Consider the following 144,179-nt stretch of genomic DNA (forward strand, 5'->3'; position numbering starts at 1 on the left):
TCCTTAATATCTATGTAATCATCAGATAGCCACCAAAACTTTATTTTTTAATGAAAGAAACATAAAATTTTCAGTAGAATATCACAGTAAAAATTACTGTGGCAAGATCGCTTGATGGGTGCTAAAATTACTAATTGAAAGGTAAACTGTAAACAATATTTGCATATTCTTAAAGTATCTCTCCAAGATATTTGATAATTGCCAAGGGAAAATAGTAATTTTATTTTATTTTAAAAATTTTTTTGTAGAAATAGGGTCTTGCCATATTGCCTGGGCTGGTCTTGAACTCCTGGGCTCAAGTGATCTTCTCACCTCAGCCTCCCAAAGTGCTGGGATTCCAGGCACTTTAGTGTCACCATGCCTGGCACTTCTGGTGAGCCACTGCACCTATCTGGAAAATAGTGATTTTATAGTGGAGGATTCTGGTAGACACCACCTTAGCCAAGTGATCAAGGCTAACATCACCTCTAATATACATCAACATCACATACCCTCGATTTGGTGCACTGAGAAGGGCAGATCCCCTCCAGTCTATGGTAGCCTTCCCTAGAATGCTTAATTTCAATCATGAGAAAACATAAAAAAAAAAATTGAGTGACATTTTACCAAACTACTGAACAGTAATTACTGACTCTTCAAAAGTGACAGGATTATAAAAAACAGAAAGACAAGAACTATTACAGATTGGAGGAGACTGAGGAAATGTGACAATTAAATGAATTGGATCCTGGAACATAAAAATGACATTACAGGAAAAACTAGTGAAATCTGAGTAAGGTTTACAGTTTATAGTATTGTGCCAGGTTTTGAAAATTCTTTTATCATTATGTGGATGTTAACATAAGGATAAGCTAAAAGAAAGTTATTCAGGGAATATCTCTGCAACTCTAAAGTCTAAAGTCTAAAATTATCTCAAAATAAAAATTAAAAAGAAAGAAAAGGGAAAGGAGGAAAGGAAATCATGAAAAATATCCATGACATTTTTTCCCTGGGCACGTGGCTACTCTATCTTTCCCACCATCCCTTACAGTCAGGTTTTGCCATGTGGCTGAGTTTTAATCAACAGACTATGAGCAGTAATGCTGTGTGCCATTTCCAGGCTCAGAATTTTAAAAAAAGAAGGTAATCTCCCACTATTCCCCCTCACCCTTTCAGCAGGTGAATGCAGTGATGCCCTGTTGGGAAGGTCAGATCCATTAGATGGAAGGAGCCTGGGTCCCCAGATCACTGCAAAGGAAACCCACCAGACCAGGGGAAAACACCCTTTTCAAACTCTTGCATAAACAAGCAATAAAGTTCTGTTGTATTCTACCATTATACATTTGGTAGGTCTATTTTTTACCACAAACTAAAATGAAAACATATTGATAACTTTTCTAGCTCTTATTTCTCACTAGGTTATGCTACAACTTTTATTATTTGAAATGTTTATCTCCATCACAAGAGCTAGACATAACTAATAATAAATTTGGCAAGTACAAAGAGCCGCTGATTGCAGTATCTGTCAAAGGGAGAAACTGAATATATAAGATATAACTCTTCATTATATGATTTGAGTTTATTTTCCTGGAATATATCCAATCACAAAAGAATATTGTTTTCCTCAGAAAAACTGAGCCAAGTAGATTCTTATTTATACCATACTGGTAAAGGAGAAAAAGCAATGCTACTAAGTTCCAATAAGAAATTTCCCCCATCTCTATGTTAGTCTTCCTTTATAACCATTCAGGTGGAAAAGGCTGATAAGACAATGTTGGGCAATTCTTCCTAATTACTTCCTTTGAAATGTCTACTACTAACAGGACTGATCAATATTCTCATTATGCAAATGTTTCTTATCTATTATTCAACTTTCATATGACCACTGGATATCAGAGACGTATGAGAATGTACTATATAACAGACACTGGGAAGAGTTAGTAAATTTAGAAGACACAGACCCTTGCCTCAAAGATTTTACAATGTATGATTCACTCCAGCTAACAAATATACAAGGAAAATTAAACAGGAAAAAAATGTATTTTATGGTATCCTGAAAACAAGATGGTAAAATCACCTTACTGGTCCCATAGATAAAACTTAAATAAGTACTTTAAATATTTTATCACCTCAAAATCCATGCCATACATTTAAAGTCCTTTTCGGGAGAGGCTCAATACAAATTCCTGCTGCTCCCACCCCCACAATTACCCATTCTGGCAACACCCTTGTTCTCAGGAGAACCCTAACCCTGCAGGCATTGGGTGGGTGTGGGCTTCTAATACAGGCATCAGAGAATGCTGGGAAGGACCTCTAACCTTGTGAAGTTAAAAAAAAATGAAAATGTTCTATTCATTCAGCTCTACTCTACACAGCAATATGACTTTAGGCTAGTTCCTTAACCGTGCTAGGTCAGTTTCCTCATCTGTATACAATTATGACTGGATTAAATGACTGTCTAGCTATGCCACCTGAGTTGGTGATACAATTATTTTGAGAAATAACATCAAACTGCTAGCTTCCTAACACTCCCATTTTTTAAGATTCCATTGGACATCATAATAAAGATACTCAGGCCTGGCACGGTGGCTCATGCCTGTAATCCCAGCACTTTGGGAGGCCGAGGTGGTCAGATCGCTTGAGCACAGGAGTTCAAGACCAGCCTGAGCAACATGGCAAAACCCTGTCTCCACCTAAAATACATAAATTAGCCAGGCGTGGTGGCGCATGCCTATAATTCCAGCTACTCAGGAGGCTGAGGCATGAAAATCACTTGAACCTGGGAGGAGGAGGCTGCAGTGAGCAAAGATTGTGCCACTGCCCTCCAACCTAGGTGACGGAGTGAGACTGTCTCAAATAAAAAAGATATTCAACATTCCAGCAATTCGTTTCCCCAAATAAGTACTCCATATATAATGTATAATGCCAATCTAATGTCATAATAGAAGATAAGTCAAACTTCAGGATGGCTACTGAGTGATCATATGAACAAGACCAGCTGAGTCTAGCTCCAGAAAACTTCTGGTATAGCTCATGTGCATTCACTCAACAAATATTGACCGAGGACTCACGACGTCCAGGACACTGTTGTAGATGCATCAGTTTTACTGGTAGACAAAACAGACAAAAATTCCCTGCCCTCATGCTGCTTACATTCTAGTAGGAAAGTCAGAATTAATTAATAATACTATGTTAAAAAGTGATAAGTACTATGAGAAAAAAATTAAACAGGGGGAGGTAGGAGTGTGTGATGTCAGAGGGAGCCATTTTAATTAATAAGGTGATCATATAAGCCTTGTCTGGAGTTTAGCTTAGAGTTATATGCTAGTCTCAGTTTTATTGGTAATATAATATGTGTAGGCAAAGAATATAAATTCCTGTGCCTTATTCACTCTTCAGATAAATGGGTAAAGTCATAAAGGCCACTCCTTGCCAAAAACCCACTTCAGGAATAAGAACGCTTGTTTCCTTGGAAGAAGATTGTGTCTACATCTAGGGTACGAAAAAAAATCAGTAGAATCCAGAACATTCTGTTGTTGCCAGAGAGCAATGATGCTTTCAAGAATGTCAACACAATAGAGGCTTTCAAGGGCTCACACAAAGCCAGACTGTGACAATCTGAGCTTCAAATATGTAATAGTTATATTGTGGTTAACTGGAATATATTAAACCTATGAAAGGTCCTATGTTCGTAGTGATACTCTTTAAGGTTAAAAGGTAATATAGAGTGTTGATAAACGTAGTTGTAATATAAAAGGATAAAGTAATAGAATATATGCTATATTTTATTTATATATTTATTTATCTTATTTTTATTTATTTTTTGAGATGGAGTCTTGCTCTGTCGCCCAGGTTGGAGTGCAGTGGCGCAATCTCAGCTCACTGCAATCTCCACCTCCCAGGTTCAAGCAATTCTCCTGCCTCAGCCTCCCGAGTAGCTGGGATTGCAGGCGCAGGCCATCATGCCCTACTAATTTTTGTATTTTTAGTAGAGGCAGGGGTTCACCATGTTTGCCAGGCTGGTCTCAAACTCTTGACCTCAGGTGATCCGCCTGCCTCGGCCTCCCCAAGTGCTGGGATTACAGGTGTGAGCCACTGTGCCCGGCCTATATGCTATATTTTAATAAGTTTTAAAAGAGTATTATTATAAGAACTTTGTTTCTTCTATTAATGATATATCTCTTTATAAATTATGAATATGTGCTTTTTCTGTTTAGGCACAACAGTAAACATAGAGGAGGGAACCACTTCAGAAGGTTGTGATAAAAATCCAAAGAGAGATTTGAGACAGTATTTTAGAAAAATTTTAACTCACCATAAAATGGAAAGGATTAGCAGTTGTCTCTTCTTCTCCCATTCAGGGGGAAATAAATATACATTTGGATTTCTCACACTCCTGGCAATGCTTCCACATCACTCTTCCTTCAAATCTTCACCTGCCATATTTGCTACAGACCCACTGCAGAGATGTGATAAGATCTATCCATTAATGAACTCCTTCTCGTTAAAACTTAGAGATTTTAGGTAATTCTTCTAACAGATGATCAATCCACTGGAAGCTGGGTTACTGTTCAGACTTTATTGACATTTCACTGGGCTTCACACACCTGGAACAGTCTCTGCCTTTGACTTCATCCCCTGAACTTGCATACCACAGACGAATTTTTTAATATACAATGGCAAAACCTGAGTTTTAAGAATGGAAAAACCAAAGAAACACCAAGTATGGTCCTAAGAATGAAGCGACCAATTAAAAGGGCACCCTTTGTCAAAGCCATTACAGCACACTAATGGATCAGTTGACATGCATCAAGTGCCGGTTCTATAGAGACAGCATGCTGAGGAGCTGAGAATGCCAGAAAACATAAACCATGATCTCTACCCTCAAAAAGTAAGCTGAAATTTTCCTTTTCATAGAACCTACCCTGGGGAAAAAATAAACACACTGCAGAGAAACCTCTGTATCATTCCAGTGCCCAGTGGTCATACCAATGACCCAAGTATATAATGTGAGATTGTGGGTAATGACTGCAGGATCTCTGAGGCAATCATTCAAGTTTAGAGGAACTTGTTTTGAATAATGGTCCGTGTGTATTTGCTGACAAACACTGACGTTATGGCTACCATTCATGGTGGCACAGATGCTCACTTCTTTTGCGTTCTTAGTAGGAATGAACACTGTAAACATGGACTTCTTTTGTAAATTCACAAAGCTTTAGAAGCAAAAGAAATTATTTCTTAAAAAATAACAAACCTTCAATGGTTGCAATTTCATTTCTGGATGGGCCACTTAATGCCTCCAAATACAGCAAGTTCCTTCTGAGCATGGTTCACTGTTTTTACCACCAACGTGCTAAATGCCATTTCCTTTCCTTGCACACATCTATCAAAACTCTCTAATATCCTCAGAACTAGGTTAAGTGCTCCTGTAATACATTCTCAACACACCATGAATGTTTCATTCAAAGTGTTCCTTTCAGTTAATAATTGTAGAATTATTGGTTACATGAATGCCTCCACTGCCAGATTATAGATTGCATAGAGCAGAAACACCATTATTAAAGCTTAGCATAAAGCCTGGCACTTAGTAGGCTTAAATGAATAAATGATTGACTCTTACGTGATACTTATAATTCAGTACAACCACATTTCTCACCCTAAACCACTAACAAGAAGTGACCAATGCATCCAGCCTTCATCATTCTCTCCTTCTCTTACCTTTCTAAAAGTGTTGTTAACATAGGAGAAAATTTAAGTGGTCAATTAAACCATATACAGTATGGTTTTGAAACATATAGAAATGGTATAGCAGTACCAGATGCTAAATAAGAAATATCAATGTGAATTCATGTCATTTTCCAGCTCCATTACTACCCAAAACAGTCCAACAACAGCTGCAGTAGCTGTACTTTTGCCCTATGTTCACTCTTATATGTTTTGCTAGTACTCAGACTACGGTACCTTATACTATTCTTTACCATGGGGAGCAAGAACTCTTGTTTCCTTGGAAGGAGGTTGTATTTACATCTAGGGCAGGAAAAATCAGCAGAGTCTGGAACATCCTGTTGTTGCCAGACAGCAATGATGCTTTCAAGAATGTCAACACAATAGGAGGCTTTCAAGGGCTCACACAAAGCCAGACTGTGACAATCTGAGCTTCAAATATGTAATAGTTATATTGTGGTTAATTGGAATATATTAAACCCGTGAAAGGTCCTATATTCATAGTGATACTCTAAGGATAAAGGGTAATAGAGGGTGTTGATAAAGGTAGTTGTAATATAAAAGGATAAAGTAATAGAATATATGCTATATTTTCATGAGTAGAAGGGTATTAATATATAATACCCTTTGTTTCTTCTATTAATGATATATTTCTTTATAAATTATGAATATATTTTTGTCTGTGTAGGCACAACAGTAAACATAGGGAAGGGGATAGTGAGTGAACTGAGTCATACTGGGAAAAGCAGATACAGTACCCAAGATAGGGAGGACTGAGGATCACCAATGATCACATACAGTAACGGGAAGAAACGGTGCTCAACATTTTATCAGCACCTGTGGTCATGCATAATTACCAAGTAAAAGAAAGATTTGACTGTGTATCAAAAATGATGGATCAGCCAAATTTCTAAATAGAGAGGATAATTACAGAGCCAATCCTCATCTCCTAGGAGAAAAAAATCTTCTAGGTGATCTTACTAATTATAGTAAAATTCTTTAAGGAATGAATATGTTTTCATAACAGGACAATGGCTCAGGTATTGCTGGCTATGGGAAATCTAAAGACTAAATTATTTTTGTGATAAACACCATTCAGAAGTTAAGAACAATAAGTACTTAAGAGTCTCATGATGCAATACATAAAACTTCACTGTCAAAAGAAAAGCAACTCCATCTAATGTTCCTATAAGCAGGTCCAATATCTCAACCAATAATTAACTTGATATTCAGTTCCTATAACATCACATGAAATTACAAAATCCCTGGAGAAAAAATCAAAATAATAAAACCCTAGGAAGCTATCAAAGTAAGTATAACACTTGGAAAATATAAGATCTAATACATGAATATGAATTAAAATCATGGTGCTGATGTTTTAGGTTTAAGCATAACTTTAGAAATAGTTTTGAAATGATTGTATTTGTGTATAGTTTACCTCCTGTTAAAAGAATCAGATATACTAGTTTGAGTATAATCTAAATTGCTTCAGGGAATTAATCAACTTGTAATTGTCGTTTAAATGCTTGGAAAAGTTGGATTTTTTTAATTTTATGTATTTAATTCATCACCAAAATGCACAGTGGTTGGTGTTGTTTTCCATGTTCAGAGATCTCTGGGACAAAAGACCTATCAATAAGAATTTAAAATATATAGAAAACTTCAGGCCTTAGGCTGCAATTGAGTCCCCACAAGAATGTAAGTATTCATATGCATTTCTGCCATGACTTAAAAGGTTACTTCAACCCTATATTCTAAGAACACTCCGCCAGAGCAGGGGTTTAGGCTTTGTAGTCCAAGAACTAAAATCAAAGATATTATGTAGGTACTTACATGCCAAGAGAGAAAATTAATTTCAAAACAAATTTATAGATAAAATTTAAAATATAATAATAATTGAGTATAATTTTTTGTAATACAAGTCTACTAATGAGAAAAATTGAACTCTTCTTTCTCTTCTTTAGGAGATAACATTTTGCTTAATTGGGGTTCAAAGTTAGTGCTCCTTGTCATAAATGTTCATCTGTTAATGATGAACAGTTGCAAATTTCATCTTTGAAAATGTTTTTGTACACAGATAGGTACTGCCCAATACTAATGTCAATCTATAAACATATTATTTTAGTTGAACATATTCATGATTAGAAAGCATTTATGAAATTCTATTAGATTCTACCTTTGATATTTGCTTTTCAGTATGTCATTACATTAATAACCTCCAATTGAAGGTAAGGTGAAAGTTCCTCAATTGCACAATTAAATGAATGTTTAAATATAGAAAGTCCCTTTGCATTTGAATTGAAGTCCAAAAGTGCTCCTGAAACTATAATTTGGTCTTGGAAATTACATCCACTGTAAATCTGTGTAGGAGTGGAGATTTCACTTCTTGTTTTACCATTTGGAAACATGAGAACTGATGACATTACTTGTGATTCAAATGTTAACTGTCATCAAAATAACTTTACCACAGTATATTTGCATGTATGTGATGTTTTACCTTGTAATTTTAAGTTGAATTCATTAAGAAACATTACGAAGCCTACCTCAAGTGTTAATTTCAAAGCCACATAATGTTCCTTAATAGTTGAAGCTAATTTTTCTGATTCTGAAAAATTTTAATTTTCCCCTAAACTCGAAAGTATCACATAAAACTTAACAACTACTAAGTTATCAAACTGCTGTGTAGTAGGGCAAGAGAGAAGATTAAACTTCTATTTCTGACCCCCAATAAATGCAGAACTGATGATGATTAAATCCACAAGAGTAAATGAAGTTCACTGTTGATACTATTGGTTCAGTAACATATGGTGGACCCTAATATTTTCCTCAAAGAACTTGCTAATGAATAATGCCATGAATAGGCTTTCAACATACTACATTTTGATAAGATTTGTAAATTTGTCCAACTAAGCTTTTTTTCTGCTTCACACATATTTTTACCACAATGAGTTGTAATAAATCTTAGCAAATTCCATTTCAAGTTTACTGGTTAGTTTTTCTCAACTTCTTTGAAAATACTCCTCCTGTGCTTGTGACTTGCAGACTATTCATAGAGATTAATTCTTTAGACACTTCAAACTTGGGATTGACTCCTTAAATAAAAAACAACTGAGCAGTATTAGTAACATCACTGACTCATCAAGAGACAAGCAAAACCATTGAAATGAATTTTTCTCTGCTTTGTATTTGACTATTGATGTCGCTCTCAATGTCTTCAATTCTTTGAACAACTATTCTCCCCAAAGGGCTAATAGTCTTAAACACGTGTATTTTCTCTGCACACATTTCTTCAGTTGCTGCAGTCAAACTCAGTTTAAATAACCTAACATTGATAAACAGATTTCCTTACTTGACCCACAAATGAGCCACTCAAAACTTAATGGCCTCATTTCAATTTTTTATTTTTGTAAAGAAATTCTACAGTGATGCTATTAAATGTTCTAGTTTATCTCACTGTTGCTTTCCTGTCAGTTGGAAATACTGTGATAGATCTTCAGCCTAGTCATGCTCATGTACATTTGTATTCTTTTAGCACAGCTGTAGCGTCAGTGCGTAACAAACACAATGATTTGCCATCTAATTTAATAACAAAATAATCCACACTCCACCATGCCTAAAATTATGACATTTGAAGTTCATTTTCCCCATCTTGTTTGACATGATGGGTATGCACTGGCATTAACAAATAAATAAAATGCTATTGTGGCAGGCCAATTCCCCCGACAATCACACAGACAGGTCTGCACAGTACTTCAGTTACACAAACAAATTTCCACAGCACTGCCTTAACATTGAGCAAATAGTTAAATCTAGGGAAACCAGTGCCCAGACATCAAAGCGAGAAATGAAACATATGGTCAGTAGGAGCCTTGCATGGGCTTCTCCCTAACCTGGAGAGAGTCAAAATAATAGAGACAAACTTAAATTCTTAGTGCCGGGATCTGTCTGAGAGTCAAGGTAACAGAGGCAACTGTTTGAATAGATTCATTGGAGAGCGCAAGGCAGCTCTCCAGACCAAGCTATAAAGAAGATAAGATAGAAATAATCACTCTGGTTCCACAGCAGATAGGTCTGAAGGTACTGGGGGTACTGGGGCCCTTTTAATCAGACTTAGCAAGCATTTTTTGCTTCTGACCTTCTAGTTGAAACAAAATTAGTTACCAACAGACTTAGGCGAATGCTACACTGCACATAGGCACATAACCCCAACCTATATAAGCACTAAGAAAATTTTAAAACTTTGAGTGAGTTGGTCTGATGGAATTATCTCTGACCTTCTCCCTGTATCCAGTTACAACAATAAATTCCCTTCTTTCCTAGTTTGTCTGCTTCTCATTCCTGGGCCTCGAGAAAATGCAGCCAGAGCCGGCTTGGTTCTGGGAACACTATGGTACAGTTACATGTGCAGAACTCAAAACGCTGACAAGTAATAACTACATCACTTTAATTCATAGTGCATGGAGCAGCAGTGCAGTGATGAAAATACCATATATGGTCTCTGTTGCAACTAGTCAGTACTGCCAGTGGAGTGCAAAAGGTGGCCTGTAATCCCAGCACTTTGGGAGGCCAAGGCGGGTGAATCAGTTGAGGTCAGGAGTTCAAGACCAGCCTGGCCAACATGGCAAAACCCCGTCCCTACCAAAAATACACAAATTAGCCAGGTGTGGTGGTGCGCACCTGTAATCTGAACTATTCGAGAGGCTAAGGCAAGAAAACCGCTTGAACCTGGGAGGCAGAGGTTGCAGTGAGCAGAGATCGCACCACTGCACTCCAGCTTGGGTGAAAGAGCGAAACTGTGTCAGAAAGAAGGAAGGAAGGAAGGGAGGGAGGGGTGAAAGGGAGGGAGGGAGGGAGTAAGGGAAGAAAGGAAGAAGGGAGGGAGGAAGGAAGGAAGGAAGGAAGGAAGGGAGGAAGAAAGGGAAGGAAGGGAGGGAGGGAGGGAGGGAGGAAGGAAGGAAGGAAGGAAGGAAGGAAGGAAGGAAGGAAGGAAGGAAGGAGAGAAATTGGCCAGGCACTCACACCTGTAATCCCAACACTGGGAGCCGAGGAGGGATGATAGCTTGAGCCCAAGAATTCAAGATCATCCTGGCAACATGGAAAAAATCCCATCTCTACAAAAAATAAAAAATTAGCCAGGCATGGTAGCATGTGCCTGTAGTCCCCTCTACTCAAGAGGTTAATATGGGAGGATCCTGTGAGCCTGGAGTTCAAGGCTGCAGTGAGCTGTGATTGCACCATCATACTCTAGCCTGGGCACAGAGCAAGACCTTGTCTAAAAGAAAAGAAAATACATAAATGATTAACTATGATTATGTTCCAATAAAACTTTATGAACACTAAAGTTTAAATTTCTTTTGTCATAAAATATGACATATCTTTTAATTTTTATCCAGCTATTTCAAAATGTAGAAAACATTCTTAGTTGGCAGGCCATAAAAAAACTGGTAATAGGCTAGAGTCAGACTGTAGTTTACCCACCCCTGATTTGATCTTACTTCTCCCCACTTCCTGGTTCAGGACCTAAGATGATCTAGAAAGGTGCATGATCAGAACGAGTTAATCAGCACTGACAGGCTGGCTCCTCTTCCAGGCAGGGTAGATCCTGCTTTATTAAAAGGATGATTACTTCTACTAGATTGCTAATAATCTAGTTCCAGAAGAACCAGTGATTGACCATTTTTAACTACCTTTTGGAAAACCTCTAGTCATATCTCAATTTTGACCTTTATTACAGATCTGTCAACATCAAAATCATTCCTAACTTGCCCTCTTTTTATTCAAGGTGAGATGTGTGGTCCTGAGAAGATCCTGTTTAAATTATTGAACCAGATCCTCGATTTACTTGCCTCTCCCAGATAAGGAGGCCTGTGGAAGGATTTGGCTCATTCTTAACAAGTGAGAACTGCCAATAGCCAGGGAACTCCAGTACACAGTTGGTGCCATGTTTGCACTTTTTCATTTGAACCTAAGATCACGGGTCATAGAGAATGCAGCTTTCCAGAAACTAGAGCAGGGACTCCATCTCCCAGGTACAATTCAAGATCTGTCATTTATAAATAGCGATGTTCTCAAAGTTTGTATCTCATCCTTTTTCCCCCCCTTCTCTGCCTGCCTCTTTCCCCATCCCACATTTTCTGTTTTTTTCCCTAACTTAAAATAGGAGAGATGTTGGTCCACTAGGTAGACTTGATTTAATCATGCATATGAGAAGGAGGCCTCAGGGTAAGAAGTAATAAGGATAATTCCTTTGAATCCCTGTTCCTAGCTCACTACATCAAGTCTACGTCTTGCTGAACACCCAAAGCCAATTATTATTACATTTTTTACATTCTCAAGGACCGCCCTTTAGACTAGCAAAAGCATATGCCAAGGCTAAAACATCCTTCCATTATGTGAGTGTGGGGAGGATGACCAGGGAGAGACCTGGCATAATGTGAAGTTATTAGTGGTCTAACAGGAATCGTGGGGCTGAGGATGCTAAAGGGAAGGGAAGTGAGTTGGGGCCAGAGTCATAATGCTTTATGGCTACATCAGATTTACAGAAGGAGAAAGGTGCCCTCTAGTGGAATAAAAAAGCATAACAGCTCTTACTATTAATAACGCTTCTGTTTCTACAGGCAGTCATTACTGGCTGAAATTCTGACACCGTGAACTGGCATAATTCTTTTTACCAGCAACAACTAACACAACTCACTTATTATATTCCGGGAACTGTGCTAAGTAAGCACTTTACAAGCATTACCTCACTTAATCTTCACAACCGTATGAGATAGATACCACAGCTCCACTTAAGAAATTGAAGATCAGAGGTTTAATTTGCCTAAGGTACTCCAGCTAATAAGAGAAGAAAAAGATTACAATTAAATTTTAAACCCTCCTAAGAAATCAGCCTCATAAAACTATGTATATGCATACACAGAGAGAGAGAGACAGAGACAGAGACAGAGAGAGAAAGAGAAAAAGAACTAAATTTTTGAAGTATCTGCTACTATTTGCTCATTTTTTCTTCCCCCATCTTTTTTAAAACCATTTTATTAAGGTATGAGTGATGTTGCTTTGCTCATTTTTAATAGAATATCTATTCTGCTTTGGCTTGGAATGAGCAAATCTGTTTCTGAATAAAATTTAATGTTTTCCCAGGTTTCTCTTTAAAAAATTATTGAATACTTGTGATTTAAAGAGGCATTGACTTTTTAATTGTTAGAGGCACCATCATGAGCCAGGTCATGCACGATATTATTCCTCACTGTCACCAGTGCTTCTGGACCACCTGCCAAAAGAAACTTCTTTGTGTTCATTTCTGTTTTCTTTTACTTGTGTTTTGTGTTCCCCAACCCCAAAAAAGTAAATTGTTCAATAAATTAAATATTATCTACTACTGCAACCTAAAATAAATCAATAGCCCTTTTAACATCATTATTAAAATACCATATTCTGGGAGCTTATTTTACACTAAAACATCACAAAAACCTCACGAAGAGTAGCTCTATCTCTGAACAAAAACAATAAGCCTTCATTCTACCTTTCATTACTATCTAAAGAAATTAACATAGTATATTATTGCCATGGCATCAGGTTTTAAGGACCGGCTACTAAAAAGAAAAAAAAATGGCTTTAGTATCTGAAAAAAAGTTCCACTTACTGCAAGCACAAATTAATATAGGGACTAACAAAAAATTAATATTCATTTTAATCTGCATCAAAATGCTAATCCCCTTCCTTTTGCCCACAGCATAAATCTAAAATTCTTGGCTGAAAATATCAAGTACCTCAGATGGGCCCCCAAGCCACCTTCTCAGCCTCATTCATTCAGAGAGCAACTATTTTTGGAGCATTTTACATAACTGCTAAGCGTGCTTCTAATTTTTAAGGATACAGCAGTGAATGAAACAAAGGCCCTAACCTCAATATTAATTAAAGAAAAATAAAGGAGGAAAGGGGCAAAGAGTAATGGCATGAGCAATGGTGGTGGCCAGGGTTGGCCTCTGGTAAATGAGGTTTGAGCATATACCTGAAGCGAGGAACTGAATCATGGAATATTTGAGGAAAGACTATCCAGGTGGAGGAAACAGTGCAAAGCTCTGAAAGCAGACAATCATGTTCATAGTAATTGAGAACAGCAAGACCAATATGGTTGAATTATACAGCAAAGGGAGTGGAAGAAAACGCACTGGTTTTGTTAGGCGAGGAGACTGAGGGATACTGGCATACCATAGAGCTTTCTAGACTATGGTAGGAATTTCCGTTTTACTCTGAAAGGAAGGCACTGGAAATTTTAAGAAGAGATAAACATCACATGACATGTTTGTAAAAGATTGTTCTTGCTGTAGTGTGGAGAATAGAATGGGGACGGCATTTTATTGCCTTAGAGGCAAAAGCAGCTTTGTCTTATTCCTAGTGTCTCCCTCAACTAAATGTATTAGCCCTTTGGCAATTAGTATTTTCTGAGCTCATATGAGCCAGGCATACGTTTTCTCATTTAATCCTCTAAACGAAACTGCAAAGTAGATATCAAAAAAGAGAGGGAAACCAAAAAAGGCTCAGGCAAGGTCAGGACACTTGTCCACAGTAAAGAGCTAATAAAATAGTGGAATCATAAATCTGCTGATTGTGAAGCCCAGACTTCTTTTACAGCACACACTATTCTGATTCAACAAATTCTGTAGCAGGCTTTTCACCACTCAATCTTTGCACACATATTATCTCCTGGCTAGAAAAGACATCCTTCAGTCCGGGCGTGGTGGCTGACGCCTGAAATCCCAACACTTTGGGAGGCCGAGGCGGGTGGATCACCCGCGATCAGGAGTTCAAGACCAGCCTGGCCAACATGGCAAGACTCTGTCTCTACTAAAAATACAAAAATTAGCTGGGCATGGCAGCAGGCGCCTGTAATCCCAGCTACTCAGGAGGATGAGGCAGGAGAATCGCTTGAACCCGGGAGGCAGAGGCTGCAGTGAGCCGAGATCACGCCATTGCACTCCAGCCTGGGTAACAAGAGTGAAACTCTGTCTCAAAAAACAACAACAAAAACACACACCCTTCTATTCAATTTCCTTGATGGCAAACTTCTGTTCGTTTTTCTGTATCAACTCAAGTATCCTCTCCTGAGTGAAATCTTTGCTGGTTTTCCCCAGGCTACTTAGCTGATCCATCTTCTGTGCTTCTTTATCAGTTGTCCTATCTTCATTTCTCTGAAGCAATACTTACCTGGTTGTAGTATACATTTCTCCATTTATATATTTTCTCCACTGAGTTCCTCATGATAGAGCGACAACTTATTTGTAATCACCCTCCCCCCACACACACACACACACACTCACGCCCCTAGAATAGTGCCAAGAGCCAAACAAATACTAGTCGAATAAAGTACCATAATAAACTATTAAACATAGAGTCCCCACATTCTACTCTATGAAGTCTGGACATCCGGTGCCACATTAAAAAAAAAAAAGGAAAGCTGGAAAGCATCTAGAAAGGTGAAACAGTAAAGAAGAAATAAAACTTTTACCAAAGAAATAATTCAGAAACATTGAGCCTAAAGGATGGAACATTACTTCTGTTGATTTCAACAGAAATTAGGAAGATTGAAATATGTATATGAAATTGTCTTAAGAGGCAAAATTGAGTAAAATGTGAAGACAGAAATGTAAATCATGACTTAACTGAAGCAAGTATATGCTAAGAAACAAAGCATTCCGACTGCAGAGAATTTTCCACTTCCAGAATTGCTCATATAAAACTATATGACCATCTTGATGAAAAGTAATGAAAGGAATGCTCTATGCTCCTGCTATATTGAGGGTGCCATTCATGTAACTCCAGAATATATACAGTAGTCCCAATTTCTAGTTCATGAACTATTTTATGAAGTTATCAAATTCATTAGATTTTGAAAATATTGGCTCAAGGTTTTTCACGGTTCCTCAGTTTTCTAAATGACCTGATATTTTCACTATCCTACCCATATGCCCACATTTCTTGGACAGGCTATGCAATATGTTGCAAAACAAGGAGGGCAAAGGAGGATGAGTGAGACATTTTATATTTACCTTGTGATGAGGTCTCTCATCAAAACCTTCCTACAACCTGATCAGCTTCTGCACTAGTTACCAATGTATGGTCTCTCAGCTCCCAATTCACCCCGGAGGGTCTCTCCTGCTGCTTTCTGGCAGCTGCACCATCAGTAAGAAGCGTGAGTGTGAAGACATCTGGGGCAGCTCTGCCCTAGCCACGCTCCGGTAATGTATTATTCTTAGTGACTTTACAGACCTCATCCGGGCTGGTGATCACCTCCTACGACCCTCCCAAAACAGACACTACTAGTGCCCCTCCCCCGACTCCTGCATTCTCACACACTGAGTCACCATTGTGGCTTCCTGCTTGCCTGGTAACTAAACACCAGCACTGGTCTGAGCAAACCATAACTTTCACCGCAATCCAGCGGGCCACAGTTACCCTTTTTTCAACAAGGTCTGAATCCAGACTTCGGGCTCCCTCTTCCAAGTCTTCCCTTTCTTGGGTACTCTCCCTCAACTAGTTTAAAACTTTTATATTAAACTTCCCTTGTTTAAAATGACTGTTTGGTTTGCTTCTAGATTAAACCCAAACTGATAGTGACCATCGAGCCAGGCTTGAAAAAGCAACACAATGCAAAACCAGTACTGTGGTCTGCATGTGTTCCCTAAATTCATGTGTTGGAAACTTAATCCCCAATGCAACAGTATTGGAAGATAGAGACTTTTGGGAGGTATTTAAGTCATGAGCAGAATCAATCTCGTTATAAAAGAGCTTGATGAAGGAAGCTGGTGGATCCCTTTTGCTTTCTGTCCCTTCCATCATGTAATGACACAAAGTTCCTCCTCTCCACAGAATGCAGCATTAAGATGCCATTTTAGAAGCAGAGAGAGCCATCACCAGACAGCCAAACATCTGCCAGCACCGGACTTCCCTGCCTCCAGAACTGTGAGAAATATATTTATGTTTTCTATAAATTACCCAGTCTCAAGCATTTTGCTGTAGCAACATAAATGGACTTGACTCTTATAATGGACTGAATTTTCCTAGATTTAGTCCTAAATCTGTAAAACTGAATATATAACTGATGAAATGGAAAACACTTAAAAACTAAAAAATCTCAGTTTTGAGGGCTCAAGAGGTCAGAAGGCTACAGCTACGTCATCCAAAATACAAAACTGTTGCTCCTATTTAATGAACAGGAGCAGCAACATCAAAAAAAGAAATAGCTCCTCCAAAATAGGTTTAATTTACCTCATTTTAAAGTGGATTTTCAGGCAGTTGGAGTTGGGACCAATAGGCGGAGCACAGAGGATTTTCAGGGCAGTGAAAATAGTCTGTATTGAGACAGCCAGGTGGAAATGGGTCCCCAGGGAAATTCCAACAGGCCTGTGCACTGGGATGAGTGTGCACTGGGGTGGAGCCACAGAAGTTCATGCCATTTGCAGCAAGGAAAAGCCTGGCCCTTCCTCTTCCTGGGTGAAACCTGGAATTCGATCTGGGAGGCAGGAAGCACACTAGCAGGGACTCTGGTTTTTCAGAGTCCCTGTTTCCCTTTTTTCCTTTTTGCCCGATAAATTCCATTATTCTCACAATTCAAAGTGTCTGCAAGCCTAATATTTCAGGGCTATGTCACAAGGACCCAGCTCTTAGCTGAACTAACAAGTCCTACAACAGCTTTGGCGCCCAATGTGAGGCTTACGAAGAAGTGAATGAAATGGGGACTCAAAACCTCTCACTGTCCTTTCTAAGCCTTTTCATCCTCGGACTTCTAAGGGTAGGGGAAACTGTGCTCCTACCTCTGTCACTCCCAGGAGTCGGGGCATTTCCATGGCCTTTTCCTTTTTGGGATAGACAGGCAAGCAGGGGCTTCTCACTCCTCTTTCCCTCCTGGTGTTATCCGGGGGTCCTTGCTCCCAGAGCTCCCAAGATGGTGGTACGCCACTTCCAAAATGGCGGCGGGCCGCTCTCAAGATGGTGGCAAGCCTCGTGTTCTCTGACTTGGGTTTCTTGGCCTCACAGATTCCGAGGAATGGAATCTTGGGCCATGCGGTGAGTGTTATAGCTCTATTAGAAGCCGTGGGTCACGGAAGAGAACCGTGAAACCCAGTGACTAGTGTTCAGCTCGATTAGAACAAACCTGGGCACTTAGCCGTGCAGAACAATGGCAAGCCTTTAGCCCGATCCGGAGCGGCAATGGGCGTCTCACTGGATCAGGAGCACAGCGGACACCCTGTTGGATCCAGAGGGATGGAAGTCAGCGGTGGGTGTGTGACGGCAGCAAACAGCAGTGGTGGACGGCGAGCAAAAGCTCAGCTCGAGCCGTAACAAACGTGGACCAGAAGAGAGTGCAGTTGCAAGATTTAATAGAGTTAAAACAGAGCTCCCATACAAAGGGAGGGGACCCAAAGAGGGTAGCCGTTGCCGGCTCCAATGCCTGGGTTTATATCCCGATCATTGTCCCTCCTGCTGTGCTCTCAGGCAATAGATGCTTGGCTATTTCTTTACCTCCCGTTTTTGCCTAATTAGAATTTTAGTGAGCTCTCCTTATTACCTGATTGGTCAGGTGTGAGCTAAGTTGCAAGCCCCTTGTTTAAAGGTGGATGTGGTCACCTTCCCAGCTAGGCTTAGGGATTCTTAATCAGCCTAGGAAATCCAGCTAGTCCTGTCTCTCACTGGCTGGGGCTGGGGAATGCCACGAGATCTTCCCCTTCTCCTGCCAAGGGGATCAACTCCAACAGATAGTAATTAAGTTTTTCTCCCTGGTGGAGGCACCAGTTGTATAAGAATAAGATGCTCTTCCTCGGGCATTTTTAAACTGTTTCTTTTCTTCACCTTCTCCACCCCACCAGCAGTTTAACTTTTAAGTGAGGTTTTTCCTTTTAGAAGATGTTTTACTAGGCTAGGAATGATAAGGATCACTGTTTGTATTCTCTGTAAAGTTTGGGGAAAAAGGATTTGTGAGGCTGGTCTTAAGCTGTAGCCAATCTGATGTGCTTTGCATGTTTGCATGTCTGCATGGTTCATTCGCTGCAGGCCTCCATCTTGTTTTACATCCTGGGGGGTGCGGCAAGGCTTTGTTTAGCAATCCTGCCTTAGGGAATAACTCCTTTCTGGTTTGATATCTGTACGTTTTCCTAGCCCACTCTCTTACAGGGCTCCACCAGGGGATTGCTGCCTGTATGTGTAGCTGTATGTGTTGTGTGTATGATGTCTGTAAAAAGAGCTCTAATTAATTTGACCTAAAGAAACACAGCGCTTAGATCAAATATTTTTTAAAGGGAAGATAAAAGCTGTGGTACCTCTCAGTTCACGACTTTAATCTTTGAGAAAAAATAAAATAGCCTTAAAGATTATTGGTTAAAAGCAGATGCCATCAAAATGTAAATAGTTAGACTAAATTATGCAAGTTAGATGTAAAGTTTGCTAAGTGTTTTGAGGTTATAAGCTGCTTTTTGGGTGTTGAGAACTATCTGACTTGCCTGATCCACAACTGTTAAGGCCTGGGGACATATGGAACTAACCACGCCTTCTATTATGCTGGAAGGAGTCAAATCTTGGTTGTACCTGGCACACAAAACAACTTACCAGGTTTTACATTAAAGTTAAAATTGCTAGGAGTTACCATTATAACATGTAACTGAAACTACTGGAAATATATTTACATGCAAGGTTTGTAAGAACAGTAAAATGTGTTTTTTAGTAAAAGGTTATAGGAAGGCATGGAAATGTAAGTTTTTGCCTAGGGATAAAGGATTGTTTTAAATTACATAAGATAAAGCTGGAGGGCCAAACAAGTGGTGAAAGGATTGTAAGAATCTTGCAGAAGAGGTTCTCTGTTTGAACATATTGACTAAATTCAAAAAAGGTATTATTTTTACTGTAAATTGAGAATTAAAATAAAAGCACAACAAGGTATTCTTAAGGTGCTAATCTGCTCTTTAGCAAAATTTGTAAAGAGTTATAAAAACGTTTTTGCTTCTTTAAAATTTTGGAGTCATCATTTTGGCAAAATAAATAACTTATGGTAATCTGAAATTCTATTTCATAATATCAAGTGCTTTGAACTTCTAACATATTTAATAGTCTTCCCAAAATCAAACTTCAGTTTCGAAATTGTCTTTCCTGATGCCTGGCTTTTTGGATGGATCAGAGGGCCCCTGAAACATGCAGAAAACAAGTAAACATGGTTATTTGACATACTTAGCTACATGAGATTGCCAAGATGATGTTCAATCTTCTTTAGGTTATATTTTGGTGACTAATACTAATATATGTTCCAAAATTATATGTGACTTCTAAAATTCTAATGTCTAACTATATGCTATCAACCATAATTAAGGTTGTAAACCACAGAGATAACCAAACTTCTTTGTCAATTGTGTTTCTAACCATCCTGGACATTTTGCTATTGACAATTATTATCTTGTTTTAATCCTTTTCAAAAGATGGTTTATTATAAGCCATAGGACTGACAGGTGCTCTCAAATACAGGTTTCTGATAAGTTTGGAGATTGTGACATTGGAATAAAAGAAAAATGTACAAGACTCAAAGAGCTGAAATGTTCATGAATATCAGGCAAAATGAGTTCACTAAATGGACTGAACTCAGGAAACTAAAGCAAATCTTTTTGACTTTTGCTTGGAACATTGCTGATCCATGTTTTGTTTTTCAAAGTCAAGGAAGCTTATTTTGCACTATTTATGGCCTTTAATTTACACTCCTGTGAACAAAATTTGGAGTGTTTGTTTCTCTCTGCCTGGTTCCTCTAGAATTTGGAAACTATCTGTGAGTATTCTTAACTTATGGCCATATAGTTATTTGCATCAGTGCAATAAGGATTCATTTTTTTTTTTTTTTCAACAGTATGCAATTGGAGAAACTGGTTATTTTACCAAGGCTTTGACTAGAAGGGTATGCTTCCCTTTAAGGAGTCAATCTTGACTTGCAGAGCTGCTAAAAGCCCTGTAGGAAGAACTGGCCTCATACCCTTGCATACACAGTCCCTGTACAGGGTTGCTGGCCTGTGGTCAGTAAAGAATGTCACTTTGTAACAGGCCTAGGAGCTCCAAGTTTATCTTGGGACCTTAAAAGGAGAGAATCACCCAACTCACAGGTATTTAAGGATACAAACCCATGGCTGGGCTCAGCTTAAAAAGTCTCACCTGAGATTCCTTGTGGACCAGAGTTCCATCAAAGCCAATCCAAAAGGACTATGTAGAAATAATTATTCTTATTCTTGCTGCACCTTATGCAAATAATCAGGCCAAGTATAAGACTAAAGTCCATTTTGGAAACCACTTAGTCCTATGATGGTTTGTGTTTTTTAAACAGAAATGAGGACTGGTGACAGAAAAATTAAGTTTCAAAATTTATCATACATTTGTTATTAAATTCTAAACTCATTAGTTGTTTTTAAGTTTTCACCTACATTTTAGACTAACCCTACTTGTTCCTCTGAACCAACCAGCAATCTCCAGCTGCATCTCAGAAAGAATAGAGGGATGGGTAATGTAAAAATCAGTATTCTAGTTCTAGCAGTTATCCTGCAAATCCTGCCACGTGATGGGAATAAATAGGATGCCCATCACCTGGAGGTTTCCGTTATGGGAAAGTATGACCAAGGGAGCTAACCAAAGCCAAGCACAATTCACCCAAATCTTAGCAGCATAACTATAGCCACCAGTTATCTGGATGTATCACAAGACATCCTTTTCTCTCCCTTGTTGGAGGACTCAATTCCACAGCTTCACCTTAGCATTTGGCTTATGGTAATAAGTCCGTGCAAATCCCCCTGAGACATATTTCTGTCCCAAACTCAATTCCAAGCTTCAGGTCAAAGCCCTAGGAAGGAAAACTGGATCTGAGGGATCCAGAGGCAGATGATAACGGAAAAGGCACAACACAGGTGAACGTGGCTGATTCCTGTCAATTAAGCCACGCTTCCCATTTCATAGATAAAGGCCATGCTAGTATTCATGGCATAAATGAGGTCTAGGGAATTCAAGGCTATGGACAGCAGGGGAAACAGAACATATTTGGAAAGAGTGGATAATTCCCACCCCCTAGGCCCCGTTAACATGAGTGAAAGCCACTTTAACATCCATGGCGGTACCTGCCAAGGTTGCCAGGACTCAGGGATACAAGGACAAAAGAGGAGAATGCTTATCCTTCTCTCTATAGCAGGTCCCCCGGGTATCTGCTAAAAAGAGAAGGGAAACAGGGATGCCTGTTCCCCTCTTTCTAGATGGGTGGCCTTTCTTCTTCAGTTTGTACCCCTTTCAAATGCATCCTGAACTCCTAGGCCTCTTGAAAAGAGGCTTTTTCTTTTTCCCTCCTTTGTCCTCTCTTCACAGATAGGTAATTGTGTCTCCAAACAACAGAACACTCCCCTCAGATGCACCCTTCACACTGGGAAAAGTTAATTTCCCAAACATTAAACTGGTTGGCTTAGAATTGGGCTCAGGGGAAGGGAATCCAGAAGCCCAACATGCTGGCAAAGGGGTAGAAGTGTTTATTACCAGTCAGGCTTTTGACCTCCTTATCCCTGTGCAAACTGGTAAAAAGCCTTGGGATCTTTGAGCTGTCCTTACCTCTCCCTTTGTTTCATTTTGACACATATTTTTTAATAACCCGGTTTGTCTGTTCTTGCCTTTAGGCCATCAACAAACGGTCATGCAACCGGAGCCTCCGATGATGGCCCCTTCTGCTGGGAACCCTTAAACAGGCCTATGAAGAAGCTCTGACTGCCATTTTCCCAAAACAGCGTCCCCTGTCATCAGGAAGCAGTTAAGATGGGTCTTCGTCCTTATCCTTATCCTTCTTCTAACGGCAATTAGATGTACTTTAGAGGGAATGAGACAGCCAGGTGGGAAGCGGTCCCCAGAATCCAACTGGCCTGTGCACTGAGAGGATTGCACAGTGGGGTGGAGCCAAAGCTTATTATACATCTGTCCAAACTCACAGAATGTACAACATCAAGAGTGAACCCTGACATGAACTATGGACTCTGGGTGATTATGATGATTCAGTGTGGGTTCACAATTGTTCACCACCGTGGTGGCAGACAAGGAAAACGGGAGGTTGGGCATGTGCAGGAGCAGGAGGTATATGTGAAATCTCTGTGAAGATTATTTTCTTCTTCATTTTGCTGTGAGCCTGAAATTGCTCTTAAAAAGGTTTAAATTAAAAAAAGAAAAGTTATCAAAATGTTTTTAAAAAAGAAATAAAGGATTTCCAGAACCTCACGTAAGTAAAGAATGTAGTCTCTTTATCTTGAACTTACAACTTTATATAGGAAACCAGGTTTAGAATACCAATCAATCAATACTTACAACCACTATGTAAAATGCAGTTTACTTTTTCCTGATTCTGTAAAGCAGTATAAGAGGTGCTATCATCAAGGAGATAAAACAGTCAATCATCTAACATATTTTGATACACATTTCCTTGTCTAGGAATACAACATAGTATAAGAGGCACTACCCAAAACATTAAAATGAAATACAACAGCTAAATGAATGACAGGGGAAGGAAAAAGAAAAGCCAACTTACCACAGTTTGGTGGATAGTTAGAATGTTTAGGGACAAAATAAAATACTTGGCCAGAGCTTTAAAGAAATGTAAGAGTAGGCTTTAGATAAAAGAATAAAAATTGAGTATTTCATGCATGAGAAATAATACGCACAAAGGTGAGAATACACATATAATGTTTGGGGCAATCTGAGTAAAGCAATTTAACTACAGCAAATTTGCTGAAACAAATCAGTAAGGTTAGAGTGGTGATACACAACAGAGTCTTGCCAAGACCAGTCACTCTGGCTTCTGTGTAAAAGACAAAGACAGTAGAGGTTAAAGGTTGAAATAACTATTTGAAAATGAATGAACTAGACCCAGTGAAGGTCCTGACGGGTGGATAAAATTTGCTACATTGTGAGAAAAACTGTTACACAGAAGGGGCTGATCTAGGGTAAGGACAATGCAGAATACACTGGGAGGATAAAAAGCTAAGATTTTTTTTCTTTTTTTTTTGGTCCAAAAAAGGAAAACAATCTTAGGGATATATGATTATAAACAAAAAAAGAAAAAGGAAATGGGAAAATAATAACTTCAAATACCACAGGAAAAATATCTAACAATATGCTCTATATATGTTCAGGATTAGGCCTCAATTTACTCCAATCACTGTATGATATGCACTGCAATCCAATGCAACATTTAATTAGGCATGAAATATCCAATTTATACATCTAATAGGAAGACACACAGTCTTGCACATTTGAAGAAACTTCAAGTGCTCAGAAATTATCCACTGTATTGGCCTTTTGCTTCTTTTGTCTTCTTTCATGCTACTTGCCTTTTGACAAGTTCACTTCTGGATAGCACTTCTACCAAAAATGTTCTGAGATACAGAGAGTGAAAGGTGGGACAGAAAAAAAATGAAGCAAAAATTCAAATCTACAGGAGCGATTCCATGTATCTATAACACAGGAATAAACAGGGGACCTTGTCATGATTTATCTTCAGGCAAATATTTTGGTATAACTACATATAATTTAATAACACATTATACACCATTAAATACTAAAACAATACAAAAAACCCACAATTGTAAATTTCAATAAGAAATAACATAACTATAATGACATATACCCAAAACAAACCCAGGAAAACAGTGTTCCTTAATTTGGTCAGAAATCTCTACGAAGCTGAAATTAACTGTCCGAGAAAAAACTGAAAGTAGAGTTCCTGATAGTAAAGACAATACATTTCAGTCTTGACCCTTCATATTGGTCACACCATTGTCCCTTGATCTCAAATAGATTTTTGAAATTAGGCTTTTTATTATGTTTTTCATACTCAAAGATCTGAAACATCTTATTAAAATTTCTTAATTTCTTCTATTTAACATTTTCTCAATATGTCTAAAAGAGAGCAAAGGATTGATAAAAATTTTACATTCACAATGCGGTTTTAAAAATCTCACGATCTCATTTGTTTTAAATTCTCAATTTAGCAGTCGCCACACTGTTATCCTGCTCTTTTCCCCGGAAACCTAAAAAGAACCCTGAGATATTAAAATTGTAAATAAATCTCTTATTTAAAGAATTTCTTGAATGTTTATCACTTAGATTCGTTATTTTTCTTAGTTAACTCTCCTAGATATTTCTTATAAGAAGGTTGGAATGAATCATTTTGCTAAAATTAATTCCTTTGTTAGGTAAAGGATTAAACCTCTCCATATTTAAAACAAGAGAAAACAATGTTCCTTTGGTAAGTATAATCAAGTTTCTTAAAATACTGGCTATAAGATTTTAGAACAGGCTTATCTCATTTAGTATTGGAGATATGTTCTCATGAATAGGAGCACTAATCAAATAGGTGCTTTTCAGTCATTATAATTTCCAGGCATAGTATATGTTATGTATGATCAACATATAATATTCAATTAGAAGTTACCACCTGATGCCTTTATCTCCTTGCCTTCTTTAGAACTTGTCTAATAGTGTATTTTTCTAGGCCTAGAACATGACCCACCCAGACCTACCTGATGTTTAGCCACCTAAAATCTGCATTTTTAATAGCCAGGCATACTTTAATTCCAAAGTAACTCCCTGTTTGATTATGCAGGCTATTTTCTATGAAGCAGACTATAATCAGAAAACAGTGTCAGTGGCAAAAACATCTCCACAGAATAAAGAGAACAAATCTATTGGTAATTGCCACTCAAACTGGTCAGATCAGCATGGTAAAAAACTCACTGGCAAAAAAAAAAAAAAACCCACAGGGCTCACTGTAGTGTTTGACATGTCACCTCTAACAAGGATATTAAATAATGCTTTATTAACTTGGAAAAAATGCTTTGACTCAATGTGCTTAGAAATTCCTATTTGACAATAAATCTACTGAGGAAAAATGCTATCATTTGGGTGAAGTGTTAATCTGTAGTAGTTATATATACACACAGTACTCTGTAATTTCGTCAGGCAGTAATGTGCTGTATTAGTTATGTTTTATGACTTAATTCTCAGTTGTGTTAGTAAAGATGCTTACTACTTATAAGAAGTATTAATAATAAGTGCTTGGTAAAAAATTATAGAGCTTTGTTCAGTTCCAGCTAGAGACAAACTTAAGACTACAGATTATGTTAAAGAAAGCACAACTCTTACAAAATAGCTCTAAAACACAGAGTTGCTTTCTGATTTTCCATATTCATTTTAAGTTTTAGTTATCAAATTTGATAAAGCAATTGGCCATTGAGTCATAGTTTTCACTAGTTTGAGCTAACCCCAAAATTAAAATCTGGGAAACAATCTAATATCAAAGTATTAAATTCTTAAATATCCCTCCAAAAAAAGGTTTGGAAACTGTCAAGCACTACCAAGATTATCTTACACAGAATCAAAGTACTAATTAAATGAGGAGGTTCTCTTGAATGTCACAACACAATGTTCGTTTTAACACAGTATCACCCCACTATTAATCCAATTTTCAAATACAATGTATCTTAAATAGTAAGTTTCTTAATGATCCTGAACCAGGTAATAAAATGTTGAGGATGCTGAAGAAGGTTAAATCCAGATAAGCTTCAAGAACAGAAGTCATCCAACTTTAAATATTAGACATTTGCTGGCCAGAAAGCAAAAGTAAGACTTTAGGATACATTGTGGGTCCTTGCAGTTCACATTCTAGTATGTTGGCACAAAATAAAGATAGGTCCCAAAACCTATGAGTATTTTCAAGTTTAGTGTTTTAGAAATATATAATCCTTGAACCAACTACAAAATAATGTATGGCTTATATTTACTTTGTCAGTTTAAGTAATAGAAAAAATGCCTATTTGTTCTGTGGTGACTATTTATTGTGGTGACAGTTTCATTTTCCTCTTCACATTTTCGGTGACTGTTCTCCATTCGTATCATCAACCAGGTCTCTCAGGCGAGATAAATGGTGCAAAGCCCTTCATTAAAATGTATAAAACACATTATAAACCAGTTATTAAGAACTGAATAGCCAATGCAGAACAGCAAAAAATAAATAAATAAAGTTGATTACTTCATTTAACTTCAAAATTGGTATGAGAAGTAAATTTATATAGAATAAACTTTGAGACTTATTCCTTATAAAACCTTGAGATCTGAATAATTGAGGGTTAAAATAATTTATCTAAAGTTCTATAAACATTTACTTTAAAAATTATATTTTTTGACATTAACTTTTTTTAAGATAGTCTGCCAAGTGCCCTAACAAGAAACAATAGGTATCAGTTGTATCACACTTAACAGAAACACTTTTTTCAAGTAATTTTCACTACAGCTCTGTGAAATGACACCTTTGCTTTTGGTATCCTGTGTGTATTAGTTAAGAAGTAAAATACAGAAATTATTTTTAACATTTACATTCAAGATAGCTATTTTTAAAGAGCATTTAAGGATTAGTTACACATCTGAACAAAACTCATTTTTATTGATCGTAGGGGAAGCTTCCAACTACTCCAATAAGTCTATATAATGTGTTGTTATACCAACAACCTAGATTTTTCTCTGAAATAATGCCAAGATGGTATTGCAGTTCTCAGTGGAGAAAACTCAATCATTCCTCAAACCAGGAAAAGAGGCCCTTAACTTTCCAAGCCTTCTCTAATTATATTTTTCCAGTTTTTCTCTCCCCCATCTTTCAGTTCCTGGAGGACCACTCAGAAAACATCAATTAGTCATATTTCAGATCTTTGATAAATAAGAAGGATATTAAGGAAAAACAGAGTGACAATATAGGAATTAAGATGTGCAGGAAGGGCCGGAAGCGGTGGCTCATGCCTGTAATCCATGCACTTTGGGAGACTGGGATGGGCATATCACCTGAGGTCAGGAGTTTGAGACCAGCCCGGCCAACATGGTGAAACCCCATCTCTATTAAAAATACAACAGAAAATTAGCCGGGCGTGGTGGCGGGCATCTGTCATCCCAGCTACTCAGGAAGCTGAGGCAGGAGAATCGCTTGAACCCAGGAGGTGGAGATTGCAGTGAGCCAAGATCACGCCACTGCACTCCAGCCTCCAGCCTGGGCAATAAAAGTGAAACTCTATCTTAAAAAAAAAAAAAAATTAAATTTAAAAAAAAAAAAACATAAGCTGTGTAATAACCTCCAATGTTAGTAATTTCCATTTATGGTGAGCAGAAAGGTAATGACTACAACACTCTATTCTACAGTCTCTAACACACAGTAGTTGTTCAATAAATGTATAATAAGGTGCATCTTCCACTTTACCCAGGACAAGGAGATGGAAGGAAACTAGTAGCATTAATTACTGCATGTATATCTATTTCCCTGTACTCTACACTTCTTGGATACTTTTACTTAAATATAATAAGAAGACTCTCAATTCTCCCACCTTTTTTGGCAATTTCAGTTAATTTTTGAGATTCCCACCTTCATTGACTAAGTGACAATAATTCACCCAAAGTTACTCATCAATCAGAGGTAAAATAACTAAAATTTTAAAATATTTGGCTGGGCATGGTGGCCAGCACTGTAATCCCAGCACTTTGGGAGGCCGAGGTGGGTGGATCACCTGAGGTCAGGAGTTCGAGACCAGCCTGGCCAACATGGCAAAACCCCATCTCTACTAAAAATACAAAAATTAGCCAGGCATGGTGGCACGTGCCTGTAATCCCAGCACTTTGGGAGGCCGAGGCGGGTGGATCACCTGAGGTCAGGAGTTCGAGACAAGCCTGGCCAACATGGTGAAACCCCATCTCTACTAAAAATACAAAAATTAGCCAGGCATAGTGGCATTCGCCTGTAATCACAGCTCCAATGAGTCTTCCTAGAGAACACATATTTCTAATTGAAGAATATAAGAAAACTGAGTATTTAAGGTACTAGACAAAGGCCAGACTACTAGCTTACAGTTCCCTATGGCTAATGAAATATATCTTAAAACTGGTTAGCCATCCAAATTATTAAAAACAAAAACTGTTATTTGAGGAATATAAAGAGCCATAATAGGACTTTTACCTTAGGAAAGGCCAATAAAGCCTACAAAGTATAATCAGTAACTTTTGAAATATTTTGGAAATATTTTAGAAATTTTGAAATACATTTGAAATATTTGAAGTATGAAAAGATGACCATATACCTAACCAGAATATTTTGCAGCCTAGAAAAAGGAATTCTGAGACGTAATTAAATTTAAATTGTCCTTAAAACAGTTGATCTACAGACTGAAAATAACTTTTGTAAGTCTAAGCTTACTTCATTACAGTACAAACGTCTTACTGATAATACTTTCGAAATGTAAAGACAAATTAAGACTGCTCCAGTTAATACAACAGAATTAATAACTAAAGGCCATCTAACAAAACATAAAACTTACTCTCTCTAAAAATGAAACTCCATATATACAGGTAAGACTATTGATTGCTTATAGTAGAAAAAAAAGTTACTATTAAAAAAATTCTAGCAAATGGTAAAAGCACTTATAGATCAGTATCGATTTTTGTGGTGATTTAATGACTTGCAATCCACTGTTAGTTTTCACCAGGAAAAACATCTAGGATATGTACATTAACTCAGAAAACACATATAGGTCTGTGACAAGTGCAGTATAATGCTTTAAAGAGCAATGGAAAACTTACAGTCATTCACCTCAAATTTTAAAGCGGAATGAAATCTTCATACTAGATGGTCAACTGAGGCCCTGTTCTTAGTCTCAATGAATAATTCATCACTATCATTAATGAAAGGAGTGTTAAAAATACAGACTTCCAAATCAGACTACCTGATCTGAATCCCGCTTCTTTTACTAGCTATGTAACACTGGGCAAGTTAGTTTAACTCCATGCCTATTCTCTGATCTGTATTATGAAAATAATAATAGTACTTACCTCATAAGGTTGTGAAGATCACATGAATTATATTCAATAGCACTTAGAATACTGACATTTGGTAAACATTAAATGTTAGCTATTACTATCATTATTCACTGAATTCTATTAGGTATGGAACATTACACCCCAGTACTATGGCAAGCTACAAACAAAGGTGCATCATTTATACCCTAAAGATAATATATTAAGTAGAGAGAAAAAAGTAATCATACATGATATCTTTTAACTATGAAAACTATATACACATTTGTGACAATTAGATTCGTAAGTTTACATGTCTAGTGTTTTATTTTTCCACCAGTTCCTTAGATCACAGAAGCCTAAGCAAATTCTCAAAGTACGAAAGGTAGCCAAGTGAAATGGTGTGACTAGAGTAGAAACTTTTAATCTCAGTATTTCCTAAGTTCAGAATTCCATCTTCTGAGGACACTTCATAGTCACACAACCAACTCCAAAATAAACACCCTTCTCTTCTGTCAATATCATGACTATAGAAACAACTTGTATTTTTCTCCATTTTATTATTTAAGACAATGTAACTAAGAAAATTAGACCTATCTTTATATCCAGGTCATTATATCCACTTTAGATTTCTGTAACGATGTTCCAAATAATGATCCCTTTATTATTAAATTTATTCTAGAGAGAATATATGAAAACACATTTCATACAAGTTAGTTACTATTATAGGATACTCACAAAAATACTATCATAAATTGTTGCTATTACTACTCAAAAATGAGTCTTTCATATCCATTATATTTTAGAGGTCTAAAGCTATCTCATTAGGTCCTTAGAACATTTTGAATAGGAAAAAGCACAAGTTTAAAAGAAAACAATGTTTTTTACTGTAATTAAACAGTGTGCTCCAAGAAGCTTAAATATGCCTAGTACTGCTACTCTTAAAACTACTTACTTTTACCCTGTAACTTTATATATGTGAAAGGAATGGCTAAAACGGATTTGTATCCATATTAGTAAAGAATACTTACTTCTGAAGTGACCTAGTAATAGGAATCATACTTTCCTTCAACTGTAATTTAGAGAAACCATCTTCTGAAACCTATTATTAAAAACACCAAATATAACAAAATATTAAAAATATTATATAAGTACAAAATTAAATGGTATTTAAAATGTGATTAAAACATTAAAAAATATTTTCTACATTTCCAAAGAATTCTAATAATTTTCAAAAGAGCATTAAATATTTTTATTTTCCATTTACTGTAAAAACACTACAACTAACAGCCATTTTTTAAGTGTCCTAAAGTATACTTCTACACATATGTTCATTAAAAATCAAGTCTTGGCTTAAAATTATGACTTTATTGAACAGTCTTATATCTCAATGATGTTTAAAATGAGAGGGGAAAGAGGGATAGATTACATATTAACATTATGATTATTAGAATGTAAGGACAGAAATTAAGAAATACAACTCAAAGGAGCAGACTATGAAGGTTCTCAAAAGCTGATCCATGGCCGGGCGCGGTGGCTCACGCTTGTAATTCCAGCACTTTGGGAGGCTGAGGCGGGCGGATCACGAGGTCAGGAGATCGAGACCACGGTGAAACCCTGTCTCTACTAAAAATACAAAAAATTAGCCGGGCGTGGTGGCGGGCGCCTGTAGTCCCAGCTACTCGGAGAGGCTGAGGCAGGAGAATGGCATGAACCCAGGAGGCGGAGCTTGCAGTGAGCCGAGATTGAGCCACTGCACTCCAGCCTGGGTGAAAAAAGCGAGACTCCGTCTCAAAAAAAAAAAAAAAAAAGCTGATCCACTCATTTGTAATGATAACTGAATTTCACAGATCTACTAAATAACAATAAAACAATGACAATAAAAAGAGCCACCATTTATTGAGCATTTACCATGTACCAAGCACTATACTAAGTACTTTATACAGTTTGTCTCAATTTATCTTCTCAACAACCTCACTGTACAGAAAAGGAAATTGATAAATGAAATAAGCCCAGCACAGAAAGACAGACACTGAATAATAATCTCACTTATATGTATAATCTGGATGTAGGGACGGGAGGTGCAGAGATGCTTTTCAAAGGATACAACATTTTAGTTAGGTGAGAAAATAAGGTCAAGAGATCTATTATACAACATGGTGACTAAAATTAAAACAACACATTGTATACTTGAAAATTACTAATGGAGCAGGTTTTACATGTTCTCCACAAAAAGTATGTGAGGTAATTAGCTCCCCTAGCCATTCCATGATATTTCAAAACATCATGTTGCACACCCAAAATATATATATATAGTCAATTAAAAATCAATAATTTTTTAAATAGGAAACTGAAACTAAAGAGGTTAAATGATTTGCACAAATATTGCACTTGCTAGTAAGTGACAGAATTAGAATTCACAGTCATATTTGGGAAAACATAAACTCTATGTTCTTAAACACTATACTTTTGTGGGAAAAAATTCATCATATAGAATGGCAGCCTAAAACAGAAACAGATTCTCAAATTCCCGGGAAATACACAAATTGAAAAAATAAAATGGCTCTAAAATAAAACTTGATATAACTGTATTCATAACAGCCAATGAACACACAGTAAAAAAATTAAATTTCAAATGACAAAGGTGTGTGGGTGTGTGAAGGAATCTAATACTGAAAAAGTTTTCTAGGCCTCCTTGAATATAACTACCAGAAGATGGGCCACATAGATTAATTTTGTAGAGCATTACAAAACAACTCTTACAACCCTTTGATACTACAGTTGTAACATCATCATAACTAAATAAGATGTTGGATTTATAACCATAAGTTAAATAGAACAATCTGTTTAGAGATAAACACCTACAGAAATCAAACAGAATTAAATGTGAGTACATTACTTCCTAACAAAAAAGACTACTGCCACTTACAACATGTGTAATGTGGCATGCTTACTAACATAAAACTATAAGTAGGTCTATTATAAGATGTAGAAAAAGATCTTTATACAAATTCACAAATCTCAATTCATAAATCATGTTTGTGCTTACTTGTTTAATCTCTTCTTTTGCATCTGTGGTCTTATTTTGATTAAAACGTTCTTGTACTGCTTGAAGGTTAAATAACATTTGTTTCAGGGCTTCGACAGGACCATGATGTTTGCCTCCAGAAAGAGTACAGCTCTAAGGTTAAAATAGATGATAGTATAAAGTTAACCATCCAAACTCAGGGAAAGAAGAGTTTTACTTTGTATTAATTTCCCCTAATAGAAAATTAATGTAAAACTCCAAACAATATATGTCAATAAAGTATTTTAAAAAATCAAAATTGTAACTCACCACTTCCCCATCCCCAGGCCCCAGGTGAAGTTACTTAGAGACAACCATGATTAACAGTTTGGCATACATATCCTTTCTAGTCACTGCTGTTTTAAAATAAATACTGCATGTTTATATTTATGACAAATTAATTTAGCACATTTAAAATCACAAATTGTAAAGGAAATGAAAGGTCTTCAGAGGACAGGTAAACCAACATGTTCTTTTCAGCTGATCAAGGACTAAAATTTCAAATACAGTATTCTCTGCACACTTTAAAATATGTTTTTATAACAGAATGCTAGCTTTTCACCTCTTCATGGGCCATACATTCCTTCTACCTAAATAACACTCATAGCTCGATTACCCCGACCTTATTTGTGTTCAAAGAATGCAGCAGTACTTAAGACACATAAGATGGTCAGGATTCTTTTAAGATAATCAGTGAGGGATATTTTAAAATTTCTTTTTAAAAGTCTTACCAGTCTATTATTTTACATCTTTCAAATCAGTTTCTGTGTTCTAACAGCTATCTACCAAGTAGCAAATAGGCCTCTACAGATGTCTGTAATTTAATATATTTCAGCATAGACTGTGCACCATAAGTACTACTTAAACTTCAATTCTATAGAAAGTTGTTGATTGGCCTAAGATACTCAAGGTAAGCAGTATGGCTAAAAAGATTTTAAAGACACTTCCACAGTTATAGAACAGGATATAAGAAACAGGGAGCAGAAAGGTAAAATGCTATAGCCATTGTGGAAAACAGTACAGGAATTCCACAAGAAATTAAACATAGAATTACTGAATGATCCTGCAATTTCCCTCCTAGGTATATATCCAAAAGAAGTGAAAGCAGGGACTTGAGTAGATATTTGTATACCCATGTTCACAACAAAATTATTCACAACAGCCAAAAGATGGAGGCAACCCAAGAGTACAACAGATGAATGAATAAACAAAATGTGGTACATACATACAATGGAAAACTGTTCAATCTAAAAAGAAAAGGAAATTTTGACAAATGCTACAACATAGATGATCCTTAAAAACATTATGCTAACCAAAATAAGCCAGTCACAACAAGATATATATATAATGATTCTTCTTACACGAGGTTCCTACAGTAACAAGTCCATAGGGACAGAAAGTAAAAAGCTACTTACCAGGGACTAGGGAGAGGGGGAAATAGGGAGTTAAAGTTTAATGAGTACAAAGTTTCAGTGTGAGAAGATAAAGTTCTGGCGATGGACGATGGTGATAGCTACATACAATGCGAAGGTACTTAATGCCACAGAACTGTACACTTAAAAATGATTAAAATGGTAAATTTTATGTCATGTATATTTTAACACAACAATATAAAAACATTTTAAAAAGAAAAAAAAAAAACAGGGTAAAAGGATCCAGTTAGGATACACTCCCATACCCTGGGAGATAGCATCTGAGGCATAATCTCCAAATGATCTGCATCCAGCCACTATCTTATTTTAGAACTTTGGCTGCCTTATGCCAACCATAATAGTTACAAAAGGCTGCCTCTGGAATTTATGTCTGAGCTAAGTGACTTTTCATGCAAAGTAGTGGTCAGAGTATCAAAAGAAGAAAGAAAACTAGGAAACACATGAACTGTTTGTGCCAATGTTAATAAATGTTTTAAAAATATTGTATGGATAATACAATTTGTTCTGAGACTTGTCATTGAAACCTGCTAGTAAATGTCTCCGGGTACGTCTCTGTATATCTTTGACTCTTAGAACCATAGTGACATTTCATATATTCAAAAAACAAATTATTTAAATCAAACAGAACAAGAGGAGAACCCAATATATAGTCATCACTGGTTTCTTGGGAGACTGTTTCCAGGACCCTGTGTGAATATAAAAGTTCAAGGAAGTTCAAGTCCCTGATTATAAAATGGCACAGTATTTGCATATAACCTATGCATATCTTCCTGTAAACTTTAAATCATCTCTAGATTACTGATAATAAATACTACAATGTCAAAAGTATGTAAATACTTGCACATTGTGTTTTAAATTTTTTTTTTTTTTTTGAGACGGAGTCTTGCTCTGTCGCCCAGGCTGGAGTGCAATGGCGCAATCTTGGCTCACTGCAAGCTCCACCTCCTGGGTTCACGCCATTCTCCTGCCTCAGCCTCCCAAGTAGCTGGGACTACAGGCGCCCACCACCAGAACCGGCTCATTTTTTTATATTTTTAGTAGAGATGGGATTTCACCATGTTAGCCAGGATGGTCTCGATCTCCTGACCTCGTGATCCGCTCGCCTCGGCCTCCCAAAGTGTTAAATTATGTTTTATTGTTGTATTATTATGTTTATTATTCTTCTCCAAATTTTCAATTTGCAGTTGGTTGAATCTACAGATGTGGAACCCACACATACAGAGGGCCAATTGTATACAAAGACAAATGAACCAACTAACAGTATTATAAACAGCACAACCACACCAAAGGGAGTTGGGAAGAAAATAACCTAAGTAACTCTGGAAAACAGTATTTTGTTATGATATTATAAGGCTAAAGATGAAAAAGAGCAATATTCAGCTGGGCATGGTGGCTCATGCCTGTAATCCCAACATTTTCGGAGGTTGAGGCGGGTGGATCACTTGAGGTCAGGAGTTCAAGACCAGACTGGCCAATGTGGTGAAACCCTGCCTCTACTAAAAATACAAAAATTAGCGGGTTGTGGTGGCGGGTGCCTGTAATCCCAGCTACTTGGGAGGCTAACGCAGGAAAACTGCTTGAACCTGGAAGGCAAAGGTTGCAGTGAGTAGAGATTGTGCCACTGTGCTCCAGTCTGGGAGAGAGAGTAAGACTGTCTCAAAAAAAAAAAAAAAAAAAAAAACAGAAAAGCAATATACAAATAATGTAATCTAGTTAGTAAATGTGTTAATTACAGGACCATGGGTTAGCAATTCTAAAACTACTTTGCATGTGTAATAAGACTGAACAAACAAGTAAATTTACTGTAGATAATGAAAGGATTATCATGGAGAGAAAGTTAGAAATAGGGAATGGGAAAAGCTAAAACAAACTGCAGTATTAGACTGGAATCAGAGGTATCAATACTCATGACTTTATACATATAGGTGTTTATTTATATGTAGACACACATATACACATATATGTACACAGATAAACAGATAAAGAAATGTACGTATGTGAGTGTATGTGGGTTGGCAAACTTGTTTCCTAGGTCTTCCTGCTGACATAGTTTAGAATGAACAACACCCTAGTAGCACTCAGCACAACTAATGCCTAGATCCTAGTTTCTAAATGCCATTTTCCAATACAAAGAACCATGGCTCCTCAAAGAAATGCTCAAAAAAGAATGCAGACATGTAAAAAGGCACAGGAGCCAACATGAAGGAACTCCTAATGGCCTAACCTGAAACAATTTGAACAGCAGCGTAACTAATTATAGTGTACTCTAAACCAAGAATAAATTAGTGAATCTGTACTAATATTATTTACTAAACAAATATAAAGGAAAAGATAGTTTTTCATTATACAAAGTTTTCAGTTAATAAATATAGAAAAAAAGATAGGATTCATAAATGGATACTAAAATTAGTAGACAAAAGTTTGAGGAGAAACAGGATATCTGCAAAGTCTCAAAGTGCTAAGATATTTAATAATTACAAGGAAAATTGGTATCTTTACTAAGGATAAAGATCACCTTAACCAAGTGTTCAAAATTAATACAACCAGTTTTTACATATTATATCTTTATTATATATTACTATTATTGCATTAACTTATCAATATATTAATGATATCAATATATAATGAGCCCTCTAAGATAATGCAGTAAGAAGAGCACATCACTTCTTCAGTATTCTTGCCAAAAATGCATAACCTCATTCTAATCATGAGAAAACTTCAGACAAATCCAAACAGAAAACCTCTGCAAAATAAGTGACTGATCCTAAAGACCTGCGGATGATCTGGCAAACAAATAATTCAAAATAGCTGTTCTAAGAAAACACAGCAAACATCAACAAAACACACAGAAAATAATTCAGAAAGATGCCCAGATACCAACAAACAAACACAAGAAATACGAAAAACCAAGAAAATATGACACCACCAAAGGAATATAACACTAGTAACAGACTCCAATGAAAAGGAAATCAGCAAATGGGTGGAAAAAGAATTCAAAATCATGTTTTTTTAAAAAAAAACCTCAATGATACAAAAAAACACAGAGAGATAATTTGACCAAATCAGGAAAACAATTCACAATATGAGCGACAAAGTCAACAAACAGAAATCATAAAAAAGAACCAAACAGAAAATATGCAGTGAAGAATTCAATGAATGGAATTTTAAAATACAATATAGAGAGCTTAATAGACTTGATCAAATAGACAAAAGAATCTCTGAACTTGAGGATAAGTCATTTGAAACTACCCAATCAGAGAAGGAAAAAGAGTAAAGAAAGCCTACAAGACTTAAAGGATACTATAAAATGAACAAATGTTATTATCATGGGAATTCCACAAGGAGAAGAGAAGGCAAAAGGCACAGAAAACCTATTTAATGAAATCATAGCTGAAAATTTCCCATGTCTGGGAAGAGATATGGACATCCAAATCCAGTAAGCTCAAAGGCCCCCAGTAGATTTAAGCCAAAAACATCCTCCCAGAAGCACATTACGGTTACACTGCAAAGGCAATTCTAAAAACAGCAAGAGAAAACCATGAAGTCACATATAAGGAATTCCCATTAGACTGTCAGTGGATATCTCTGCAGAAACCTTAAAGGCCAGGAGAGGATGGGATGATATATTCAAAGGCTGAAAAAAAAAATCGCAAGCCCAGATACTATATGCAGCAAAGCTTTCCTTCAGAAATGAAAGAAATAAACTCTTTCTTACATAACCAAAACCAACAGAATTCACCACTACTAGACCTGCCTTACGAGAAATGCTCAGGGGAATCCTACATGTGGAAGCAAAAAGATAATCACTATCATGAAAACACATGGAAATATAAAACTTACTGGTAGAGCAGATACACAAAGGAAAAGAATAAAACACTACTATAGAAAACTACCAAACCATAATGATAATATGAAGGGAAAAAAGGAAGAAAGAACATATAAAATGACCAGAGTACAGTAAACAAAATGACAGGAATACATCCTCACTTATCAATATTAACCTTGAATGTGAACAAACTGAATTCCCCACTTAAAATTTGAGATGGACTTCCTGAATGGATAAAAATAACATTATCCAACTATATGTTGCCTACAAGAAACTCCATTCACCTTTAAAGATACACATAAAGTGAATGAATGGAGAAAGATACTCCACACAAGTGGTAACCAAAAGCAAGTAGGAGTAGCTTTACTTATATGAGACAAATCAGACTAAGTCAAGTCAGCAACTGTAGAAAGAGACAAAGAAGGTTATTATTATGGTTTAAGATTTCACATTACAACTTACCTTTAAGAAATAATCACTTGTGGAATATAAATTAGTATTATCAATTATGGACCTTTTTTTTTTAACACTCAAAAAATCCTCCAATCTTGGCCACCCAAAGTGTTGGTATTACAGGTATAAGCCACCACACACAGCCAGACACAGTAAAACAGTATGAAGATTCCTCAAAAAATTAAATATATACTAGAACTACCATATGATCCAGCAATCTGACTACTGGGTATATATCCAAAGGAAATGAAATCAATATGCCAAAGAAATATCTGCACATCCATGTTTACTGATGTTTACTGCAGCATTATTCACAATAGTCAAGATATAGACTCAAACTAAGTATCCATCAACAGATAGAAGGGTAAAGAAAATGTGACATATATAGACAACAGAATATTGTTCAGCCTTCAAAAAGAAAGAAATCCTGTCATTTGTGACAAAATGTATGACTCTGGAAGACATTATGTTAGGTAAAATAAGCTAGGAGCAGAAAGATAAATATCATAGTTCTCACTTATATGGGAAAGCTTACTAGCTGATCTCACAGAAATAGAGAGTAGAATAGTGGTTACTGGAGACTGGGAAAGGTAGGAAGGAGGTAAGGAATAGGGAGAGATTGGTTTAAGGATAAAAAAATTATAGCTAGATAGAAAAAATAAATCCTAGTGTTCTAAAGCAGTATCAGCTGACTATAACTAACAATATATATATATATATAGGAAATATATATTTTGGAAATATATATTTCCAAATACCTTAAAGAGAGGATTTTGAATGTTCCCAACACAAAGAAATGATAAATATTTGAGATGATGGTATGCAAATTACCCTGATTTGATCACTGTATATTCATGGTGTATCACATCACCATGTATCCCATAGATATGTATGATTATTATAATTTAAAAATTTAAAATATTATAAAAAATAACATAATAATTCTGGAAGGAATGATCTGTATTTGAGAGGAGATTTGAGTCTTTTTTGCTTTAAATTATCTAAGTAACTTAAAAATTAGTATCTACATATTATTCATAAATCTTTTAATAAGTTTTAAAACTTTTAATTTCACCCACCTGATTATCATCATTTAGAAAGTCTTCAAGAACCCCTTTAGCACTCTTTGCCCTTGAAGTTTGTTGAGGACTATCATCAGAGTTAACGGGAACAGGAGATTTGCTAAACAGGATTTAAAGGATGCAAGGTAGCAATTAAGTTCCCAATTTCTAAAAAGTAAACAGTATATAATTTAAGAATTCTCATTTAAATACAAGTAGTCACCAAGAAATAATCATCATGGATATGATTCATATTAATGTTGTATGGTAATTCCCTTATCTTCTCCCTAAACTGATACCAGAATCCAACCCCTTCTTATCTCCCTGCTTCTGTCTTCAAGCTTTAAGAAAACACTATGAAGAAACTGAAGATACTAGCATTCGGCTAAACAAGGCCTGAACTACAGACTATGCTCCAAAAGCTCACCTTGTTTGAAATAAACAGTACATTTTTCCAATTAAACATTGTTACCATCTAATAATCAACAACCCCATGAACTCTTAAAAGTTTTTACTAGAATGGCAGTTAAATGTTCTCCTACTTGAAGGCAACAGAACAGACTTCCCCTTTATAACTGGTATTAACATAAAGGACAGATTATTCTGGGAAAAGAATTCTGAAACTAACATTCCTGCATGCAATCTCAGTCCCACTCACTGTATGACCTTAAGTAATTTATCTGAATTTCAGTTTCAACATTTGTAGTCCCATCTATCTCACAGACATATTGTATAAACTGAATTAATTTTCTATGTACCTAGTACATTTAATAAATACCCATTTCTTTCCTGATATTCACAGGGTAGTAGAGGAAAGGGTATCCCCAGCAAAAATAAGAATGTTCCGAGAATCAAATTCTATTAATCACAAAAATGAATTCAACCTATTTCTCTCTTATTCTTACATCACTATGAGGTATGTTTGTAACTCAAGAACTCAGATATCTAAGAATCTTTTTTTAACATTTACGGAACGCTGATTTTTTTCTTAATAAGCATGCTTCTTTATTGACATATTTGATTTCTAATTCACAAGTTCTTTCATACTATCAGGCAGTCCTTTCCCCTATTCTTTGCTAACACTTTGTAGAGCCACCCATCTGTTATTAAAAAACATTTACCAGATTGTTGAAGATGGGTGAAGAGTACATAGAGGTTCATTATGCTATTCTACTTTCATAATTTATTTGAGCTTTTCCATAATAAAAAGTTTCTTTAAAAAAGCAATGATCTGATTGTGGTTTTGCTCTACCACTTAAAATACTACTTTGAGTACTTCCTATTCAATTTTGTTTTTGATGACAGGTTGATAATAATTTCTCAATCTCTAACTGAGATCTATTCCTTCTCAGCAATTCATCCTTAGTTTTATCTACAAACATTCCCATCACAATATAAATTCAGTCTTCCAAAAACGAATTACTATATGCAAGGTACTGAGCCAAACTATTGATAATATTAATTATACAAGCTAGAAGTTACATTATCAAATAATAAAATACATTAAGTGCATTCAAAAATTTTAAGCACCTCTGATACTACTTGCTTGCCCATTTTGGTTCCAATTAAAATCAAAGTATTGCAGCTATGATACTTTATTAATAATACACAGAACGAGTGATAAAATAAGCAACTAGGAAACAAGAAGGATAAGAGAAGTTAAGCATTACATGAACTCATTATCAACCCAAGTTTAAAAAAATATATATGTATATATATATCAACATATATATATGGAGAAATGAAGCTAAAAGAAGAAAATAAAATATTCTAGATAATCATCATCACTACTAAAATTTATAAGAGAGCTCATCCTAGGTCAGAAACTTCATTTTCATTTTCTAGTCAAATTAATCCTCACAATAACCCTGAAGCAGACATTATTTCTCCATCTTTAAAGTTTAGAGAAGTCAAGTAAATTGTACAAGGCAATACAGCAAGAAAATGGCAGACGTAGGCTTCTAAATTGGAATTATAGTCAATGTCTACATTCTGAAAAAAGACAATCAACTGAGAATGAAAAAAAAAAGAATCCAGGAACTAATAGACTCTGTCTATAACAATGAAAGTTTAGACAACTAAAGATAATAAATTATCAAAGCCTAAGGCATGATATGGGGTTAGCAATAATGCATTTCTGATAATAAAAAATGTACCATCATTTAAGGAAAACAACAACTAAAAGGGAAAGTAAAAAGCAAATGATAAGAAATTTGTAACTCCAGGCCGGGCACAGTGTCTCAAGCCTGTAATCCCAGCACTTTGGGAGGCCAAGGCGGGCGGATCATGAGGTCAGGAGTTAGAGACCAGCCTGGCCAACATGGTGAAACCCCGTCTCTACTAAAAATACAAAAATTAGCTGGGCATGGTGGTGCAGGCCTGTAATCCCACCTACTGGGGTGGCTGAGGCAGAAGGGCAGGAGAATGGCTTGAACCCAGGAGGCGGAGGTTGCAGTGAGCCGAGATGGTGCCACTGCACTCCAGCCTGGGTGACAGAGCAAGACTTCATCTCAAAAAAAAAGAAAAGAAAAAGAAATTTATAACTCCATTATATGGAGAGACTATAGAGGAACACACGAAAAGCTTTAAGTCAGAAGAAAATAACAAGAATTTCATAACACTGCTCTGCAAAATAATTGTTTCTGGTTCTAATCCCTCCTAATAAGATGCTTATCAATATTTTATAATGAAACAAAATGAGCACGTAACAAAGACAGACGTTATATAAAGTACCTAAGGTTATGAACCATTATACCACCTTGTGGTAATAAATGAAAAATGCAATTTAAAGCAAGTAACACGAAGCTATGTTCTACGGAATTACAATATTAATTACTGTTCGTTTAAATATAAATCAGATATTCACATGACATTTTTCATTTGGAAAACTAAACAGTTTTTCCATTGTCACTTACTTACAAAGTAACAGGAATATTTTCCCATGATCTTTCTGCCTCAAGTTTATCTAATGAGCAAGGACTGTCATCCTTTTTCATGGACTTTGGTAATTCTTCAGTACACTGCTCTAGATTTCTCTTGGCCTTCAAGATAAGCAATTCAATTTTGTCACCTAATTGTAAAAGATGACTATTAATCCTTGAAGAAAAAAATTAATGTGAAGCATAGCAAAATCTCACAAAGTCAACAAGAGTTCTGATCATTTGGAATGTACATTCATCTATAACAGCAAATTATGTTAAAATGTGATGTTTCAAGCAAAGAAAAAAATGGGAGAAAAGACATTTTCTAGTTACAAAATGCTGTATGTGAAGATTATAAGCATTCTAAAAAGATGTATTACATGAAAACAAAACATAAAAGCTCCCAGATATCACATCAACTTTACAGCACTTCTTTTGGTTTAAAAAGAAGAAAAATAAATAAGCAATAAACAAAGTATTACCACTGAATGGCTTTGTGGATTGTCCTGGGAGAAGTGGATTCTCACATTGACATTGGCTATGTTCAAAATCACATTTGTATTCATTAACTAATTCTTTATCATCACTCAAGGAATTTGAAAAGTTTGAGGGTTCAAAAGCATATTCAAAACAATCTAATTTATTCATAAGCCGAGAAGTTCCTTGTGCCTGATGACTATGTCTAGGAGAACACTGATCATCTTTAAATATCTGATAAACCCTTTGACTATTTGCATCAGGTAGCAAGTCTTGATTGTGGAGCCAGACTGGGTATTTGAAATCAGGTATACTAGTTATCCCTGAAACATTAAGGTCAGATTTCTGGCTAGTGAGCCATCTTGGATAATTCTTTTCAAGACTGTGTTCTGAACTGTCCTTGAAAGACGATTTCTTGGGAAAAGACGAAGATGATTCAGAAATGCAATTATTAGTCCTATTAATAAGTTTTGGGTTTTTTAGCCTACCACATTGCTTTCCATTTATATTTGTGCGTATAACAGGATTAACAAAGTTATCCTTGCCCATGGGAGTGTAGGGTCCTTGAAAATTTGGATTCTTCTCAACGTCCAATGAACCCAGTCTTCCATGGCATTTCTTGCTTTTCTTGCTCGTTCGGTGACTCCGTCCAACATAAGTACAAGAAAATGATCCATCTGCTGGAAGTCTTAATAGATCATCAGTTGTCAGGCTCATGGAGTCTATGTCATTAATAGTCTGTCTTCTACAGGATATGAAGTTTGAGTGCTTTTTGTGATCGAGGTTTTCAAAAGCTGAAAAACAAAGAACAGTTTTGTTTATTACACACAAATATTTTATAATATCTAACAGTAAATGAGAATTAATAATTTAAGAGGCATTTTGCTGCTTTCCCCTTATCCTCACTAAAGCTTTGATTAAAAGCATAAAAAGGTATAGGTAGATAAAATAGGATGTGCTTTTTTTCTCTCACGATTCTTCATTCTGTGTTAATTTATACGTTTCTCTCCAATCTCCTGAACTTTCCTGTGTTCTCTAATTTACTGTTTCTTCAACTTTTTTCATCTAGACATATCTGATACACTAACATAATCACAGTAACATTGGTCACTCAATACTGGTTGCAGCACAGAAAAAAATACGCTATTAAACCAGGTGGAAAAATAACTTGTTTTCTCACCTACAAACCCTGCAATGGCATGGATTATACATAAAGAACAGCTGTTCTCATTCTTTTCTTCCAGAATATATTGACCACATCCCTCCAAGAACTGAATACAAACTTTTTCTATTCTAGGGTCATTATGCAAGTGTTCAGTAAAATAGTAATTGACTTATCAACAACTGCATTTTCCAAACTTGTCTTCAAGGAAGGTTTATTATGGACAAACTCTTAACATCTTGTAAATATTACTGTTCCACAGAGAATTATATAATCATTTTACAAAAACACCCAGATCTCAATATTCTAAGTTATTTTTACTCCAAAATAACAAAAATAATGTCAAACTTTATAATACTACGGTACATCTCTCAAATGCTTCAAAACATCTGAACATAAAGAAAACAAACAATAAAAGCATACCATTGTTTGGTTTGTAAATATAGTTGCAGAACTGTGACGTATTAGTAAAATCCTCATCAATGTTAATTTTTCTAGTGCTTGCACCAGGATATATTTGGCTTAGATCAAAATCATCAATATAAGCCTGTAGAGCTTGAGAAGCAGATCTGTACAGCTTATCTTTATAATGAAACGAGCCATCAGAATTAGAGGAATTACTACCACTCAGGCTGCAGCTTGCCAGCAGCGCAGATACTGAAGATTCCTGAGAACAAAGTCTATGTTTTGTCTTTGATTTTGCCATGGCTTCTTCAAAGTGGATTATTTCTATTCATTTCCCTTAAAAACAACTGTAATACAAAAACGAAATGTCAAGATGCCAATTAAAATAGTGACCATATACAAACAAAATTACTAAATATGTAAACCTTTTATCATTTTCTTTAAATAATAAAATCCATTATCTCTAACAGACACTCCTTGATAGGAATTGTACATTTTTGTTATCTTTATTATTGTGAATTCCTTCATCAATGATTTAGAAAACATTTTTTGAGTACCTACTATGTGCCTGGAAGTATGTATACAAAAATTATCTGAGAATATACATGGAAAATACCAAGGAAAGAGTACTCACTTCTTAAAAAGTCCTAAAAACTACTTATGCAGTCCTTTCTCTTATGGTGATATATTCTATGACATCACAATACCTAATATTCCCCTATATAGCATATTTTTCAAATCATAAGCCTACTACCATGTGCTGCAGATAATAGCGCTCAATAAATTTTTTAAAGCCATCAAATGAAGTATTCAAAAGAAGGAACAATGAGGAATATTCACTTTCAATGTTATAAATGCATGTTATAGTACATTTACAACATTTAACTGTAAATAAACTGCAGGTCTTATTCTGGAATGAGCTAGCAATATACACTTTTCCTAAAATAGTTAAATCATTTCCTGACCTTCGTTTTTCGTACCACCCTCCCTATTTTCAATTCTTATGTTAAATGGATTCAGCTCACCTCTTTTAAAGGAAGCTTAAATAATGTGAAAATCAACTCAATGTGTTCTTCTTACTGTTTTCCCATTATTAAAATTGAGAGAATCCCTGTCCACCTCAGTACAGTAACAGGATGTATATTTGAAAACCTAAAAAATCACAGAACGAACTGGCACTAATTCAGTCCATGATGATATTCTTTTTAAAATTAAATCAATGGATTTCCTATACTAAAAAAGTATTAATGTTGAGGACTTAACACATGCTATGATGTTATAATGTTTAATTTTTGGCTATAATTTTAGAAATATTTGTTATAACAACTTTTAATGTAATCTTAGTAACTATTAAATTTGGCTTTAAAACATCGAAAGTTTTCTAATTGAGACAAAGTAAAACATCATGCTACCACAGCGTTAGAGCATGCAATGGCCATTACAAGAGATCTGACCGTGGTCAGTGCAAATGGCAGAACACAAGGTAACAGTTGTTTCGTCTCATTGATTTATCTGAATGCTGTAATACTGGTATATCTCTGACGAATGGCTAAACTAAGCCAGCTTTACCTTTTTCGTATCCCTTTTATTTAAAGAAGTTTAAATTCACTCAAGTAGATTTGTTTGGATAAGCCTGACCAAATGTTTTCTCTGAATGCCGAACAGGCTACTGATTTTATTTTACAAAACCTTGAAAGAGAAAGCTGTTGTATTGGTCTCCGTAAGTGGGTGATAACATTTACTAGTTATTTCAACTCACAGGACAGACAAAAAGAAAATGCACAATTTAAGTTTTATTATGAAAAGTTTTCCAACTTTTCCCCAAAGAGTATACAAAAGTAGAATCGTTCAATAAACCCCTATGTACTCATCATCCTGCTTCCAACAATCACTGAACACACCCCAACTGTAGCTGAAGTGGGTATGGACCCACCCACTTCTCCCCACTTCAGCCACAGGATTATTTTGAACCCCACATACCTCATGCAAATCCCATATATCTTACCATTTCCTCCGTACAGGCTTCAGTTTGAATCTCCAAAAGAAAATCCATCATGCGGAAGAACAGAATGTTAAACTTACTGACAAGAAATTTTAACTACCTTTGATTCAAAAACAGAACGTTCAACGTTAAATAGCCAATGGGAATATCGCACAGGAAATTAAGCACAACTCTTGGAAATAGCTCTGTGACTGCTAAGTTAGGAAAAGGAACGTTTGTTTACTCGGCAGCAGAAAACCAGGAACCCATCGACCGGCCAGCGAAGGTCGCTCGCCCCCAGCGCTGCGCATCTTTCCCCTACCCGGGGCGCCCTGAATTCCAACTTTTCCAGCCCCAATCAGGCGACACCCTCCCTTTGGTGTTCCACCGCCCGTCGGTCACAGACACAGACAAGTTCTTCAGTGAGATGCTTTTCACTTCGAAACCATTTATTCAGCAGCCAGGGCGAGCGCCGCAATGGACTGAAGAAGTGTTCGGAAGCTACAGCCCCAGAGCGCAAGCCCCTTCCCGTCGCCACCCAGACGCCCGTGTCAGCCCCCTCCGCCACGTCCCGCGACCTTCCCTCGCCCAGGGGGCACTCCCCCTACAGTGTTCTTCCTTCCACAGAGACTCCACAAGCGCCCTCCGAGCCTCAGGAGACGTCTCCTCCTCTTTCCTCGCCACTCTCCTTTCGCCTTTTCTCGGCTGTCACAGCATGGGACAACCCTCGAAAAGACACTCTCCTTTCCGGCCTCACTCACCCCTAAGGCCCCAAAATAAAAATAAAGGAAAACAAAAAAACCGCATACTTCCACAGCTCTCCGCCGAAAGCTCAGGCCTGTTACCCAACGCGAGACACCGCAAAGCATCCCCAACCCGGACACCGCAAAGCATCCCCAACCCGGACACCGCCCCGACTCAGGCTGGGCTCACTCGCAGCTTCCTCCGCCGTCACAGCGGAGCTCGACGCCCGCGCTCGCTTTCAAACCGCCCCAACATGGCGCCGGCCTGTGGTGCGCATGCGCGGCAGTGGTGCGCCGGGAGCGAGCGGAGGCGAGGGAGCGGCCGAAGAGGCGAGGATGCCGTGGAGCGTTAGGTCGCGACCTCTGCTGGGAGGTGCTGTTTCTCTCTCCTTTCTGGGGCTGGGAGTGGGGGGATGTGGGCTGCATCCAAGTCGCTGCCCCCCACGCCCTCCCAACCTCCGTCACAGCTATTCTCGGCCTGTTTGCGCGGGGACTGGCCGATCTCCCTTCGGCCGGCCCCGGGGTCTGCGGGAGGGGACTGGCTGGGGAGGGAGACTTAAGGGCGCTGGCGGCTGTCGTTCCGGTCGCTGAGAGTCGGCCCCACAGCTCCAGTTTTTCCAAGAGAGTTCAGCCTCCCCACTTCCAGAGCATCCACCGCCAAAAATAAGACATCATCTCAGCTAGTAGGCAGTCCCCCTCACCATTTCTTTCACTCCCTCTTAAGTGCCTTTCCTATCACACCCCGGAGCCTCTCACACACAAAGCAGATGGGAGATTGGAGACCCGAGTTTAGCCAGGGATGGGATTTAACAAACTCCTAGGAAGCCTTGATTCCCAGGGAAGAATGTTAGTGACCCAGCACGGATTGGGGACCCAGTCAGGCAGCCCAGAAAGAGGGACATTATACAAACATATGTAAAGACCCACTAACATGTGTGAACCTGTCTTCAAGTCTGGAAAGAATCCAGTTTCAATCAATTGGTGTATCCAAAAAAGAGGCCATCCCAATGTTGGTTTATGTTTATTTTCCACTGACCCTATGAGTGAAGATATCCTTCACCATGACTCCATCTGAGTATGTTCCAGCTCATCCGACGTTCCATCACCAGGTAATAAAATTGTAGTCTTCCCGTTTGCGCTTTCTTCTTTTTACCCTTTGTAGCCTACTAAATTTTACTTTCCCTTTTCTCTTAGCAAATGAAAAGGTCCGGAAGCTATAACGTTCAGTTTAGTGGTTAAATTAAATACAGGTCTATTGCGCCAGTAATAGTTGGTGACTTGAAAATAAGACATACCCTGCTAGTGGTATGTCCCAATAATCTTCAAAGTCTCTAGATCAATTAATATCAAGTAGGTTCCTAATAGGAAATCAAGAACGGTGTTTTATATGCTAAGACGAGCCCTGGTCAGGGATTAAACAAGGATTGCTAATGACGTGAGCTTAAAAAGTTAGATTTTTGTATCCACGTTCCACCTAAATGTCTTTTTAAACTGAGTTTCTTTAAAATAGTTTCTTAAAGATTCTTTTTATAAACAGTATCTTGTAAAGTTTTTTGTACTATCTTTTTCTTTCATCTTGGGGCCTATATGTAGCAAATGTTTCCTAATGAAGACAAAGTATTGATAAAGGACATTGAGAAGATATAAAGGAAATTATCAAATATATTGACCTAATTCATGGATCAAAATAATTCTACTTCTGCCTTGTTTCCTCACAGGTTAAGAGATATGGAGATTTCCACAAGGATTTGGAGAGGAGCCCCAGTAGTTAATAAAATTCTGCATTAGATCTGTCAGGAAAGGTAAAGAAACCAGGACTCTGCTAGGAAAGAGGAGGTTATAATAATGGTTTACTAAAACTTTTCAAATATAGAGACTATCAACTACCTGTTGTGCCTTGCTGAAGAATTAAATAAGAAAATAGATTTATGATCCAACCTGAAGAGTTTTAAGTGAGAGCTAAGGAAGAAATGTTTCAATAATTAAACTTTGAGGTTTATTTAAGTGCTTAAGGAGGCGGATCTTTGGAGAGTTTTTTAAATGATGAATTTACATGTGTCCATTTTTTTAAAGAGAAACTAACCATTTTGATAACCTAGTATAGGGCTCCACACTGTTTCAAGCATTTTTACATATATTAACTCAATTAATCCTTATAATGATTCAGTGAGATAGATATTATTATCCCCATTCTATAGATATGGAAGTTGAAGTTCAAAGGTTAAACAATTTATCCAAAATAATATAGCTGGTACTAAGTGACAAAGTCAGGATTTGAATCCAGTTCTGTTTTCACCTTACCTGCCAGCTTCCCCTAACTGAAAGCTGGATGATGAGCCAAAGGACCAGTGAGACTGCAGCTTCCGGAACTCATTCACAGCAGAAATAGTTATGTCTAGTCTCTTACTCAAAGGTTGTTGCTACACCTACCACAGTGCCTGTCTCAGTCCTTTTGGGCTGCTATAAGAAATTACCAAAGACTGAATGACTTGTAAACAATAAATTTAATTCTGAGTTCTGGATCCTGGAAGTCTGAGATCTGGATGCCAGCATGGTTAGGTTCTGGTGAGGGCCCTCTTCTGGTTGCAGACTGCTAACTTCTGGCAGTGTCCTCACATGGCAGAAGGGGCCAGTGAGCTCCCTGGGGTCTCTTTTGTGAGGGCACTAATCCCATTCATAAGGGCTTTGCCCTCATGACCTAATCATCTCCTAATATCACCCTGGGAGTTAGGATTTCAACATATGCATTTTAGGGAGATATAAACATTCAGTCCATTGCAGTTTCTAACTTCAAGTAGGGTTCAATGTGTTTAAATTGAGTTAATTTAAACTTGATCCTATCTGAGGAGGTGACATTTAAGCAAAGATACCTATGAAACAGTTATATGAACACATTGCAGAAGAAAGTGACAAGCAGAAGGAACAGCAAGTACAAAGAACCTGAAGTCAGAAATTGCTTTATTGTATTTGAGGAACAGCCAGGAGATCAAATGTTTGGAGCTAAGTGGACAAGAAGAAGACTGGTAGGAGGTATATTTGAAGAGGAAGCCAGGGGTCAGATCATGTAGTGCCACTGCTACTCACTTTAAAAAGATTAATCCTCAAGAGCACATAACCAACAGCTCATGATGCTTCACAAGACAAAGGATGCATGATTAAACTGTTAGAAATTAAAATTATTTATTGAATGACTATCGTTATGCCAGGCACAGGATAGAACCTTAAGCATATCATCTCATTTAATCCTCACACTAATTCTACATGACAGATATTGTATACCTTGAGAAAAATGGAAAAACAGAAATATTAAGTAACATGCTTCACACAATAGGTGGCAGAGACAAGATATGACCCAGGTTTCTGATTCCAAAGTCTAGATTTTTCTACTATACCACAGTTTCTCATTTGAAAGACTGTAAGGAGACAGCAGTTCATGCATATATGCATTCATCAAAAAATTATGTTCATTTCTATGTGACAGGCACTATAGAAATAATAAAATGTAAGATAGCACTTTTTAAGTTTTTATATGATTACATTCTTACCAGTTGTTTGTTTTTAAAACTTTGCAGACAGATGGACTACAAGGCAATTGCCCAACAAACTGCCCAAGAAGTTTTAGGTTATAATCGAGATACATCAGGCTGGAAAGTGGTTAAAACTTCAGTAAGAAAATAAGTTATGTTTCAAGAGTTTTTAAGTAAGAAACAATTCATTGTAACGACTTTTTAAAAAAAATATTTTCTGTGCCAGGTGCAGTGGTGTGCACCTATAGTCCCAGCTACTCAGGAGGCTGAGACAGGAGGACTGCTTGGGCACAGGAGTTTGAGGCTGTCATGCACTATGATTGTGCCTGTGAATAGCCACTGTACTACAGACTGGGCAACACAGTGAGACCCTGTCTCTGAAAAATATATGTATATATTTTTTTTCTTTTACAAACCAGAAAAAAAAGTTTTTTTACTTTTGTTAGTTTTTCATTTTCATTTTTCCTGCATTTGCCAGCTAATTATTTGTGGATTTTTATTCCCCTTTGAGAAAAAGATAACTGTTTCCAGTAAGGCTTCTAGAAACTTCCATGGAAATCTGTGAGTACAATCTTCTATTTACAATTACTGTTTTAAATTCAATGCCATTAATGTATCTGCAATTTCAGTGCTGCTTCATTAGCTATAATAAATTATTTTATAGTAATAAATAGAAATTATTAAGTCACCAGGCTGAAATGTGATAATAATAAAATACAGCAATCAGATACCATCTAATCTTCTATTTTCAAATCTGATGACAATCAGATAAAAAATCTCTTCTAATTGCTAATTCACTAAAATAGGAAATTTTCACTTCAAGAAATAATTACTATAAAAACAGATTGATATTTTCTTACTAACAGTAATATTTTATGGAATTTTAAACCCTTCATGTGGACATTAAATGAACCACTAACAAGTAAAGTTTATTTCTTCATTTTATTTTATTTTTTTGAGACAGGGTCTCACTCTGTCACCAGGCTGGAGTGCAGTGGCACAATCTCGGCTCACTGCAACCTCTGCCTCCTGGGCTCAAGCAGTCCTTCCACCTCGGCCTCCTGAATAGCTCGGACTACAGGTGCACACCACCACGCCCGACTAATTTTTATATGTTTTTATAGAGATGGGGTTGCCCAGCCTGGTCTCGACCTCCTGAGCTCAAGTGATCTGCCTGTCTTGGCTTCCGAAAGTGCTGGGATTACAGGTGTGAGCCACTGTGCCCAGCCTACTTCCTGATTTTAAATATGCATTTTTTTTTGTATGCTTCTTTTAAATATACTTTTAAGGATCAAATTATTTCAAATACAAGTACACTAAGGGAAAGTATATTGACTTTTTTTTTTATTATTATTATACTTTAGGTTTTAGGGTACATGTGCACAATGTGCAGGTTTGTTACATATGTATCCATGTGCCATGTTGATTTCCTGCACCCATTAACTCGTCATTTAGCATTAGGTATATCTCCTAATGCTGTCCCTCCCCCTCCCCCAACCCCACAACAGTCCCCGGAGTGTGATGTTCCCCTTGCTGTGTCCATGAGTTCTCATTGTTCAATTCCCACCTATGAGTGAGAACATGCGGTGTTTGATTTTTTCTCCTTGCGATAGTTTACTGAGAATGATGTTTTCCAGTTTCATCCATGTCCCTACAAAGGACATGAACTCATCATTTTTTATGGCTGCATAGTATTCCATGGTGTATATGTGCTACATTTTCTTAATCCAGTCTATCGTTGTTGGACATTTGGGTTGGTTCCAACTCTTTCCTATTGTGAATAGTGCCGCAATAAACATATGTGTGCATGTGTCTTTATAGCAGCATGATTTATAGTCCTTTGGGTATATACCCAGTAATGGGATGGCTGGGTCAAATGGTATTTCTAGTTCTAGATCCCTGAGGAATCGCCACACTGACTTCCACAATGGTTGAACTAGTTTACAGTCCCACCAACAGTGTAAAAGTGTTCCTATTTCTCCACATCGTCTCCAGCACCTGTTGTTTCCTGATTTTTTAATGATGGCCATTCTAACGGGTGTGAGATGGTATCTCACTGTGGTTTTGATTTGCATTTCTCTGATGATGGCCAGTGATGATGAGCATTTCTTCATGTGTTTTTTGGCTGCATAAATGTCTTCTTTTGAGAAGTGTCTGTTCATGTCCTTTGCCCACTTTTTGATGGGGTTGTTTGTTTTTTTCTTGTAAATTTGTTTGAGTTCATTGTAGATTCTGGATATTAGCCCTTTGTCAGATGAGTAGGTTGCAAAAATTTTCTCCCATTCTGTAGGTTGCCTGTTCACTCTGATGGTAGTTTCTTTTGCTGTGCAGAAGCTCCTTAGTTTAATTAGATCCCATTTGTCAATTTTGGCTTTTGTTGCCATTGCTTTTGGTATTTTAGACATGAAGTCCTTGCCCACGCCTATGTCCTGAATGGTATTGCCTAGGTTTTCTTGTAGATTTTAATGGTTTTAGGTCTAACATTTAAGTCTTTAATCCATCTTGAATTAATTTTTGTATAAGGTGTAAGGAAGGGATCCAGTTTCAGCTTTCTACATATGGCTAGCCAGTTTTCCCAGCACCATTTATTAAATAGGGAATCCTTTCCCCATTTCTTGTTTTTGTCAGGTTTGTCAAAGATCAGATAGTTGTAGATATGCGGCATCATTTCTGAGGGCTCTGTTCTGTTCCATTGATCTATGTCTCTGTTGTACCAGTACCATGCTGTTTTGGTTACTGTAGCCTTGTAGTATAGTTTGAAGTCAGGTAGCGTGATGCCTCCAGCTTTGTTCTTTTGGCTTAGGATTGACTTGGCGGTGCAGGCTCTTTTTTGGTTCCATATGAACTTTAAAGTAGTTTTTTCCAATTCTGCGAAGAAAGTCATTGGTAGCTTGATGGGGATGGCATTGAATCTATAAATTACCTTGGGCAGTATGGCCATTTTCACGATACTGATTCTTCCAACCCATGAGCATGGAATGTTCTTCCATTTGTTTGTATCCTCTTTTATTTCATTGAGCAGTGGTTTGTAGTTCTCCTTGAAGAGGTCCTTCACATCCCTTGTAAGTTGGATTCCTAGGTAATTTATTCTCTTTGAAGCAATTGTGAATGGGAGTTCACTCATGATTTGGCTCTCTGTTTGTCTGTGATTGGTGTACAAGAATGCTTGTGATTTTTGTACATTGATTTTGTATCCTGAGACTTTGCTGAAGTTGCTAATCAGCTTAAGGAGATTTTGGGCTGAGACAATGGGGTTTTCTAGATATACAATCATGTCATCTGCAAACAAGGACAATTTGACTTCCTCTTTTCCTAATTGAATACCCTTTATTTCCTTCTCCTGCCTGATTGCTCTGGCCAGAACTTCCAGCACTGTGTTGAATAGGAGCGGTGAGAGAGGGCATCCCTGTCTTGTGCCAGTTTTCAGAGGGAATGCTTCCAGTTTTTGCCCATTCAGTATGATATTGGCTGTGGGTTTGTCATAGATAGCTCTTATTATTTTGAGATACGTCCCATCAATACCTAATTTATTGAGAGTTTTTAGCATGAAGGATTGTTGAATTTTGTCAAAGGCCTTTTCTGCATCTATTGAGATAATCATGTGGTTTTTGTCTTTGGTTTTGTTTATATGCTGGATTACATTTATTGATTTGCGTATGTTGAAGCAGCCTTGCATCCCAGGGATGAAGCCCACTTGATCATGGTGGATAAGCTTTTTGATGTGCTGCTGGATTCGGTTTGCCAGTGTTTTATTGAGGATTTTTGCATCAATGTTCATCAAGGATATTGGTCTGAAATTCTCTTTTTTGGTTATGTCTCTGCCAGGCTTTGGTATCAGGACGATGCTGGCTTCATAAAATGTGTTAGGGAGGATTCCCTCTTTTTCTATCGATTGGAATAGTTTCAGAAGGAATGGTACCAGTTCCTTCTTGTACCTCTGGTAGAATTCGGCTGTGAATCCATCAGGTCCTAGACTCTTTTTGGTTGGTAAGCTATTGATTATTGCCACAATTTCAGAACCTGTTATTGGTCTATTCAGAGATTCAACTTCTTCCTGGTTTAGTCTTGGGAGGGTATATTTGTCGAGGAATTTATCCATTTCTTCTAGATTTTCTAGTTTATTTGCATAGAGGTGTTTGTAGTATTCTCTGATGGTAGACTGTATTTCTGTGGGATCGGTGGTGATATCCCCTTTTTCATTTTTTATTGCATCTATTTGATTCTTCTCTCTTTTCTTCTTTATTAGTCTTGCTAGCAGTCTATCAATTTTGTTGATCTTTTCAAAAAAACCAGCTCCTGGATTCATTAATTTTTTGAAGGGTTTTTTGTGTCTCTATTTCCTTCAGTTCTGCTCTGATTTTAGTTATTTCTAGCCTTCTGCTAGCTTTTGAATGTGTGTGCTCTTGCTTTTCTAGTTCTTTTAATTGTGATGTTAGGGTGTCAATTTTGGATCTTTCTTGCTTTCTCTTGTGGGCATTTAGTGCTATAAATTTCCCTCTACACACTGCTTTGAACGTGTCCCAGAGATTCTGGTATGTTGTGTCTTTGTTCTCGTTGGTTTCAAAGAACATCTTTATTTCTGCCTTCATTTCATTATGTACCCAATAGTCATTCAGGAGCAGGTTGTTCAGTTTCCATGTAGTTGAGTGGTTTTGAGTGAGTTTCTTAATCCTGAGTTCTAGTTTGATTGCACTGTGGTCTGTGAGACAGTTTGTTATAATTTCTGTTCTTTTACATTTGCTGAGGAGAGCTTTACTTCCAACTATGTGGTCAGTTTTGGAATAGGTGTGGTGTGGTGCTGAAAAAAATGTATATTCTGTTGATTTGGGGTGGAGAGTTCTGTAGATGTCTATTAGGTCCACTTTGTGCAGAGCTGAGTTCAATTCCTGGATATCCTTGTTAACTTTCTGTCTCGTTGATCTGTCTAATGTTGACAGTGGGGTGTTAAAATCTCCCATTATTATTGTGTGGGAGTTTAAGTCCCTTTGTAGGTCACTCAGGACTTGCTTTATGAATCTGGGTGCTCCTGTGTTGGGTGCATATATATTTAGGATAGTTAGCTCTTCTTGTTGAATTGATCCCTTTACCATTATGTAATGGCCTTCTTTGTCTCTTTTGATCTTTGTTGGTTTAAAGTCTATTTTATCAGAGACTAGGATTGCAACCCCTCCCTTTTTTTGTTTTCCATTTGCTTGATAGATCTTCCTCCATCCCTTTATTTTGAGTCTATGTGTGTCTCTGCACGTGAGATGGGTTTCCTGAATACAGCACACTGATGGGTCCTGACTCCTTATCCAGTTTGCCAGTCTGTGTCTTTTAATTGGAGCATTTAGCCCATTTACATTTAAAGTTAATATTGTTATGTGTGAATCTGATCCTGTCATTATGATGTTAGTTGGTTATTTTGCTCTTTAGTTGATGCAGTTTCTTGCTAGCCTCGATGGTCTTTACAATTTGGCATGTTTTTGCAGTGGCTGGTACCGGTTGTTCCTTTCCATGTTTAGTGCTTCCTTCAGGAGCTCTTTTAGGGCAGGCCTGGTGGTGACAGAATCACTCAGCGTTTGCTTGTCTGTAAAGTATTTTATTTCTCCTTCACTTATGAAGCTTAGTTTGGCTGGATAGGAAATTCTGGGTTGAAAATTCTTTTCTTTATGAATGTTGAATATCGGCCCCCACTCTCTTCTGGCTTGTAGAGTTTCTGCCGAGAGATCAGCTGTTAGTCTAATGGGCTTCCCCTTGTGGGTAACCCGACCTTTCTCTCTGGCTGCCCTTAACATTTTTTCCTTCATTTCAACTTTGGTGAATCTGACAATTATGTGTCTTGGAGTTGCTCTTCTCGAGGAGTATCTTTGTGGTGTTCTCTGTAGTTCCTGAATCTGAATGTTGGCCTGCCTTGCTAGATTGGGGAAGTTCTCCTGGATAATATCTTGCAGAGTGTTTTCCAACTTGATTCCATTCTCCCCGTCATTTTCAGGTACACCAATCAGATGTAGGTTTGGTCTTTTCACATAGTCCCAAATTTCTTGGAGGCTTTGTTCATTTCTTTTTATTCTTTTTTCTCTAAACTTCCCTTCTCTTTTCATTTCATTCATTTCATCTTCCGTCAGCGATACCCTTTCTTCCAGTTGATCGCATCTGCTATGGAGGCTTCTGCAATCTTCGCGTAGTTCTCGATACTTGGCTTTCAGCTCCATCAGCTCCTTTAAGCCCTTCTCTCCATTGGTTATTCTAGTTATCCATTCTTCTAATTTTTTTTCAAAGTTTTTAACTTCTTTGCTATTGTTTTGAATTTCCTCCTATAGCTCAGAGTAGTTTGATCGTCTGAAGCCTTCTTCTCTCAACTCATCAAAGTCATCCTCCATCCAGCTTTGTTCCGTTGCTGGTGAGGAACTGTGTTCCTTTGGAGGAGGAGAGGTGCTCTGCTTTTTAGAGTTTCCAGTTTTTCTGCTCTGTTTTTTCCCCATCTTGGTGGTTTTATCTACTTTTGGTCTTTGATGATGGTGATGTACAGATGGGTTTTTGGTGTGGATGTCCTTTCTGTTTGTTAGTTTTCCTTCTACCAGACAGGACCCTCAGCTGCAGGTCTGTTGGAGTTTACTAGAGGTCCACTCCAGACCCTGTTTGGCTGGGTGTCAGCAGCAGTGGCTGCAGAACAGCGGATTTTCGTGAGACCACAAATTCAGCTGTCTGATAGTTCCACTGGAAGTTTTGTTTCAGAGGAGTACCCGGCTGAGTGAGGTGTCAATCTGTCCCTACTGGGGGGGTGTCTCCCAGTTAGACTGCTCAGGGGTGAGGGACCCACTTTAGGAGGCAGTCTGTCCATTCTCAGATCTCCAGCTGCGTGCTAGGAGAACCACTACTCTCTTCAAAGCTGTCAGTCAGACAGGGACATTTAAGTCTGTGGAGGTTCCTGCTGACTTTTTGTTTGTCTGTGCCCTGCCCCCAGAAGTGGAGCCTACAGAGGCAGGCAGGCCTCCTTGAGCTGTGGTGGGCTCCACCCAGTTCGAGCTTCCTGGCTGCTTTGTTTACCTAAGCAAGCCTGGGCAATGGCAGGCGCCCCTCCCCCAGCCTTGCTGCTGCCTTGCAGCTTGATCTCAGACTGCTGTGCTAGCAATCAGTGAGACTCCATGGACATAGGACCCTCCGAGCCAGGTGCGGGACACAATCTCCTAGTGTGCCGTTTTCCAGGCCCGTTGGAAAAGCGCAGTATTAGGGTGGGACTGACCCAATATTCCAGGTGCCGTCTGTTACCCCGTTCTTTGACTAGGAAAGGGAACTCCCTGACCCCTTGCGCTTCCCGAGTGAGGCAATGCCTCGCCCTGCTTCGGCTTGCGCACAGTATGCTTCACTGACTGTCCTGCACCCACTGTTTGGCACTCCCTAGTGAGATGAAACTGGTACCTCAAACAGAAATGCAGAAATCACCCGTCTTCTGTGTCGCTCAGGCTGGGAGCTGTAGACCGGAGCTGTTCCTATTCGGCCATCTTGGCTCCACCCCCCTGACTTTTTTTAGCTTAATCTTTCAGAGTTCATTTATTGCTCATGATAGTACAGCAGGGCCATCAGATCATCAAATTTTATTCAATTTCTTTTCTTTTGGAGTCCACTCCTTCTTTCAACTACCTCATTTTATGTTTCTTGCTTTTTTAAAATTTCACTAAAATTTACCTATGTTATATTTCAACCCAATTTTTTACCATTGGACAAAGCTGATATGCTTTCTCCCACTCACTTTAACAATGATCAGGAAAATAATCCCTACCTTATCGAAATAATGATTCTAATAGAGGCACTTTCAAAAATAAACTCAGGGAGTAGTGGGTATGGTCAAGCCTAGGTACACTAGGGGAATTAACTTTTGGATAATATGGTTTTTTGATATCTTACAGATCAGACCAGTGTAGGCAGCAACCTTGGCATTTTTTAAAAGCTTGGAAGTTATTCACTTAGTCTACAAGTAATTATTGAGTATTTATATACAGGGTGCTATACAATTGCCTAGAGCCAAAGAATAGGTTCTGTTAAGCTGTTCTAAAGCTTTAGTGGAAATTTTCATCAGAGATGTTTTACTCTTACATGCAAAACTAAACAATTGGTACTTTTTGCACTCACAGTTTGAGTGAAATTTATATGCACTGTATACTAGGTATTTATTGGTGCACAACAAATTATCCCATAACTTAGCTACTTAAACATTTATTATCTTATGGCTTCTCTGGATTAGGAATCCAGGAACAGCTTTGCTAGGTGCCTCTGCCTCAAGGAATCCACAAGGCTGTAATCAAGGTGTCAACTGGGCTTAGGTCTCATCTGAAGACTCATTTGAAGGAGGCTATGCTGCAAACTCACTCACACTGTTGTTGGCAAGATTCAGTCCCTCATGGGCTTGTTGAACCAAGGTCGTCAGTTCCTCGATGGCTCTTGGCTGGAAACTTCCTTAGTTCCTTGACATATGGCCTCTCCATAGGGCTATTCAAAACATAGCAGTTTACTTCCCTCACAATGAGGGGCTAGGAGACAGCAAGAAAGAGCAAATAAGGCAGAAGCCAATGTCTTTCTGCAACCTAATTGCATAAGTGACATCCATCACTTTTGCGATATTCTTTGTATTACAAGTGAATCACTAGATCCAGCCCTGACACAGAGGGAGGAGATTACACAGAATGTCAATACCAGGAGGTGGGGTTTATTGGGGATCACTTTAGAGGCTGCCTACTGCACAGTGGTTTTTGAAAACTGTCTTTTGATTCTGTTTTATAGTTGAGCTATAGTCTATTGAGTATCAAACAGCTTTAAATTTGACATTGATTAAAAAAATACATGAAGCTGCATTTTGCATGCATATTTTCTCCAGCGTGACCCACTGACTATCCTAATTTTGTACATTCTTATGTACATAAGGGGAGTATAATGAAAGTAGTTTATATTTGTCAATATGTATATTTTTTTCAAAATCAGCTATGGCAAGTATTTAGGTTCTTGTAAAATAAATCAAGCAGAATATGTTAGCTCATTTGAAGTTTACCTTCCCCAGCCAGAAGTGAAAAGAAAGTGAGATTTTTATCAAATAGGGAGGAAAGATAGGGAACCTTAAAATTGTTTGGTGCTTCAAACAAAGCTTCATGGCTTTATTTTAAAAGTTGGGAATAAAAAGGAAGCAAGAAATATGTGTATATGAATTTAGAATGGCAACTAAATACAAACACTATACACTTTGGGGATATATGGTAGGTTCAATGCAGTCTGCCATACTAGCATCTGAGAGAAATGTAATACCTTAAAATGCCCTGTGGAGAAAAAATGGGTTGCACTGTCAAATAAGTTTCTAAAACACTTCGTACTATATTATCTTTTATTTTATTTTATTTTTCCTTTTTTTGAAATAGGGTCTTGTTCTGTCACCCAAGCTGGAGTACAGTGGTGCCATCCTAGCTCACTGCAGCCTCTATCTCTCACCTCAGCCTCCCAAGTAGCTGGGACTGCAGGTGTGCACCACCACAGCTGGATAATTATTACTATTTTTTTTAGTAGAGATGAAGTCTCACTATATTGCCGAGGCTGACCTTCAGCTCCTGAGCTCAAGCACTCCTCCCACTCCAGCCTCCCAAAGTGCTGGGATTACAGGTGTGAGCCACCATGCCAGGAAAGATTCACTCTAAGGTTCAGAGAAATCCTGAAGTAAAGAAACTTGTTTAACTTCAATTCAAATTTTTCCAATTTTTTTTTCCAAGAAGATGCTTATAAAACATTGGCCAACAGAATGGAGGATTGACCTCAGATTTGGATTCTGATAGAAGCTTTAAGTGACCAAATATGTACAGAGAAAAGGAGGTTATTTTTCATTATTAACCTGTTGCCATCCTTGTGCTAGCCACCATCACCTCTCAATGGATTATTTTATTAACCTCCTAATCTCCTTGTGTCTACTCTTATTCAACTACATCCCATTCTTCAGACAATGGCCAAAGTATCTTTTTAAACTGATAATTCAGATTGTGTCACTCTGCTGCCTAAAATCTTCTAAAGGTATCCCATTGCATCTAGAAGTCCAGAAGAATTCTGCAAACTGAGACTTTGGGATAAGATGGCAGATAGGAAGCAGGGCTAATATGCACCTCCCACTTGGACATACAGAACAGCCTGTGGAGACTCACACCATGAACTTATGCTCCAAGAACTACCGCAGGAACATACCAAGAAAACCAAAAGAATACACAGACCTTTGAAAGAAGCAGCATGCCGCTGCAGATTATGTGAGACAGGCAAAAAACTGTGAGCTCCCAAAGTGTGGGAGGGGGAAAACCTGCCTCCAAACACACATCCCCACTGGGGAATCTGAAAATCCAGATCATGGGAGAGGGATATAACCTTACCTAGAGCTGAAATGGATTTAAGAAGCTGAGTGAAATAGCAAAAGCAATGGCAGGAAGTGCTTTGCAGGCACTCTCAGTCTCCAGCTTGAGCCCAGGGAAGCCATCCATGACTATATGTCACAGGGGCCCTCGGAGAAGGCAGCCAGTGGAATTAAAGAGGGGTCACAGGATGAAAGAAACTCCCAACTGAAATTACTAATAATTTTGATGGGGCAAAAATTTTCTTGAGCAGAATCGGTGGGGTCGGGGCAGCAGTGGGGGCTGCAAACGGGAATTGCTGCAGATACAAGTGTAGGAGTCACCACCAACGGAGTGGGCAGGCAGGGAGGGGCAAGTTTCAAAAACTTTGTTTGCCTTGACAGCAGGGAAGCTCATGGCCTGGGGCAAGGTCTGAGTAGGGCACTATGGGAGCAAGAACAGCCTCACCACCTGCGTGGGAGCTGGGTGAGACCCTTGCTACCTGCTGTCACTTATTTCCCTGGCAAACCATATGACACAGCAGAGGCAGCCACAGTTGCCTCTAGAACAGAACCCCATTGGCTGAGGACCACCCCCCTATTCCCCACAGTGGCCACGGCAAGCCCTTCCCAAGGAGAATCTGAGGCCAGACCTGCCTAATCCTGACCCCACCTTATGGAATTCCTCCATCCTGGTAATCGAACACAAAAGATAGAAACTCTTGGAAGCTTTATGGCCCTGCCCATTGCCTGAGAAACCGAAATACATACCCTGGCCAACTTAGGGCAAGCTTAGATCACCTACTACTACCGCAGCTGGTGCTCTCTTGAAAGCACCACTTCCTGGCTGGGGGCCAACTAACTCAGGCCATTACAGCAACTCATGACAGAGTAACCCTGATCCTAGGGCAAGACAACAGCTACTTCCATTGTCTGGAACATCCTGTCTAATCAGAGGTCCTGAGTGTGTCCACATGACAACTTCACTGCTACCATAACCAGCATTTGAGAAAGCCAGCACCCAAAACACATGTACAACCAAGGACTCTCACAAAGTCTACTTTACTCCCCTGCCACTTCCACCAGAGCAGATGTGGTATCTATGGCTGGCAGACCTGAAGAATGATCACATTACAGGCGTCTTAATAGACATTCCCCAGCAACAGACCAAGAAAAGCAATAACAATCACTGCAATCTGGCTCTCAGGAAGCCCCACCCTAGGGGAAGGGGGAGATCACCATATCAAGGGATCACCTCTTGGGACTAGACAGTCTGAACAACAGGCTTTTAAGTTCCAGAGCATTCCACTGAAATAGTCGACCCAAATAAGAAGAAACAATAAAAGTAATTCTCATAATCTGACAAAACAGGGTTCTATAACATCTCCAAAAGATTACACTAGCTCCTTTGCAATGGATCCAAACCAAGAAGAAATCTGTAGGTTGCCATAGAAAGAATTCAGAAGGTTGATTATTAAGCTACTCAAGGAGATACCAGAGAAACATGAAAACCAACTTAAAGAAATTTTTTTAAAAATATAGGAAATGGATGAAAAAGTCTCCAGAGAAATAGATATCATAAAAAACAATCACAACTTCTGGAAGTGAAAGACACACTTAGAGAAATACAAAATGCACTGAAAAGTTTCAACAGCAGACTAGAACAAGTAGAAGAAAGAACTTCAGAACTCAAAGACAAGACTTTCAAATTAACCCAATCAGACAAAGAAAAAAAGAATTTTTAAAAGCTGGGACCAGACACAGTGGCTCACACCCATAATCCCAGCATTTTGGGAGGCTGAGGTGGGTGGATCACCTGAGCTCGGGAGTTTGAGACAAGCCTAGGCAACATGGCAAACTCTGTCTCTAGTAAAAATACAAAATATTAGCTGGGCATGGTGGTGGATGCCTGTGGTCACAGCTACTTGAGAAGCTGAGATGGGAGGATCACTTGAGCTTCAAAGGTGGAGGTTGCAGTGAACCAAGATCACACCACTGCACTCCAGCCTGGGTGACAGAGTGAGACCTTGTCTCAAAGAAACAACAAAAAAATAGACAAAGCCTCCAAGGTATTTGGAATTACATTAAATGGCCAAACCTAAGAATAATTGGTGTTCCTGAGGAAGAAGAGAAATCTAAAAGTTTGCAAAACTTATTCGAGGGAACAATCGAGGAACACTTCCCTGGCCTTGCTAGAGATCTAGACATCCAAATATGAGAAGCTCAAAGAACACCTGGAAAATTCATTGCAAAAAGATCATCACCTAGGCACATAGTCATTAGGTTATCTAAAGTCAAGATGAAGGAAAGAATCTTAAGAGCTGTGAGACAAAAGCATCAGATAACCTATAAAGGCAAACCTATCCAATTAACAGCAGATATTTCAGCAGAAACCTTCCAAGCCAGAAGGAATTGTTGTCCCATCTTTAGCGTCCTGAAACAAACTAATTGTCAGCCAAGAATTTTGCTTCATAAATGAAGCAAAACTAAGCTTCATAAATGAAGGAGAGCTAAAGTCTTTTTCAGGCAAACAAATGCTGAGAGAATTTGCCACTACCAAGCCAGCGCTACAAGAAATGCTAAAAGGAGTTCTAAATCTTGAAACAAAGCTTTGAAATACACCAAAATAGAACCTCCTTAAAGCATAAATCTCACAGGGCCTATAAAACAATAACATACACACGCACACAAAAAAGGTATTAAAGCAATAACTAGCATGATGAATAGAATATTGTCTCACATCTCAATACTAACATTGAATGTAAATGTCTCAAATGCTTCATTGAAAAAATACAGAATTTCAGAAAGGACAAAACTTTACCAACCAAGTATCTGCTGTCTTCAAGAGACTCACCTAACACATAAGGTCTCACATAAAATTAAGGTAAAGGGGTGGAAAAAGATATTCCATGCAAATGAAAACCAAAAGCAGCAGGAGTAGCTATTCTTATATCAGAATAAAACAGACTTTAAAGCAAAAACAGCTTTAAGATACAAAGAGGGACATTATATAATAATAAAAGGATTAGTCTAATAGGAAAATACCACAATCCTAAATATATACACACCTAACACTGGAGCTCCCACATTTATAAGACAATTACTACTAGACCTAAGATAGAAGATAGCAGCACAATAATAGTGGGGGATTTCAATACTCCACTGACAGCACTAGATAGGTCATCAAGACAAAGTCAAGAAGGAGACAATGGGCTTAAACTAGTAGCATGTAACAAATGGACTTAACAGAGATTTACAGAAAATTCTACCCAACTACTGCAGAATATATGTTCTTTTCATCAGCACATGGAACATTCTCTAAGATAGACTATATGATAGGTCATAAAACAAGTGTCAATAAATTTTAGAAAATCAAAATTACATCAAATATCCTCTCATACCATAGTGGTATAAAACTGAAAATTAATTCCAAAAGGAAATCTAAAACTGCGCAAATACATAGAAATTACATAATCTGCTCTCGAACGATCTTTGAATCAACAATGAAATCAAAATGGAAATTTTTAAATTATTTGAACTGAACAATAATAGTGACACAACTTACCAAAACCTCTGGGTGATGCTAAGAGGAAAGTACATAGCATTAAATGCCTACACCAAAAGCCTGAAAGAGCATAAATAGACACTCTAAGCTCACACCTCAAGGAACTAGAGAAACATGAATAAGCCAAACCCAAACACAGCAGAAGAAAAGAAATAACAAAAATCAAAGTAGAAGTCAATGAAATTGGGATAAAAAATACAAAGGATAAATGAAACAAAAAGCTAGTTCTTTGAAAAGAAAAAATTGACAGACCATTAGTAAGATTAACCAAGAAAAGAAGAGAGAAGATCCAAATAAACTCAATTAGAAATGAAATGGGAGATATTACAGCCGATACCACAGAAATACAAAAAGATTGTTCAGGGCTACTATGAACACCTTTACATGCACAAGCTAGAAAATCTAGAGGAGATTGATAAAGTCTGGGAAAAAATACAACCCTCCTAGATTAAATCAGGAAGAAATAGAAAATCTGAAAAAAAAAATAATAACAAGTAGCAAGATTGAAACAATATTTTTTTAAATTGCCAACAAAAAAGTCCTGAAAGAGATGGATTCACAGCTGAATTTTATCAGACATTCAAAGAAAATTGGTATGATTTTACTGAACCTATTCCAAAAGATAGAGAAAGAAGGAATCCTCCATTCTATGAGGCCAGTATCACCCTAATAACACAACCAGGAAAGGACATTAAAAAAAAAACAACACAGACCAAGATCCCTGATTAACACAAATGCAAAAATCCTCAACAAAATACTAGCTAACCAAATCCAACAGTATAGCAAAAAGATAATATATACCATGATCAAATGCGTTTCATACCCAGGATGTGGGGATGGTTTAACATACCCAAGTCAATAATGTGATATATCACATAAAAACAAAAATTTTGATCATCTCAATAGATGCAGAAAAAGCACTGGACAAAATCCAGCATCGTTTTTGATTAAAACCCTCAACAAAATAGACATAGAAGGAACTTACCTCAAAGTAGTAAAAGCCATCTGTAACAAACCCACAGCCAACATTGTACTGAACAGGGAAAAGTTGAAAGCATTCCTCCTAAAAACTGGAACAGGAAAAGGATGCCCATTTTCACCACTTCTGTTCAACATAGTACTGGAAGTCCTAGCCAGAGCAATCATGCAAATGAGTAAAGAGGAAGACAGACTGTCACTGTTGATCAGAGGTATGATTGTATACCTACAAAACCCTAATGATTCATCCGAAAAGGTCCTAGATCTGATAAGTGAATAAAGTTTCAGGATAAAGTCAGTGTACACAAATCAGTAGAACTGCTATGCAGCAACAGTGACCAAGCTGAGAATGAAATAAAAAATTCAACCCCTTTTTCAACCACTGCAAAAAAAGAAATACTTAAGAATATATCTAACCAAGGAGGTGAGAGATCTCTACAAGGAAAACTGCAAAACACTGCTGAAAGAAATCATTGATGACACAAACAAATGGAAACACATCCCATGCTCATGAATGAGTAGAATCAGTATTGTGAAAATGACCCTACTGCCAAAAGCAGTCTACAGATTCAATGCAATTCCCATCAAAGTTCCATCATCATTCTTCACAGAACTAGAAAAAACAATCCTAAAATTCATATGGAACCAAAAAAGAATCCACATAGCCAAAGCAAAACTAAGCAAAAAGAATAAATCTGGAGGCACCACATTACCCAACTTCAAACTATTCTACAAGGCTCTAGTTACCAAACACCATGGGACTAGTATAAAAACAGGCACATAGATCAATGGAACAGAATAGAGAACCCAGAAATAAAGCCAAATACAGCCAACTGATCCACAACAAAGCAAACAAAAACATAAAGTGGGGAAAGGGCACCCTATTCAACAAATGATGCTGGGACAATTGGCAAGCTACATGTAGAAGAATGAAACTGGATCTTCGTCTCTTACCTTTTACAAAAATGTACTCAAGATGGATCAAAGACTTAAATCTAAGACCTGAAACCATAAAAACTCTAGAAAGTAACATTGGAAAAACTCTTCTAGATATTGTCTTAGGCAGAGAGTTCACAACCAAGAACTCAAAAGCAAATGCAACAAAACCAAAAATAGGTGGGATCTATTTAAACTAAAAGCCTGAATTGCAAAAGAAATAATCGGCAGAGCAAACAGATAACTCACAGAATGGGAGAAAATATTCACAAACTATGCATCCAACAAAGGTCTAATATCCAGAATCTATAAGAACTCAAATCAGCAAGAAAAAAAAATCCCATCAAAAAGTAGGCGAAGGACATGAATAGACAGTTCTCAAAAGAAGATCTACAAATGGCCAACAAACATGAAAAAGGCTCAACATCACTAATTATCAAGGGAGTGAAAATTAAAACCACAATGAGATACCATCTTACCCCTGCAAGAATGGCCATAATTTAAAAATCAGAAAATAATACATTTTGGCATGGATGTGGTGAAAAGGGAACACTTTTACGTTGCTGGTGGGAAGGTAAATTAGTACAACCACTATGGAAAACAGCATGGAGATTCCTTAAAGAACTAAGAGTAGAACTACCATTTGATCCAGCAACCCCACTACTGGGTATCTACCCAGAGAAAAAGAAGTCATTATATGAAAAAGACACATGCACACACATGCTTATAGCAGCACAATTTGCAATTGCAATTATATGGAACCAATGAGTGGATAAAGAAAATATGGTATATGTAAACCATGGAACACTACTCAGTTATAAAAACCAACAAAATAATAGCATTCACAGCAACCTGAATGGAGTTGGAGACCATTATTCTAAGTGAAGTAACTCAGGAATGGAAAAGCAAACATCATATTTTCTCACCTATAAATGAAAGCTAAGCTATGAGAACACAAAGGTGTAAGAATGATATAATGGACTCTGGGGACTCCAGGGAAAGGGTGGGAGGAGGATGATGGATAAAAGACTACACATTGGGTACAGTGTACACTGCTCAGGTGATGGGTGCACCAAAATCTCAAGAAATTACCACCAAAGAATTTATCCATGTAGCCAAAAACCACTTGTTTCCCCAAAACCTATTGAAATAAGTCCAAACATTTTATGATGTGCAGGTAACTATCTGGGCCCTGCTTACCTCTCTGACGTCATTTCTGACCGCTTCTCTTCATTGTCCTAGCCACAATAGACTTCTGTTGTTTGAATGCACTGAACTTAAACCCATCTCAGAGCCTTCTCTTGCCTGGCAAGCTATTCCCCCAAATGTTTCCAAAGCTAATGTCATTTTTATGTTCAAGATCTCAGTTTCATTGTCTTCTCTTCAGAATGACCTTCCTAGCCATGTGGCCAAAGTTTCCAAATACACACACTCAACCTCTATTTACTACACTGTTCTGCTATTATCTTCTTCATAGCACTTTTCCCTATGAGAAATTTATCTTCTTTGTTTTCTTATGTATTGTATGTCTCTCTTATTAGAATATAAACTTGATGAGGATACTAACTTTAATAGGCATCAGACTAGAAATAAATCACTTGTGTTCACTGCAGTATCCCTAGCACTAGAACAGTGTCTCTCACCAAGACACTCAATAAATATTTATTGAATGAATTTATGGACTTCAGTTATATTATATGGGCTACCAAATGGAAAGTTATATATCTTATAACTGCAGTATATAAAAATAAACTCAAGATAATTTTTCAACACATATGCCTTTTCTTAATAATTTGCCACTCAAAAAGGGCCTTTCGTGGTTAGCTTTAAGCATTTGCCTGAAAGACAGGCACTTCTTTGGTTGGAATTTCGTTCCTTTCTGCTCTTAAGGGATGAAATACAGACGTACTGGCATACGGGTCTACACATTTCTTTCAGTGTTAGAAGAAGTGAACAGTAATGTCTTACTATATGTCAGGCACCATGCTAAATACTTTTCTTTCATTTTCTAAATGTATTTCTTATATTTCCCACAATGTAAGCACTGTTATTATCCCCATTTTACAAATGAATAAGGGCCTATGTAAGTTACTATCTCCAAGTCACCTAGCTGGTGTTAGTGAGACAAAAACTTAGACACCAAGACTTTACCTCAGAGGCTGTACTTTCTTAATCATTATTCTCTCTGACCTCATCAAAACTGTCAGATGTATCTGTGGAATAATGAAGGCAGATTATCCAGAGATGGATTCTAGCAGAATGTACCTTTTCTGCCTTTATGCATTTCGTGCTTGTTTAGCATACTACTTTCTCCTCCATCATTACTACTTATTACCACCATCATTACCACCACTACATTTAATCCTCTATTCTACCTTCTGAGGCAGACATGTGAGACAGTTTGTAAGTTTTATAAATTAAAGCATTCAGGTTTAAACAGGTTGTATTAGTTCATTTTCAGGCTGCTGATAAACATACACCTGAGACTGGGCAGTTTACAAAATAAAGAGGCTTAATGGACTCACAGTTCCATGTAGCTGGGGAGGTCTCATAATCATAGGAGAAGGTGAAAGTCATGTCTTACATGGCAGCAGACGAGAGAATTGAGAGACAAGTGAAAGGGGAAACCCCTTATAAAAAATCAGATCTCATGAGACTTATTCACTACCACGAGAACAATATGGGGGAAATCACCTCCATGATTCAATTATCTTCCACCAGGTCTCTCCTACAACACGTGGGAATTATGAGAGCTACAATTCAAGATGAGATTTGGGTGAGGATACAGAACCAACCCATATCATAGGTTAAACATTTTTTTAAAAGTAACAAATGTAATTAATAAAGTTGCTGTGACCAAAATAAAGAGTTGTAACAGCTCAGGATTCATCCTGATTCTACATATGTGTAGATATATTTGGAGGAACAGTGAAAAACACCCCAGTTTAATATCTTCCTAAACCTGGTTCAGTATCTTCCTAAACTTAACATTTTTCTTAACTACAAAAATAACTCAGATATTATTAATATAATAATTTGGAAAGTGTTGTTCAAACTCTGCTGCCATTCCATTTTATGAAAAACTTAAGGAATGAAAAGTTATGTTATTCAGTGATGATTATTGTAGTACTATTTTTAAAATAGAATTTGGGATTTATATTAGGTCATTTCACACAATTCTCTATTTCACAAATAAATCAGTAACATCAGTATCCATCAATAACTCCACAACCATTAACATGAGCTGGTTTATAGTTAATGCTGGGTGTGGGCAGAGCAGGAAATTAGGAAATATATTTATAATGAATAAATACAAATTGAGAATAAAAGATATGATAACAAAATAATTGCTAAAGACTAGTTTATAAAATACTTTATTGAATCATCTTATTTTGGTTTGCAGTTTAGAGCAAGTTACTTAGATAAAATATAGGTTCTCTACCTACTCAAGATACATTAAGAATTTTTGTTGTAATTGTTTTTATGCAATAGATTAGATGAGAAATAAATTTAAAGTCATTCCTTAATTCAGAAAAAAGAACTTGTGGAACTAATTCATTTTTAACAATTTTATCGAGATAATTTATGTACCCTAAATTTCACCTACTTTAAGTGTACAATTCAGTGATTGTTAGTATATATACAGAGTTGCACCAGGATCACCATAATTTCATTTAGAACATTCTCCTCACCCAAAAAGAAACTTGTGCCTACTAGCATTTACTTCCCATTATCCGATTCACCCCAGCCCCAGGTGACTAGGTGACAGTTTCTGCCTTTTATATTTGCCTATTCTGGACATGTCATAAAGGAAATCATATGCTATGTGGTCTTTTGTGACTTGCTTCTTTCACAGATTCTTTTATCATGTTTTTGAGGTTCACCCATGTTGTAGCTTGTGTCAGTACCTCATTTCTTTTTATTGCAGAATAGTGTTCTATAGTATGGATATGCCACATTTTGTTTATCTATTCATCAGTTAATATACATTTAGTTTCCATCTTTTAGGTATTATAAATAATGCTGTTATGAAATTTGCGCACAAATTTTTGTGTGGACATATATTTTTATTTCTCTTGGCTATAGATCTAGGACTGGAATTGCTGGATCATATGGCAATTCTATGTTTAATATTTTGAAGAACTACTAGACCATTTTAGAGAGTGGCCGCACCATTTTATATTCCTAACAGCAGTGTATGTAGGTTCCAATTTCTCCACCTCTTCAGCAACATTTTTCATATCTTCATGATTATATCTATCCTAGTTGGGTATGTAGTGGTATCTCATTGTGGATTTGATTTACATGTCCTTAATGACTTGTGACCGTAAGCTTCTTCTTATATGCATATTGACCATTCATATATCTTCTTTAGATAAATATCCAAACTCTTTTTTAAAAAATTGGGTTTCTTTTTATTGTTGAGTTGGAAGGGTTATTTATACATTATGGATAATAGTTTAGTATCACATATAGGATTTGCAACTATTTTCTCCCATGTTGTAGGTTGTCTTCTCACTTTCTTGATGGTGTCCTTTGAAGCACAATTTTTAAAAATTTTGTTGAAGTTCAATTTATCAGTCTTCTGTTGTGTTACTTGTGCTGTTGGTGTTGAATCCAAGAACTAATTGTCACAAAGATTTATCCCTAAGAATTTATGGTTTTATTTGTTACATGTAGGTCTGTTGTGATCACTTTGAGTTAATTTTCTGTATGGTGTGAGGCAGGAGTCCAATTCAATCTTTGCATGTAAATATCCAATTGTCCCAGCACTATTTGTTGGAGATTTTTCTTTCCCCATTACATTGTCTAGGCTCCTTTGTCAAAAATCAATTGACCATCTACATTAGGAGTTTGCTTTGGATGCTCAATTATATTCAGTTGATCTCTATGTCTGTCCATATGCCAATACCACATAACCTTCATTACTATAGCCTTTTAGTAAGTTTTGAAATTAAGAAGTGTGAGTCCTACAACTTTTTGCTTTTTCAAGACTGTCTTGGCTATACTGGTTCCCTTGCATTTCCATATGAATTTTAGACACTCCAGCCTGGGCAACAGAGCAAGACCCCATCTCAAAAAAAGTCAGCTGGGATTTTGACAAAGATACTTTGACTCCGTAGTTCAATTTGGAGAGTTATTACCATTTTAAAAATATTAAGTCTTCCAATACATGAACATAGGATGTCTCTCTGTTTATTTTGAGCTTCTCTAACTTCTTTCAAAATGTTTTATAAGTTTCAGTATATGTCTTAAACGTGTTCTTTTTTTTTTATTTTACTCTAACACCAATGACTTTTGTTAAATTTATTTCAAGGCCTTATTCTTTTTGATGTTATTGTAAATTGAATTGTTTTCTGAATTACTTTAAAAAAAATTTTAATCCTAGTATATAGAAATAAAATTCATTTTTATATATTGACCTTGTATCCTGAAGCTTTACTGGACTTATCAGTTGTATTATTTTAGTGGATTCTGTTGTTTTTTCTATATATAAAATCACGTCATGAAGAGTTTTACTTCTTCCTTTTCAATCTGGATAACTTTTATTTCTTTTTCTAACCTAACTGCCTGGGCTAGTACCTCCAGTACAATGTTTATTAGCAGTGACAAGAGTGGGCATCCTTGTCTTATTCCTGATCTTAATCGAAAAGTATTTAGTTTTTCCACCATTAAGTATGATGTTAGCAGTAGATTTTTCATAGGTGCCCTTTATCAAGTTGAGGGCATTTCCCTATACCCCTCATTTTATGAATGCTTTATCCTGAATGGGTGTTGGATTTTGTCATAAGCTTTTTCCACATCTATTGAAATGATATGGTTTTGTTATTTAGTCTATTAAAATTGTGTATTGTAATAATAATTCATATGGTAAACCAACCTTGTATTCTGGGATAAATCCCGCTTGGTCATGGTTTATAATCCTTTTTGTACATTGCTAGATTTGGTAGGCTGGTACTTTCTTGAAGGTTTTTGCATATATATTCATAAGAGATACTGGGGTGTAGTTTTATTTTCTTATGATATCTTTATCTGGTTTTGATATCAAGTTAAAATTTGTTTGGGAAATATTTCTTCCTCTTATTTTCTGGAATAGTTTGTGAAGGATTTATGTAAAAATTTTTCTTTAAATGTTTGGTCAGAGTCACCAGTGAAGCCATCTGAGCATGGGCTCTTTTTGTGGGGATTATTTGGATTACTAATTCAATCTCTGTCTTGTTATAGATAATTAAGATGTTCTATTGCTTCTTAAATCAGTTTCAATAATTTGTGCTTTTCTAGGACGTTGTCCATTTCATCTAAGCTATCTAATCTGTTGACACATCATTCTTCTCTTACAACCCTTTTTATTTGTATAGGGTCAATAGTCCTCACTTTCAGTCTTGATTTTAGTTGAGTCTATTCTCTTTTTTTGCTTAGTACATCTAGCTAAACATTTATCAATTCTGTTGATCTTTTCAAAGATACAACTTGTGGTTTTGTTGATTTTCTTATTTTTCTATTCACAATTTCATTACTTTCTACCGTAATCCTTATTATTTCCTGCCTTCTGCTAGCTTTGGGTTTAGTTTGCTCTTCTTTTTCTAGTTTCCTAAAATTAAAGCCTAGGTTATTGATTTCAGAACTTCTTCTTTTAAAAAATATAGACATTTACAACTATAAATTTTCCTCTAAGCACTGCTTTTGCAGCATCCCATGTTTTGGCATGTTGGGTTTTCATTTTTATCTCAAATTATTCTCTAATTTTTCTTTGACTTAATTTTTCTTCTTTGACTTATTGGTTATTTAAGAATGTTTTAATTTCTACATATTTGTGAATTTCCCAAATTTCTGTTGTTAAAATTTAATTCCATTGTGATGAAAAAAATACTTTGTAAAATTTCAATCCTTGAATTTGGGACTTGTTTTATTGCCTGAACAATTGTCTCTCTTGGAGAATGTACCAGATGCACTTGAGAAGAATGTGTATCCTGCTATTTTTAGGAGTGTTCTACAGGTGTCTCTTAGATCTAGTGTTGTTCAAGTCTTCAATATTCTTGCTGATTTTCTTCTGATTGTTTCATTCATTATTGAAAATGACGTGGGCCGGGCATAGTGGCTCATGCCTGTAATCCCAGCACTTTGGGAGGCCGAGGTGGGCGGATCATGAGGTCAGGAGATCGAGACCATCCTGGCTAACACGGTGAAACCCCATCTCTACTAAAAATACAAAAAATTAGCCGGGCGCAGTGGCGGGCGCCTGTAATCCCAGCTACTTGGGAGGCTGAGGCAGGAGAATGGCGTGAACCCGGGAGGCGGAGCTTGCAGTGAGCCAAGTTCGTGCCATTGGGCGACAGAGCGAGACTCTGTCTCAAAAGAAAAAAAAAGAAAAGAGAAAATGACCTATTGAGGTATCTAATTATTATTGTGAAATTATCTATTTCTCCCTCGAGATATGGCCATTTTCCCTTTATGTATTTGGGTCTCTATCATTAGATGAATGTATGTTTATAATTATTACATCTTCCTAACAGGTTAACTCTTTTGTCATTGTAATATATCCCTCTTTATCTCTGCTAATAGTTTTTGTCTTAAAGTCTACTTTATCTGATACCAGTAAAGCCACCTCAGCTCACTATGGTTCCATTTACAGGGTTTATCTTTTTCAAACCTTTTACATTCACCTATATGTATCTTTGAATTTAAAGAGTATCTTTTATAGACAGAAAGCATATGGTTGGAACTTGTTTGGGGTTAGAAGAAATACTGTCGACAATCTCTACCTTCTGATTGGCTTGTTTAATCCAGTCACACCTAATGTTATTGTTATATGGTTGTATTTATGTCTGTCATATTCAGACACACCTAATGTTATTGTTATATGGTTGTATTTATGTCTGTCATTTTTCCTGTATTTTAAAAATTTATTTTGTTTTCTGTATGTCTCGTGACTATTTTGTTCCTCTTTTCTTTTACTATCTTCCTTTGTATTAAGTAGGTTTTGTCAAGTGTATCATCTTTAATTCCTTTAATAATTTTTTGAACTACATTTTTTGGTTATTTTCTTAGTAATAACTCTAGGGGCTACAATATATATATTTTAATTCATCAGAATCTACTGCAGATGTATATAAACTTAATTCCAGTAAGATATAAAAGCTTTACTTCTATATAGTTCCAGTCCCTTCCCCAACATTTTGTGCTATTTTTTGTTGCACATATTATGTCTATATATGTTAGAAATCAAATACCATATTGTTATAATTATTGCTTTATATATTATCTTTTAAAGAAGTTAATAGAATACAAACATACTTCAAGATATTTCTGTCTTACCCATCTAAATACACATATACATCTGTAAGAATACATCTATATAGAAATATAGCTGTAGAAATATATTCTTATTTACCATTTCTGGTTCTCTTCATTTGTTTCTGTGGATTTGAGTTACTATCTGCTGTTATTTTTTTATTCACATATAGCTTTATTTCCATCCCCCTCTGTTGTGTTTATTGTCAATTATATGTATACATGTTATAAGCCAAATAAAATGTTATATTATTTTATGAAATTGTCTTTAATCAGTTAATAGAAGGGGAAGACATATATAATTATACTGTCTTGTAACATTAGCTACATACTATTTGTTACTGTAACTCTTTATTTGTAAGGATTTGAATTACTATTTTGTGTCTCTTCCTTCCCTTTAGTATTTTTTGTAAGGCAGGACTACTACCAATAAATTCTCTCAGTTTTTCTTTTTCTCAGAATGTCTTTGTTTACCCTTTATTTTTGAGAGATAACTTATCTGGATATAGAATTCTTTTTTGGTAGCTTTTTTTATTCAGCTCTTTAAATGTCATTTACTTCCTTCTGGCCTCCATTGTTTCTAATGGCATGCCAGCTGTCAGTCTTATTATGGTTCCCTTCTATGTAATGCCTTTTTTTTTTTTAACTGCTTTCAATACTTTATTTTTAATTTCATGTTCAGAATTTTGACTATGATGTATCTGGAGGTGGATGTTTTTCCACCTATACTACTTAGAATTCAATGAATTTCTTGAATGTAGTATTTTCCTACAAATTTTTAGAAATTTTAGTCATTATTTTATTTCTGTATTTTTTTGCATATTTTTCTTTTCTCTATCCTTTCTTGTTTTTAGAGACGGTTCTCACTCTCTTTTCCAGGCTAGAGTGCAGTGTCTGTTCTTTCCTTCTGGTACTCTCAAAATGTGTATGTTGATGTATTTAATGGCATATCATATTTCTCTGAGGCACTGTTTATTTTTCTGCCTTTTTTTTCCCCCTGCTTTCCTTAGTTCTTTGAACATATTTACAATCATTGCTTTGAGTTTTTTTTTTTTTTTTTTTTTGACGGAGTCTCACTGTCGCCAGGCTGGAGTGCAGTGGCACGGTCTCGGCTCACTGCAACCTCCGCCTCCCGGGTTCAAGCGATTCTCCTGCCTCAGCCTCTCAATTAGCTGGGACGACAGGCACATGCCACCATGCCCAGCTAATTCTTGTATTTTTAGTAGAGACAGGGTTTCACCATGTTGGCTGGGTTGGTCTCGATCTCTTGACCTCGGGATCCGCCTGCCTCGCCCTCCCAAAGTGCTGGGATTACAGGAGTGAGCCACTGCACCCGTCCAAATTTTTTCCATGATAATTCCAACATCTTTATATGATAAGGCCCCCTAAAACATAGTTTCTCCTGCTTGCTGTTTTTCCTAAGTATAGGTCACACTTTTCATATTTCTTTGCATGACTCACAGTTTTTTGTTGAAAACAATGTTTTAGGTAAAATATTGTAGCAACTCTGGATACGGACTCCATCCACCCATCCTGGGTTTGTGGTTATTTGTTTGGTCATTTGTTTATCTGTTTGGTGATCTGGCTGGACTAATTCTGTGAAGTCTATTTCCCCCCCAGTCTGTAGCCTCTAATATCTCTGCTCTGACTTTTTACTTGTGGTTATCTTTTAGCCTGGCTTCCTATGGATCACTCCTTGGTCAACATAAGCCATTTTGTGGTAATTTTTACCCTCTACTGTCAAATATGTATGTGGATTGAAGACTGCTTTTGTAATTCAGGGAGTTTTGTGGTTTTACTCTGGATTTAGCCAGGGACTGGTAGCTTGGAAGTTTTGTCACCAGTCACTCCTCAGAGGGTGCAGCCTTCAGCATACACAGTCTTCCAGACCCAGCTATGAGTATATTTTATTTTAAAGTGGATGGAACAGATTATTTTCCAGTCAGTGATGCATCACAGGTTGTACTATACTTATGTCCCTGAGTCAGTAAGGCATCAGCTCTTTGCTAATCAATCTGAACGTGGCTTGGGGAATACTTACAAGTCTACACTACATCTTGCTCTGATTGGTACTGAGTAGGCAGAGCTGGTGCATAAACACAGCCTTCCAGACCCCAGAGATGAATGTGCTCTTAGTGGGCCACTTTAGCTGTATGTTTCCCTGCTTCTCTCTGTTAAACTTCTGGCTGGTCCTCTTTGTTTCTTTGTTGCTATTAGTTTTATGCAGCTATTAGCCTTCTAATTGTTCACCAACAAAAACATTATTTCTGCCTTACAGCCATATAATATAACTGTAATTTGTACTTTTCTTTCCTTTGCAAAGTGACTGGAAAATGAAAGATTAGCCACTGAGTGGACACCCTAAATCGGGGGTTGGCAAAGTTTTTCAGTAGAGGGACAGACAGTAAATACTTTAGGCTTTGCAACCCATATGGTCTCTTGCAACTACTCAATTCTGTCATTATAGCACAAGAGCACCCAGAGTTAACACATAAATGAATGAGTGTGGCTGTGTTTCAATAAAACTTTACAGTTGACCCTTGAACAATGTGGGAGTTAGGGGTGCCAACCCACCGTGCAGTCAAAAATCCCATTATAACTTTTGACTCCCCAAAAACTTAATTACTAATAGCCTACTTATAGAAAAATGAATTTTGAAATAATGTATTTATTGCAATGCATATTTAAATAAACCTTGCTACTTCCAATTGAATATTAATGTATTGAATTGCTGATAGTACCTTCAAGTTTTCTTCACTGCTGTTTGCTAAATTAGCCTACCTTTATGCTTTGATAGTATTATATTTTCAGCTTAGACTAAACTTTTTAAGCTTTGAATTTCCTTTATTTTGTTAACTGTAGATATCGTGTTGAAGGGATAATTCCAGAATCAGCAGCTAAACTATCTGATTTCCTCTACCAAACTGGAGACAGAGTTACATGGGATAAATCATTGCAAGTGTACGATATGGTACACAGGATTGATTCGGTAATTTGTTGTTTAATAGTGGACTTTTAGAACATTAATATATTTTTAGTTTATACCTTAGTGAGTTGATTAAAACTATGTTATGTAGACACAGTATTTTATAGTTTCAAATTGACTTGAAGTCTTTATAAAAGCTTTAAAACTTCCTTACTTTCCAAGAGTTTAATTCCAATTAGCTTTATTCTGCTTGTCAATGCATATTACATTTTGAATCTGGTAAGCTTTCCTGGAATGCGTGCCATTTGTTATAAGGGAACACAACTCAGGGATTCACCTCCAGTACATGGAAAACAAAGGTTAAGTATGCCTTATTGATTGGAAGTCTGTAGACTTATTTTAGTCATATTACATTAGATATTAGGAAACTTACAATCATGGCAGAAGGCGAAGGGGAAGTAAGCACATTTTACCATGGCAGGGCAGGAGAGAGAGGAAGCAAAGGGGGAGATGCCACACATTTTTAAACCACCAGACCTCGTGAGAACTCACTCACTATCACGAGAACAGGAACAATGCAGACACATACCATAAGGACTTAAAGAACAAACGGCATATAATTTTTAAGAGTAGGTGTATGAGTCCGTTCTCATACTGCTATGAAGAAATACCCAAGACTGGGTAATTTATAAAGGAAAGAGGTTTAATTGACACACAGTTCTGCATTGGTGGGGAGGTCTCAGGAAACTTATAATCATGGCAGAAGGCAAAGGAGAAGCAGGCACCTTCTTCACTGGGCAGCAGGAGAACAGCATGGGGGATACCACCCCCATGATCCAATTATCTCCACCTGGTCCTGCCCTTGACATGTGGGGATTACAATTAAAGGTGGGATTTGGGTGGGGACACAGAGCCAAACCACATTAGTAAAGATAAAGTAGGGAAATAACATTATATAGAAGGTTGAAGTTTAGGAACACTTTCAAATACATTATCTCAGTTAAATAGAAAGAGAGAGAATAAAAACAAAGAGAAAACAAAAATAAAGGTAATTGGAGTAGAAAGTTGAGAGGAGAGAGAATGTGAGAGGCAAGTATGGTTTAGAGAGAAACAGAAGAAAGGAGAGTATGAGGTAAGGGCAGAATGAAAGCTCAGGAGGAGAAAAAATGAATGAAATAACAGGAATAATGATACATGGTAAAAAGAGGTTGCATTAGTCTGTTTTCACACTGCTATAAAGAACTACCTGAGACTGGGTAATTTATGAAGAAAAAAGGTTTAATTGACTCACAGTTCTATAGGCTTCACAGGAAGCATGACTGGGAGGCCTCAGGAAATTTACAATCATGGCAGAAGGTGAAGGGGAACACCTTGGCATGAGATAACAGGTAACTCTCCTATTACCATGGCAGAAAAGGAGAGAGAGAGAACTAAGGGGGAGGTACCACACACTTTTAAACCATCAAATCTCATGAGAACTCACTCACTATCATGAGAACAGCAATTGGGAAGTCTGCCCCATGATCCAATCACCTCCCACCAGGCTGATCCTCCAATTCAACATGATATCTGGGCAGGGACACAAATTCAAACCATATCACAAGTAGAAACAAGGATGAAGAAATGGGATAAGTGATTCCAAACTTTGGTCCAGCACACTATAGATATCTCATTTATTTATTAAGACCATTATAAAAATAACCACCTGGGGCTGAGTGCAGTGGCTCACACCTGTAATCCCAGAACTTTGGGAAGCAGAGGCAGGTAGATCACCTGAGGTCAGGAGTTTGAGACCAGCCTGGCTAACATGGTGACCCCGATTCTACTAAAAATACAAAAAATTAGCCAGGCGTGGTGGCATGCGCCTGTGACCCCAGCTACTTGGGAGGCTGAGGCGGGAGAATTGCTTGAACCCAGGAGGCAGAGGTTGCAGTGAGCCAGGATCATGCCATCGCACTCCAGCTTGGGCAACAAGAGTGAAACTCCATCTCAAACATAAATAAATAAATAAATAAATAAATAAACAAACAAACAAACAAGAGTGAAACTCCATCTCAAAAATAAATAAATAAATAACTACCTGGAGGGATGGGGGGATGATTTTCCTCTTTTCCATTAATGTATTAAAATTCATTCTCCATTCCAGTTGTTTGTGTTTTCTCCATCTTAGGAAATCTGTTTTGGGGGGAATCCTGACTTTGTTCCAAAGTCTCCCAGACTGATGTTTATGTTCTTTTGACTAATTAATTCACTTGACAAATACTTCACAAAATACTTCACAAATACTTCACACTTCACAAATACTTTTTGAGCAACTATTGTGAACTCCATACTGTTTCAGTTCACTAGGGACATGTAAGGGAAGAAGACAGAAATCGTCCCTGCTTTCACAAAACTTACATTCTCATCAGAAGAGACATAATAAACAAATAAACAATTTTTTAAAACTTACCGGATAATGAAGGCTAGGATTGGTAAGAATAAATGTTATGTAGGATAATAGTATAGGCAATAACCAGGAGAAGCTAATTTTTAACTAGAGAACTGGGAAAGGCCTGAGTGAGAGAATTAGAAACCTGGGTAACAAAATGGAGGTTAGGGAGATAGACATGCAAAGATCTGGGAGACAGCAGCAGACACAGGGGAAAGCAAATGCAAAGGCCTTGAGGTGGAAAGAGTTTGGCAGTGTTTAATCAAGAGATAAACAAGGTCTGTGGGGTTTGACCATAAAAAGCAAGGAGAAGAGTGGTTAAGAGGTGAGAGGTTAGGCTGGGATCAGATTCTGCAAGAGTCTCAAAGGTCAGGGGGAGAAGTTTTGCTCTATGTTCAGTGGGAAGCCATAGTGTTTTAAGCAAGGAAGTGACTGATTTGATTTACACTTTTAAGAGACAGCTGCTGAAAGGAGCATGGATTATAAGGGGGTAAGAACGAAATCAGCAAAAACAGTTATGAGGCTGTGAGAGTAATCTAAATGAGACATCGTGGTGGCTTGTGCAAGAGTCGTAGACATGGAGAGGGAGGTAAGTCAGGGAACCCAAAGATATATAGAGTCAATAGGGCTTATTGATGCAGGGAGAGAGGAATCAGATAAGTCTTCTAAAACTGGATTGTGATGAAATTCCACAAGTAAGTTTCCTTTGGGAAATTCATTGAACTATATACTTAAAATAGGTGAATTCATGGTATGTATATTAGACTCAATAAGCTGTTTTTAAAAATAAGTCCTAGATTTTTGGCTAATAATAACTTTATTTAAAAGAGATGAGAATGTGAATGATGGAATAAAACTAACTTTTATGATTTTCACAAATGATTACATTTGTAAAATTTCAGATCACTAGGCCTTTAGTTCTTTAAGTCTCCAACCTACATTTCATTTATCAAAGCAAACAAAAATAATTAAATAAATAAATAAATATCCCACATATCTGCCATCATATTATTTATTTAGAACTCTGTAATTTTACCTACTTTTATTAAACTCATCTTAAAATCTAGGAGAGAAGAGTTACAGAAAAGCCCATGAAGGTAAATCTGTTTCATCTTGTAGAAAGTCCTTGATCTTCATCTTGTAAATCAGTTTTATTTTGTAGAGAGGAAGTTCCTATCCACAAAAAACACATGTCCATGATCTTCTTGGGATTTGAATATTCAATTTGAGAATCATTGGGTATCACAAATGAAAATCCAAAAATTTAACTATTTCATTCATCTTTGTATGATACTAATCCTACAGTTTGATTAGCACTTCAGATTTTTTTTTTTTTTTTTTTTTTTTTGAGACAGAGTCTCACTCTGTCACCCCAGGCTGGAGTGCAGTGGTGCAATCTCGGGTCACTGCAAGCTCCACCTCCGAGGTTCACGCCTTTCTCCTGCCTCAGCCTCCCAAGTAGCTGGGACTACAGGCGCCCGCCACCACGCCTGGCTAATTTTTTGTATTTTTAGTAGAGACAGAGTTTCACCATGTTAGCCAGGATAGTCTCGATCTCCTGAATTCGTGATCAGCCTGCCTCGGCCTCCCAAAGTGCTGGGATTACAGGTGTGAGCCACCGCGCCCGGCCCAGATATTTCTATTGTTGTTGCAAGTCATAGGTTATAATAGAAAGAATACTAGACGTGACATCCGAAAACCTGAAAACAAATTCAGAGAGATTATGTGACTTATTCAAGGATAATGCAGCCAATATGTGATAGAACCAGGACTCATACCTGGTCCCCTAATTCTAAATTAGAATTATTTTCCCTTTCTGTAAAGCTTTACAGTATTCATCTCCAGGAGTATGTTTTATTTACTTATTTATTTTTATAATTATCATTCTTTTTAGAGATAGGGTCTCACTCTTGCCCAGGCTAGAGTGCAGTGTTGTGGTCAAAGCTCACTCTAGCTGCAAACTCTTGGGCTCAAGTGATCATCCTACTTCAGCCTCCCAAGTAGCTGGAATTACAGGCATGTGCCACCATGCCTGGTCAAGGATGTGTCTTAACTGCCTCCTCTTCAACCTACTGGTGAGGGAGAGAGTCCCACTCTAGGGTTATGGGGGTGGCCAAACACATAATACCCACCAATGGACAAGTGAGGTAGACTGAAGTTTATTAATCATTAATCACAGACCAAGGAGGGAGAACAAACTATGCCACACAGGGCAACATGGGAACAGGGTGAACACCTAGGGGCTGTGGGAGGCAGCCTTTGTGTCAACAGGGTAGGGTGAGCCCCAGTTCCTGCAGAAGAATGTGATTGACTTGCTTGAATGATTCCATGGGCCAACAGGGAACTGAAACCGCTAAACAGGGATAAATAGTAACTGTGCTGGTCCTGTTGAGAAGGAGGATTGTTTGGCTAGGGGATTTTATCTGCAGGAATGAAGAGGGAAAGGAATGTGCAGTTAGGCCATTCAAGACCCTCCTGGTTTCACCATATGCTAGTTTTACCAGCATACAACACTGGTCTTTAATTTTAGACCTTACACCACAGGGTGCTAAATCAATGTATTTTTCAGAATATATTACTTAGCCTATGTGTAGTAGTAGAAATAGTACTGTATGGGGAATCAGGAAACCTGGGTTCTATTTCTGTACTTATCTCTAGATGTGAATGTGATTTAATCTGTTAGGCTTCAATTTCTCCATCTAAAAATTGAAAGAGTAGATGATCTCAAGATTGCTTCTTGAATTTTCTACACTCATAGATTTAATGCTCCTTTAACGCTCAAAATCCAAGCTGATTTGGTGACGAGGTCTTAAAATTTCAAAGCCCTGCTTTTTCCAAATAGAGGCCAATCATATGCAATACAATTTGCAGGGGGAACAATAAAAAGAATAGATATTAAATAACGGTTGTTATCATTACGGTTTGATTTGTTGCAGGACACATTCATATGTCATACCATTACACAAAGTTTTGCCATGGGCTCTATTTCCCCTCGAGACTTTATCGACTTAGTGTACATCAAGCACTACGAAGGAAATATGAACATTATCAGTTGTAAGTTGAAATATTTTGCCCATATCTTGGAATTACTGTGAGCCATTAATAAATGTTTTTCCTTTATTCACAGCTTCAAAGAAATTATATTTTAATTATTTCCTTTTTAAATTTACTCATGGGATCAACAATTAGACGTATCATGTAGATATGCCTAGTTACACTCTGAAGGTGCCATTTATGTAATGGTCAATGTTTACAACATCTCTTAGACTTTTGCAGCATATATCCTGTAGCACTGAGTATAGATAGATACTTGTAGACTAAAACTTCAGGTATACATTTTTTAAATCCTAAAAAACGAAATTAATTGTTAGATATAATTTCATATTTGAATTGCTTATAATGCACATATCCAATAACTGATAAAACTGTTAAAGAAATTTCCACTAGATGGCTCTTTACATAAATGTGCTTTTATTTCTTTTAGAAACTGCAGGTTTTGATATATCCCTATCCCCACTCCCAAATATGTCACTCTGTAAAATGCAAATGTGTAATCATTTTCTAACTTGCATTATTGATCAAAACATACCATTTCATACCATAAGAATCTATGGACTCAGATAAGATAACTCATGATGAAGGAACTTTGGTAGCACAGTGGCATAGAGCCCGTTTTTCTCTATAATTTGAATTAATTTCACCATTTCTACTTGGGACCAGGGACAATTACGTTTTGTTAATTATTATTTCCCAATAAGATTTCAGTTCCTCCGAGATGTCTTTAGTACTCTACATTTCAGAGTCCAGACTGAGTCATAGCACTCATTCAAACCCAGTTAGCTCTTTCTGCAGCATACCACTAAGGGCTGATGTTCATAATGTTCATATATGTTTAGTTGTCTCATTTTTGAAATGAGGGCACATATAATGTATTCACTGCCTACAACATAAAATAGTCTGTCTGAACAGATCATAGATCTGTTATTTTCCACATTTTGAAAGCAGACCATTTCTATATAATTATTAGTGATCAGAGGGAAGCTAAAAAAAAGAAGTAGAGGTTAAAATCAACAACTAGAGGTAATCAACCACGTGGTGCACAAATCACTACTGAATGTGCTTTTAAAAGTTTCCATTGAATGAATCTTCAATCAGTACCCATAGTTTTCTTAACATTTCTTTTTTTCTTTATCCTACCCTGCACCTTGCTTTAAGCTAAAAATTTTGCTTGCATTATCTCACTAGTGAGGAAACTGAAGTTCATGGAAATTAAGCAGTTAAGAAAGTAAGTTACATAGCTAATAAGTAGGTAACCCAGAATTAAAACTCAGATCTTTCTGATTTTCCAAAATAAGTGCTAACTACCACACCATATGCTTCATAAAAGACCCATACCTGTTTATAGACTACAACAGATTTTTTTTTAAAGAAGACAAGCATAATTTCCATATTTCAAACAGGGAAAAATTCTTTTATAATAACATCACTTCTGGCAGTACTATTACAGGCTCTGTTAAGATAATGATATAAGTGATAAAAATGGAAAATTCATTCAACAACTCTAGTCTCCTAAGTTAGTGTTTTACATTGTATTTCCCATGGAATTGAATTGCTTATGTTAAAATCATATCAGAAAATCCATCTTCTCTGACAAGAGTAGGATTCAGTTGCAGAGAATAAACAAATACATTTTTAAAATATTTTTAGAAAAGTATATACATTATCATAAATTAAATCATAAACCACCCCCCTCTGCATTTACATAGAATACAGATACTGGGTTGCATAATTCTAAAATAAACTCTACTGATTTTTAGTTAGAGTTTGAAGTTGGCTACAGGGAATTGCAGAAGGGAGCATTTTAAAGTATCTTTATTGACAGAGCACCTAACTACTTCAAATATTTTATTTAAAAAAAAAACATGATTAGCACCAAAATCTATGAACCCAGGACCCTAGTAGAATAGTTTTCACCCAAAGCCAGTTAATGGTTTTCACTCAAACCCAGTGAGATTTAAGTTAGTTATCAGCATTAACTATTTTCTGAGATTTGAGCTATCTTTTGCTTCAAATCTCAGAAAATAGTTCAATGATACTTTTAACCATTTTTCTTGTATACAGAAGTTGACAGCATCTTTAGAAATAACTAGCAGGAAAAAGTTTTAGAGGACAATAGTGCTGATACTGGTATTTTCTCAATTTTGGTTTCATATGTGCAAATACACATTCACATATATAAAACTAATGTTAATGCTATTGACTAACTTAAATGCTATATGTTTTTAAAAATATGCTGTTGGAAATAGTTTTTCCTCTGTGAAATAGGTTTCATTTTAATTTTTTAAAATCTCTTAGCTAAAAGTGTGGATTTTCCAGAATATCCTTCATCTTCAAATTATATCCGTGGTTATAACCATCCTTGTGGCTTTGTATGTTCACCAATGAAAGAGTAAGTGTTATTTGCACTTATTTACTTTAACAGGTTTTTTTAGTTCAATTGTTATTTAGCTTAAGATTGCTGGCTCATCAGTAGAAATATGTGCCAGCATATTCTGTTGGGGAAAAAAAACTGCCCCTAAATATGATTTTAAAAATAACTTCTTATAATCATTTTCATTTTAAGTATAATCAGAATGGATACTTTCTTATAAAATATGATCTGAGGTTTCTGAGAGCAGTCAAACACACATAAACATTTCCCAGCAGTTAAGCTTCCTTGATGTTTTCTATTTCTCCATTAGAGTCATTTCTGTAAATTATTAAAGAACTTTTGTGAATTAAAAATAAACTTTCCTAGAATTATAACACACTTACATTTATCAGTAATGAATGCTTTACTTTGAATGAATTCTTCCCAATGGACTACCTACTAAGAGGAGATACCTGCAAAATGAGATCCAGTAAGTATATTCAGATAAAAGAAAAGCTGAAGAAATCAGAGATGAGTCACTGCCTAAAGGTGGCCTTGGGATAAAATGGCAGCATAAAATATATATATTTTGTAAAAGCATATACTCAAATTCAATGTATATCATTTCACAAGTTCCTTAAGTTTTAATGTTTGCTAAATGATTTTTTATTAAGTAAAAGATATTCACACATGAAAACAGATGTATTGGTCAGATACAAATGTCTCAGTACCAGAAAAAAAATGTATGTGAAGGAAGCCCAAAGGAAATTAAATTTTGGACCTGTATTCCTTAACATTTCCTCTACTGAACTGGAAAACTAAAAAACCTCACAATTATTCATGTTAATGTATAGGATTGTTGATACCGATAATAATAATAACAATGTGTGGTCTTTCTACCCACTTGTCAATTTTGAATCTATGGCCAAGACTTTATTCTCCATAGCAGGAGAAAACAAAACAAATGAAGGGTAATTACTCCAATTCAGCAGAGTAAATCAACTGCTGGCACGGACTATGGTTGGAAAATTACACATCTTAAAGTGTGCTTCACAGGCTAAGTCCCCTTCTTGCACCTTGTCAATGTAGAAGTGCACTCCAGTAAATATTAGAAAGGCTTTCTCATGTGTGTAAAGCCATTGTAAACACAAATAAAGATTTAAGACCATATAAACTACTAGTAAGGACAGTAGTCCCCATTTATCCAGGGAGATACGTTCCGTGACCCCAAGTAAATGCCTAAACCCATGGATGGTACCAAACCCTATGTATACACCATGGTTTTTTTAATCTCATAATCAAGACGGCTACTAAGTGACTAATGGGTGGGTGGCCTATACAGCCTGAATACACGGGTAAAGGGATGATTTCACATCCTGGGTGGGACAGAGCAGGACGGTGTAAGATTTCATCACATTACTCAGAACAATGTGCAGTTAAAAGCTTATGAATTTTTCTTATTTCTGGAACAGGTTGACCTTAGGTAAATGAAACTGCAGAAAGTGAAACAGAGCTTAAGAGGGAACTACTCTGTTCTTGGTGTAGCCATTTGAGGCACTGTAAAAATAGTATAAACCCTGCATAGAGAAAAGTATAAGAAAATGGACGCTCACACTATTTGTTGGAATGGTGTCTTCCTTGAAAATTTTATAAAACTATATTCTCCCTTGCACATTTTTAAGTTGACATTAAAATTTTTCATATGGATTATATTGATGAAAAGTAAATTACATTCATGAAAATACAATTCCTAGCATGTGCTAAACATTGACATTTTTTAAAAAATGGTTATACCATCCTTATAAACATATCCAGTAGATTATAAATACCATAATTTGAAGCCCACCATTAAATTATTCATTTCAAAATAAATACAACTTTTAACAGTCAGAAAATTTACATCATTCCTTTCCTCGAACTCACATTTTTATTTTTCCCTCCTATAATTTTATTCTAACAGAATATATTTTATGCTTTGAATTATTTCATAGTCATCCTAATTCCCTGTGAAACTGACGTGTTTAAAGTTTTAAAATTTGTTTTATTTCCTATAACCATACTATCTAACAATTAAAAATATATATATGCCTTCTGGATTAAGTTATCATTATATATTGATCAAAATTAAAAATGTTTATATACAAATATTAAACATAATGCAAACTGTTATTAGAAACACATATTTTATTATTAGCAAAACTGAAATAGCACTTACTATGTGCTAGGCACTGTTATAAACAATTTGCATATATTGACTCATTTTATCTTCAAAGTAACCCCATAAAGTAGGTAGTGTGACACGCTTTTAACCATTACACTCATTTCATTTAACTGTGGGTGTATATTACTGAAAAATAAGACAGCATTCAATATCAAGTCTACTACTGCTTTCATTTTAAGAAAATTGAAGAAAATTTATTAACATAAATGTGTTAAAATGGAGAGAGTATAATTCCAGCACTGTCATTCAATTAAATAATTTTTGATTTAATAATAAATAAAAATAAAATTTCAGAATTATATTAAAAAAAATTTATTTTATTTTTATATAAAAAATTTATGAATTATATACCATAAATTATGTAGTGACCTATTATCGAAAAATATTTATCATTAAAAAAAGACCTGGCCAGGCACAGTGGCTCACACCTGTAATCCCAGCACTTTGGGAGGCCGAGGCGAGTGGATCACCTGAGGTCAGGAGTTCGATCAGCCTGGCCAACATGGTGAAACCCTGTCTCTACCAAAAATACAAAAATTAGCCAGGCATGGTGGTGCAGGCCTGTAGTCCCAGCTACTCGGGAGGCTGAAGCAGGAGAAGCGTTTGAACCCGGGAGGCGGGGCTTGCAGTGATCCCAGATAACTCCATGGCACTCCAGCCTGGGTGACAGAGTGAGACTCTGTCTCAAAAGAAAAAAAAAAAAAGACCTGTCAGCTGACAACTCAATTAGATCCTTAAGTTTTACTGAAAAACAAAAAAAAAGGCATGACTTGGAAAAGAATTTTTTCTCAACTCGCTACTAATCAGATTTTGCCTTTAGCATCTCAAAGATTTTTATATACCAAGGTAAAGCACCATAGTACCATTTAGTGTGGATAACAGGTATGCCTTTGTTGTATAAAGCAAGAGAAGGGCGATTTTGAACAGGCTGATAGCAAAGAAAAAGCTCACATCTCCATCAGAGACATATTTACAGATCTGATTAAGGAAAAAATGCATATGGAAGTTAGAGATTTGAAAATTTATTCTCTTAAAAGTATTCACCCTTTCCGACCCCAGTGTGAAGATCAATGGTCTAGAATATAAAATACCACTTAGAGTGCAGTTTGGAATTAACGTGTCAAAAACTTTAATGCACAAACCTTTGACCTAGAAATTATAAGTATTTATAAAAGTGTAAATGGGGCTGGGTGAGGTGGGTCACACCTGTAATCCCAGCATTTTGGGAGGCCGAAGTGGGAGGACCGCTTGAGGCCGGGAGCTTGAGACTGGCCTTGGCAACATAATGAGACCCTGTCTCTTTAAAAAAATTTTAAAATCTAGCCAGGCATGATTGGGCACACCTGTAATCGCAGCCACTCAGAAGACTGAGGCTGGAGAATCGCTTAAACTCAGGAGTTCGAGGCTGCAGTGAAATAGAATCATGTCACTGCACTCCAGCCTGGGCAACAGAGTAAGACCCTGTCTCAAAAAAAAAGTATAAATGGATATATTACAAAGATATTTTATTGCAGCTTTACTTACAGTAGCCAAAAGTGAGAAACAACCTAAATGATAGTCAACAAAAGGACTGTTAAATAGAATATGAAATACTGTCTGTAGCCATGAAAAACAGTTAAGTAGATTGTATGTACAGACACAGAAGGAAGTTCATGGTATCCTATTAAGATCCTATTAAGATAAAAATAAAACTAGCTGCAGAAAAATATCTCCATTAAAAAATAAAACTATATATGTGGGAAACATATTCATTTATGTACATATGTATGCTGTTTTTGTATATATATATATATATATAGAGAGAGAGAGAGAGAGAGAGAGAGACAGTCACATGAAAAGATAAAAAAACTATAAACAGTGATTATCTCTGGGAAACAGGATAAGGGAAATAAGGGAGGGAAAATTTTCTTTAATTATGAAAAATTTATATTGTTTAAATTTTCATAATAAGCATACATTACTGTTAGATTTTTTAAAGTCAATAAAATGACAAAAAGGAAAGGGTGCCTAAAACTCAAGATTTTAAGAAATATTCTAGCCACTTAATATTTTTAAATACAATTTTTAAGTATGTCAATGGTGAATAAGATAAGAATCCTGCTCTCCAAAAACCTTTAAAGTCATTAGTTAAATCTAAAAATTTCTTATCTTTTTTTAACTCTTCTTTTGCTTACAGAAACCCAGCATATTCCAAACTAGTGATGTTTGTCCAGACAGAAATGAGAGGAAAATTGTCCCCATCAGTAATTGAAAAAACCATGCCTTCCAACTTAGTAAACTTCATCCTCAATGCAAAAGATGGAATAAAGGCACACAAAACTCCATCGAGACGTGGATTTCATCATAATAGTCATTCATGATACCAAAAGAAGAAATGAGGCCATTCTGCTATAAAATCATGTGTAGTAGTTATTGCCGTTTACTTCTAAGTCAACACACATAAATAATACTGTTAAACTATTCTAGACAGTATTCTTGTACACATGGCTGAAGATAGTTCATACAAATAAGAACTCATAGTTGTACAAGAATATGGCATTAAATACAGTTTTTAATCTCACATAAGAATGATGTTAAATAAAGGTGTTATTAGTATATTTTTATCTTTTGCTTTTGTCCCTGTAAAATCCTCTGTATAAGAACCAATAAGAAAGCAGATACAGTCAGAGGTCAGCATTAACTAAAAGTTAAAATACATTTTAAATTGTTTTTCTTTCACTTACTGCTTAAACTGAGAATTGTAGGAAACATGAACATAGAAATTGAAAAGAATTCCACTAAAATGTATGACCAATGACATTTAGAATTTTAAATGGAATGAGTCATCAAACAATTTCTGGTGTGGCCAAGATGCAATAGCCCATTCCTCCCAAGTCTTTCCTCTTAAAACTTAAAAACCCTGCACATAACACAACAAACAACCATAGGAAGACTCAAGCATAGGTGGAAAGAATGCAGCAAGCTATCTATGGATGTTGGGACTTAAGAAATGGCATTCAGTGAGTTCTCTGGGTTTCCTTATTGCCCCCCACATATCCCAGGTGGGAAAGAAACACACACACGTGCGCGCGTGCACACACACACACACACACACACAACTGCATGCATGAAAAGCCTTCTCCTCCTAGTCATAGGACCAGGTGCCTAACAGAACAAAACACTTTTTTATAATGCCCACCCTACACCAGCCAAGCATCAACCTACAAACCACCCCCATGGTTTCAGTGTGGCAGAGCAAGGAGACACTTTTCCATCCTACTCACCCCCATCCCACAGAAGCAGATGGTGGTGCCCTGACACACCCCTATCCTATGGTGTCTGCAAAGCTGAGCAGGGAGCTAATATCCCGTCTTCTACCTGGCAGATGCAGACAGCACTGATTGCCCTTCCAGGTAATGTAGACTGACCAAGCAGGGAGCTGATTTCTATCTTCCACTCAGCAGAAGCAGGTGGTAATATAGGTAGTATGAGTGAAGTCCGGAGACAAAAACAGCTTCCACCCCCAGCTGGCAGCAACAAGACTTAACCAATGTCTTAGTCCATTTTCTGGGGCTATAACAATACCACAGGTTGTATAAATTATAAAGAAAAGAAGTTTATTTAGTTCACAATTCTGGAGACTGAGAAGTCCAAGAGCGTGGTACCGACATCTGGTGAGGGCCTTCTTGCTACATCATAACATGGTGGAGGGCATCACATGACATGAGGGTAAGAGCAAGAGAGAGCTCACTTTTATAACAAAGCCACTTCTGTGATAATAACATTAATCCATTCATAAAAGCATAGGAGCTAGGTAGTGCAAAGAAAGGCTAGTCACCAGGGAGCTTCACTACCCTCTCCCACCCCTACTCCCACCCCTGGAGTCACCAAGGCCCAGCAGGATGCTAAGCCTCCATCCCCACCCTGCATTAGGGTGTAGTGGGAACAGTGATCCACCAAAAAAATGTCCATGTCACATCCCTGGAACTTGTGAATCTGACCTAATTTGGAAAAAGGGTCTTTGCAAAGATAATTAAAGACCTCAAGATGAGATCACCCTGGATTATCCTGGTGGCCCTAAATCCAAAAACAAATGTCCTTATAAGAGATACATAGAGGATAGAGACATGGAAAAGAGGAGACAGCCATGTGAAGACAGAGGTAGAGACTGGAGTTTTACAGCCACAGCCCAGGAACACTTGGAGCCACCAGAAGCTGGAAGAAGTGAAAAAGGATTCTCCCCTAGAGCTTTCAGAGGGAGTGTGGCCCTGCTCTCAGATTTCTGGCCTCCAGAGTTATGAGACAACAAATTTGTTTTTTTAAGCCACTAAATTTGTGGAAATTTGTTATAGTTGCCAAAGGAAACTAATATACCCTCTCTGGTGTTAGCAGGGTTCAGCAGGGATCTGAGCCTCCATTCCCACTAGGTTATCAACAAGGTGAAACAAAGAGGTAGGACATGAGCCTAGGCTGCACTCCACTTCCTTGTCACCTCCCCTGTGTCATCAGGTTTCACTGGGGAGGTAAGCTTCCAGTCCCACTGGAAAGCAAAAAGGATGTGCAAATCAGTGCCCCACCTTTGCCAGGAGGATGTCAGCAGGGTCAGAAGAGGAGCTGAACTGCCACCTCACCCATCTGCAGTGAGAGGCAGTCTGTGCTCTATCTACTTTTGCCAGAGTGGTGATGGCAGGCCCCAATGGAAGGCTGAACCAACACATCCACCCAGTCCTTATACTACACCTGAACAGCAGGACTGCCTGCTAAAAATGAAGATTAAATAGGATCCAGAGGTCTTCAGAAAGGAAAGAACATTGTAATGGGTAAAAATAAAGTGTTCTCATGAGTATATTAAATCACATTTGATGGGTGACAAAGGTTTAAAAACAAATTCAGTGGAACAGCCTTTCCGCAAATGGTGTTGGAGCAGCTGGACATTCATAGGCCTTGATGTAACCTTACACTAAGTATGAAAATTTACTTAAAATGGAATATGGAGTTACATGCAAAATATAAAACTATAAAATATTTAGAAGAAAAACACAGGATAAAGTTTTCAGAACCTACAACTTGGCAGAGTTATTACACTTGACACCAAAAGCATGATTCTTAAAAGAAAAAATGATAAATTGACCTTTATCAAAGTTAAAACAACGTATGCTATGTGAAAGACCTGTGAGGAGGATGGAAAGATAAGTGACAGACTGGAAAAAAAATATTTGCAAGACATTTCCAACAAAGTACTTGTAACTAAAATATATAAAGAGCTTTCAAAACTCAACTGTGTAAGAAAGAATCTAATTAGGGACAAAGACATGGACATTTCACTAAGATATCCATATATCAAAAGATGTTCAGCATCACTGGCTATTAGGTAAGGGTACATATCAGTACAAGCTTACCAGAATAGCTAAATTTTTTTAAAATAGTGATAACATCAGGTGTTGGCAAGGATTTGGAGAAAGTGGATCACTCAGACATTGCACCTGGAAATGTGAAACGGTAACTGCCTCTCTTGAAAAGTGTGGTAGTGTCTTGCAAATCAAACAAATACTTACTGTACAACCCAGCAATTGTACTCTTCACCTCATAGAAATGAAAGCATTTACACAAAAACATGTACACAAATGTTGATAGTAGTTTTATTCCAAATAGCCAAAAACTGGAAACAACCCACATGGGTGAAGAGTTAAACTGTGGTAATCCACACATGGAATACTACTAAGTGATGAAAAGGAACAAACTATTGATGCACACAACAACTGGAATTGTCTCAGGGGAATAATACTGAATGACAAAGCCAATCTCATAAAGTTAAACAGTGCATTCTTCCATTTATTTAACATTTTTGAAATGACAAAATGATAGAGATGAACAGAATTAGTGGTTTCTGGGGTTAGGGAGGTAGGGGGGAGGAGAAGAAAGAAAGTGGCTGTCGCTTTGAAAGGGTAGCAGGAGGGATCCTTGTGATAAACCTGTTCTGTATGTTGACTGTGGTGTGGTCACATGAATCTATACATGCAATAAAACTGCACAGAATTAACACACATGCATAAATGAGTGCATGTAAAACTGATGGTATCTAAATAATGGCAGCAGGTAGTATCAATGTCATTTTCCCAGTTGTGATGCGGTACTGTAGGTATGCAAGATATTACCATGGGGAGAAACTGGATAAAGGGAATATGGTATTATTATTATGTATTATTTTTCAAAACTGCATGCAAATCTACAATTATCTTGAAATAAGTTTTTTGTAAAAAAATAGAAAAGCCTATCCAAGCCAAAAAAGAATGTCATTAAAAACTATATCGCAATCAATAGCATTTGTTTTATCATTTATCTACCATATCACTCATTATTTACCAATATATAGTTAATGTGTTTACATTATTAATATTTGTTTGACATTACACTTTACAAGCAATTTCCTTAGTAAAGATTTTGTAATCTCACTCTATGGATTGGAATGATTGTTAAAGAATATTAATATTTAGCCCCAGCAAAAACTCTACTTTTATTCAAAAATATTACGTATCAAATCTAAAAAAGTACACGCCTTTTTGGAATTGTGGCTTGAACAGCTCTGAGGCTTCATACAAAAATATTGTCAAAATTCAAGTATAGGAACATACAGAAATACCATTCTCATCAAAAATAATTAGGTCTTTTCATGGCAGTCACTTCAAACTCCTTTAGTAATCACCCTCTAGCTTCACAAGTTTGTCTTCCAGCCCTCTTTGCATGAGAGAGGATGCACAGAAATCTGGGGACTGGGGATCTGTGGGAAGAGGAAGGGCACAGTTGGGGAGAAGCTGGAAGGCACACGAAAAACCACTACAATTTAAAAGAGCAGCATAACTAAAGGGAGACTGTCTTCTGTTCCCAACTCTCTTCCTAAATCTACTGAGACTCTACTGTCTCTCAGACCACAGTGCAATCAAATTAGAACTCAGGATTAAGAAACTCACTCAAAACCGCACAACTACCAGGAAACTGAACAACCTGCTCCTGAATGACTACTGGGTAAATAACGAAATGAAGACAGAAATAAAGATGTTCTTTGAAACAAAGACACAATGCACCAGAATCTCTGGGACACATTTAAAGCAGTGTGTAGAGGGAAATTTATAGCACTAAATGCCCACAAGAGAAAGCAGGAAAGATCTAAAACTGACACCCTAACATCACAAGTAAAAGAACTAGAGAAGCAAGAGCAAACAAATTCAAAAGCTGGCAGACGGCAAGAAATAACTAAGATGAGAGCAGAACTAAAGGAGATAGAGACACAAAAAACCCTTCAAAAAATCAATGAATCCAGGAGCTGGTTTTTTGAAAAGATCAATTTTGTTGATCTTTTCTTGCTAGCTAGACTGCTAGCAAGACTAATAAAGAAGAGAAGAGAGAAGAATCAAATAGACTCAATAAAAAATGATAAAGGGGATATCACCACCGATCCCACAGAAATACAAACTACCATCAGAGAATACTATAAACACCTCTACACAAATAAACTAGAAAATCTAGAAGAAATGGATAAATTCCTGGACACATACACCCTCACAAGACTAAATCAGGAAGAAGTTGAACTGCTGAATAGACTAATAACAGGCTCTGAAATTGAGGCAACAATTAATAGCCTTTCAACCAAAAAAAGTCCAGGACCAGATGAATTCACAGATGAATTCTACCAGAGATACAAAGAGGAGCTGGTACCATTCCTTCAGAAACTATTCCAAATGACAGAAAAAGAGAGTATCCTCCCTAACTCATTTTAGGAGGCCAGCATCATCCTGACACCAAAGCCTAGCAGAGACACACACAAAAAAGAGAATTTTAGACCAATATCCCTGATGAACATAGACGCGAAAATCCTAAATAAAATACTGGCAAACCGAATCCAGCAGCACATCAAAAAGCTTATCCACCACGATCAAGTTGGCTTCATCCCTGGGATGCAAGGCTGGTTCAACATACGCAAATCAATAAACATAATCCATCACATAAACAGAACCAATGACAAAAACCACATGATTATCTCAATAGATGCAGAAAAGGCCTTTGACAAAATTCAACAGCCCTTTATGCTAAAAACTCTCAATAAACTAGATATTGATGGCATGTATCTCAAAATAATAAGAGCTATTTATGACAGACCCACAGCCAATATCAGAATAGGCAAAAACTGGAAGCATTCCCTTTGAAAACTGGCACAAGACAGGGATGCCCTCTCTCACCACTCCTATTCAACATAGTGTTGGAAGTTCTGGCCAGGTCAATCAGGCAAGAGAAAGAAATAAAGGGGGCTGGGTGCAGTGGCTCACGCCTGTAATCCCAGCACTTTGGGAGGCTGAGGCGGGTGGATCATGAGGTCAGGAGATCGAGACCATCCTGGCTAACACAGTGAAACTCCGTATCTACTAAAAATACAAAAAATTAGCCAGGCATAGTGGCAGGCGCCTGTAGTCCCAGCTACTCAGGAGGCTGAGGCAGGAGAATGGCGTGAACCCAGGAGGCGGAGTTTGCAGTGAGCGGAGATAGCACCACTGCACTCCAGCCTGGGTGACAGAGTGAGACTCTGTCTCAAAAAAGAAATAAAGAAATACAGGGTATTCAATTAGGAAAAGAGGAAGTCAAATTGTCCCTGTTTGCAGATGACATGATTGTATATTTAGAAAACCCTATCATCTCAGCCCAAAATCTCCTTAAGCTAATAAGCAACTTCAGCAAAGTCTCAGGATACAAAATCAATGTGCAAAAATCACAAGCATTCCTATACACCAATAACAGACAAACAGAGAGTCAAATCATGAGTGAACTCCCATTCACAATTGCTACGAAGAGAATAAAATACCTAGGAATCCAACTTACAAGGGAAGTGAAGGACCTCTTCAAGGAGAACTACAAACCACTGCTCAAGGAAATAAAAGAGGATACAAACAAATGGAAGAACATTCCATGCTCATGGATAGGAAGAATCAATATCATGAAAGTGGCCATACTGCCCAAGGTAATTTACAGATTCAATGCCATCCCCATCAAGCTACCAATGGCTTTCTTCACAGAATTGGAAAAAAATACTTTAAAGTTCATATGGAACCAAAAAAGAGCCCGTATAGCCAAGACAATCCTAAGCCAAAAGAACAAAGCTGGAGGCATCATGCTACCTGACTTCAAACTATACTACAAGGCTACAGTAACCAAAACAGCATGGTACTGGTACCAAAACAGAGATATAGACCAATGGAACAGAACAGAGGCTTCAGAAATACCACCACACATCTACAACCATGTGATCTTTGACAAACCTGACAAAAACAAGAAATGGGGAAAGGATTCCCTATTTAATAAATGCTGCTGGGAAAACTGGCTAGCCATATGTAGAAAGCTGAAACTGGATCCCTTCCTTACACCTTAAACAAAATTAATTCGAGATGGATTAAAGACTTAAATGTTAGACGTAAAACCACAAAAACCCTAGAAGAAAGCCTAGGTAATATCATTCAGGACATAGGCATGGGCAAGGACTTCATGACTAAAACACCAAAACAATGGCAACAAAAGCCAAAATTGACAAATGAGATCTAATTAAACTAAAGAGCTTCTGCACAGCAAAAGAAACTACCATCAGAGTGAACAGGCAACCTACAGAATGGGAGAAAATTTTTGCAATCTATCCATCTGACAAAGAGCTAATATCCAGAATCTACAAAGAAGCTAAATTTACAAGAAAAAAATCAAACAACCCCATCAAAAAGTGGGCAAAGGATATGAACAGACACTTCTCAAAAGAAGACAGTTATGCAGCCAACAGACATATGAAAAAATGCTCATCATCACTGGTCATCAGAGAAATGCAAATCAAAACCACAATGAGATGCCATCTCACACCAGTTAGAATGGCGATCATTAAAAAGTCAGGAAACAACAGGTGCTGGAGAGGATGTGGAGAAATAGGAATGCTTTTACACTGTTGGTGGCAGTGTAAATTAGTTCAACCATTGTGGATGACAGTGTGGCGATTCCTCAAGGATCTAGAACTAGAAATACCATTTGACCCAGCAATCCCATTACTGGGTATATATCCAAATGATTATAAATCATGCTACTATAAAGACACATGCATATGTATGTTTATTGTGTCACTATTCACAATAGCAAAAACTTGGAACCAACCCAAATGTCCATCAATGATAGACTGGATTAAGAAAATGTGGCACATATACACCATGGAATACTATGCAGCCATAAAAAAGGATGAGTTCATGTCCTTTGTAGGGACATGGATGAAGCTGGAAACCATCATTCTCAGCAAACTATCGCAAGGACAGAAAACCAAACACCACATGTTCTCACTCATAGGTGGGAATTGAACAATGAGAACACTTGGACACAGGGTGGGGAACATCACATACCAGGGCCTGTTTTGGGGTGGGGGGATGGGGGAAGGACGGCATTAGGAGAAATACCTAATGTAAATGACTAGTTAATGGGTGCAGCAAACCAACGCGGCACATGTATACACATGTAACAAACCTGCATGTTGTGCACATGTACCCTAGAACTTAAAGTATAATAAAAAGAAAAGAAAAGAAAAATGAACTGGGAGAGACAGGTGGAAGTATCGTCTGAGAATGCATGCCTGCGGTCTGCAAAGATTTGAGGTTTAATTTGCAAGATAAGAAATTAACAAAATAGTCCAAGTGCCAGCAGAAGCAAGTGCAAATATGTCCTGGAGTGACACATCCTCATCCAGACCTTACAGGAGTTCCACAAATAAAGGCTAGCAAACATGAACACACACTCCAAAATCACAGAGCACAGGAGGAAAAATGCCAGCATGTGTGAGTTGTCAGCAGAAATAATAAATAAGACAAAGAATTATAGTCCCCCACCAAATAATTCAAATATTTGTATTACTTCATACAGAATAAAAATGACTTTGTTGAAAATAGTAATTAAAACATGACAGCTTTAACACAGACAGTATAAGAAAAAGTGCAAGCAAATTTTTAAAAGAACAGAGTTTTCTATCATTCTGTCATTCTAGGAATAATGCAGAACAATCTAGGTAGTTTAGGCAGAAAGGGGTGAATTTAGTACAGCTAATTAGGTACCTAGGGCATTGTTGGAAAAGTGGGAAGGGCAGATTCTAGGCTCCTGGGGATGCCTCCAAGTATACTATGTAGGTGTCCTACTGTGAAAGCTTCTACCTTTAAGTCTACACTGGAACCATTAAATGCAAGACTGTGTATCACAGCTGTAATTCAAATAGCAATACATCATTACTTTTGCTTTCACAAATACTGGACATCCACAAGCTGATAACCCACAGGGCTAATTCCACATCAGTGATGTGAGGCTAATGGGACTTGGTAAGGAGAAGTGGGTGAAAACTAATTGAGAAACATTTGCAACAACATGGATGGAACTGGAGGTTGTTATGTTAAGTGAAATTAGCCAGGCACAGAAAGACAAACTTTCCATGTTCTCACTTATTTGTGGGAGCTAAAAATTAAAACAGTTGAACTCGTGAAGATAGAGTAGAAGGATGGTTACCAGAGGCTGGGAAGGGTAGTGGAGGTGGGTTGGGAGAAGTGGGCATAGTTAATGGGTACAAAAAATAATTAGAGAGAATGAATAAGACCTAGTATTTCATAGCACAACAGGGTGATTATAGTTAATAATAATTTAATTGTATATTTTTAAATGACTAAAAGATTATAAGTTGATTGTAAACACAAAAGATAAATGCTTGAGGGGATGGATACCCCACTTACCATGATGTGATTATTATGCATTGCATGCCTGTATCAAAGTATCTCATGTACCCCTATAAATATACATACCTACTATGTACCAACAAAAATTAAAGATAAAAAAAATTGAGAAATTATCTCCTCAAATCCAACAAAAGGCTGGAGTTTTTTTTCTAGAGAATTGTAAAAGAGTAAAACTCTTTTTTTACTCTCCTCTAGAGGACAGTCAAACAAATGGTCTCTGAACTAGAGAATGTTTGGTTCAGTTGAGAACCTAGGAAGTATACTAAGAACAGGAAGATTAAATGAGTATACATATTGAATGCTGAGATTTCTAGTCCCTTTCCCCACATTGTTCCTGTAACACAGCCAGCCAGCCAGCCAGCCAGACATCCATAATCTAAGTATTTTAATCATCATATTTGATAAACATAACCAGCCCCAAAGGAAAGATCTAATGATACGGACATCAGGAGTTCCTCCAACAATGACCTAGCCAGATCATCCTGTATGTAACTCAAAGTTGACAAGTCCTACCCAAGCTATCAGAGCTTCCAGTCATATTTTTAGTCCCACATTCTTAATAAAGCAAATAAAAGCAACTTCAAGAGAGACTATACAGTATAAGGAAATCTTTGGAAGTTCTATCACATCTTTAGAGATGAGAATATACTGTATCTGAGAAAATATCAACAAGAACAGGATGCTACGGAAATAAACATTTAGAGAATAAGAAAAAACTTTTTTAAAAAGTAAAATAACAACAAAATAGCAGAAATGAAAAGTCAGCAAATGAAGTGAGCCCTACAGTTGCCTTAGCTTACTTACTGCCTGAAGTTTCCAGGGTGCAGCCCTGGAGGACAGAAGCCAGAGAGAGCCTAGCAGTCTCTGTGAATTAAGGACCTGGGAGTCTGCAGACACCAACAGCTAGAGTTCAGAATTCAGATAGCTGCAGAAATCTGCAGAAAATACCCCTTAAGTCCTCAGTTGAGTATTGATTATTATGTACATATGAACGCTGAGAAAGGAAGCACCTGAAAGAAGCAGAAGGAGCATCACAATGTAAAATCCAATGTATGGTTTCTCCTGAATGTACATTGTTTTTGCACCATTACGAAGTTGAAAATTTTTAACTATTGTAAGTCAGGGAACATCTGTATTCTGTGTGCACTTTAACAAAATGTTTTGCTGTTGTGTGGACTTTTGTATAAATGTCAATTGTTCAAGTCTTCTGTATCCTTACTGATTTTTTTTGTATGTTCATTTTAGCAATTATTGAGAAAAAACTATTCAAATCTTGTGTGTGTGTGTGTGTGTGTGGTGTGTGTGTGTGTGTGTGTGTAATGGGAGTTTCAGACTGTTGCCTGGGCTGGAGTGCAATGGCACAATCTCAGCTCACTGCAACCTCCATTTCCCGGGTTCAAGTGATTCTCCTGCATCAGCCTCCCTAGTAGCTGAGATTACAGGTGCCCGCCACCACACCCAGCTAATTTTTGGTATTTTTAGTAGAGACGGGGTTTCGGTATGTTGGCCAGGCTGGTCTTGAACTCCTGACCTTGTGATCTGCCTGCCCCGGCCTCCCAAAGTGTTGGGATTACAGGTGTGAGCCACCACACCCAGCCTCAAATCTCTTAACTACAATTGTGGATATTTTCCCCCTTGCAGTTTTATCAGCTTTTGCTTTATGTATTTTGAGGATGCATTAACATTTAGGACTACTGCATTCTCCTGATGAATTGACCGGTTTATGATTTTCTGATAAATTCCTTTGCTCTAACAAGCAGTTTTCCTGTTGAAAGCTATTACATCTTTCTTTTGATTAATGTTAGACTCGTGTTTTATTCAATTTTTACTTTTAACATATTTGTCTTTATTTTTAAAAAAATTTTATATACACAGCAGACAGTTGGGTCCTACTTTTTCGTGCAATCTGATAATCTCTGCCCTTTAATTGAGGTTTTTGGATCATTTATATTTAACATGATTTTGATATGACTTAAATGTACCAACCTACTATTTGTTTTCTATTTTCCCCATGTGTCCTATTCCCCTTTTCTCTCCTTTTAAGCTTTTTTTGGGGATTGAATTTTGTGGCTTTTTATTAAAGTCATTCTATTTCTTATCTTCTTTACTGGCTTATTAATTAAAACTTATTTTGCTATTTCAGTGGTTATTTTAGGGTTTATATTATACATCTCTAACTTACCACAGTCTGTCTTCAAGCTGTAACCCACCACTTCATGTTTAGTTTAAGGGCCTTACAATAATATACTACCATTTATATACTTAAAATTATATACTTCCCCTCCTGGCCTTTGTACTGTTACATTTTACTCCCACATATATTGTAACCCTACAATATATTTTTAATAATTTTTATTTTTGTTTTATATAGCCAACTTTTAAAAAGACACTTAGAAATAAGAAACAGAAAAAGCTTTTAAATATACTCACATTTCTGGTGCTCCTCATTTCTGTGTGTAGATCTGTATTTCCATCTGGTGTGCTCTTCCTGCCTGTTGGACTTCCTCTAATTTTATGGGTAATGTAGGTCTACTGGGCATGAGTTCTTTCATATGTATGCCTTATGTTCTTATTTTACTTTTTTTTTTTAAGAGATTTTTACTGGGTTTGGAATTCTAAGTTAACAGACTTTTCCCCCACTTCTTTACTTTACTTGAGGATGTTAGACCACTGTCTTCTGGCTTCCAATATTTTCAAAATTGTTGGTTTTGCTTGTTTTTCTCTAATAGTATGTTTTTTTTTTTTTTTTTTTTGAGACAGAGTCTCGCTCTGTCGCCCAGGCTGGAGTGCAGTGGCGCAATCTTGGCTCACTGCAAGCTCCGCCTCCCGGGTTCACGCCATTCTCCTGCCTCAGCCTCTCCGAGTAGCTGGGACTACAGGCGCCCACCACCACGCCCAGCTAATTTTTTGTATTTTTTAGTAGAGACGGGGTTTCATCATGGTCTCAATCTCCTGACCTTGTGATCCGCCCGCCTCGGCCTCCCAAAGTGCTGGGATTACAAGCGTGAGCCACCGCGCCCGGCCTAATAGTATGTCTTTTTGAAGGGATGGTGTTTATCACTGGTTTTAAGAGCTCTGATTAGGATGCTCCTTGGTATAGTTTTCTTCATGTTTATTGTACTTGGGATTTGCCAAGCTCTTTGGACCTCTGGGTTTATAGTTATCCTCACATTTGGAAAAATTTCTCCATTGTTTCTTCAAGTATTTTTTATATCTCCCACCCTCTTCTCTTCTTTGGGGACTTGCATAAGACATATATTAGTCTGCCTGAAGTTGTCTCATAGCTCACAGATGTTCTGTTCATTATTTTTTTCTGTTTCCTTCTGAATAATTTATTGCTCTGACTTCAAGTGAACTAATTTTTTCTCCAGTAGTATCTGCTGTTAATTCTGTTCGGTGACTGATATGCAGCATGATACTCTTACATGAGATATTCAACATTTTATTATAAAACAGTCTTTATTTTTGTTTTTGTTTTGTTTTGTTTGAGATGGAGTCTTGCTCTGTCAGTCAGGCTGGAGTGCAATGGTGCGATCTTGGTTCACTGCAACCTCCACCTCCCAGGTTCAAGTGAGTCTCCTGTCTCAGCCTCCCGAGTAGGTGAGACTACAGGCGTGCGCCACCACGCCCAGTTAACTTTTTGTATTTTAGTAGAGACAGGGTTTCACCATGTTGCCCAGGTTGGTCTCAAACTCCTGAGCTCAGGCAATCCATCCGCCTTGGCCTCCCAAAGTGCTAGGATTACAAGCATGAGCCACCATGCCCGGCCCAGGCTCTGTCAACAGGCTTTGTGTTAGACGATTTTGCCCAAAAGTAGGCCAATGTGAGTTGCTCTGAGCATGTCTGAGGTAGGCCTGGCTAAGCTATGATGTTTCATAGATGTATTAAATGTATTTCACTCATGATATTTTCAATTTACAATGGGCTTATCTGAGCATAACCACATTGTCAGTCAAGTCATACCTATATTTACTAAAGTAGATCACTTTTGGGGCCATAATACACCTCAAAACTTATTTTAAAAGATTCTGTAGTAGGGCCGGGGGTGGTGACTCACACCTGTATCTCAGCACTTTGGGAGGCCGAGGTGGGCAGATCTCGAGGTCAGGAGTTTAAGATCAGCCCGACCAACATGGTGAAATGCCACCTCTACTAAAAATACAAAAGTTAGCTGGGCGTGGTAGTAGGTGCCTGTAATCCCAGCTACTAGAGGCTGAGGCAGGAGAATCACTTGAACCCGGGAGATGAAGGTTGCAGTGACTCAAGATCACACCTTTGCACTCCAGCCTGAGTGACAGAGGGAGACCCCATCCCCCCCACCCCAAAAAAAAAAGATTCTGTAGTATAATTGGTCTGGTCTTTGTTCAGGGTTCCTGGACACCAAGCTCCTAAAACTCATGGAATTTCCTAAACAACAGGAGTGCCTTCATCATTCATGGTAAGCCCTGACAGTGTATGCTAATGATGTGACCCACAGTGGGCCCCAGACAGCTAATGCTAACAAGATGATTTAGGATGGAGGTAGCTCACATCAAAAAAACAACCATGATTAGGGTATTGAGACTTTGAGCCAGCCTGATGTCCAGACAGAGGAGGGAAACCGGAGATTAAGTTCAGTCACACAGTAAAGGTTTTAATAAATCATGCCTACGTAATGAAGCCCCAAAGAAAACTCTGGACTTCTTGATTACTTGATATGTTTTATTTCTTGACTTGGATAGTTACATAGTTGTTACAATTACTCATTAACATGTTCATTTATGTTTATGTACCTTTCTATATACAGATTTTAAAATAGAAGTTTTTTTAATATTGAAAACAATCCAGATTTGATGGAAGACACAAATCTGCAGATTCAGAATGAACCTAAATCCATGATAAATCTATAGCTAGACATACAATAAAAACTGCATATCTCCAAAGTAAAAGATATTATCTTAGAACAGCTCAAGAGATGTCAGTTCTAAATCTACAGCTCTAAGGACATAATTTCAGAAAGTATAAAGAATTCTACCTAGAAGGAACATCTGACACACAAGAAAAAAGGTAAGCCCCCACCATGTCCCAGCAAAAAAGATGAACATTGACTATATAAAATACTAATAATATCCAATTCGGAGATTTAATAAAGAACTTGTGGAATTTAATTAGAATTAATGTTATTTCAATACCTTTGTGTTGTTTGGAAAGGGGGTAGCATTTTTAGATGTTTAAGGATAATCAAAAGGACTTGTAACATTCACATTCCAAATCAGTAAAGGGAAAATATATGATTAAATAGAAAACCCACCTGATCCCAAAAGATAGGAGGAGAGATAAAGGTGGGAAAGAAGCATAACATAGAAAAATACGTTAAAAAATAAGATGAAAAAAAAACAAATCCAAATAAATTTGTACTTTGGCACTACAGTGGAATAGATACTTTTTAAGAGTTCTCCTAGTACAAAACACTAGATCTTGGAGAAAACAGACCTCTTAATTCATTGCTGGTTTGTACCATATAAGGGAAATCTCCAGGCCTACACTCAAGACAGAAACCCCCTCTACACCATACACTCAAGAGAGAAACAGAAAAAATAAAAATAAAAATACCCTCTACATTCAAGACAGAAACAGAAAAAAAAACAAAACAAAAACAAAACAAACAAACAAAAAAAAACAAAAAAAAACAAAAAAAAAAACTTGAGCTGAAACTAAAGCAAGAAAGCAGCAGGAAGCATCAAGCAAGAAGCAAGCTTGAAACATAGGGTTTATCCCTGAAGGCAGATAGCTAACAGCATCTGCCTGTTAGTTTGGAATTGACCTGCAGAGACAAAACCTTCGGCTAGTAGGAAGGGTCAGGGAGCTTAAACTTAAGACAAGGTATTCAATCAGGATCCTCAAAGGTGAATAGAGTATGCCAAGGAGTTTGTACCACCTCACCCAGAGAAGCAACGAACTCAAATCATACTGAAGGAAAACATACACAATTTAGGCCCTCTGTCTTCTCGCAGATTAACACATACTTAAGGAAATAAGTCACAATGAGATGCAATAATAACCTTAAATGTAGACTTATAAAGACTTAAAATATTGAAATTATCAAAAATATCAAATATTTGACTTTTAAAAATTAGAAATAGACTTACAAGGGACTGTAATGAGTAAACAGGAAGTTAAAAATAATTAAATGAAAAATATATTTATTGAAATTAAAACCATCATTGTTTTAAATAGCAGGTGAGATGCTATTGAAAAATGAACTAGTAAACAGAAAGATAGAGCTGATGAAATTACCCAAAATGCAGTAAAGAGAAACAAGAGGATGAAAAATATGAGAAATTAAGAGACATGAAGGATACAGTAAGAAAATCTATCATTTGTATATAGTCCTAGAATACAGAATAAATATTTGAAGAGCTAGTGGTTGAGAATTTTACAGAACATGAATTAAAAGATACAGGAATAAGCCAGTATATACCAAGAATAAAAAGAAATTCGCACTTCCAAATAATACAGTAAACCTGCAAAACACCAAAGAAAAAAGAGATAATCTTAAAGACAGAGAAAAAAGATCCCTGAAAAAGTTGATTCTGAGGCCCAAAGATGTTGAGACTAACTTAAAACCACAAAATAAGTAGCATAACTGTGACATAGCCCCTACATTCTCAATCTATGAAATGTATTTTTAACTATTTTAGCTTCTCTTTTTAAGCTGGCCAAAACCATTTACTTTCTTTTCTTAGTCATTTTTTCTTAAGACCCTTCTAGCTGTCCAAGGTCCTGAAATCATTACAAGGATTATAAAATGTTTTAATGAATTATTTACAAAAAGTTATATATCCTTTTCATAAGTTTAATTACCTTACTGGAATACTCCATGTAAAAAATACTATGTTCCTTGATTCAGAGTACTAAATATTTGCATGGTGAACAATTTCTGATGTTCTTGCTCCAAGTTACTGTTCTTGATAACCTCAAACTACCTATTTAAAATCTTTCGTGTTAGCATATTTTCAAATTTCAAGGAATCCAAAACTAAGTTAAAATTTCAGACCTGGGGCCGGGAGCAATGGCTCACACCTGTAATTCCAGCACTTTGGGAGGCGGAGGTGGAGGATCACCTGAGACCAGGAGTTCGAGACCAGTCTGGCCAATATGGTGAAACGTCATCTCTACTAAAAATACAAAAATTTGCTGGGTGTGGTAGGACATGCCTGTAATCCCAGCTACTCAGGAGGCTGAGGCAGGAGAATTGCTTGAACCTGGGAGGCAGAGGTTGCAGTGAGCTGGGATAGCGCCACTGTACTCCATCCTGGGCGACAGAGTGAGACCCTCTCCAAAAAAAAAAAGAAAAGAAAATTTCAGACCTAGAAGAAAGTATTTTTAAGCTACTCTTTGGTTCATATTTGTGTACTTTATTTTTAAAGTCTCTTCTTTAGATTATATGTGCAAAAATTATAAACTTGAGACCAGGATACTCCCATATTGGTGCTGAGGGATACTTTAGTATATTCTATAAACATCCTCTATGTCTTGCAAATTATATAATACATTCTCAATCTTATATCCAATTTTTAGTATAGCAGGCAAAAGAGGAAGGCAATAACAATGGGAGAAAGAGGACATCCACCAATTTAGTAATGGTCTATATTTGTGGTTGTTATGACAATCTAATATCATCTCCAAATGTAGGGAAGATACAAAAACATGTCAGTGCTTTTAGGCCCTTCAAACTAGCTAGAAAGAAATGGACTTCTTCCATTATCCAGTATGCTTATAGGCCCATCACCTTGCATTTCTGGTGTCCATCTTTCCCTTAATTTACTTGCACAGACAGTTCCTTCTACCACTGTTCTCTACAACATATACCCTCCTCTCACTTTAACTCCCCACCCTGGCCCTAGCCAAACCATTCATTCATTCAATGTTTATTGAACGGCCTTTGTGTGCTGTGTATTGTGGTAGATTCTTGGTGTATGAAGAAGCATTAATTGAATATAAATTGCTTTGGTATTTTAAAAGTCAACATACTAAATGTAATGTAGTACTTTAGTCAAAACTATCTATATTTTTAATAGGTTAGTTGGCAGTAGGATTTGCTATTCAGCCTAACAGGCTGAATTTGAGATATTCCACATTTCACAGGAAAAAAAAAGTGTCCTTTACCATATCATTGCAACGATTTGGCTATTTTTTTATATACAAACATATACATCTCCCCACCAATTCATGAAAAATATTCTATGTTGACCATGATATTTTTATTGAAAATATAAAATGACTTTAGACATAAAAGATAGTATTTTACATTATTTCTTCTGTTATATTTTTATGCTTTGTGCCAGAATTTACTTCTTGCAACTATTCTTGCTTTATCTGGAACAGTTTACTCCATTATTGAATATCTGTTAGTGTTTAATATAGAAGAACTTAATAAACTGCTAATCCGAAAATAATGGTATTCCCTTGCTTTTCAGACCTTTTTGCTGAATATGCTTATTTATGTCCAATGTGGAAATCTGATCCTGTTCTCTTCCACTCTGCCAGCAGTTCCTTTTGTACTGCTTCTGGTAGTTCATAAAAAACTTGAGGATCAATGTCAGAAGGGAAAGTAATTTTCTCATCAACAGAATCTGGCTCTCTATTTTCTGTAAGTGCTTCATGAGAGTCTGTTGCTACTGTTTGCTTATGGCTATCTGTAGTGCGGTTTTTGGAGAAAAGTTGCTCACTCTCCAAGTTTGGAAATGAATGAAAAGCAGACACAGCAGGGTTTGAATTTGTAAAGTGGAATCCTTGAGGTTCTTTAGGTCCTTGACTCATTCGTTCATCTTTTAATCTATTATCTAAATAATATGAATAATCCTTTTGGCTAGACATGTAAGAAGAACTACTGCTATTTAAGCCTGATGTTCCTGGTTCACAAGGAGATACAGAGGATACCTGTTTGCTACTGGATAAATGATCTCTAGGATTTATGGGAATATCTTGCATTTGTTTTTTAGAAAAGAAAGATAATACTCCTCTAGAGGCATGTAATGGACGACTCACACTTCCTTTCCCTTGAAATTTTTCCCTAGATTTTCCAGAAAGGATTTCTTCTTGAATATCTACTGGAAGCTGCTTAAAGACTTCTTGGTCAACACCTTCAGGAAGTGAACACAGTGGGAATTCATTAATGTCTTTTTCTTTAGAAAAATTTGTGGTATCTAGTGGAGACTCCCTAGTTCTTGTACTTTCAATTCTTCCACTTGGTAGGAAATCCCGGTTTATTTCTTTGTCTTTGGGAAAATCTTCCGTATGAGTGTCTTTCATTTTCTAGAACACAAGAATAACAGACTAATTTAGATATCTGGTATCTTTTAAATATCGCTGCTGCTGCTGTGTGCCTGTAGCTATTATCTGACATGTTTCTAACCTACTCAACAAATACAACTCTTTGTGGCCAGTTCCAAACAACCAGAGATCTACTACCACAATTAGTCACACTATCGTGTGAATCTTTACCCACTATTCCAGGAAGAGGTTTCCTTCCTAGATAGCACTGAGACAGAGGTAAATATGCATTTGGAGACCTGGGAAGATTGTAACAATCATGCAACCAAACTTTCAATTCTATAAATAAAAGAATGACGACCTAGAAAAAGCAAGTTCACCTAAGGGTATTTTTCAAAAAAACATACACATATAGCATCAAGGGCTAGTTTTCCAAAAATTACTATTCTAAAGGGTAACTTTTAACAAAAAGAAAAAAAAAGCCTATAACAAAACCCAACACCATGAAGATATAGTACTAGTTTATATTTATATAAAATAAAAATTTAAAGACACTTTCAACTCTAACTTGCATAATTTTTCTATATAGTTTTTCATTTAAATGTCTCCTTTAGTTTTAAGCACCATAAAAATATAAACATAGTCAAATATAACTCCGTAAACATCCATACAATATGAACTCCAAAAAAGTAAAAAGAGTAGAAAAGATTCAGGCCCTTTTATTTATTGAATACCTACTGTGTGACAAATACATACAAGGTACTTTCACTTATATTTACTTTTCTAATGCCACTATAAATGAGTACTTTTAATTCCAATTTCACAGATTAATTAAAATGTAAAAAGAAAACACTTTTTAAAATTTAATAAATGGAATAAAAAGGGTCACAGAAAAAAGTAATTTGAAGAGAGTATTAACTCACTATTTCCATACACTATCCTGTTCTCACTTTAAACTTAAATGAAAATGAAAAGGTTACTAAAATTATCCTGACTAAAAAAACAAAAAAGTATTTTAAATTGAGTTAATTATAGGCATGAAAAATTTAGTAAAAAATAATTATTTTTAAGGCAACCCACATTTACTAAATAGTGGTTTGTCTATTAGTAAAAGGGTTGTTTTAGTCGTCTGAAAATGTGACTGGCCTCTGCCTTTCTATTGCCACACTGTTAACTTTACAACTATAAAATCAGTAGTCAAATCTATCAATATTGCTATCAAAATTCAATACTATTTCAAAACCAAGAAAATGTAAATACGTTAACAAAAGAATCGTGGGAAAGGTACTGATAGCTCATGTGCTCATGTGTCAGCTAGAAGACAAAAAGATGTGACTTCTAATATCTGAAAATATTTTAATACTTCTGAGATAATCCATCATATTTTTATATACTATAAAATGTGTTAACAATTCCAAAATAGAGAACCTCCATAATGGTTCTCTCTTTTATCCACTGATGCTTATGTTTTCTTCTTAGATCACAGTATATTTAAGGCCAGAAACCATAAGATAGGTATTATAAACAAGTTAATCACCTAAACAATATCACCCAAAAGAATCTCTAAACTATATCAAAAAGACAAGCACTTAGATTTGTAATTTAACCACACAAATCCCGTAAGAGTATACTTAGAAAACTGAACAAAAAAGAGTGCACTTACACAACTGTGCTTGCCAGAGTGTGAAGTTGTTGATAATGATGGCGTTAAATAATAATCAATAAGCCCTTTCTTAGCAGTATTTAGTGCTTTAAGGTTGCAGAAGCACACACTTAGAAGGGTAAGGTGAAATGGCATCTTCACATTCACCATATTTCGAAAAAGTTTCATAAGTATATCAACCATTGGGGTCATCACATCATAATTTCCTAAATAAAATGTTTAAGAATAAACATTATAATTACTATTAAGAGCATAATATATTTTATATTGCTGAGTTTAAGAAATTAAAATCCTAAATAAGTATCACTGGGCATCTTGACATTATATACCAAATTAAGACATTTCAATGTTAATACTAAATGGTTAAAAATTTTCAAAAGATTTGAAATATGGGATTTCTGGTTATATACTACACTGATATGGTCAGAAAATCCTCTCTCAAAAAGCTACTATAAAACTGAACAACACTGTCAAAAACAATCATTTTGGTGGAAATCTGGAAATGAACCAAAGGCAAACAAAGTGAGAAGTACTGATTTATGAACAGCTGCTATATGTTAGCTAAGAAAGTAGGAGATAGCAGCTTCATTGTCTGGGACTGTTCGAATGCCCCTTTACATAGCTCAGTTGGTACAGGGTGAAGGCTGCAAAAGCCAGCACTTTCACTTCCAGAGGGGACAGACCTGATTTGAGGCAGTGGGCAAAAGCCCACACTCAGCAGTGTTGCCAGTAAAATGAGCAAACTTGATAGGAAACGAATGGGAAGATCCCACAGCTCTGATAGTCTGAAACTTTAGTCGTGGTTTGGGTGAATGACAGATCAGTGGACCAGCCAGAAATGTCACCAGGAGATTTGGAAATGAGAGAACCAAAGAGGGACTACATAGGCTCCCCTTACAACCCTAGTTGACTAGGAGGCTACATGCAAATAAACGGAAGGCCACAGAGGGCCCAAGCTCTCCATATACTCCTTATTGAAAGGGCTACATGCACATCATGGGGAGACAAAGAGGGCCTAGCAGAAATTAAAATTCAAGAAAAACTTGAAAATGGCCTAATTTTTTTTTCTTTTATACTTTAAGTTCTGGGGCACATGTGCATAATGTGCAGGTTTGTTACATAGGTATACATGTACCATGTTAGTTTGCTACACCTATCAACTCTTCATTTACATTAGGTATTTCTCCTAATGCTATCCCTCCCTCAGCCCTCCATCCCAATAGGCCCCGGTGTTTGATGTTCCCCTCCCTGTGTCCGATGTTCCCCTCCCTGTGTCCATGTGTCCTCATTGTTCAACTCCCACTTATGAGTGAGAACATGTGGTGTTTGGTTTTCTATCCTTGTGATAGTTTGCTGAGAATGATGGTTTCCAGCTTCATCCACGTCTTTGCAAAGGACATGAACTCATCCTTTTTTATGGCTGCATTGTATTCCATGGTGTATATGTGCCACATTTTCTTTATCCAGTCTATTACTGATGGACATTTGGGTTGGTTCCAAGTCTTTGCTATTGTGAATAGTGCCACAATAAACATACGTGTGCATGTGTCTTTATAGTAGCATGATTTATAATCCTTTGGGTATATACCCAGTAATGGGATCACTGGGTCAAATGGTATTTCTAGTTTTAGATCCTTGAGGAATCGCCACACTGTCTTCTACAATGGTTGAACTAATTTACACTCCCACCAGCAATGTAAAAGTGTTCCTATTTCTCCACATCCTATCCAGCATCTGTTGTTTCCTGACTTTTTAATGATCGCCATTCTAACTCGCATGAGCTGGTATCTCATTGTGGTTTTGATTCGTATTTCTCTAATGACCAGTGATGATGAGCATTTTCATGTCTGTTGGCTGCATAAATGTCTTCTTTTGAAAAGTGTCTGTTCATATCCTTTGCCCACTTTTTGATGGGGTTGCTTTTTTCTTGTAAATTTGTTTAACTTCTTTGTAGATTCTGGATATTAGCCCTTTGTCAGATGGGTAGATTGCAAAAATTTTCTCCCATTCTGTAGGTTGCCTGTTCACTCTGCTGATAGTTTCTTTTGCTGTGCAGAAGCTCTTTAGTTTAATTAGGTCCCATCTGTCAATTTTGGCTTTTGTTGCCATTGCTTTTAGTGTTTTAGTCATGAGGTCTTTGCCCATGCTTATGTACTAAATGCTATTGCCTAGGATTTCTTCTAGGGTTTTTATGATTTCGGGTCTAACATTTAAGTCTTTAATCCATCTTGAGTTAACTTTTGTATAAGATATAAGGAAGGGATCCAGTTTCAACTTTCTACATATGGCTAGCCATTTTTCCCAGCACCATTTATTATATAGGGAATCCTTTCCCCATTGCTTGTTTTTGTCAGGTCTGTCAAAGATCAGATGGTTGTAGATGTATGGTGTTATTTCTGAGGGCTCTGTTCTGTTCCATTGGTCTATATATGTGTTTTGGTACCAGTACCATGCTGTTTTGGTTACTGTAGCCTTGTAGTATAGTTTAAAGTCAGGTAGCATGATGCCTCCAGCTTTTTTTTATTTAGAATTGTCTTGGCTATAGGGGCTCTTTTTTGGTTCCATATGCAATTTAAAGCATTTTTTTCCAATTCTGTGAAGAAAGTTAGTGGTAGCTTGATGGGGATAGCATTGAACCTATAAATTACTTTGGGCAGTATGAGAAAATGGCCTAAACTTTTTAAGCCCTCTCCAACCCATACACTTATCCACTGGCAGAGGTAGACAGCTTCCAGACTCTAGTGTTTGGGCAAAACCTTTGCCAATCACTGGCTAACCATCAAACTATACAGACATGGGCAACTTCCCAGAAGCCAGTATTAAAAATTTGAATGGGAAAAAAAAAAAAAAACTGAGCAGAGAAATCAGTTGCTACACAACACAGGGGAAGTAAATTCTGCAGATTACATTCAGACAAGTTACCTAAAAAAAAGTACAGGAAAGAAAAAAGAAAAAACCCTACAAGAAAAACTTTTAAATCCAGAGTTGCTACAATACATTATCTATGAGGTTCAGTTTTCAATAAAATAGTTCAAAACATGCAAAGAAACAGGAAAGTATGATAAATATTTGGCGGAAAAAGCAGTTAACATAAATTGACTTTGAGGTGGACTTAGCAAAGACTTCAAATTCATTATTAGAGATATGTCCAAAGAATTAAAGACAACCATGTTTAAAGAATTAAAGTAAAATATAATGACTACAAAAAAGGGAGAATCTCGATAAAGAAACAAAACCAAACATACAAACAAAAGACAAACAGAAATTCTAGAGTTAAAAAGTACAGTAACCAAAACCAACAAATCACTACAGGGGCAACAGCAGTTATGAGATGATAGATGAATCAGAGAACTTAAAGGCAGCTCAATACAAATTATCCACTTCGTAAGAAAGAACGGAAAAAAAAGACTGCAGAAAAATAAACAGAGCAGCAGAGACCAACACAGGGTGGAATCAGTGTAAGGATAAACATATATAGACCAATGAAACAAGAAAGTCAGGAAATAAACTCTTACATTTATGGTCAATTAATTTTTGACAAAGATGCCATGGTAATTCAGTGGGTGAAGAATAGTCTTCAACAAATGATGCAGGAACAACTGGATACCCACATGCAAAGCAAAGAATGAAGACCCTTACCACATACCACACATAAAAAATTAACTCAAAATGGACCTAAACATAAAGCTTAAAAACTATAAAACTTCTAACAGAAAACAGAAGAAAATATCTGTGACCTTTGAGTTAGGCCAAGAATTTTTACATATAACACCAAAACACTATCCATAAAAGAAAAACCACACTACTATATACCGCTAGGACAACTATAATCAAAGAGACTGATAATACAAATATTGGTGAAAATATGAAAAACTGGAACCTTCAAATATCGTTGATGAAAATGTAAATTATTACACGAACTTTGGAAAAAAGTTGGCAGTTTCTTAAACAGTTCATGTTACCATATGATCCAGCAATTCCACTCCTTGAAATCTACCCAAGATAAATGAAAATATATGCATATGCCCATCCAATGACTTGCACTTAAATGTTCTTCAAAATGGAAACAATCTAAATGCCCATAAAGAAGTTATCTCATGCTATATAGTTAACACAGTTTTGTTCTCTTTGAACTTGGAAAACATTCTTAAATGACTCTTAATTATCTATTTAAAAACAAGGCCAGGTGCAGTGGCTCATGCCCGTAATCCCAGCACTTTCGGAGGCTGAGGCAGAAGGATTGCTTGAGCTCAGGAGTTTGAGGCTTGTCTATCCTAAATATCAAAAAAGTTAGCCAGGTCTGGTAGCATGCACCTACTGTCCCAGCTACTCAGGAGGCTGGGGCAGAAGAATTGTTTGAGCCTGGGAGACAAAGGCTGCAGTGAGCTATCACAGCACCACTGCACTTCAGCCTTGGTGCAGAGGAAGACCCTGTCTCAATAAATAAATAAATAAATAAATAAACAACAATGTTTTCCAGTGAAAATTCCTGATAGAATAAAAGCATTTAATTGCTTGCTAATTCCCTTTGAAGACCCTCCATTTTTGGAACATATTTCTCGTTCAAAGTTGGCTTATTTAAGAGTTCAACCTGCTAATGAAACTGTTGGAAAACTAGTCCATACCTGTCCCTAGCTTCTGAATTACATGTGAAGGAATAGGGCACTGACGACTCTCACGACCATAGTGCTTCTCAGAGGAATACCGACGGATTATTAATCTCACTGTATGAGGCTTCCTTCCATCTTGGCATACTCTAAAAATAGAGAGAAAGTGGAAATAAAGAATTAGAAAAGTATTACCTTTTTAAATTATGTAACACTTCATTTATCTAAAGGTGCTAGATTTTGTTAAATATAACAATTATACATATAGCAGATAACAAAATAGTAAGCAATAAAGGTCCCTGAGTATCCAAACAATCATTGCAAAGTCTACGCACTAAAACTCTTAATGTTTAGATGTCAAGCTCTCAGGCCTCACTCAGAATTGAGTGCTGTCAGAAATAGAAGAGATATAAGATACAATCGTAAGAAGCTGTTTTATAATACAAATCCAAAACAAAACTAAAAGCAATCAATTTTTTTCTTTTTGAGATGGAGTCTCACTCTGTTACTCAGGCTGGAGTGCGGTGGCACAATCTCAGCTCACTGCAACCTTCACCTCCCAGGTTCAAGCAATTCTCCTGCCTCAGCCTCCTGAGTAGCTGGGACTACAGGCATGTGTGACCACACCTGGCTAATTTTTGTATTTTTAGTAGAGAGGTGGTTTTGCCATGTTGGCCAAGCTGGTCTCGAACCCCTGACCTCAGGTGATCCCCCACCTCAGCCTCCCAAAATGCTGGGATTACAGACGTAAGCCACCACACCTAACCAAAAGGCAACAAATTAAAATCAGCAGGAAATTTAAGAAACTGAATCATTCACTGACAAAAGCAAGTAAGTGAAAAATAACAAAAGAACTTTTTTTAAAACTTTTTTCTTACAAAACGAGATTACCAAAAAAAGATTTTTTTTTACAAAATGATATTACTTTTGTTAAAGAGTAATCACTATTACCATTATATGATAGCTTATTAGAGCAATATCTTGAAAGATCATATGCTATATTTAGTATATAATTAATATACAATATGTGTATATGCATTTTTAAAAAGAGTTTCATGCAAATGTCTTGGTTTTGGTGTTGAAACAAAGGTTTTAATGATATGACAAATTCACTTAAGAAGTACTGGAAAAATGTCATCAAAGGATAACATTTCCCTTTTTATACACATGGCAATGCATATAAAACCAAATCTCAAACATAAAATGCAAATACTGCACATAGTTAAACACACTCAACTTGAAGATTCTGATCTGAAAAAAATAATTTTGGGCCAGGCACGGTGGCTCATACCTGTAATCCCAACATTTTGGGAAGTTGAGATGGGAGGATCACTTGAGCCCAGGAGTTCAAGACCAGCCTGGGCAACATAGCGAGACCTCATCTACAAAAATTTAAAAATTAGCTAGGCTTGATGGCAGGTGCCTTCCCAGCTACTCTGGCGGCTGAGGTGGGAGGATTGCTTGAGCCCAGGAGGCTGAGGCTGCAGTGAGCTGTAACTGCACTACTGCCATCCAGCCTGGGTGACAGAGCAAGACCCTATTGCAAAAAAAATAAAAAATAAAATAGTTCTGTAGTAAATAATTTTTTTCTGTCTCTTATTGCTTTGTGACAAAACTTCTCGATGGCTGCTTAACTAGGATAATAAAATACCTTAAATGGTTACTAGTTTAAATATCTTCCAGTTAAACGTGTTCTATTAATTATGCAATTCAAAGAGTATGATATGCTTATTAAGACACATTAGAAAAAGGCTGTATCATAAGCAATCTTAAACTAGTGCCTACAGGATGGATTAAAAATAATATGGTTTTACATTTCTTACATACCTATAGTATTAATCATAACATACTCTAGAGAAAACAAAACTAATTATACACAAATACACACACACACACATACACACACACACACTCCTGTAATTTGCTTTTTGCAAGTCACTTAGATGGTGTTATAATTCAGTCACTGAAATAAGGGCCCATGGTGTGGGAGAAAAGGAGCCAGCAAGCAGAGATACAGATAAATGGTTAATTTCACAGGTTTTGTATTTTGCAGGTTTAGAGCACCTGGTCTCACTTCTGGGTTGACTCTTCAAATAAGAGAAGCTGTAAAACTTATACTTCTTGTGGTTTTTCTATGTGAAGAACTGTCTCCAAAGGTTAGGCATTTCAGAGTAGTCTTCTATTTAGCTGAAGCAAATGACCCAGTTTCACTAGCATACTCGCAGGCCCAGCCTGAGTCATATCACTGGAGCCCAGTCATACAGCCAGCCCCAGCTGCATGCAGCCAACAATGAGCTGCATGGCTCTGCTCAAGACATTTGAGTGCCAGGTTGCACACGACAGCAAAGTTGGAGGAAATTACACTTCATCAGTTTTCTCAGACTTAGAACCATCCAAAAACCATTTTCTCTAAATACAGTTAGTCCTCCTAGAATCATTAGAGAAGCACACCTACTCTAAACTGTTAGAGACCTGAAACCACAATTTGAGAAATTTCTAACAAGAAAAGGAGAAACAAAGAAATGGGACGAAAACAGATAATACTCATCTGTGGAATACGAAATATTGAGAAATACATGCATAATGACAAGGAGCACCACAAAATTAAATTTCCTTTTCAGTTTATCTTGTGCTACTCATATATATATAACCCCAGTTGATACTCTTTACATACAGATCAGAAACCCTGCACACACCTGCAGTCACTCACCCTGCTCACACATAGCCCCAGCTAGCCATTCTTTCCTTCGACTCCATTTTATTTTAAAGTCTGAGGCAAAAGAGATACAAGGGTTCTTCTGCTTCTTCCATTACTGTTACTTTAATAATTTCCTATCCTCAACAATCACAAATTTATATAGCTGTTCCTGTATCAGGAGTTTTAGAATTATGACAGTATTATTCCTCTTTGCATTTTTTTCTTCTTAATGAAATGCAAGTAACTACTAGCAGAGACACAGACAAATGGTTAATTTCACAGGTTTTGTATTTCGCATGTATTTGTATTTAGCATGGTACTAACTTAACGAAATACAAGTAACTATTAGCTTGAGGGCAAAGGCTTTGCAATTGCCACAGGGAAAAATTAAAACAACTTCTTCTCACCTGAAGACTAGAATAAGTCTAGAAATGTTAGAAATATCCGTAAAACCCCTTTAGGTAACTATCTGCAGCTTTAGATTCATAGTATAACCACACTGTTAACAGAATTAAGACCAATGAATTCAATTTAGGTAAGAGCCCCATTACCATCTTTACAATAGTTTATAATGCAGAGAAATCCCATGATAAATTATTTTTACATTGTTTAGTCTCCAGATAATCTGTCAGTTCCAAGATGGAACATCAAATATTCTTTCCACATACCGTATATAGAATGAATATACAGGATGACTTAGCAAAATGGATTGAAAATCACCTGTTTAAAAGACTAGCAAGTAGTTCTTCAATCTTATTTTTAGCTTCAACTTCAGATGAACATTTTTTAAATGAATCTTCTTCACTAAAGGACTATCAAAGAAGCATAAATAAGGATTAGCGCAAACTCAAATAACTATATCTAATTATTATCAGTGTATAGTCAAATAAATATTCAATACATTCTTCACTAACTTACCTCTTGTCCTTCGTTTGAGCCATTTAGTTCACTTTTATATTAACTGTTTTTTATCTGCAAGCTATTGTACTCAGTAGAAAGTTAATATAAAATATTACTGTATTAACAGTTAATATAAAACAGTTAATATAAAATAATTCAAAGTTAAGAAAACTCTAATGCTTTAGTACCAACTCCAAGCTTTACTGTATGATTATGGCAAGAGTTCTTAATCACCTAGGACTTGAATCTAAGTTTATCCTTGGACAAGTTATTTAACCTTTCTAAAGTACGGTATCCTCATCTTGAGAGAGAGAGAGAATGGAAGGAAGGAAGGAAGGAAGGAAGGAAAGAAGAGAGGTAAGAAGGAATGGACAAACAACAGTACTACCTACCTTGATGCTTTGTTGTGAAGATTTAATGGACTAATGTATTTAAAGCACTCAGTAAAGTGCTTGTCCCATAGCAAAAAAATCAGTCAATGTTAACTGGGTGATTATACCCTTCCCATTTGCTAAATCACTGGACTACTCCGAAAACAAGATTTTTAAAAGATTAAAATATTTTGCCTCATATATGCATTATAGGCTATTAAAATTAAGTTGCACTGTCTTCAATCATAGTAGCTAACTTAAGATATCAAAATATCAATGCTTAAGATTCCATTTAAGAATACTTACTAATCCAATCTATTAATAATAAATCAGCCTTCTAACAGGAAAGGGATCACATACTAAGCAAACTAGAACAGTAAGAACATGGTACTAAAACTAGAAATCTTTATCTCAAATAATGTGATAACCAGTACTTAATTAAAATAAATATCATCATGTACCTGAGGTGGTCCTGAGGGTATCACAGGGGAGTTATCCTCTCCAAAACTGAGCTCCTGGATACGACGAGCAACTGAAATTCCTAATTCTTTTTCTAAAATTTTGGGTGAAAAGGTTTGGAGATCATGCACACTATTGATACCCAGCGCTTCAAGACATTTGGCAGTTTTATAGCCAATACCTAAATAAAAAGAAATGCAAACAATGTTAAAATAGCTTTTCTCCTTAAAATAAAGCTAATTAAAATATTATAAATATATCAATCATATCTTTAAGTTCTGTAATTTATACAGTAGTCCCCCCTTATCCACAGGGGATACATTCTAAGACCTTCAGTGGATGCCTGAAACGATGGACAGTATCAAACCCTATATATACAGTACTGTTTTTCCTATTACATACATACCTATGATAAAGTTTAATTTATAAATTAGGCACAGTAAGAGATTAACAATAATAACAAAATAGAACTGTAACAATATACAATATACAAGTTATGTGAATGTGGTCTCTGCCTCTCTCTCTCAAAATATCTTATTATTTTCAGACCACAGTTGACTGCAGGTAATAGAAACTGTGAAAAGTGAAACTGCAGATAATGGGGGACTACTGTATTTTGCAAAGATCAAACCCCATTGCAAACTAGGTTGCTGTTCTTCCACTCAGGGCTCCTGAATTATATGCACCTCTTTGAAGTCCTCACAAAATGCAGTAAAATAAAATGAATACAGAGACAGCCAATAAATGCTATCTTACTAAAATAAAAATTTTACCACCTGTTTTGTAATATTTCAGAAATACTCAGAAATCATGATTATTATTAATATACAAAAAGGCTGCCACTAGAGCAATTAAAATAAATTAAGTGTACATATTAGGTAACCTAACTGATTCCTATATGCACCACCACACATTTATCCATAAGTCGTATCTAACATTTACCATCCAGAATACAACTATGAGCCAGAAAGCAAACAAACAAAAAATCTTGCTAGCAAAACTGTCACAAAGTTCTTGCACTAAAATTCAGTCATACTTTATTCACAAGAGAAAACAGGCCATTTAGTGTCTCCTTATTCTTTTCATTCAAAAATAATAATTCCACAGTTATCTGGTTTTCTTGCACAGTAAAAGCAGTAAGTTGGAGGAGACGGCTGTGTAGGGGGAATTATTAAAGGAGAGTGACAGATTTTTCATAGCAGAAATAAAAGAAGATTGGCAATTTGGCAATAAGTGAGAAAGCGGAAAGCCTGTTAAAAAAAAAAAAAAAAAAAGATACAAGAACTCAAAAGTAAAGCCAAGTAAGAATGTTTTGCACCAGTATATAGTCCTCAATTTATTACAACCTGACATTGTTGTTCAGAATGCAGAACCAAAGTCATCCAAAAAAAACTTCAAATTATAGTTATATTACACTAAGGAAGGCAAGGCAGTGTATAATACATTTTGGAATCACATAAGTATCAGTTAAAAATGTGAAGTATCACATCTAAGTTTCAGTGGTATTAGAAATTCACTTCCACAGAACTCTTTTTTTTTTGAGACGGAGTCTTGCTCTGTCACCCAGGTTGGAGTGCAGTGGCGCAATCTCAGCTCACTGCAAGCTCCGCCTCCCGGGTTCACGCCATTCTCCTGCCTCAGCCTCTCCGAGTAGCTGGGACTACAGGCGCCCGCCACCACGCCCGGCTAATTTTTTTTTGTATTTTTAGTAGAGACGGGGTTTCACCGTGGTCTCGATCTCCTGACCTCGTGATCCGCCCGCCTCGGCCTCCCAAAGTGCTGGGATTACAAGCGTGAGCCACCGCGCCCGGCCCACAGAACTCTTTTATAACATCTTATTCCCTAGCAATACCACAGAAATGTAGTTCAACATATCGAAGGCCTATAAAAACTTGGGTATTTAATCTTCAAAGATACAAACTTGCCCCATGACCTAAATAGGTAACCGAACTCCTCATGGAAATCAGTTTCTTCATCTTTAAAATGAGGACCTTGGCCTAGATGTTTTGGAAAGTCCATTGTAGCCTTAATATTTTATATGTAATCCCAAAAGAGAGTTAGTAAAAGACGAACTCCCCTCTCTAGAGGCAATGTACAATATAAGAGTATGACCCAGGGACTGGAAATAAAGGACCATATGTTTCTAGGCTGTAACTTTCATGACCATATTCTAACCATACAAAAGCAGATAAAATAAGAAAAGTACCTTCACATATTTCTTAATCCAAATTTGCTTCAGAAAACATTACAGTTTTTCTTAGTTTTTTCCAGGAACCAAGTATACACACACATACACATGCAAACAAACTCACAAACACCTCTACCTAAGAATTAATTACATTGTATCTATAATTTTTTAAATTAAAAGAAATACAATAAGACGTATATGTACTTTTCAAATATATTTGTCTTACCAGGTATTTCCTTTATGTGATTCAAACTATGAATAAGATGTTGACAACTTTCAGGTAGTAAGACTGTTTGTTGATTTGGTTTAAAGACACCAGAAACTAATTTTGCCAACAGTTTATTAGAAGCCACTCCAGCACAGCCAGTGAGCCCCAAATGATTATGCATGGCTTCCCGCATCTCTGCTGCAATCTGAGATCCAACAAGTAGTCTGATGTGCAAGATGTCATGCAGGTTTATAGCTTTAAAAACAACAAATGTCATTCAAAGTCACAAGAAAAACCTTTTTCTTTTTTACAAAATAATTTTTAAAAGGTAGAGGGCTTAGTCTATATCCAACCACCACCACCACCACCACCACCACCATCACCTGGTACGGTTGCGATGTTTGTCCCCTCCAAATCTCACGTTGTAATTTGATCCCCAATGTTGGAGGTGGGATCAAATGGGAGGTGTTGGGATCACAGGGGTGGATCCCTCAAGAACAGATTAAAGCCCTCCCTCAGGGGTAAGTTTCTCACTGTATTAGTTCCAGAGACAGCTGGTTGTTAAAAGAGTCTGGAACCTCCCCCAGCCCTTGCTTCCTCTCTCACCATGTGATCTCTGCACACACTGGCTCCCCTGTGCCTTCCACCATGAGTGGAAACAGCCTGAGGCCCTCACCAGAGGCCTAACCTTGACTTTTCCAGTCACAAGAATCATGAACAAAATAAACCATTTTTTCTTTATAAATTACCCAGTCTCAGGTATTCTGTTAAAGCAACACTAAATGGACTAAGAGATCACTGCCACCCTATTAGCCACTTGACTAATCTCTTTCATGCTTCATAGGAATACTGTAAACAAATTCAATAAGCAAATTCCAAGGGCCTGTGATAGTGACTGTATACTGGGAGTGCTTAATAATTAACACATTATGAAAACTGATCTCATAAAAAAATTCCTACTGACATTAGCAAAACTTTTACTCATATTTGCCCATAAGTAAGCATAAAAATATTATTATATAACAAGAAAGCTAACATTATACTTTAAAGATCTAAATCTTAACCACGCACTAGCTGTATATGCTGCTAGAAACAATCTCTGACCTATATGCAGTTTTAGAGCTCTTTTATGAAAAGTGTAAGAAAATTTTATAAAAATAAATTTGCTTTAGGTGTAAAACAGTGTTGGAATTACATGAAACCATCCTAACCTCAAAGAGACTCACACTAAAAGTATTTAGAGATGAAATGTCGGGATGTCTGCAATTTACTTCCAAATAGTTCATCAACCAACTAAGCAATCCATAGAGAGAACAAGAGAAAGCAAATGTGGCAAAATGATAACAACTGGTTTATCTACAAGAAAGGACATAATGGGCCAGGAGCAGTGGCTCACGCTTGTAATCCCAGCACTTTGGGAGGCCAAGGCAAGCGGATCATTTGAGGTTGAGTTCAAGACCAGCCTGGCCAACATGGTGAAACCCCGTCTCTACTAAAAATAAAAAAATTAGCCGGGTGTAGTGGCACGTGCCTGTAGTCCCAGCTAGCTGGGAGGCTGAAGCAGGAGAGTGGCTTGAACCCAGGAGGTGGAGGTTGCAGTGAGCCGAGATCGCATCACTGCACTCCGGCCTAGGCAATGGAGTGAGACTCTGTCTCAAAAAACAAAAACAAAAAAAAAAAAAAAGAAAGGACATAATGAGTATTTGTTGTACTATTCTGTCAACTTTTCTGTAGGTTTGAAAAAAATTTTAAGAAAATCTGTGTGAAAGAGGAAGAATTAATCAATAATTCCACATTTCCTTTTTTGGATATAAAACCTAGCTCTCTATAATGTACTCTAACCAATAAAATCCAAGTTTGCCTTAAAAATTATATAGAAATATATTTGAAATATTCTTCCTAGTTAGCCCTTTTAAGTTACAAATGAGCACAAGTACAAAAGATACATGAAAAGCTCCATGTATTCTAGAAATTGTGGTTCTACCGCTTTTCTTCTATGGAGAACTATTCTGTAGACCAATGTCTAGTCCTCAAAAAAGAGGATAAGAGGAAATGCATGGGGAGGCTTAAGAGCAAAAGGGTCAGACAAGTCTTACACAACAGCAGAGTACCTTGTCTTGTATGTGGTATGATAAGGGAGTCATCAGCAGAGTCGTAAGATGTCTGAAAGCCTAATTAGATATTCACTGGTGCTTACTGCAGCTTATTTTCAAATGTAAATATCCCTGGAAACACCATCAGTCATTCATATCTTAATACATGAAGGAGACAAACCATTCTGCTTTCTTGCTAACTTTGAAAAAGATTATTTGAACAGATTAAATAGGAGCTTGGAGAAGATTCCAGCACATGGCAGACAGGCCTGGACAACATTCCAAAAGTGCTAACTTGGGAATTCAGAGAGCAACATGAGGGTCTCACGGGAATCGAAGGGAACATGTAAAAGACACATCAAAGGCAAATCTAGCCTACCTGAAAACTCTGCTTAGAGATTGTTTAAGAATAATAAAAAATTATTCCAAAAAGCATATTAAGAAGCCAATTCTTGTAACTTAAGAATGACCTAAAGAGGTATTGCTTTTTGTTTCCTTAAGAGATGGGATCTTGCTCTGTTGCCTAGGCTGGACTCAAACTCCTGGGTTCAAGCAATCTTCTCAGCTCAGTCTCCCAAATAGCTGGGACTACAGGGGCGCCCCACTGTGCCCAGCTAGGTATGGCTTTCTAAAATGGGAATCGATGCACTGTGTCAGACGAAAACTCTGCACAGATGAATGCTCTGTGCAGATGAACAGGAACAATGCTCTGTGCAAATGAAAAGTGCACAGAGCATTGAGCTACATGTCATCAAAATCTTAATACTTATTATGGAATAGCAGCACCTAATTTTAGCTGTCCTAGACAGATTACTGACTAAATATAACTATACCTCCAACAAAAGTCATGAATCTTTCAGAATCACACAGCAAACTCACTGAACATTAAGAAATGTATGTACTTTTAGTTAGTAGGTAGAATGAATAAGAACCCACTCACACTGATTATTGTATACATGACCCGACACAGTCACCGCAGAAAGTTCATCACTTTGCAGCTGCTGTAGTCTCTTCTCAACCATTTCTGTTAGATCCACAAAATTTTCATCAAATCCAAGTCTCTCAACAACTGGACTAAATTCTTCCAGTAATTCTGAATTGAAATAATATTGGAGCACAGATGTAAATGAAGTTATAACTAGGATAAATTTAACTATCTAGTGTTTAAAAATTTATCAAATTTATTGTTAAAGGTTTTGTATACATTGATAGTTCCGTAATATCTTTAATAAAGCCCTCAGTTAACTGACTTTTTTTCTGTACCACATCTTGAATAGAGGCAATATTTTCTAAAAAGTCTAAAAAGGACATTCCTAGGGCAGTTACTCATGGCAATATATTTAGCTCAATCTCCTACACCTATAATTTTTGTATCTGTAGTACATTAAATATCAATGCTTATAGTAATTGGTGACCTTAAAGAAATGTGTCAAAGAATAAACTATAGGCTGCTTAGGAAAGTTAAAAACAAGTAATAGCATATTTTAGCTATATTTTCCCCAAGAGTTTAAAAGAGGCAAAACAAAATAACATTTAAAATGTCCAATTATTACTGAATAAAACAGAAAGTGAGTCAACTTTCAAAATATACTGTAACACGGTATATTTATTAGCCATTCCCAAGCATATTCCTTAGGACAGAGAGGCAGAGATGAACCACAACTTACAGGTATTCAAATGCCCAGCGTCTAGCACAATATCTAGTCCTCAAGTCAAATGTTTACTAGATTAAGCTGAACCAAAATTCAAAATAAATTCAAAAAAACTATCAATTTTCATATATTAACATTGAGACTAATAACTTTAAAATCATTGAGAAAGTTTTTCACTTCTCTCTGCATCACCTTCTACTGACACCAGCTGGATAAGAGAAAACAAATGCAAGTCTCGTAGTATACAAAAATGCATAGATTCTTAAGGTCATATAATCTGAAGCTCAGAAATAAAAGGACTATCTCATTCCACATAGATCATGTTTTTTCACAAATACCAAAAGTGCTTTTTTGTTTTGTTGATGTCAACATTGACAATGTAAGGGGAAACCAATAAAGGTAACAATGTGACATGGTGAACACCAAAAATCACTCCTGAGAAAACTATTACCTAGAGAAAACTATTACCTCCTTTCAGGATAGACTGACAATATGTCTGATCATAGAAAATGATTGTTTTGCATTTCCTTCATCAATTTTGGCAATTTATTTTCAAAAGTATATACCTGATATGCAAAGTAACATGCAGAAAACAAAAGAGTTTATCAAAAGAATACTACATAAGAAAAATAAAGGATAAGGCTTTACGTACTAAATAGAAAAGCAAGCTAAATACAGAGTCATGCACGAAGCTGGTGGATCACTAAATATTGACTGATTTTAGGTCACAGGACAAATCCCTAATTATCCCATTCCTGAAGGTTTTTGTTGTTGCTATAGTTTTAATGAGACAGGGTCTCACTCTGTTGCCCAGGCTGGAGTGGAGTAGCACACCACAGCTCACTACAGCCTTGACCTCCTGGGCCCAAGCAATCCTCCTACCTCGGCCTCTGGGACTACAGGCACATGCTACCAGCTAACTTTTTTTTGTTTTTTTCACTTTTGTAGAGACAGGGTCTTGCTATGTTATGTTGCCCACACTGGCCTCAAATGATCCCCTACCACAGCCTCCCAAAGTGTTGGGATTACAAGCATAAGCCACCATGCCCAGCCTCCATTCCCGAAGTTAACCTCTTTCTTGGTATCAACTTCATAAGCAAGATACATTTATTAAACATATAATTATATAGGGCCCAAAAGAGTAGTTTGTAATTAGAGAAAAAAAACTACCTTGAAGAAAGGTATATATGCAGTAGCATCAAAATATGAAATAAATAATAAGGTTATAAACAGGTCAGAGATAAATACAGTAAACGACTAATTGGCTATGCTCCTACTTCAACTCAGAAAAATACTGTGAGAAAAATTGATAAAGTAACTTTTTTCAAAAAAACTTTTTTCAAAAAATACAAAACACAAAAAGTATTAAGTACTTAGTACTTAGAAAAAGATGAACAACCCAAATTAAAAACAGGCACAAGTGAATACGTTAACAGAAAAAAATACATAAATTACCAAAAATATATGAAAAAATACTCAACCTTACTCATGGAAAACTGCAAATCAAAACAATGACTTACTCTTCTTCGTCTATCAGGCAAAGATTTTTCACCTAACACTCTCATATATACTAGCAATATGTTGGGGCAATCTCAAGTGTAACATGTAACATTACCCCAAACTTTTAAATGCAAATCATGTTTGATCCAACAATTCACCTCTAGGAACTTACCTTATGGAAATCCCCTTAAAAGTATGCCAACATTTCTATATGAAAATGCCCAAGAGCAAAAATCTGGTAACAGCCTAACAATCCAACACTATGCAGGGAAACCACATAACTTATCATCCAAAACAAGACATTTTTTGAGTGAAAGAAGGTGCAATTACTAATTAGGTAGCAACAACAGGCATAAAGTTGGACATACTGTCTTCGTATCCCTGAAGAACTGGTTAAATAAATTTGGAATAAATACAATGAAATACTGTGCAGGCATTAAAGAGGAAGATCTCTGTGAATGATAAGGAAGATCACTAAGCTCAAAGGCAAGATACAGAATTGTATGTATTATATAATCACTTCTGTGTACACTGAAACTCAAGTTTTTATTTTTTCTCCACAGGGAAAGTTCTAAAAACTAAAGTTCTAATATTTAAGACACACACAATTTTGCATAACAAAATAAGGGATATCTGGGAGTATAATCTTGTCTTTTCTGCTTCACTATCCCTTCTTCTTTCCTCCCATTTCAGCACTGCGTCTTTTCCGCCACAAGTTAACAAAAGTTAAAAACCTGTAATATACCCTCTCATGTTTCTCTTCTTGTTCATATATAGACATACACATATATATGAGAGGAGGCAGTTAGGCCATCATTTTACACATTTGGAAAAACATGGTACATGATTTTGTACCTTGCCTTTTATTCACTCAACAAGGCCTATCTCCATCAGTTAAATAGTATTGCACCAATGCATTCTTTTTAATGGCTATATAATACCCATTATACAGATGTCTTAGTTTATTTGGCTGTTCCTCTTGATGGGCATTTTTCCTTCCATACTTTTGACAATCATAAACGATGCTACAATAAACATTGTTGTACATATGTCTTTATGTACTTGTAGTTCTCTTTCTTTTTTAAGAGACAAGAGTCTCACTCTGTCATGTGCACGCAGGCTGGAATGCAGTGACACAATCATGGCTCACTGCAGCCTCGAGCTCCTAGGCTCAAGCAATCCTCCTACCTCAGCTCCAAAAGTGCTGGGATTACAGGTATGAGCCACAATACTCAGCCTTATGATTTTATTTCTATTCGATAAACACCCAGCAGTGATATCACTGGATTGAAGAACATCCATCTTTAAACTCAGTAAGTGTTCTTGATACTTTTTTCTCACATTCCTTTTAATTTGGGGCAAGTATGATAGATACAAAATATCTTACTAATTCAAATTTCCTTGGCCACTAATGAATTTGAGTATTTTTTCCCTAAAATTGTTAGACACTGGGTTAGGCTCTTCTTGTCAACTGCCTATTCATATCCTTTGTCCTTTTTTAATAGGTTTATTTTTCCTGTTGATTTCTAAGAGCTCTTTGTATATTATAGACATTTAATCCAGTCATCTGAAAATTGCTATGATAAAACAAAAAAAAGTAAAAAAGACAAATAATTGCAAAGCTGATCATTATACATTTTTACACTATATATTAAGTAATTGCGGTTTTTGCAATTAAAATTGTGAAAGCCACAATTACTTTGCACCGACCTACTATATTTGCAATGTGCCAGTGCACACTCATTTTCATTTTTCCTGTAATTTACTATAAGATTTAAACCCAAACCTTTGCATAGGAAAGTTTAGCTACATTGTAATATTTAGTATATATATAGAACCTAAGAAAATATTAATATATCCATTATATTTATTAATATTTCATAAGAAATCAGTTTTTAATTATGTTGATCAAATGTTAGAGAAGCCTCTTTCAATTATCATTAGTGCATTAGAAAACAACATATTTCTTCATAATTCATTTAAACTTAAAATTTTAAAGACCTGGCATCTTTTACAGTAGTTTCCCATTTTCTCACTTTTAAACTTTGTTTTCCATTTTTCCCTGTTATATAAACATCAATAATAACAGAGTTAAAATTACTTCCAACTATACATCTTCTTAAAAATACTATTCATAGCATACAATTATCCTTTTATATAATTTTTAAAGTTGACAAGGCCCAAAATAAGAAGTTATTAGGAAAAAGCATCTTATGTTATTTTACATTTATTAAAAAAATTCATGTAATGAACAGGCATCCTACATAAAAATTAATGCTAAAAGTACATTGTTTATCATTTGTACCTGTAACCTTGTAAGACATTTCTCTGTAGCGGGTCAGGTCTTCTCCATTAACCAATACCAGCTGTGGACACTTTTCTTTTGCATCTCTGACATTCATAAGTTTCTTAACTCCAAGTTTCCTAGCTTCATAGTTGCAGGTAACCACCAAATATTTCTGTTGAACCCCTATAAAAAATATTTTATGAGAAACCCAAGCATAATTGAAGAAACATTTAAAGATATTATTTCCATATTACATTTGTCTAAGTTGTAAGAAAATCAGTTTTGATAAGAATCAAAAGCCCTGTCTCAATTAAAAAACATAGCCTCCATATCTCCTAATGCAGAAACATTAGGTTTTCAAGCTATCGCCTAATTATGAATTATATACCAATGTATTATTTTTCCATAACCCACTTTTAATCTCTGGTTGTTTTGTCTCCTTGAAGAAGGGAAGTTATTATTAAATAACAAAACACTGAATAACACAGAATTACAAGTTAGACGATAGATCAATTATTCATATACAAAACGCAATCTGTGTATTACATTTCTAAAATTTCATAAAAATGAACCTAAATCAATATATTCTGTGGAATCTTCAATGATAAGATACAAATCAAATCTGTCTAGGATTTTTTTCCAGACAATAGTCTGAGTCGGGCACGGTGGCTCATGTCTGTAGTCCCCGCACTTTGGGAGGCCAAGGCAGGTGGATCGCCTGAATTCAGGCATATGAGATCACCCAGGGCAACATGGTGAAACCCCGTTTCTACTAAAAATACAAAAAAATTAACCAAGTGTGGTGGCACACACCTCTAGTCCCAGCTACTTGGAAGGCTGAGGCAGGAGAATCACCTGAGCCCCAGAGGCAAAGCTTGCAGTGAGCCAAGATCGCACCATTGCACTCCAGCTTGGGCTACAGAATGAGACCCCATCTCAACAACAACAACAACAACAACAAAATGAAAGACTACTTTAGTTTTCCCCCAAAAACGTGGAGCATTCATATCCCTCACTTCCCAATAATCATTCATTCGTACTTAATTACACTTTTTTTTATTGAGCATTATCTACAGAACATCTTGTAACACAGTGCTACTACTCAGAAATGCCTTCAGGAGAAAAAACTTAGGTTCCCTGATTCTAACTCCTTGGCCCCCTTAGAAAAGTTTTAAGATCTTAGACTCCCCTTGGCATAGCAAAAACTAGTCATCCCTTTGTTCTTCAGTAAATCAGCTAGGCTGGATTGGGATTTATTAAGCCAAAGTGGGCACAAGAGGGTAGCAGCAAGTGAACCAAAAATGCTCTTTATGCTTACACTAAAAGAGGAATCTTTCCTGCATGCATGAAAGAAAATCTCTTTATCTTTCTCAATTTAAAATATGAATAATACAAATGATAAAACAAGCCAGCATATCAACAAATATCCAATATAAAACTTATTTTGGTTTTTATTTAAAAAGATGCTTATTATGTTTTTATGGAAAGTTTGCTGTCTTAATAATACTTAGGTTTATGTTCAAAATCCAACTAGTTTGTTAGATGTTACACAATTTAAGAGTTAATTTCAAAAGGGGAGGACAGATGAACACTTCCACTAAAGTGTAATAAGAGGTTGTTTTTTAGAACAAATCCTGTAAAATTTCAAATACTAAGAAAAAGAAATCTGACCAGCAAACTAAGCTACTAACCAGCACAGAAAAGTAAAATTTATTCTGCTTTCTCTTCATTTGTTCTGCCGACTACACTATTCTCAGATTCACCACTTATTAAATGAGGCTTGTAAAATTTACACTTGGTAGTGAAGCAAAAATGACCAGCTATAAAGCACTGTAAGAAGTGCTTCCAAAATCTTTCTTAAGAAGGTTAATAAATCAGTATATAATGAGCATGATGAGTTGCTAATCTAATCATTATGCAATTGAAAATATTATAAATGTACAGTTACCTAAAGGTTTGTCTTTTAGCTCTGGATTTGAGATCATTTCTACTTGTGCATAAAAGCAATCCAGATCCATATGTACTATGACTCTGGATGAAGAATTTCGTGTGGGCAACACTTGATCATGAACTTCTGCACAATATGGAAAGAAATAAAAAGAAATTCAGGCTGCTTATTATCTCTGAGCAACTGACAGTTCCTTAAAACATGGTACCTGTGAAGGAAGAATGCAGAGTGACATTAGTTTTCTCCTGGATTGTGTGAAAGCATCGAAAAATCACAAAGACATGAAACTCCACTTACAGTAGGGTCTTCAGTCCTCTTAATCACTGTTTCTTTGTGCACTGCGTTTTTCTCAGGATAGTAATAAGTTTGAAGGGAAAAAATGTGATAAATAATGGATGATGCAAGAGCTAATACTATCACCTGGAAGTTTATCGTAGCTCTTAGTGTAAACCAGAAGGGGCAGAAAAGTTGAAATGACGTTGATTTTCACACAACTTGAAAATCATTCTAAGCAGCATGCCCTTACATTTAAAACAAACAAACAAAAACTGAAATACAAAATGGCAAAAGACAACCAGTGGGTACCAGTGTGGGCTATTTTTATCTCCCATGACAGCAGGATTATCTGGTTTAATGCTAAATCGCCAGTGCCTAAAACAGTGTCTAGGACATAACAGACCACCAATAAATATTCACTAAATTGAAAGACTGAATAGTTCTTTGATTTTAAAAAGTTGTTAGGTCATTATTTGTGGGGGAGGGAATGACAGAAGCGACTCCTCTCAACACTGGCTAAAAACAAGACAGGCAAAATACAATACAATATTCTGGTTGAGATCCTGGAACAGAAAATGAACATTAGCAGAAAAACTGGTAAAATCTGAATAAAGCGTGTAGTTCGGTTAATAGTATTATACCAATGTTAATTTCCTAGTTTTGACAAATGTACTGAATTTATGTTAACACTAGGGGGATCTAGCTCTGCAACTTTCAGGTAAACCTAAAGTTGTGCCAAAATTTAAAAGGCCAGGAACGATGGCTAACTCCTGTAATCCCAACACTTTCGAAGCTGAGGTGAAAGGATCGCTTGTGGCTGGAGTTTGGGACCAGCCCGGACAACACAGCTACACCTGATCTAAAAAATTCTGAAAATTAGCCAGGTGTGGTGGCACGTGCCTGCTGTCCCAGCTACTCGGAAGGGAGAGGCTGGGGCGGAGGACCACTTGAGCCCAGGGGTTCGAGGCCGCAGGGAGACCTTGTCTCTAAATGAATGAAAGAAAACCAGCAGGAAATGAGAACCGATGCCTTTGCATCCAGGCCCTGAGGTGGGCGGTACAAGGTACAGGGCAGTACAAGGTAAAGACCAGAGCTGGAAATGGGTCACCGGAGACGTGACCACAGCGGACCTGACTCCGCCTCGGTTCTGAGCCACCTCTTCCCGCCAGGACTGAGAACCGGGTCCCACCTTCTGCCAAATGAGCGACAAGGTCCTCAACTTCTCCAAAGTTAAAAGGCCCGGAAGCCTCTGCAATTTTCGTCGGGGTGGCTGAGGGATTCCCGCCCCCCCTCGCCCCTCACAGAGGAAAGGACGGTGCAGATGCACCCTTGATACGTCTTTGTAGTGTGGACGCGCCCCATCCTACTCCTACTGGGTGAAACCATTCCTCTAGAGGTACCCGCCGCGTAACACAAGGCAGAGGGAAGCAGCCCTGTCTTAGAGGAGCCGAGTGGGGCGGGGACGGTCGCGCCCCAGTGGCCGCCGCCCCGAGCGTCCGCCTGCCCCACCCTTCTCATTTACACCCAAGGAGGCCGCTGGCTCCTCTGGCTGCGGCGCACCCTGCGAGCTGGCTGCCGCCCCCACGTCCGTCAATTCCATGGCCCAGGCCTCGGCGTCTTCCTCGTCGTCGCCGCCGCCTTCCTCCGCCGGCTCCACCCCCAGTTTCTCCATCCCGCCGCTGCCAACCGCAGCGCTACTTCCGGCCGCTTCCGCCTGGTCTCCAGCGAAACCGGGGGACGACAGTCTCCAGCCGCTCCGTACCTCTCGCCTGCGCAGTCGTGGCCGACCAGCCTGTTGCCCAGAGTGACGCGCATGATTCCCCTCCAGGGAATCATGGAGGCCCACGTGCAGGAGTTTTTTTCCCGCCGGGTGGAGGCCGGAAGCGGAGAGATTGAAAGCACAAGTGGCTATTTTTTTTTTTTTTTTTTTTTTGAGACAGAGTTTCGCTCTTGTTGCCCAGGCTGGAGTGGGCAACAGTGACGCAATACCGGCTCACTGTAACCTCTGTCTCCGGGATTCAAGCGATTCTTCTGCCTCAGCCTCCCAAGTAGCTGGGATTAACAGGCATGCGCCATCAGGCCCAGCTAATTTTTTTGTATTTAGTAGAGACGAGGTTTCACCATGTTGGTCAGGCTGGTCTCGAACTCCTGACCTCAGGTGATCCACCTCCTAGGCCTCCCAAAGTGTTGGGATCACAGGCATGAGACACTGCGCCTGGCCTAACTTTTTTTTTTTCTTGAAGGCTTTGGAGTGAGGCCCACATCACAAATTTTAGCTTTTTATCTTTGTTCCGTTCGGCTGTTAGCAAAATTGCAAATCCCTAGACCTGAGTGATTAATGTGATGGGGTGGGAAAGAATGTAACTGATAGTAAAGAGACAGGTGGCCTTGTAAACTCATATGATTAGCAACTATGTTAAGGTTTGCTGTGTTTTGTTTGTTGTTGTTTTATTTAAAGACACTGTGACGAATTCAACCACAGAATTTTTAGCATCAAAACTGAATAGGATTTGATACATGAGTGTTGCATTCAGACAAAATCTCCAATCCAGACCCTCCATCATGCTGTGTGACTTTGGGCCGGTTACATAACTGCTGTGAGCCTTAGTTGCTCTACTGTTAAAAAAAAAAAAAAGTATTGAGATTGAATGAATGGATAAAAGCTACTATATGCTGTAATATCCTAATGTATATAAAACATGTGGCACATAGGAAGTGCTCAGTAAATGTCTGTTCTCCTTGCCTTCTATTAGGATACCATGTGTGCACGTGTGTGTTGGTGTGTGTATGTGTATGTTTTACAATAGAGGAAATTTGGAAATTCCTCCCTGCCTGTATATATGTATATACACTATATCTGTATAAATACCCAAATTCACACATATATTTTGTTTTTTATATGATTCTACTTCTTATCAAATAAAATATTAGAACCTTGAGAAACCCTTTAAAGCAGCCATTCCCAACCTTTTTGGCACCAGGGGCTGGTTTCATGGAAGACAATTTTTCCACAGACAGAAGGGAGGGGAATGGTTTGGGGATGATTCAAGTGCATTACATTTATTGTGGACTTTGTTTCTATTATTATTACATTTTAATAGATAATGAAGTAGAATCAGTGGGAGCCCTGAGCGTGTTTTCCTGCAACTAGACTGTCCCATGTGGGATGATGGGAGACAGTGATAGATCATCAGGCATTAGATTCTCATAAGAAGCATGCAACCTAGATCCCTCGCATGCAAGTTCACAGTAGTGTTCAGGCTCCTGTGAGAATCTAATGCCGCTGCTGATCTGACAAGAAGCAGTGCTCAGGCAGTCCTGCCAGCAATGGAGAGTTGCTGTAAATACAGATGAAGCTGCACTCCCGGGCCCGCTGCTCACCTCCTGCTGTGCGGTATGGTTCTTAACAGGCCAGGGACTGGTTCTGATCCATGGCCTGGGGATTGGGGACCCTGCTTTAAAGGATATGTTGATGCATCCATAAAGAAAAAGGAATAACAAGCAGAGCTGGGTCTCAGTGGTTTGGAAACAAAATCTTCCTCTTTGCATATTTAATTCTTAGACATCTGGACCAGTTCTTTCAAAGTATGCTATCTAGGTTATAAATTACCTATTCAGAGAGCTATGCTGCTATCTTTGTGAATGCTGTTTGATAAGTCTAGATAGTTTTTTGGTGGTTTTTCATTTTATGTATTTATGTATGTATGTATGTATGTATGTATTTATTTATTTATTTTGAGACAGAGTCTCAGTCTGTCTTCCAGGTTGGAGTGCAGTGGTGCGATCTGGGCTCACTGCAACCTCTGCCTCCTGGGTTCAAACAATTCTCCTGTCTCAGCCACCTCAGTAGCTGTGATTACAGGTGTGTGCCACCATACCCAGCTAATTTTTGTATTTTCAGTAGAGACAGGGTTTCACCATGTTGGCCAGGCTGGTTTCGAACTCCTGACCTCAAGTGATCCGCCCGCCTTGGCCTCCCAAAGTGTTAGGACTACAGGCATGAGCCACCGTGACCCAGCCTACATAGGGAGCTTTTGAATTGAGTGTCTCTTTGTCCACTAAGTGCTTCTTGGACAACATTCAGGGGTCTGATTACTAACAGACAACCAAAGTTTGTTTTTCTTTTCATTCTTCCAGATAGAAAATGATATAAACCCTAAAATACTGTGGCAGATGAAAACGGTCTCTCTAGAAGAGCCCTAGGCTCACTAACATTCAACATGTTGCTTAAGTGAGACAGTGTTAAAAAACAGTGCACATAATCAAGCCCTCTTTAGTTAGTTGCATTGATTTCCCCGTCCGTTGTTTAATTTGAAGAGTGGCTTTTAATTTCGTGGAAGGATAGAAAAGTAGACCCTTGGAAATCCTAGGGGAGCAAGCGGGGCTGGCTTTATGAGTGTGTAACGTAGGCAGTCACATAGGGCTCAACACTTGATTTCCTATTCTGCTGTTGTCTTGAAATTCTTAATTTTTTAACAAGGAAGCCCCACATTTTCATTTTGCCCTGGACCCCAGAAATTATTTAGCAAGTGCTGGAAACAAAGAAGAGAAGCAGCGCTGAAAAGGACACTCATAAAACACCTGTATGTCAAGCACAGGGCTAAAAGCTTGAAATAGGTTATTTCATTCAATATAATAGCCCTAGAGGGTAGGTGTCAGCATCCTCATTTTACCAAAGATGAAACAGCCTAGGAGAGATTAACATGCTTGCTCAAGGCTATGAGTCTAGCAACGGCAGATCCACTTTTCAGAATTTTCCACGGCGAAGAATTCGTTAATAATGTTTTCTCCATAGAGGAAATCAATTAGCTCTGACCATTTTCCTCGCTGCTTCAAACACCAGACGACTTGCAGTGGGGAGAATAAACATCCCTCAAAGGTATTAAGAGGCACAAAAATAAAATTTATATAAGCTAACGTGTCTCATTGTTTTGGAATGTTTTAGGAAAAAAGGATTTCGAGGTTTGATTCTAAAAATCCCTACTCCCAGTTTTAATTAATAGGATCTAATCTAGAATAACTTCAGGAAATAGCTGTCTTGAGCTTGGGTCATAACTGTATATTTAAGTGCCAAATGAGGAAAACAATTTCAAGGCAGAATAGACATAGTTAATTAAATAATATTGTGGTCAAACAAAATTTGTGGAGGAGCATGGATTTACAGAGCATGGCTAGTGGATAAAGAAGCTGGAGGCATTTTAGAGCTTCAGAAGTCAAGACATGCCAACACGGTGGCTCACATCTGTAATCCCAGCTACTCAGGAGGCTGAGGCAGGAGGATTGCTTGAAGCCAGGAGTTTGAAGCTTCAGTCATGTATGATTATGCCACTGTACTCCAGACTGGGCAACAGAGTGAGACTCCATCTCCAAAAAGAAACAAAGAAAGTAAGTCAGCACATTGTGAACTTAAATACATTTAAAAGGATAAGCATGAACTCCCATGTCAGTGGAGGGTAAGAAATAGGCATCAGTGGTTACTTCTCTCCTCTTAGCCAAATTGGCCACATACTGCTCAGAGGAAGAACACTAGACAATGTTCAAGGTCTTTCATATGAAGAATGTGAGGGTGTTTGTTGAGTGAATGTTGGTGGGTGGCTAAGTGGGTAGAGGTTGACCATGGAGTCAAAGGAGCAATTTGAATTGGCAAAGGCACAGAGGACTTGATTTTGTGAGGTCTTTGGCCTAATGCAATCGTTCTCAAGCAAGATGATTTTGTTCCCTAGTGGATATTTGGCAGTGTCTGGAGATATTTTTGGTGGTCACATCTCTGTGTTGGAGCTCTGTGCTACTGGCATCTAATGGGTAGAGGCCAGGGATATTGCTGAACCTCCTACAGTGCAAAGACAAACCTTTATGACAAAGAATTATTCATCCCAAAGTGTCAATTGGTCCACGGTTGGGATACCAGTAGTGTCTACATCACCTTGCCCCCAACTAGCCTCTTCAGATTAGGGTCTCCAGTTGTAATGAAGAATTGGTCTTCAGTTATGTGCTTTTAATTATAAATAGGACCAGGTTTAGTGGCTCATGCCTGTAATCCCAACACTTTGTGAGGCCAAGGCAGGAGGATGGCTTGATCCCAGGAGTTTGAGACTGGCATAGTGAGACTTCATCTCTAAAAAAAAGTAATTAAAAAAAAATTAATCAGGCCTGGTGGGACATGGCTGTAATCCCAGCTACTAGGGAGGCTGAGGTGGGAGGAATGCTTGAGCCTGGGAGGTTGAGGCTGCAGTGAGCTGTGATTGTACCACTGCACTCCAGCCTGGGCAACAGACTGAGACTCTGTCTCAAAAAAAAAAAAGAAACACACACACACAAAAGAAAAGAAAAGAAAAGAGGGTATAAAAGACAAAAATAAGTATTATTTAGTTGCTTTTCACTGTGGGAATTTACATTCTGATACTAAAAAACAAATGGAATGCATTTGCTGGAAAAGAAATTTAAGAAAAATATCCACAGCTTGGCGTGGTGGCTCACACCTATAATCCCAGCACTTTGGGAGGCCAAGGTGGGCTGATCACTTGAGGTCAGGAGTTCAAGACCAGCCTGGCCAACACAGTGAAACCCCGTCTCTACTACAAATCCAAAAATTAGCTGGGCATGGCCCATAATACCAGCTACTCAGGAGGCTGAGGCAGGAGAATCACTTGAACCCGGAAGGTGGAAGTTGGCAGTGAGCAGCGGTCCTGCCGCTGTACTCCAGCCTGAGCGACAGAGACTGTCTCAAAAAAAAAAAAAAAAAGAAAAAGAAAAAATATCCACACTTTTATGGAGCTTATGAATTGCCCCTAGGGTGAAAAGCTAATGAGTCAGAAATAATTTGAAAGGCGAAGAGACTAAAACCAGAAAACACAGGCTTCAAAAGGTTAAAAACAAACTATAATTATGCTATGCTGGCTGTAGTACAATGTACATGTCCTGCAGTATTTACTTACCTTTCATCCACAGGTCTCAAACCTTTTGCATGAACATTTCAATTGTCACAAAGAAACCTTTTTTTTTTTTTTTCCGCCATCACATTGCACACCATAGCTGTAGACTGCAGTTTCAGGTTTACTCTGTGTAACCTAAAAGTATCTACTGCACACCATGTGATTGGGGCTAAAAGAAGGTGTAAGAAACTGGAGTTTTTCTAACAGTCACCTTCTTGCTCTGACTTTTCTTTGTGGTGCTGTAAAAGTCTGATGAAAAGCCTGCATAGTCATTTCAGTAATGATATTTTAAATGTTGTTTGCCAGGGTGTGCTCAATGGACCTAGCCTCGTCATTTTGGATGGAGAGAGGTGCAGACCAATGTGATCACAATACAAGTCATTTGGTCCTAGTTTGTAAATAAAGTCTGCAAGGTTCAGCCATTGACATTAAGAAACTACGTGGTGTCATGTAGAAAGTATAAGCAGATCAGTGGAGATCAGGTATACTCTTTTAAAAGTTTATAGACATTTAACTTTAATGAAACATTTTGTAAAGTACCTCTTTTTCTGATTGCAAAAGTAATACATTATTATAGAGAATCTGCAAAACATAGGACATAAGAAAACAATGGAAATAATCAGTAATAATCCATAATCTTGATGCTCAGGAAACCATGCTTTAATCATTTTTTCACAAAGCATGACAAAAAGAAAGTTGTGGTTTTTTGTTTTTTTTTTTTCGAGACAGAGTCTCTGTCACGCAGGCTGGAGTGCAGTGGCACGATCTCGGCTCACTGCAACCTCCACCTCCCAGGTTTAAGCAATTCTCCTGCCTCAGCCTCCCAAGTAGCTGGGATTACAGGTGTGCACCACCATGCACCGCTAATTTTTTTGTATTTTCCACGAATAAATTTGTGTATTTATTTACCAAACCACAAAAACCACTGTAAGATGCATTGCCTAAATAAATGACATAGAAAACTTTCTGTCCATTTATTTGTTTTTAATGTTAATTTGAAGAACATGAATAAAGACAGTCTCAACTTCATCTTGGAAATGCTAACAAATTCAACTTAATAATTTCCATTTTTCTGGTTTGAGATTAATATAAACTCTCTATAAAGAAAAGTAATGCTTATAGGACTTTTTCTTAGTGTTGCTTCAAAGACTTCATTGAAGTACTTATTAATCCTAAAATTACTGCTTCTTTGTCTACTTAAAATTTTTTTTCTTCATATCCATTGTTTAAGAAATCCTACTAAAACAAAAAGGTATAAGACATAAAGTTAAAATCCTTCCTAATCCACCTTGAGGTGACCATTGCTAACAAAATTTGATACATTTCAGACTTTTATTTATAATATATTAATATAAGGAAGACACAATGAAAAATATTCTAATTCACAAGAGTGGGATCACACTATGTATACTATTTGCATTAGACTTTTTTACCTAGTATATCTTGAACATCATTTCCTTTCTGTGCACAAAAATTTACTGCATTCTTTTTAATGTTTCACCAATTCCATAATCATGAACACTTACTTCTGATTTTTTGCTGTTACCAGTAATGCTGCAGTGAACATTCTTGTTCATATACCTTTGTGCCCTTCTTCATGAGTTTGATCCCACCCTTCCCTAAGACAAACTGAATCTCCTAAAATTCTAGAATAATGTTATATTTTCCAAATTCTCCATCATAATCATAGATTACTTTTTCAATTAAAAAAAAATGAGGTACTGGCTGGATGCAGTGGCTCATGCCTGTAATCCCAGCATTTTGGGAGGTCAAGAAAGGAGGATTGCTTGAGTGCAGGAGTTCAAGGCCAGCCTAGGCAACATAGCAAAATCCCATCTCTACAAAACTTTAAAAATTAGCCAAGCATGATGGTGTGTGCCTGTAGTCCCAGCTCCTGAGGAGTCTGAGGTGGGAGGATTGCTTGAGCCTAGGAGGTGCAGACTACAGTGAGCTATGATCATGCCACTGCACTCCAAACTAGGCAACAGAGGGAGATTCTGTTCTTCAAAAACAAACAAAAAATGAGGTACTTAAAAAATCACATTAAAGTTAGATGTCTATAAATTTAGCACAGTGTGCCTGATCTATGTTAATCTGCTTGCACTTTCTGTATGACATCAAGTAGTTGCCTTTCTCTCAGTGACTGAAACTTGCAGGCTTTATTTACAAGCGCATTATGACACATGAGGCCTGTCGGGTCTACCTCCAAATGTTCTCTCAAATCCCTCTACTCTGTGTCTGTACTGACACTACCCCCACCCCCGAGCCCCCGCCCACATGCATACAGTTATCTCTTGCTTGGCCTGCTGTACTGGGCTCCTAATATCTGCTTCTTACAATCTGTGAGCCTTAGGACAGCCAGAATAATCTTTTAAAAATGTAATATCTAATTTCCTTTTCCTGCCAAGAATCCTTCAAAGGCTTCCTACAATACCTAGAGTAAAAACCAAACCCTTTGCTCGCCATGGTCCTCAAGGCCCTGATGGAACAGGCTCCATCTCTTCTCTACTTATCATAGCAAGTGACCATCTTTTCCTACACTTGGGCTACTCTAGCCCCCCCTTTTTACCTTTTTTTTTTTTTTTTTTGAGATGGAGTCTTGCTCTGTAGCCCAGCTAGAGTGCGGTGGCACGATCTTGGTTCACTGAAACCTCTGCCACCTGGGTTCATGTGATTCTCCTACCTCAGCCTCCCAAATAGCTGGGATACAGGCGTGCACCACTACGCTTGGCTAATTTTTGTACAGACAGGGTTTTGCCATGTTGGCCAGGCTGGTCTCAAACTCCTGACCTCAGGTGATCTGCCTGTCTCAGCCTCCCAAAGTGCTAGGATTACAGGCGTGAGCCACCAAGCCCGGCCTCTAGCCCCTTTTCTATTCTGGGGACACATATTAGTTATGGGTTGGATACCCAGAGGCCCAGGAGAGCCAGTGGTATAGTTCTAGTCTGAACCAGAAGGCCTGAGAACCAGGAAAGCTGATGATGTAAGTTCCAGCCCAAGCCTAAAACGTCAGGCGAAGACTGATGTCCCAGCTCAAAGACAGTCAGATAGAGGGTGCAAATTCTCCCTTACTCAACCTTTTTGTTCTGTTCAGGTTTTCAATGGATTGGACGATGCCCATCCACAGTGGGGAGGGAAAACTGTTTTACTCCATCTGCTGATTCAAATATTAAGCTCATCTACAAACACGTCAAAGATACTCCCAGAATAATGTTTAAACAAATATCTGGGTCCACCATGACCCAGTCAAGTTGACACGTGAATTAACCATCACAGGACAATTTTCTGCCTTCAAATCATTCTGAGTTTGGAACGTTTTTCACAGAACTGGTTTGTTCTCTTTTGAGTTCTCTGTTCAAATGTCAACACCTCAGACTGACCTTTCCAAACTGCACTGACTCAGAAGGCCTCCCCCAGAGTTACCACATTCTCTCATATCTTACTGAGTTTCATTTATAACACTTATCCCAATATGTAATTATCTTATTTACAACTTACTTGTTTTTAATGTCTCTCTCTCCTATTAGAACATATTAGGGTGGAAAACTTATATGCCTTTTACATTATTAGAATCTGCCAAAAATATATTTGCGGTAAATAAATATTATTTCTTTCTTTTTTTTTTTTTGAGATGGAGTCTCATTCTGTCGCCCAGGCTGGAGTGCAGTCTTGTAATCTCTGCTCACTGCAACCTCCGCATCCTGGGTTCAGGCAGTTCTCCTGCCTCAGCCTCCCGAGTAGCTGGGATTATAGGCGCATACCACCATGCCCGGCTAATTTTTTGTATTTTTTTAGTAGAGACTGGGTTTCACCATGCTGGCCAGGCTGGTCTTGAACTCCTGACCTTATGATCTGCCCGCCTCGGCCTCCCAAAGTGCTGGGATTACAGGTGTGAGCCACCCCACCTGGCCAACAAATATTATTTCAACATCAGTGGAAAAATTGGACACCTGAATGATGTCAGATTTAAAAGACTGTTATAACAAATTTTCCTTACCAAATTCCAAACACTATATGTAGATAAGCCCTCCTGTAGGAAGGCTAATCTCCCCATTTCCTAATCTCCCCCTTTTTGCTGGTGGGCTAGACATAGTGACTGGTTGCTGAAGAATAGAGTGTAGAAGGAGAGGAATATGCTGGGTGCAGTGGCTCACGCCTGCAATCCCAGCACTTTGGGAGGCCGAGGTGGGTGGATCACCTGAGGTCGGGAGTTCAAGACCAGCCTGACCAACATGGAGAAACCCTGTCTCTACTAAAAATACAAAATTAGCTGGGGTGGTGGTGCATGCCTGTAATCCCAGCTACTCGGGAGGCTGAGGCAGGAAAATCGCTTGAACCCGGAAGGCAGAGGTTGTGGTGAGCTGAGATTATGCCATTGCACTCCAGCCTGGGCAACAAGGGCGAAACTCTGCCAAAAAAAAAAAAAAAAAAAAAGGAGAAGGAGAGGAATAGGGCCGGCCGCAGTGGCTCATGCCTGTGATCCCAGCACTTTGGGAAGCCGAGGCAGGTAGATCACTTGAGGCCAGGAGTTCGAGACCAGCCTGGCCAACATGGCGAAAACCCATCTGTACTAAAAACACAATAAATTAACCGGGCACAGTGGTGTGCACATGTAGTCCCAGCTGCTTAGCAGGCAGAGGCAGAAGAATTGCTTGAACCCAGGAGGTAGAGGTTGCAGGGAGTAGAGATTGCACCACTGTACTCCAGCCTGGGTGACAGAGCAAGACTCTGTCTCAAAAAAAAAAAAAAAAAAAGAGAGAGAGAGAGAGGAATAGTAAATTTACAGTGGAGAAATCTGCAGTCACTAACAACCAAATAACCACATGGATGTATCCCTTATAAAAGGTAATCGGAAGGGCACAGCGTTGCTTCTGTGGAATTCTTGCCCAAAATGCATAATCTCAATCAAATCATAAGAAAACATCAAAATTGAGAGGCATTCTACAAAACCAATAATTAACCAATATTCATCAAAAGTGTCAAGGTCATAAAAGACAAGATGTGTATAGAAATACATTAATTTTGGTTTCTACTTAAATTTTATTTTTTTAAATAATTTTTTTAGAGATGTGGCCTTGTTAGTTGGCCAGCATGATCTCAAACTCCTGACCTCAAGTGAGCCTCCTACCCCAGCCTCCCAAAGTCCTGGAATTACAGGTATGAACCACTGCATCCAGCCATGTTAGTTTCTTAGTTTTGACCAATGCAACAGCATGGTGATGTAAAATGTTAACAACAGGGGCAACTGGTAAGGGGTTTATGAAAACTCACTTTATTATGTTTGCAACTATTCTCTAAACATAAATTTATTCCAAAATAAAAAGTTTATTTAAAAATATCACAAACCAGAATCTAAATAAACCGCAATAGATTTTTCAAGTCTTCACAAATAAGAAGAAAAAACTAAAATAGAAAGTCTTCCTGAGGCCAGGTGCCATGGCTCTGGCTCATGCTTGTATTCTCAACACTTTTGGGGTAGGCGGGCAGATGCGGGGTGGGCAGTGCAGGCAATGGTGTCCTGAGATGGGAGGTTCAGCTGAGCTAGGGAAGGTCAAGGTTCCAGTGAGCCAAGATTGCACCATTGCACTCCAGCCTGGGCAACAGAGTGAGTCAAAAAAAAAAAAGTTATCTAGAGTAATACTCATATATTCCTAGCAGTACTCAAAAGTG

At 37.3% G+C, this 144,179-nt stretch overlaps 3 protein-coding genes across 6 annotated transcripts; 1 reads left to right on the forward strand and 2 right to left on the reverse strand.

The window, feature by feature from the left end:
- Positions 1-26,237: 26,237 nt before the first annotated feature.
- On the reverse strand, positions 26,238-46,449 carry C4H18orf54 (chromosome 4 C18orf54 homolog). Its single transcript, XM_012504079.2, has 8 exons — positions 46,379-46,449; positions 44,392-44,720; positions 42,812-43,600; positions 42,328-42,478; positions 39,427-39,529; positions 32,618-32,749; positions 30,600-30,670; positions 26,238-26,678 (listed from the first exon to the last, which is right to left on the reverse strand). The coding sequence occupies exons 2-8, from the start codon at positions 44,672-44,674 to the stop codon at positions 26,606-26,608; spliced, it is 1,602 nt and encodes a 533-aa protein (XP_012359533.1). The 5' UTR covers positions 44,675-44,720; positions 46,379-46,449; the 3' UTR covers positions 26,238-26,605.
- A 958-nt stretch (positions 46,450-47,407) lies between these two features.
- STARD6 (StAR related lipid transfer domain containing 6) lies at positions 47,408-90,308 on the forward strand. Its single transcript, XM_003267524.2, has 7 exons — positions 47,408-48,206; positions 48,816-50,763; positions 51,136-51,185; positions 77,588-77,714; positions 83,019-83,136; positions 85,438-85,531; positions 89,890-90,308. The coding sequence occupies exons 2-7, from the start codon at positions 50,539-50,541 to the stop codon at positions 90,071-90,073; spliced, it is 798 nt and encodes a 265-aa protein (XP_003267572.2). The 5' UTR covers positions 47,408-48,206; positions 48,816-50,538; the 3' UTR covers positions 90,074-90,308.
- A 3,191-nt stretch (positions 90,309-93,499) lies between these two features.
- On the reverse strand, positions 93,500-133,386 carry POLI (DNA polymerase iota). Of its 4 annotated transcripts, none has more exons than XM_003267523.4 (10): positions 133,138-133,386; positions 131,302-131,427; positions 129,372-129,536; positions 124,855-125,007; positions 121,840-122,076; positions 119,428-119,606; positions 118,416-118,507; positions 115,016-115,146; positions 110,391-110,596; positions 104,160-108,769 (listed from the first exon to the last, which is right to left on the reverse strand). In XM_003267523.4, exons 1-10 carry the CDS (start codon positions 133,247-133,249, stop codon positions 107,951-107,953), a joined length of 2,220 nt encoding a protein of 739 aa, XP_003267571.4. In that variant the 5' UTR covers positions 133,250-133,386; the 3' UTR covers positions 104,160-107,950. The 4 variants fall into 4 exon arrangements, with proteins under 4 accessions (XP_030666261.1, XP_003267571.4, XP_030666259.1 ...); XM_030810399.1 differs by having other exon boundaries at positions 107,701-108,769; positions 132,767-133,207; XM_030810400.1 differs by lacking the exon at positions 133,138-133,386 and adding an exon at positions 131,599-132,389 and having other exon boundaries at positions 107,701-108,769.
- Positions 133,387-144,179: the final 10,793 nt, after the last annotated feature.

The sequence above is a fragment of the Nomascus leucogenys genome, chromosome 4 (genome assembly GCF_006542625.1).
Source record: "Nomascus leucogenys isolate Asia chromosome 4, Asia_NLE_v1, whole genome shotgun sequence".
NCBI classification, from domain to species: domain Eukaryota; kingdom Metazoa; phylum Chordata; class Mammalia; order Primates; family Hylobatidae; genus Nomascus; species Nomascus leucogenys.

Coding starts and splice junctions, on each gene's coding strand:
- C4H18orf54 (XM_012504079.2), bottom strand. CDS start 44,674: ATGGCAAAATCAAAGACAAAACATAGACTTTGTTCTCAGGAATCTTCA. Junction 42,479..42,811: donor ATCCACAAAGCCATTCAGTG/GTAATACTTTGT, acceptor TTTTACAATTAG/GTGACAAAATTGAATTGCTT. Junction 26,679..30,599: donor ATTACTAGGTCACTTCAGAA/GTAAGTATTCTT, acceptor ATTTTAATGAAG/GGCTTTGCACCATTTATCTC.
- STARD6 (XM_003267524.2), top strand. CDS start 50,539: ATGCATTCATCAAAAAATTATGTTCATTTCTATGTGACAGGCACTATA. Junction 51,186..77,587: donor AGAAACTTCCATGGAAATCT/GTGAGTACAATC, acceptor TGTTAACTGTAG/ATATCGTGTTGAAGGGATAA. Junction 85,532..89,889: donor GTATGTTCACCAATGAAAGA/GTAAGTGTTATT, acceptor TTTTGCTTACAG/AAACCCAGCATATTCCAAAC.
- POLI (XM_003267523.4), bottom strand. CDS start 133,249: ATGGAGAAACTGGGGGTGGAGCCGGCGGAGGAAGGCGGCGGCGACGAC. Junction 119,607..121,839: donor TCACATAAAGGAAATACCTG/GTAAGACAAATA, acceptor CTTTTTATTTAG/GTATTGGCTATAAAACTGCC. Junction 118,508..119,427: donor TACCCTCAGGACCACCTCAG/GTACATGATGAT, acceptor CTTCTTTGATAG/TCCTTTAGTGAAGAAGATTC.